Source organism: Phoxinus phoxinus, assembly GCF_949152265.1.
Source record: "Phoxinus phoxinus genome assembly, chromosome: 11".
NCBI lineage: Eukaryota > Metazoa > Chordata > Actinopteri > Cypriniformes > Leuciscidae > Phoxinus > Phoxinus phoxinus.
In genome coordinates, this window is record NC_136886.1 from 9584228 (window position 1) to 9728406 (window position 144179).

A 144179-nucleotide genomic window follows, 5' to 3' on the forward strand; every position below is an offset into this window, starting at 1 on the left:
ACTCGAGTACATTTCTAATAAAAAAACGGGACTTTTACTTCGTTACGTTGAGCGACGTTCCTCTCGTTACTTTATTTTAATGCAATACGTGTTGTTAAATGCGTAGTTTATTCCAAGCGCGCTAGTCTTTTTTCTGGGCATGAGCGATGCTCAATTCACAAATGAATCACTCTTTTGAGTCGATTCTGTTCAAAGACTTCATCAAACAAGTGGGCAGATCTGTCTAAATCGGTTCGCGAATCAGTTTGTATGATCTGTTCAGTTTCCTGCACGCACTGAATCGTCTGAAGCGCTTTCAATTCACACTCGACTCGGAGTCGTAACAGGAAGATTTAAGAACATCAAGAGCGTTGGATGAAGTGGCTGTGGACCTACTACAGTCAAGTGAAAGCAAATCTGCAAATGCATCATTTTTGCCAGCGATGAAGATCTCTATTATCTTCGTATGCTGAGGACGATATATCCCGTGGAACGAATATCGTTCCACAGGACGATATTCGATTTAATTTCATTCAGGTAATACATTTTACAACCAAACAGATTATTACGATATTATGGCACTACTTCAAAGTATGACATTACATTTTTTTGGACATATACATTACTTTATACAATAAATAAGCTACCATTGTCCACATATGAAATGAACACCCGCCATCCCGCGGTAATGTGTGTGTATTGCGCAGTCGCGTGCGAACTCAACTTGAAAACGAATGCCTTTGCCTGCCTTAGACACTGTTGACCAGTTTAAACATGCATGCAGAAATATACATTTGATTACATTTTGGAGAACAGACAGAAGAAGATCCGTCGATGTTCGTTTGATCGTCGTTTGTGTTCAGATGTTCAGTAGCGGTCATGAGCGCGATCACATGTGAAGAGTTTTAACTCTTACTTCTCTGTGTCAATGTTTCTCTTTACATGCCTTTAAATGCAAAACTCTGCAGATTCACTATATTTCGACATTGTCTAATAATCCAACTGTAGTTGTATAAGTTACTATTATACAAACCAAAGGACAGGGAATGATTTTCGGGCTACAGATGGCAGAAATAATGCTTGTCTCTTCTGTTTTTGTGGCAAAGATAGCCTATCTAATTATGATAATAATAGTCATTTAATTTTTTTTTTTTTTTAAATAATATCATGTTTTATATATATATATATATATCTTATATTTCGGCCTATGATCCGAAGTAACTAACTATAGCTACTTGAGTAGTTTTCTCATTGGATACTTTTCTCATTGGATACTAATTATGATAATAATAGTCATTTAAATAAAAAATATCTAAATAATATCATGTTTTATATATATATATATATGTCTTATATATCGGCCTATGATCCGAAGTAACTAGTAACTAACTACTTGAGTAGTTTTCTCATTGGATACTTTTTTACTCTTACTCAAGTAACTATTAAGATTGTTACTTTTACTTTTACTTTGAGTAAATATTTCTAGAAGTACTTGTACTTTTACTTGAGTACAGTTTTTGGATACTCTACCCACCTCTGCTCATAACTGTTAACTAAGATATGAAGTTATACACACAAAAGATTGAATAGGGCTGTGAGTATCAATACTTCAGATAGTGACCTGCAAGACCAGGCAATGAATGCATCACTCTCTATAAATTACAATAAACAGGCCTGTCATTGTTGCAAAAAGGTGATCTTATGGGACCCTGGACCACAAATTTTTTTTTTTTTTTTTTTTTTAGATTCATACATAATATGAAAGATAAATAAATAAACTTTCCATTGATGTATGGTTTGTTAGGATATGACAATATTTGATATAACTATTTGAAAATCTGGAATCTGAGGGTGAAAAAAAATTGAAACATTGAGAAAAGTTGTCCATTTATGTTCACGATTGTGCTGCATTCACTCACAATTTTTTTTTTTTTTATACATTTACGGTAAGAAATGTACAAATGATCTTCATGGAACATGATCGTTACTTAATATCCTAATTATTTTTTGCATAAAAGAAAAATCAATAATTTTGACCCATACAATGTCTTGTTGGCTATTGCCACAAAAATACCCGTGCGACTTGTGACTGGTTTTGTGATCCAGGGTCACATATGTTGTATAGGCCTAATCCTGAAGGGGGTTTATTTTGTAATATAACCAGCAGATTGTGCATTATACTAAATACATAAATGTACATGAAATAGTCACTGATTTGAGTATTTATTCTGACCAGCTAACATGGACATTAAATATTGATTTGACTATTAAATCACCTTGCTTGTAGAGGCCAAACTTAAGCACAGCCATATAGGAAACAGGCACTGAACGATGGTCATTCAGAAATATCATTCTGTCCTCTGAATGCTGCATCGGACCTATTAAAGTAGAGATGCATTATAAAAACAACACAAATAAGGGCTTAATACAGCATGAGGGTGAAAAATGCATTTGATAATGCAATAGCTTGAAGTTAGAAAGTGAGTGAAAGGATCTCTATCTCAATCATCAGTATCTCTAATTCACTACATAACATTGCATGTGTCAGTTTAGACAGAAATGTGGTTACTAAAAGGGTGGCAGTTACCTGGAAAATGGGGAATGGAGGTCAATTGCTAAACCACTTACATAACTCTCCATCCATTCCAAACTTTGCCGTTCATGAGGACATTGTGAGGTCTAAAATGAAGCATGAAGGGAAGTGTTTTAAGGGAAAAAAACAGCACAGATGTTCAATTCACACTTGTGACAATTACACATACGTTTTTTGTTTCATAATTAGTTTGATTTGCATAATATGACAGCATGTGCTAATGCGTTCGGAAGTATTAATCTAACATCTAATTTGTTTTGCATCTATAACCTTGATGCTCAAGATGAATTTAGGAAAATGTCCAAAAGCACCGAGCATGACAAGAGCTCTGTTCATTCAGGTGTCAGAGATGTTCAAAGATGATGTTCTGAGAAGTGAAACGGTGGCCTGACAGTTCCTGTCAGCGAGGTGTTGAAACCTGTGGTCTCAGAGACCCACATCAAAGCTCTGCCATCATGCCATTTTATCTGTGATCTTGCAGAGCAAGAGAAAAGCTCTTAGTGAAATGGGTCGTGGTCTGAGTGACACTGAAAAATACTCATAAGATGTGAGCCCAGAATTCAGTAACAAAATCAATAGCTATATGGGCACCAGAGCTATACAATAGCTTTTACACAAAAAATACAAATGCTACAGGGCCTATATCTCACCTGTTACGTTGTAATTTATTTCCAGCGCATATATCTTCGGCTGCATTACTCCTATAGATGTGGGTTGTGCGTGTCACTAACATATCCTTAATATTATCACTGATCTATTACTAAAAGTGAAGTGTTCCTAAAGCCAACCAACACGAGCATCTTGAGCAGTGTTTAACATACAAGACACCTGACCTTTTCAAAGCGCACTTTCACAAGCTTACCTTAGGAATTTATAATGGGATATGCAAACAGAAGGGTTAGAGGATGTGAAAATGTGAAAATGTGAAAATATAATTTTTATGATATCAATAACCAACCTTCAAGTGAACTTACAGTAATTATTGATATTTGAAAGATTCATAATTACTGTAATGCCGCCATATATTTGGTCACATTTTTGTGTTTTGAAGCATCACTATCAATTGAGAATGCTTTTAAACTCCAATTCAGTTACTGAATTTGAATTGTAGTAAGGCCTTAAAGGTCATAGACAGACAGATGGATACAACAAACAATAGAGGGGACAATAGATAGACGGACAGATAGATCCAACAAACATTAGCTAGAACAACAGACAGACAGACAGACAGAATGAACGATGGAAAGAACAATATCTACAGACAGATAGGACAAATGACAGACAGACAGACAGACAGAGATAGATAGATAGATAGATAGATAGATAGATAGATAGATAGATAGATAGATAGATAGATAGATAGATAGATAGATAGATAGATAGATAGATAGATAGATAGATAGATAGATAGATAGATAGATAGATAGATAGATAGATAGATAGATAGACAGACAATAATGTGTTCTATCCTTTTGTTCATGGCAAAAAAATTACCAAGCAATTTACCAAGCTCTTTGCCCCTCCTCTCGCTCCATCACTTCTAGCATCTCAGGGGGCAGCAGCCTGGGAAACTATGACTTCAGTGTTTTTGCGGGACAAAAGCAGCATTGTGAAGTTCTTCTCAGTATTTCAGCTTGAAGAATAGCAGAGAGAGAAAGAGAGCTTCCTCCGAGAGGCTCAAAACACCAGAATGAGTCACTGCTGAGAATATTTGTGCCGTAGAGGATTCTGTCTGGAGCAATGCCAGGGTATTAGGCGACTGAAAATGAATGAAATTTGGACACATTAAGAAGCTGGGAAAGATGTTTGGATGTACAGTCTTGTGTTTTCTTTCGATTACAAGTCCAATATCTGCATGCTGCACATTTATCTTACGGAAATGAGAGGATTAAGATGAAATCTTACCTTCAGCTGCTCAGATTCACTGCAGAACATACCGAGAGGAAACCAGACAAAATCCTACAGAAATGTTGCTATACAATCAACTGTGCCAAAGTATAATGCCAAGAGCTGGTTAGAAATCCTGGTAACACTTTACAATAAGGTTCATTAGTTAACATTAGTTAACTGCCTTAGTAAACATGAACAATGAACAATACTAAGTAATAGTTAATATTAATTTCAACATTTACTAATACATTATTCAATTCAAAGGTTGTATTTGTTAACATTAGTTAATGCACTGTGAACTAACATGAACAAACAATGAACATCTGTATTTTTATTAACTGACATTCACAAAGATTAATAAATACTGTTACAAATGTGTTGCTCGCTGTTAGTTCATGTTAGTTAATAACTAATGTTAACTAATTAACCTTATTGAAAAGTGTTACCAAAATCCTGAATATGTCCTGCATATACTTCCCATTCTTTTATCATCCACATCTAGCACTCAGCTGCATATTCCCTGTCGTTGTGCAATGAATCCAGGTACAATTATTTCATATTACCAAAAGAAAAAAATAGCATGAACAAAATCATTTTAATGCTCTGGCATTGATATAAATGTAAATTATGATGTAAAAGAACTAACACATCTTTTTCTTCCCACTTTTTATTCGAAGGAGGCAGTGGAAATGTGGAAATGTCTCTGGCCAATTTCAGACTCTCATTTTTTAAACTCCAACTTTTTTAAACTTCCCTTTCTAAAATTCTAGAAAAACAGGAAGCATAATAAAACTTGGGTCATACCATAAGTAAAACTTGGGATAAAGACGAACAACAGAATAAAACTTGGGTTGTATCATTTATGTTTCTTTAGTATTTATGATATAATTTCCATATGCATTTAAAAAAATCGAACCAAAACAAATCAATATCACGTTTCCAGTACACGTGGAACACTTTCTGATCACAAGGCCTTATCTGAACTCTGCATTGTGCATATATCTAGATAAAGTGAGAAAGAAAAATAGCATGAGAGAGAGATGGATTGGTATAAAAGACGAGATATGAGTTGGTGGTGGTTGGTGATGCCCACAGTGTATCAAATATGACACATATTCAAACTGACATGCCACAGATGACAGTAAAAAAAAATGGTAGCAACACTTTTTTTCTCAACAAACAATTGCAAAAAATATGGCACATTGAATTAAACATGAAATGTTGAAGTAGAAAAACTGAAATAGTATTTTCTTGTAAAAGATGCTCTCCTATAATATTTCATGTGCAACTTTTAAAAACATTTTTTTTTACAGTGTATGTTTAGAAGATTTGACATTTTTAAACATGAAAATGTATTTTTAGTGCTGTCAAAGTTAACTGGACAGCTCTGGAGCAATGTTTAGATATTATAAAAAGTGATATGCAAATACATTTACATTGCATTGCATACTTTATATACAGTAATAGGGTAAAAAAAAATGACGAAGTCAGTATTTTCAAGGTAATGTTTGAAATGTTGTCCTGGCTTCATTACAGCAACAATATAAAAAGTAACTATATTTAAGCTTGCAAACAACATTATAATATAGCTTTTTCTCACAATATAAATGGGTTTTGAAAACATAAAATTATGTAGTTACCTTTATACTTTAGGAAGGGATCACTTGCATGGAAAACCTCACATTTGGGGGGGTCCTTGGCATCAAAAAGCTTGAAAACCCCTAATACTTTGCCGTTACTCTTGGCTAAGGTTATGATTAACTTCAAGCTGATCACTTAGGTTTGACAAACATTTGTTGCAGTTTCTCTGAATGGTAAATTGTCTGAAGATAGACTGGAGTATCACAGGCCATCAAACTGGTGAAGACTCACTTTTCCTGGCAAGCATCACCAGTTTGCCTTAATTACACACACACTGTGAGCTATTATCACAGATTTGATTCAAGGACAAAAATGTGTCTAAAAAGCTCTTTATGTCTAGTTTTCTGACATATTCTTCTTCCTTCTGTTGTACTTTAACCTCCCTTTTCCACACGTCTCAATCTGACTTATCTCATCCCTCTTTATTCATATAAGGAGAGTGTTCATTCTGAGAGACAGTGTTTCAGGGGAAACACAGGGCTATAGTTGAAATCATGTGTGGTGGTGCTCACAAATAGACTGAGGCTACACACTGCAACCCCTGCAGCACACAATAACAATCAGTCCCATCTGGCTGACAGCACCAGTTCTCCATCCCCCAATCCAGTCTCTCCTCACGTGATCTCTCTCAGCTCAGACTGCAGACAACAAGTCTTTTCAGAACTTCTGTCTTTGAAGTTTGTGCTGTCCAAATATGGGATGATATGCATGAACTAAAACTGTAGTTCCAAGATGTAGTACACCAACAATTTATTAATAGCCGAATAATGTATGAGTTGTTTTCTGTATATTATGAAATGCCAAAAGTAATTGAAATTAACTGGAAAAGATCAGGAAAAGATGTGTCCCAAAGTTATTTAAATTTATTTGTACACAAATTATGTATCAACATACTTTTTTATTATCATAATACACTGTAGGACAGATGAAAATCAAACTTAAATTTTTTAAGTTAAAGTAAACAGTCCCTCACCCACTAAATGTAGCAGTTTTACATGAAGTTAATGCGCCCTCAAGTGGTAATAACAAAATTACACTTTTGGAGATAAAGTGTGAACATACTACATCCAATTTAACACAATTAATTGAAGAGTTTGGGGTAAACTTAATAAACATAATACTACCTTTTCAAGGAAAATATTTCTTCTTTTCGTTTGGTTGTCGTATTAGATAATTATGGCTTTTATTTTGAAATATGTAAGCGCATTCATTGCGCACTGGTGGCAGGAAGTCCACTTCATGAACGCGAATCGGTTCATTAGAACAGCTCAAAGAACTGGTTAAAATTTGATTCAGTGAATACCGTCATTGCGTCATCAAAGTGGAATCTGACATCCATTCCAATAAAGTAATTTTAGGCACATATTTTTGATTATTAAAATTATTTCTCGTCTCATCAAACTAATAATGATCCGAACGGTTCTCTGGGTAGCATCTTAATCTTAATGATACAAGATGCCCAGTTGAAATACGTGAAATGTATGATATTTAAAAGCAAATGTAAGCGACATGAGATGTAAAGGGGCTGGAGATAGGGTATGCGTGATTTAGGTGTTTCCAAAAATAAATGCACATGTGAACTAGTCGATGTTCTGTGTGTGTGTGTGTGTGTGTGTGTGTGTGTGTGTGTGTGTGTTTCCTGAAACAGGGAAGAACTTAATTCAATTCGATTTAATTAATGAGAAACAAAGTCGATTCCGTCCGATTTGTGAACGAACTATTCAAATGAATAATTTTGTTGCCGCTTAACCGATTCAAAAGATCCGACTCAAAAAAACGATTCGGACATTCGTAGCACATGGTATCCGATGTTACTCGGATCCATCAAGAGGAGACACATGCAGGCTACATTATTGCTTTAGACAGCTTTTCCACGAAGCAGCTCAAGCAGTTTGCTCGATTAGCTTGTAAACAGTAAAGAACGATGCTGTTCAAGACCATTTGTTTTCGATTAATTAACAGATACAGTGGAGTGTCAAAACATAGAGTAAGTTCCTGATCTCCTTTGTATTTAAACATCACTATTATTGTAATAAAATAATCATTTAGCATCCGAAAATGTGTAGGCTATGTGTGTGACTGGCAGCGAATGTGCTTTTGATGATTTTTGCAGAGTGTTGTGAGGTTGTCGTCGAGTGCAGCAGAGGGCGCTGTTGCTCCTCCGGCAAACTGTAGGATCACAGTAGAGCAGGCGGTCAGACTGTGGGCTCAACACTTCACACTGCACGGCATCTCCGAGCCTCTCCTCTCTAGTCAATATATAATATCTCATGTACTTGGCCAAAAAACTGTGAGTTTCTCTCTCACCCCATGTTTTTAAAATCGTTTTATACATTGTAAAAGTTCCAAACAACTGAAAATGTGTGTAAGCATAGTCTGTGTGGTTACAAAGTGTTGTAACTGTTAATAACTGTTTAAGAGAATTGTACACATTCTCATTCCCTTTCCATGACACCATGTCCTTGTCTTTCTTTGGTAAAAGCTGGAATGTGTGCCGAGGAAAAGGCTGAGAGACACCCTGACTGACAGGGAAATAGAAAGAGTGTGGAAACTATGCTCCAAACGCCTCACGAGGTAAAACTACATTTGACATTTTTATTCACTCGTCACTGCAACTTTTTTTAATGAGTGAGAGACGTGCGCACAATCGAAAGCCTTCACAGAATTTCATTTAAGTTTTTTGAATTGTTATTTGTTATTCATTTACATTCTAAGATTAACACTAAACCATTTCCGAGGAGTTTTAACTTCCACCCACTGATTAGCCCAGGTCCATTAAATAGCATTAACAGATACAACTTTTTAATTTGAATGTATTTTAATTTTCTATTTTTAAGTAATGTTAACATTAGTTAACTAAGTTAGTTAACAAATGGAACCTTATTGTAAAGCGTTTCCACAAAAGCCTACAAATTAAATGGAGATGCAATGAGATATAAACAACAAATTAAATTAACAACACATTTATTTAGTATAATATTTCCTCAAATCCCCCCCCCCCCCCCCCCCAAAAAAAACATGTTTTTTGTAGACTAGACTGTTATTAGTAACATTAAAGGGTTAATTCTCCCAAAAATGAAAATTCTCCCATAATTTACTCACCCTTTATCAGTTATATTAGTTCTTTAAGTTATATTAAGCAGAAGAGTCAGAGGTCACTCTTCCGTCGGAACTAGACTTGCGAACAGCCGTCACTGGAACCCAGTGATAATAGTATATAAAGCTATAAATATGGATATTTTTCTTACAAAAACGCATCGCTTCACTTAAGAAGGCCTTTAAGGATTACTTTTATGATGGATGGATACTCTTTTTGGTGCTTCAAAAACTCAGGCAATAATCACTCCCATTATAAAGTAGAATATTTTTTTTAATGTTATAAGTCTTGTTATAAGTATATAACAAGACTTGTTATAAGTCTTGTTATAAGTCAATGACTCGTGAAAAAGAAGCTGATGCATTTAATAATTGAAAACAATTTATAAACGCCTCTGAGAAGATAGATTGCCTATTGACCTTTTTCAAGCCTGTGTGCATGTTTTTTTTTTAGGATGCCTGTACAGTATGTGATTGAGGAATGGGACTTCAGAGACCTGACCCTGAAGATGAAGCGTCCCGTGTTCATACCCCGTCCTGAAACAGAGGTGAAAAACTTCAGTGACCTTCTTAGCACATGTCTGAATTTCGCAACAAACTGAGAGTGGACTTCAAATAGATGTGACTTTTTGGATAAACACAGACTGTGTGTTTGAAAACATTTATTTCCGCTTGGATCCGCTGGTTTGTGTGCATCTAGGAGCTGGTTAGTCTGGTTCTCGAGGACCTCCGGTTGGTACAGGGGGAATCGCACAGGACTGATTTACGAGGTCTGGAGGTGGGCTGTGGATCTGGAGCCATCTCTCTTAGTTTACTACGCAACATTCCACAGGTTAGCACCGTGTCTTTCTCCTAATTATTTATCTTGCTCTTCTGAGTAATGTAACATCTGTACCCATGATTCTTTAAGCTCAGGGTATTTGCTTTGGATCAAAGCCAGACAGCAGTATGTCTTACAATGGAAAATGCAAACAGGTGACTATATAAAGCTTCTATAAATGAATCTTTATTACTTGATGATTTATTATGTTGACTGTTCCATATATATTATTATCCTCTTTTGTTTGTTCCAGACTGGATCTACAGGACAGACTAGATGTTCACCATTTAGATGTGATTAAGGGTAAGAGTGATTGAAATGCCATGGAAAATCACACTCCCCAATGACTAGTCATCATAACAGTGATTATTGTAAGACTGACAGGTCTGTGAAAGTGGCAATTTTTGGTCAGCACACAACAAACAAACGTCATTTCTGGGCATCTCGTCTATTTTACGTCACTGACTGTAATCTTATGATTAATTTTTAACAGCTTTTTAACATAACTTATAAATGCAAGATGTCATAAGAACATTTTATTGCAAACTTAACAATGGTGTAGTTACATATTATGAATATAAATTTAACTATAAATGTATATATATACACACACACACACACATGTGCATATATATACAGATAATAACATGATATTTGGGTCAGCACATTGAGTATTTCCTTTAAAAAAATTATAAAGTGGTTATCCAGAATGAGCTATTGAGAGCTACTGAAATATCATGATTTTTATTTTTTTAGGAGGAGGAGAAACGCATTAAGATCCAAATGATAATGAATTTTGACGGAACACAAAACCCAAAGTGTATGATTTCTATTAAGAATGTGCTGTTTGTGTTTCCATGCTGATCTTGCATAAATGAAGGTGAATTGGTCAGAAGTGGACAGAATGGAAATACTTCTCAGCCAAGGTGTCATTCTTTTTCTCTCTTTACGAAATGTTATTATGGAAGCACAATGAGAGATTAAAGTCATGTCAAGACTAGATGTACATTACATGTTATTTTGATTCTATAGTTAGTTTCTTTGCCATTAATGAATAGAGAGGAAATGCAGCATGAGGGAGTAACTGGCATCTTTGATTGCCTCATTTCCTTTTGTTTTCTGTTGGTTTGTTATGATTGGCCAGTGCCAAAGAGTCACAAGTAGACCTGCACGTAATTCACAGCTCAGAATTCCCAAGAAAGCTCCACAGATTTCTGTAGAACTTGAATGTCGTTCATCCATTCCACGCATTCCCACTCTCCTTGAATGTTTGTTTACTAAATATTTGGACTAATTTCATCATGCTTTCAGCTGCCAGTAATAATCTTCATTTCTATGTTTCCATAAATCCATGACACAAAATGTCCACCCACAATCCGGGAAGAAGCTGAAAAGGTGCAGAGATTCATTGTGGACCTTGTCATAACATTCATAATTGATTTAGCATTAGTGCGACTTGTGTGCTAGTAGATAACGAGACTTTGAGGAATCGAGGCAGACGGTTCAGCCCGAATCCTAGAAGGGCCTCTAAGGTAGTGACATGGAAATGTTCAGCTAATTCCAGGGATTTATTGGGCTTTTCCTGTTAAAGCTTGTGCCTCTCTTCCCACTAGATGGCATTAAAAACAGCTCTCCTGAATGCTAAATATCAGATTTTAAACCTGACCACATTATTATTATTAGGCTCTGAGATGTTGTTTTCTTTTTAATCGCTGCACTTCACTAACTGTATAAATGAAGGTACTTCTGCAGAAAGGTTAAAGATCTTCCCAAGTGTTGTTTTTATTGAGCTAGCAGACATAAATGGAGGCTTTTCAGGAGTTTCATGGATCATTAACACAAATATATTTGTTTTGGCAGTGTTTATGTGTGTACAGTATATACAATTTTAAAATATTTAAAAAAAGATCAAATACTTTCCTCATATTTTGATAGTTTAATCGAACTTGTAGGGTCATTAAAATCAAACCCCCAAACCAATCCCCTCCGGACATCATTTTGGGCCACTACAGTATATGAGAAAATCAAATATTATATACATATAATATAACTAGAACCTAGAATATATATATAATGTTTACACTACAGCTCAACTGTTTTGGTTGGTAATAGTAAGATTTTAAAATGTTTTTGAAAGAAGTATTTTATGGTCACAAATGCTTCATTTATTTGATAAAAAAAAAATATATATTTTGTGAAATATTACTGTTTTGCATTAACAGTGATAATAACAGTAATCCATTTTATGATATTAAACTTTCTATTTTAAAAATATTTTTGAAATCTAGTTCCTGTAATTGCAAAGCTTGAATTATCACCATCATCAGTGTTACATGATCCTTCAGAAATCATTCTGATATGCTGATTTGGTGCTCAAGAAACATTTATTATCATTATCAATGTTGAAAACAGTTGATTATTGCCTGATATTTTTTGTGGAAACCATGTTTTTTTTTCTTAGGATTCTTAGATTTTTTTCTATTATCTTTTGCAACATTATAAATGTATCGTTGCTGAATAATATTAATTTCTTTCAAATAAAATCTTACTGACCCTTAACTTTTGAACGTTACTGTTTATGTATAGTATGTTTGATTCAAACACAACAACCGAATATATCCCCAGACATTACAAGCATGCAATTCAACATTAATGTAATAATTTTCCTCTTTGGTCTACATTGTTGTTTAGTTTCAAGCTTTGAATTTCCATATAAATGATATTTCTAATTTAGTGATATAGCCACATCAGGGCAAATATGTTTTGCATTTGACAGCAAGAGAACGAAATGTGTTTTGTATTCCCAGATGCAGATGCGATACTGAGAGAATGTGACCCAGTTGACTTTATAGTGAGCAACCCTCCCTACTTGCTCAGTCAGGACATGAAGACTTTACAAACAGAGATACTCAGGTTAGGCCAACATGCGGACACACTCAACATGTGCTTTAACCTTCGGTGTGTGTTTGAAAATTCCTCATGTAACCTTTTAAACCGCCACATCTCTTTCCTGGAAGGTTTGAAGACCATGCCGCATTGGACGGGGGTTTGGACGGGCTGTCTGTGATTCGCCCGATTTTGGGTCTGGGCTCTAAGCTCTTAACAAAGGGAGGGTAAGTGAGAAGTGTGTGTTTGTCTAACGCCATCATATGTGGTTTGGCAGAATGTCTGGTTGTCTTTGAATATTCTTGTATGAGTGGCGTTGTAGCCAAATACAGTATAAATAGTATGCTATAATCACGCTAAGAAGCTTTCCCAGCATACTTTAAATGCTTCAGGGAATCGAGTGCTACACAGTTCTCTGTAGTTCAGTTGATAACAGTATTCCAGGGACCAGATCATTCTCCCAGTACTCCTCCCCACCCTTATCACTCCCAAGACACACAAACACACACATATGCACATGCATACACAATAACAAATAACACAATTAGCTTTTGGTGACGACAGTTGCAAAACCTGTCTTTCGGAATGTTACATGCCCGTAAAATGACTAATTCAATAAGCATTTCACCGAATGGATGAGTAATACACTTGTAAAAACCTGGAGAGCATTGCACGTGTCCTTTTTTTTCTGGTGCATGCTGAGAACTTGCTTAGTGGTAGGGTTTCAGATTTCCTTGAGGGTTTCTCATTATGTGTCCACTTTTGGACAAGATTTGTTTCTTTCACAGAAATGTCACATTGCTGTCCTTTCATAGATACTGAGAGCCCCTAGCATTAGCTTTCAGGTTTTCTGTCGCATACCTACTATTCTTCTTCATGAATAATGAATTGTGAGATTGTTTACTTGGAAAAACATCCTGTCCACCCAAACTTTTCCTCCCTCCCCTCTTTAAATGCCTTTGTCTGCCCAGACGGGTTTACCTGGAGGTTGCTCCATGCCATCCTCCAGTCATTCAGCTGCTGATAGAGGAAATGATGCCGGGGTTGCTTTATCTGGAAACCCCTTGTGACCTCACCAACAGGTCAGGCTCTTCTGCTAACGTGACCTGCCCTTTTTGTTTTGTTATTGTTTACTTGATTTCAATGAAGCTCCACTTCAAACATCTGTCAAATGTGTGGAATTTTTTGTTTTTCAAAAGTAATAAATTTTCATTCCGTGAATGTTTGTTCTTAGACAGATTCCATGTTAGTTTAATTACATGAGTTACTTGCTCAACAGGAAATAGCAAATATACACTTAGGTATTTGTCTCTTGTGGAATGTTATAACTGGATGCACCGATACACTTTTCCGATACCGATACTTTCATTTTTTTTTTTTTTTGCTACTCCCCGATACCGATTTTCACTGCATTTATAATTTTTAAATGTATTGGTAGAGAACCCAAAAGAATATAAATCCTATTAGTTGGCTTAATTTGGTTATCAAATATATATTTCCTTCTGTTATTTTCATGTTTAATTAAGCCTGCTAAAATGCATTGTATGAGCTTCTGTTACTTTCACTGTTCATTCTCTTGCTCTATCAATATTTTATCTTTCATTTAATAGCACAGCACATATTTAGATTAGAGCTGCTCCAGAAGGGCTCAGTGCTGAGGATTGGGTCAGTGGTACAAATGTTTAGACACCAGTGAAATATCAATTATTTATTCCAATTTTGATACTACAACAAAAACTACCAGTCTAATAAATGTGCATTTAAAACATTATCAAAGAGAACTTAGAGAAGTATACAGTCACTAATAAAATGAGAACAAATAATCGAATTACAAATAGCAAAAATAAATACAATAGAACAAAGAAAGGTTATACAGTGCTATGCATAAGTTTAGACACCCATGCTAAAGTTGACTAAAAAGAGGAATAAAAAATCATCTTTTGGAAATTGAACTTAATGCCTTAATTTAAAAAAATAGGAAAAATCCAACCTTTAAGGACACCAATTTTCTTTGTGAATGAATAATGTATCGTAAATAAATAAATGTTCTTCCTTAAAATACAGGGTGCATAAGTTTGGACACCCCTATGTTAAATTCCCATAGAGGCAGGCAGATTTTTATTTTTAAAGGCCAGTTACTATATGAATCCAGAATACTCTGCATCCTGATAAAGTTCCCTTGGCCTCTGGAATTAAAATAGCCGCACATCATCACACACCCTTCACCATACCTGGAGATTGGCATGGTTTTATTTCAGTTAGCCTAACAGCTGGTTTGATTTGCATTGAGAGATGATCTTATGGAAAGTACTCCATGCCAATCTCCAGGTATGGTGAAGGGTATGTGATGATGTGGGTATATTTTAATTCCAAAGGCCAAGGGAACTTTATCAGGATGCATAGTATCCTGGATCCATATAGTAACTGGCCTTTAAAAATAAAAATCTGCCTGCCTCTATGGGAATTTAACATAGGGGTGTCCAAACTTATGCACCCTGTATTTTAAGGAAGAACATTTATTTATTTACGATACATTATTCATTCACAAAGAAAATTGGTGTCCTTAAAGGTTGGATTTTTCCTATTTTTTTAAATTAAGGCATTAAGTTCAATTTCCAAAAGATGATTTTTTATTCCTCTTTTTAGTCAACTTTAGCATGGGTGTCTAAACTTATGCATAGCACTGTAAATGAAAAGTGTTTTTATAGTTTTTCTGGTAGATCTAACAGGTAGCCTACAGAAATTTGAATGGGGGGGGGGGGGGGGTGCTCAAATGGTCATTTTATTCAAGCATCATTTCATTTTTCATTCAGTAGTTTACTAGCATAGCATAAATAATTTTAAATTAATTATAATATTAATTATATTATTTAAAAAAAAGAAATGTATATGTATATATATATACATATATAATAAACTAAGTGCAATGTAGTGTTGTCAAAAATATAGATTTTCCGATACATATTGATACTGAAATATCTGAAATGCGCCTAATTTCGCAAAATAGACACACAATACCAGCTGTGCTTTCTACATCTCATCTGTCTGACAGCGAGTTGACACACACACACACACACACACACACACCCTCCTCCTCTCACGCATTCATTTGCTCTGCCTCCAGATTAATATTGTTGCTGTTACAGGGCTTACATTTCGGCATGGAATTACACGTATTGTGCATAATTTTCACACCCAAAGTGTACTCGCATTAAACCAAGTATATTAGCCATATTAAATGGTATAATGGCTCTGTGCGTCAGGTCTTAAAGTGACAGCAGCCATCTAGACTCATCAGAGCAGGCAACATTTTTCCAATCTTCTATTGTCCAATTTTGGTGATCCTGTGCAAATTGTAGCCTTAATTTGCTGTTCTTAGCTGACAGGAGTGGCAGCTGGTGTGGTCTTCTGCTGCTGTAGCCCAACTACATCAAAGTTCGACGTGTTGTGTGTTCAGAGATGCTTTTCTGCAGACCTTGGTTGTAACCGAGCTTAAACCAGTCTGGCCATTTTTTCTGAACACGGCTGCGTTCCACTCCAAATTTGTATGCCCTTCACTCGCAAACTGCCCTCCGTCTCGTGGGCTTGGATGTGCGTCATAGCTTACGTTGCATGAGTGCCCACTACTGGCGGAACTCATGCATAAGGTTGAAATAAAACGCACTAAGCCCTTGATCACTTGGAATTCACTATGGAGCTGATGTATTATTTAGCCACCTTTTTTTTTTTTACCTATGAATTTGTTCTATGCACCATTCTATATGCATGTAAGTTGTTGGAGAAAATATATAAAATCATATATAGGTATATGAGCTGTTGGAGAAATATTAAATTACACAAAAGGAAAAAAAATATATAAACTATATATATAAATATGTAAACGGGAAAAATATAAACTTTGACTGAACATAAGGTAGCTACAAATGCGATTAAATCTCAGCACAATTAATATATTATACACTATTATCAGTTAATTATCCAAAATAATTAATATATCATACACTTGAGTTAAGTGTGATCTGCTGCGACGGATCAAGTTGAATTGTGGGATATAGAGCTGCTTGAAGTGTACATCGGAGTAGACTCACTCCCTCAGTTAAAATCGAAGGGACAAGGGTCTGTCCATATTAACTTCCCTCGTCCACAAAGTGGAACGCATTTCAAAATTACGGTGGGCATTCCCCCGAGGGGAAGTGCTTAGGGAAGTTTGCAATAGTCTAAAAAGGGGAGTGAAATATATATATATATATATATATATATATATATATATATATATATATATATATCATAATAATATTTTATATGTATATTTTATATATATATGCATTTTTTTAATATTATATCATTAAACATTTATTTTTTTACATTTTATATATGCAGATTTTGTGTCATATACTGTACATATGCATCTTTTTGAATTGCTCAATAACTGTAATGGGATGTGAGAATTATGATGATCTTTAAAATGGGAACTACTCCTTTAAAGTGTGCATGTGCAAAAGCTTTTGTCCAAGTCATTCTGGATCATCACTCCAGTATTTGGTATAATAAAACCGACTGTAAATAAAAAATGATGCAACCTTAGTAGGCAACTCAAGTTACCCCGTTATCTCTGGATGCCGAGTCAACAGTATCCCATTTACAGTATACTGGTAAACACACTATGCTTTTTATTTTACAGGCCACGGTTTTGCATTTTGCAGAAGAAAGGAGAGGATGACTGAAACAAAGGACAGAGGAACAATACATTAGGAAAGCCATGAGTAACCATGAGCAATTGGCCATTTAAAATGCCTTCAGTCAAATTGCAGGTGGCACACTGCCAGTCTCCTCGCCTGTTCCCAGCATGCACCGAGTTAAAAACCTGCCAATCCTACCAAGAAGCCCCTTCGTGAAATTTGCCGACCAAGGTTTTTTTGTCTTGTGCTGTAACCTTCTGCTGTTATATCTTTTATATTCATTTCCTTTTAATTGGTAAGCGTGTGTGTGGCTGTGGTTTGTTTTGGTGAGATTGCATTGATTGTGAGTTTGTGCTCAGTGTGCAAGTGTCAGGGTGCAGTAGGCTGAAGGTAATTATTGAGGCCTTTTCTAAGAACTCCCCCTCCCAACCCTGCGCTAGTCACTCCCTGGAAGTAATGCACTCATTCTGCGAAACAGCTGGCCCGTTGCCGCTGACTCGCTCGCTCAGCTAGCCCACAAACACAGACAGACAAACCAGACATGCTCCACTACCACAATGTATACACCCTGTTCTCTTTGAATGAGTGAAACCGAATTTTACATGCACTGCCTCTGTTCTCTGTGTTAGTAATGTGTATTCAAATATTGCAGAGACATTTTATATTTATTGTTTTTGTAGACATTCAATGCCATAATAAATAAACTATTTTTAATACATTTGTTGTCTTATGCTGCTAAATTAATATTGGCATTTTTGGCATTTTTTTTTTATTTTGCAGTGCAACTAAAAATTCTTATTGATCACCCTTGTTAATACTGTTGTTCTTATTGCACACAAAGATTATTTGCATATTTATGTCACCGGCAAATTTATGTAAGCTTGCGCGGCACTGAGATCGAGTTTCAGAAAAAGCTCTGCCTCGCTTTCTGGGAAGCACTAATCACGGTGTGCCGTAAGAATGATTCACTATGAGGAAAATAGGATGAGGAAACAATGCTTTTTTTGTTCAGACATGCCTTTCATTTCTCATTATTAATGTTTTGTTACTCTTCTCCCTAGAATTCATTTCAGCACACCTCAAAATTATAGGCATTTAAAACTGTTTAAAAACAGACTACATAATATAATTACACAGACATTTTCATCTTTTCTTTGACTTGTTTAGCTGTGAAACATTTTTGGCCCGCGATCAGGACACATTCAGAATGCCATCTAATAATCTTGTATAACACACATTTTGTCCTGAAATTAACTAAATTGCAGAGCAATTGAATGCACATTTGTTCATCTAATAATCCTATTATTCTGAGATTACAGTCCTGAATGACCTTGTTTGATAGTCTTACTGGAAAGCCAGTTCTTAGAAGAGGAGTGAGTCAGATTGTTTGATTCTGTGTATTACGTCTCTTTCATTCTGCGAAAAGGTCCAATTTATTCTCTTTCCAAGTTAATCAGCACCTGCCCTCATCATTTTAGACTTTCTCCATGCCATGCTTTTTACATGATTATACTCTTCTATAAATAATTCTTATAATTATTCTCAGAAGTGGCAAATGGCACAAATTTGATAGTGTTGTATAAAACAGTATGACGTCAAGTAAATTTGATTGTCACTTTTATTATAAAATGAAAGGATCTTCCATCCATAAATACATACAAACTCCACATTGTGCGCATAGAAAAAATATGTAAATCTTGATTAAAATAGTAAAAAAAAAAAAAAAAAAACATTTCACCGCATTACACTTTCAAGAAAAGAAACTATTCCAGTCAAGGCAGCGCAGTGACTAAGCTCGCCTTTATAGAGTGCTGAAGACCAAGCCACGTATGTGCTTCTCGTGAGTTTCAGACAAGCCGTGTGATCTCATTTCAAACCATTTTTTTAAAGGGTCATGTGACCTGTACAAAAGTTTTACGTACATTATTTCAAGCCTGTGGTTTAACCTGTCACAGTATGACATGAAGGTCGAGTCACGACTTGGACCTGGTTTGACTCAGTCCAACTTGGGTATAAACAAAGTATCTATCTATTAAGATAGACTTGCTGACCATCAAAAACTTGCTCCAGAAATAAGAGTCAACACTTCTTTTTTGACCCCAAACCTCACGTTGGGGGCTGTGCATTTAATTTGCCTCTTTCGAAACATCAGCATCCACCTCGTGATTGGCCGCGGTGTTTGCGATTCCATGGTGACCTCAGAGCTGGAAAGGGTAATCCTTAAGATATCGAAGTACCGGTCCGGGTATTGACTGGTGCAGTGCGAAAATTGCTTGGGGCTGTTTGTTGATTACCAAGCGACTGAGATGTTGCAAAGAAGGAAAGGCTTGAGGACGATGGATCGGCCTTTTGAGTTTTAGCAACATCGCACATTCCTTGGGTGTTAAGGAAGTTATGGGATCCGACGACTCAGTCTTTTCCGCCTCCTCTTTGTTCCTGGAGCCCACGTAGTGCTGGAGGAGGCTGGGGACGTTGGGGAAGGACTGCAGGCGAGGTTTGACTGGGGAACTGGAGTCCAGATGGAATTGTCCATGATTGTACTGGATGCGTACGTTCGTGGGCCCACGGATGGTTTTAACAGACAGTGTCAACAAATAGAGAGGGTGGCTGCTGTCCCGTATCAGGAAAGTACCCTCCGATGCCTCCTGTAGGACAGAGTGGGCCTCACTGGCAGAGATGGGACCCCAGTACCAACCTGGAAAAAAGGAAGGGATAATTGAAATTAGTTATTACAGGAGACTTTTATGGATATAGACATAATAATTGTAGTTTTAAAAAAACAACAAGAAGAGGTCATTCTAGAACAGGGTTTCCCAACCTGTGGTTCGTGACTCGAGGGGTCGCCAAGCTTACTCTTGTTTTAGCGATGAAATGGTAAACAGTTTGGCTTGTGGTATTACAGTTTAGTATTTTAATCGTCATTAAAACTGTATTTGACTGCTAGGATTTGAAAAACTCACAGTAAATACCGGTACTGTTCAGTATTAAGCGAAAAATAAGCAACGTACCGGTAGGTTTAATTTTGTTTGAAAAAATGGTGGAAAGAAGTGAGAGAGGTTTTACAAACGAGTGCTGAGGGAAATTATATAAATTAATTCTATGAATGCATCTCTGAAAGGAGCTGACTGCCATGGGACAAGTTTTGATGGTATTTTCTTGTCATCATCCGTGTAACAGTAGTGTTTATAAGCATAGCGCTGCTTTGTTTACCGAGCTTACCGTGGAAACAGCTTTATTTCTGCTGTAAGCGCCACCTACTGATAGAAAGTGGATTTACATTTTCATTCAGCCTGTTGTTTTTTTGTTTGTGAAACTCAGACCACATTCTTATGCTGTTGTAAACTTTAACCAGTTAATGGAACATAAGCTAATGTGCATTCTAAAAATCTAAATTCAGATAATAAAGAATCTAGAATTATTCATTGAGCTGATAAAATGCCTATAATCATTCCGACTCGGTTTCTTTAAAATCCTTTAAAGGCTGGAATATTAGGTTTATCATTTTATAAAACATTTTGGTCAATACTTTAATTGAACAAGTAGTACATGTTAGTAGATAACATTATGTCGTAAGTCAAATCCGGACGTAGTTGTTAATGTTATATTTTAATGTTTCAGCTGTTGTTGAATTTATTAAAAACTAATTTTGTAATCCCTGTCATTAAACAATTTATTGTGGGTGGCTGGGCTGTTAAGGATTTTCAATGTTAAAATAGGGGTCTCCTGGAAAAAAGGTTGGGAACCACTGTCCTAGAAAATGGGTGCTTTTAGAGCCCTTAAAAAAAATTGTTTTTTTAAGCATGTCCAAATTCTCATTGCTGTACACATTTCGATAAGTTTTCAGAAAGGTCAATTTTGATGGCTAAAAAAAAAATACATTTCTAAAAGCTGTGTGTGTGTGTGTACTTGAGAGTAGACACATTGTGCATACTGGAAAAGGCACCAGTTTTACAGAATGACCCTTGAATAAATTGTGACTTTATGAATGAGAAATAATCATTCATTCTTGCCAAAATAATCATAACACAGATGTTTTAGTCTTACCTGATTGTTCCAGATAGTATAAATTGTGAGTGAGAATTAGTAGATCTCTCTGAGGGTTAGGAAACAATGAGCCCATGCCCGGGTGAATGCGGCGAGGAGAAGAGAAAGCCACCCCCGGACACTTGCCCGTCGGATCGGAGGCATCAGTCAAATGAGCTCTTGGGCTGGAAAAAAATAATGATAAAACAAAACTATTTTAAAAGGACTTAAAAGTGTACAATCCTTTTTTTAAAAAAAAAACATTAAAATACTGAAGGCACATATTTTATTAACAATATTTGTTTATATACTGACTTATTACTGTCTGTTCAAATGTGCATACTAATACACATTTTCAGAAATTGCTATTACATTTTTAATTTCGTTCAATTTAATGTTAATTCTGAGCCATGGGTTTCAACAGTTTCAGTTCAAGCATAATGAAAAATCGTGTGAGAGACAAATACTGTAAAACAAAATTATTATATTATTAGGCCTTTATTGCCACATATTACTATATTATTAATGCCACATATTACTATTGTATATTACTATCAACAAAATTATATGAATTATTGCAGACAGCTTTACATATCAGATGAATGTAACCTACCTGAAGTGTTTCTATTTTTTATGCAATAAACAATGTATATGTACTATTTTACTATATAATAATAATAATATGATAATAGCTAAATGATTTAGGAGCCCATATCTTTCACAGGATGCTTAGCGCCATCCTCAAGAATGTGTTGTATTTAGTTAATGAACTATTAGATCTATTTTATTGTGATATTTAAAGAAAGATGATTCGCGAAAACTCACCCTTCAACGCAGAGAATCATTGTGAGGATGTCCGGTTAGATATCTGCCGGATTCCTTAAAGTTTCTTTGTTCCTGAGGTTTTACTCGGACTGGCAAAATAATATGTTCTTTCTTGAGCGACGACACACAGCTCAATAATGATATCTGTCCGTCGAACTGGAAGGTTGTTGAAGAGGGTTAGGATGCTGTCATATAAGTGCGCGACTTGTCCACGGATTTGTTTAAACTAACGTACGCGAGTAGATCAGACGTACATGGTTCTCGAAAACGAGCGGCGTTTCTGTTCAGCTCGTGCCCTAAAACTGAGCTAGAAGCGGAACACTGCAGGGTTTGGCTTGTTCAGTTCGTCTCACTTCCCAGAACTGGTTTTCTCAGAATCGCCCCGTGTTTAGCGCCTCTGACGCCATCGGCAAGTACAGCTCTGTGAAACCAACAGAATCAATCCCCTCTTCTTCCTCTTTCAAGCATACAGCAGTCTCGTGAGTAATGAAATAGCAATGGAATGATTCATTTAGTAGTTTTATTATGATGATGGACGGTAATTGCTTCCTGATGTTTGTGATTGACGTTCGAGGATGAAACCGGCGTTTCTTGTGAAACCGCATGTCTTGCGTTCCAAGAACTTTCCAGGAAAACTGAGCGCCTGCCCTGAGTTAAGCCAATCAGATCCCTCCCATTCGCTGAAGCCCCGCCCCCTCAAGCGGTCACCGAATTAACCATTTGTTTACTGCTGAAATGAGTTTCTGAAAAAAAGACTTTACCGCTTTAGATCTCGAGGAAGCTCATTTCTTTTAAATGTGAAATTTAAACTCTTGCATTATTGTGATATTTTGTCCACATAAGCATCTTAGCGATTTATATATTTTATCTTTTTATTTTATTTACAGAACAACAGTAGCCTATACAGAAATGTACAAAAAATATTCATTCATTAATCAAAAACTATAGTCATATCAATATTACAAGTATTTTTTTTTTGCTTTTTTTTATTGACAATCCAAACAAGTGATGTAGTCCTTGATCTCCTGGAGAAAGATAATTAAATTGGTCTTGGACCCTGCCAATTTCTTCTTATGTATGTATGTCTGTGGAATTTCCTCAAAATTGATATTTTAGTTGCCACTTGATTTATTAGCGTTTGTAACGGAGTTCATTCTAGACGCTTATTTTTAACTGCCCTCTAGAGGCTATCAGGTGTATCCCATTGTAAATTGCAGTATTTTTGCAGGGATGCCCTCTTTTCCTCTGTGATTTTACATTGATTTGTGATCTAATTTGTGAATATTACCAAATAATAATGACCACCAAACACTCAGTGAAAGTTGTTTTTATTTATGCAACAGTATGTTCATAAACAATGCAAAAGGAGAGCTGGAGATTTTCATTAACTGTTAATTACAATTCATTTTTATTACGTATGATTATCTTGTGTATGACCTTTCACTCTAATCACTGACAAACAAAAAAAGGGGGATAAATATAAATGATCCATGTCAACATAGATGGCAACCAACAATAACATGCATGAAACAAATGAAAACATGTTTTTGTTTAGATACAGCTTGACCTTCTTTCTGCTAACCATGATGATTTTAAACATTTCACTTGCTGAACTATTCACTCAATTAGACAATCATATTTTCAATGCAGATTTTTTTGTTGTTGATATTTTACATACAAAAATATTTCATTTGGAATTGTTCTGATTACTAACAGAAGCTTATACACAAAGTATGTGTTTCACAATAAATACTATGGGGCCATGTAAATCAATGAATGGAGTTATGAGACATGTTTGTGTATTGTAAGAAAAAAATGGAGACACCCAACTGCAATTATAAAAACACATAAAGGGTTATCATCATATTACAATTTTAAATATTAATCCTAAAATGAATCTGAATCAAGTCTAAACCTGCATACATATCTGTTCTGATTGGTTCTCACGTAGCCAAGTATAACATTCTGTCTGCATGTCACATTTGGCTCTGATGAGTACGTGTATATATATGATTGTGCCTTTTTCTATGAAATGGCTGTAGGTTCTTGTACTTATGACTATCAGTTTTTTTTTTTTTTAAAGCTTCTTGGACAATTTCTTTTATAGACTTTAAAAAAAAAAACACTTTTAAAATAAGAGCGATCTACCATCTTTCACAATAAACACTTAATATGCTTAACATTTTGTTGAGTTGAGTGTGTATGCATGTACGAGATTATGTAACAAAAATATGCTCAGAAAATTGACTGAGATAAAATTAATTCCTGAGTTTTTCTCTTAAATATATGCACATTAACACACCAAATGAATAAGCATCTGATAACACTGAGTAAATACAAGCCAAAGAAAGTAAGAACGTTTTTAACAACAGAGCACAGAATCCCAATTTTTCCTTTACTATACCTGCAGGATGAACAGATTAGTCTGAAAACAGGTGGAAATAGGGAACTGTGGAAAATTTAGGGTACAACTGAAGTTCATTTATCTCTCCCTCTCACTTTCTGTCCTTGACTCCTTACTAGCGGTTCTCTCCACCTCCCTTTATCAGACGTTTGCTTCCCCTCTTCCCAGCAGGGCCACGAGGTTTGGCGAATGCTTGCTTGTGGGCTTGCTGCTTAGGGTGGACCTCATCATACAGATATTCCTCTGTCAGCTCCTCTCCACAATCTATCTCCAACTAAATTAACAGACACATTTACAAGAACACACACACACAAAATAAGAATAAATTGTCATAAATATCACAAGAGTGCAGTTTGTCTCCAAATATCAGCATGATAACAAATGTGATACTGATTTTATACAAGTTTATTAAACAAGAAGTTAATATTAAGTGACTTACATTTTAGACACCATATTGCCTGTTTTTGCTCTATTTCGCCAACGAAAATAGTTCAAAACAAAGCCACACATCGGTGTTTCCTTACTGAATGAATCAGCTTTTTGAACTAATCAGTTGACTATAGGATAGATTAAGATAGTCAAATGCTTCTTTCCTTGAATGAATCAGCCATTTGAACGAATCGGTTGAATCTCAATGATTCGCTCATTAAGAGTGACTTGCGGCCACCTACTGGAGGTTTCAATTTCACATTTAAAGCATCAAATAATTTTTAATATTTTTTGTTGATACTGATTTCATTTGATTGGTAACAGCCCTATTGTGAATTATTTTTATAATTGAATTTGATTACATTTATGAAATTGACACAAAAGATGATGCATCCATATAGGTTTAAAAAATGCCTTTATAAAAGGTAGAAATGCCCATATAAGGTAAAAATCAATTGAAACATATTGGAAAAAAATAATTTCTGTCACTGCTGTGAACTGACCACCACACAGAGTATGAAGAATATTAAAAACTTTACGAGTCGGCTGTCCACGACAGTCCTAAACCTGCCAAAGTACCAACACATTAAACACACAAAATATAGTCTAATAATCATTATCGAGAAAATCCCCAAAATATTGAGATATTGAGATAATTTTTTGTCAATATCGTTTTTGTCATAACGATCCCCCCAGTCAGGGAGTCACACAGCTGGCAATGGGAAGACTCTGGAGAGGTGAACAGGTCTACATGCATGTCTCCGAAACGTCTACAAATCAGCTGGACCACCTGGGGGTGAAGTCTCTATTCTCCTGGGAGTGTGAGCTGTCATGAGAGCGTGTCGGCTGCAAAATGGCAATGGAGTGACCTGAGCCACTGCTGACTCCAGAGGAGGAGATGGCGGGCGAGTTGGGTGCCACGAGCCTCTGAAATAGTTTCAGTGGAACAGCTGTTTCCCCCCGAATTATTTTCAGCAATTCAGCACAGACTGTGCACAATCATTCATGAGACGCTCCGTCATTTTACTCCATACCTAGAAAAGAGATACTCTGCATAGGGTAGAGTTAGCTCTTTCCCCAGTTGAGCCCCAGATAGCTGAGGTGCCTGAGCACCAGTTCCCTGTGTTTGCACAGGGTAAGGGCGGCCTTCGAGACTTTCAGGAAGACGTGGACGACAGGGACAGCCCAAAGGGGAGGAGCTTGTACTGATATGCCCAACCCTCAAAAGCAAACCGTAGGAATGGTGTCGAGGCAAAATCGAGACATGGAAGTACGCGTCCTTCACGTCGATCACTGCAAACCAATCTTGGGGGCAAACTTGTGAAGGGCAAGTGGCAATGTAAGCCTTGGTGACAAGCACGGCCGAGAGATTACAGGGCTGCTCCACCAGAGGAATCCCTGCTTAACCCTTGGCTGTCCCATCATCGAGGGTAGTAAGAGCGGAGGAAGCAGCAAACCAGAAAATGACCGCATCCAGAGACACACGGGTGAAATGCCATCTTTAAAAAGACGCAACATCACCTGTGCTTGCTCTTTTAGGGAAACTGCTCTTTTGTTTGTTGAAGCACCCAGGGGTGGGATCGCTGCACTTAACTGTACACATTTTATCTTCCTGCGAAAAAACACACCGCTGAATGCGCCATCTCTCCAACTCAGAACGTCTCCTCTTTGTCAGCTCGAAGGCAGATTGGCAGAGCACTGAAGATCAACCGCTCGGCTCTGAAGCAAAACTCTAAATAAGTGAGTTGCAGGCGAGCTTATATACCCATATGTCCAGGGGAGGAGCTTGCCATGCAAATCTCACTCACCAATGCTTATTGGCTTGTTTTCTTACCACTTGAAGTTGATTGGGCTCCCAAGTGAGATCCCACAACGTCAGCACAGAATCCCAATTTTTCCTTTACGCAGGATGAACAAATTAGCCTGAAAACAGGTGGAAATGGGGAATTGTGGAAAATTAGGGTATAACTGAAGTTCATTTATCTCTCCCTCTCACCTTCTGTCCTTCCTAGCGGTTGCCACCGTTCTCTTCACCTCCCGTTATTAGACGTTTGTTTCCCCTCTTCCCAGCACGGCCACGAGGTTTGGCGAAACTCCCACTATAACCCTCAGATCACCCTGAGTATTAACCGAATTGGTCCTCTGTGAAGCAGAGCAACCAGACCGGGGAGTAACATAGGGCACTCCACCGTTTTCAAGGTATTGGAGTCTCGATCTCATCATCACGACGGTCAGTCTGTCGACGCAATACCGAACGTGACTGAATGAACCATGAATATGGTTCCACATCAGTCATTCAACCATATTGTGCTGAAGCACAACCAAACAAAGTTCTTCCGCAAAATGCATGCAGTTTTTTTTTTAACAACCACTACAGGGACTATAATCAGGGTTCTAATTTAACACTTAATAAAAACTTACTAGCCAGTTTGGCCGGTGATGCATGAGGCATTACATGCATGATACATAAGGCTCTGTTCTCGGTCATTTATCTCCCTGGCAGTACTTCCTTCATTTCCCATGAACACTGTTCCGTAATGCTACGTGATGACGTTTCATACGCCCATTGGCTGCGCGCAGTTTGCAGTGAAAAACCAAAATGAACATGTGAGAAATGTGGTAGAGTGTGTTTTACCTTTTTAGCCACTTCTAGGTGGAAGTCCCTCTCTACTCCTTCCAGAAGTCGACTCTTACAGCTGGAATACAGCATCCTTTCCTTGATGCTGCAGCTGTATCCTGGCATGGAGTATATGAACACTATGGAGAGGGATAGAGGAAGGCATGTGAAAAGATTTACATAACTGTTACACAAATTTATATAGATGAGATACTTATAAGGAATGGTGGAAGGAGTGACTAACCCACAGACTCGAGGTGGTCTCCTTCATGTGAATGTTTGTAGAGAAAGAAGTGGTATCTGGGTGTATCCAGCGGGATCCGGCAGGGTAGATCACGGATGTCTGTCGGGCTGGTGTGCACTAGTTCAATTGTTTCCTTCTCTGTATCTAACTTCTAAATAGAAACCAAATATGTCTAGTCAGTTTGGTAAGAAAGTAATCTGGTAAGAACACACTGAAGTATAAATGTGTATGTCTGTGTCGTACTAGTTGAATGTAGTTAATGCGTCTCTCTGCAAGCTGCTGTAGAGCACGTTTGGCCTCGGCGTGTAACGGAAAGGCAAGACCCTGTAGAGTCTGATGTTTGGGGTCCACACTGATCTCAGTTTTCACCTACAGACACAGACACAACCAATTTTGTATTCCAGCACTGTAAATTATGACCTAAACAGTTCCTGTCAATCTATTAAAAACATTTTCCCAAACAATTCCTATCAGCTACCCTAGAATGTCACGGAAGACTTGCCAGTTCTGTTGTTTGTTTATGAGGGTGAGAGATGGATGGTGGATAAGAGTGTAAGGAAAAGTAAAGTATTAACATGCTGGATGAGTGTAGATGACAATATCCATATGGGTGGATCACACAAAACCAGTCATGAAAATTTCCACCCCATATTTGACTCCAAAACCATAAGAAACTAATAAAAATATATATTATATTTTAAAGAAAAGTTTAAAATTGGTTTTATTGTCATGAAAATAGTGACACTGCAAAAAAACTTTTTTAGGCAGATTATATTCTTACTGCACATGTACTGTATGTTGCAAATCAAAAAGATTGAAAAGTATTTGGTTTGTAATATAATGATTAATTTAAGTATTTGAGGTTTGTCCTTTAATTAAAGTTGAAAGGACACTGTAATCAGCATACAATTAATTAGCACACATGCAATACCGACAGTAACTCTGCCCTGCTGCAACCATAAAGATTGGACATAGAATATAAAACAAAGAGCTGAAGTAATTCATGGATGTATCCAACAATTATGCTTTTAGATGGATGTCTGCACTCTGCAGTCATTTCTCACCTCTGTGATTCTGATTCGCTGTAGCTCCTGCTCGGCTGCAGTCAGGGGTGCTGGTGCAGAACATGAAGTCACATGTCGCAGGTAGCCCTGAAGACAAACGTCCTCCTGGTGAGGGTAAGGGTGAGGGTAAGGGTGGGGGGAGGGGGGAGAGAGGGTGGGTTTGATTTAATTCATCAAAAATTAAATAAATTTAATTTAATAAATTGTAGATTAATTCCCAGACCACCTGTGGTAGTAATTTCAATATGTAAAAATTATAAATAGACTTCCTCCCATAAAACTTTGTTGTTGTTTGTTCAATATTGTACTGTATGTGTATGTAGACTAGAGTATATATTTAGTTATCTCTGTGTTGACCATTAAGCATTTCCAAGAACACTGCCAACAGCCACAAGTTGTCCAGTTTCTAAATTAAGGAACATGGGGGTCCACTCTGCAAACTTTTTTGTTTTTTTCAGTCAAGCTACAGTGTATGACTGACAGCTGAAGACACATGACAGAGTCCATTTATCAGCAGATTCCTCATTATAACTTTATAACTATTCACATAGGCAAAATTGTTTGAACAAATTAATTGTGGTCCATATATTAAATTGGTGGAAGTGAAAATAATTCAAATGAATCAAAAATATTGAAAATGATAGATAAAGCTCCATTTGTAAATCTAAATTCTAGAGAGTATAGAGAAAACCTTACACTACCAATATTATTTGTCCTTTATATTCCAGTGTAAACTAGTACCTCCACTGTGCCGAACATTTCATCTTTGACGTGTCCACCGCCAAACTCTTTCTTAACTGTGGCACGAGTGGCAGCATACAGCATCTTTTGTCTGACCTGTAGCAAAAGCAAATGCTCACTTTATGAAATAAATAAACAGTAACAAAATAAAAACTCACAGCTCTAACCACAATGAAGCATACCCTATTACAATTAATTCGATTTTTACATTTTCTGAAAAAATCACGCAAATCTATATGCTTCTAAGAGTGTTTTAAATACATTTATGCAGTTGCTAGTGTTTTGTGGATGCTACATTCTTAGAAGAAAAGGTTTTATAGAACATTAAAGGGTTCCTTTCAGGCGTTTCATATATAACCTTTTAGGGTTTCCCGTCATTTTATGGATTTAGTTCAAATTAATTTACATTTAATTCGTTTTTTATTTGAATAAAATTGTATGAAAAAAACATTGTCACAAGAAAAAAAAAGTAATTCAAGACATTTCTCCTTATATAGAACCTTTTCGGCATAAAAGGTTATTTAAAAATTTGTCCTGAGGCCTCATTTATAAAAAGTGTGTAGGCACAGATTTGATCATAGAGTGTGCGTACGCTAAAATCCACGCTGGTTTAAAAAACAGTCAGTCTTTGACGTGAAGATGTTCTTAGCGCCACGTCAGGATCTAAGCCGTACGCACTTTCTCCTTGTGGCAGAGTCAGAGTACTGCAGGTATTTGGAAATCTAAGCGCGAATAATAATAATAAAACCCTGTTAGCATAATGACAAAGAATTAAAGTTCAAATATGTAGTATTTATACTATGGTTTCACACTTGTAAATTGTGTTGGCCAAATTGTGTTTCACATCTGGATGAGAGGCAAATGCACATTTTTGTGTGAGCATGTTCGTTTTTTAATGTGTATATGTTTGTTTTCTCTGAATCACACGTAGCCTACACAAATTTGAGAAAGGATCTTAGATCAATGTACAGTCTTTTAAGAGCGGGGGTGTTCTAATTGGTAATAGAAGGTTGCTTAAAAGACACGGTCCAAAGAACGATTGTTTTGATTTCGATGTTTTGATTGTTCTATTTAATAATAGGCTAAAATGTTCTCCAACGGATCTTATATCAGGTCAAGCTTTACATCTTCATGTCTGGATGTTAAAACCTACAGGAGACTGGTCAGGTGACCAGGAGAGGAAGAGCCACTCATAGCCTTGAGCGTTCTTAGAGTCCAACCGGTATAAAATGTAGCAGGGCTCGAGAGGGTCCAGCAGGGGCAGCAGGAAGTGGTCATAGTCTTTGTCCCAGGTCTGGCGTGGCTCTCTATATGCCCCCAGCACCAGCTGCTCTGAAACACACATAAAAAAGCTTTCTCATTACAAACTTGGTGCAACAAACATTGCACACAACAATTCCAAAAAAACCTGTTGCGTAATGCGTAATTTTATATTGCATCAAATAGATCAATCTAAATGTGTTTACAAGGCTAGCCTTGGGTAATGGCCTACTGCTGATAACAAATAAATGAAATATTATCCATTATCTACATCCTGCTATAAAAAGAGCATGACACCTTGTATCTTACGCCCAATATAGCACATGATGCTTAGTTCACCTAGAGACACATACAACACAATAATACACATCAGTTTAATCTTCAGTTATATAGCCTAATGTATTAAACAATCCAGTACTGGGGGAATGCCTAATATCACAATATATTCTTGTCAATAATGAACTGATAATCATATCATCTTTAATGAACTGAACCATATTTAGTGTATATTTGTTTACAATTTGATTTTGATAAAATTAGTCAATGGTAATGACTTTGATACTGTTGATGTTTTATAATATAATATAATTAATATAATATAATAAAAATTACTTGAGGAAAAATGATATGATATAGTTCCACCAAGAATGAAACCAATCAGATGTGATTTTTAAGGGACTTTCGCTATGAAAAGATGAAACTGCCATCATAAAGTGCTCATCACAACAGTTCTTAGAAGCAATTCATCCCCAATAAAAAAAAAAAGAAGTGGTCTATATTTATGAGACTTTGGGCTTTATAAATTCTCTGTTATGTGTACTGTATAATGCAGACCACTTTAACACTTGTAAGATATATGTTTTTAAACAAGACTCCATTTTTAATATAACAAATGATTAGATCTTTCTATAATTTCCTATTTTCTCGTGACTGCATTCACCCATCAGCTAGTTAAGCAACACAAAAAATGCATGCCCATTGCCCACATGAAAAACAGGACAGCATGTATCACTTAATGTTACAGATGTCACACCTTATCTGTTTCTCCATTGTCTCAGTTTACAAACTTCACACTGATCACATCACACTCAAGCGCACGTAATTTGCTTCCTGAAGAGTGCGACCAGAACACCCTCTGTACTGAAGCACTGGTAGGCTTCATCTTTTCTAATGGGTCCTCTTTATGATTCATTGAGAATAGTGCACGTGCTCCAGAGCCCCACCCTCTGCTTTCAGGCGTCAACACTCAGATTAACAGCTATGGTTCTCAGTACGCATCGCTTATCACATCAATAATCTACTTACTAGTACATCTGTTCACTTCCCTCCCTGCTGTCCTCAGATTTTCTTTGTACACAGACGTAAAAATGCTGTTTTTGTTTAAAATCTAATGATTATATTTAAATTTTAAATGTAGGATTAGTATATTTTACTTTTTTTTTAATAAAAAATAAATGATTGAATTTTCCTGGACATAAAAAATATACAGTCAGTCATGTTATGTTAAGATGACAGTTCACTCCAAAATCACAAATATATGAATATATAAAAAGAGACAAATATATAAAATTATATTTGACAATGTAAATATTGAATATATTCAGTTCACATATTATATTATTCAATATAATTCAGCCTTGGAGAACATAAGATACTAAAAACATTTAAATAAATCTTACTGACCCCAAATGGTAACACTTTAGTTTAGCGTCTGATTTTCAACATTAACTCTTTCCTCGCCATTGACAGAAATTTTCATAATTCGTGAGAAAAACGCTTCCCCTCCATGTTTTAATCCATTTTTTCTTTTTTCTTTATTAGGGAACATGTACAATTTCCAACATAAATGTTACCATTTGATGCATTGTACCAGAGTTAGCCACAGGCTAATTTACATCTGCAGTCCATTAAGAACAGAACAAAACAAGAGTACTCATACAAATAACACTCCTCCATCCCCACCCCCAACCCCCTACACACACATACACAAAAAACACATATTGTCAGCAGCACATCAATGTTAGTGGGTACAGATTTGAGTGGTCTTCAGAAAAGATTTCAGTTGTGATTTAAAACTCTTAATGGAACTGCAGCTCTTTATATCATCAGTTATTGCATTCCATTGTGTAGTGGCTTTAAAAGAAAAGGCAGATTGTTTAAAGGTTGAACGGCAAAAAGGTATGTTACAATCAAAAATAGAAGCTATTCTGGTAGATTTTATAGAATTTGCAGGGCGATTACAAACAAAGACCAATAAACATGCAGGGGCCAGGCCATGTAGAATCTTATACACTAGAGTCAAGTTTGAGAAGAGTCTAAAATTTTTAAAGCTCAATAAATTGTGTTTCTCTCGAATCTTGCACTGGTGGTACCGAAAAGTCTTTTTATCAAGGCTTTTTATAGCTTGCTTATATAATGATTCTAGAGGTCTAGTGGCAGATTCACTGGCCTATCCCCAGCAAGTGATACAGTATGAAATATGTGAAAAAATTAAAGCATGCATAAATATATTTTGGCTACATCCATAGATGGTCTAAAGTTTGCCAAATTATATCTAATAGTTTTTGTCATTTTCTTTATGTGTTTCTTGAAATTAAGATTTGAATCTAAAATTTTAGATTCGAATGGCCTTGGCCGTGATTGCGCTCGTCTAACCTGTTATAGCAGGAATGTTGTTTTATTCAGTCTTATACAGCAGTCCAAACAACAGCTTTGTCAATAGTGGATTAAAGCATCTAAAGGTTGGGCAGAGTAGGTGAAAGATTTTGTACCAAACTTAAATAAACCATTAATGAGCACACTGTCAAAACAGCTAGTGAGTCAATAACCACATCTAATGCAAACACCATCCACCCACATATATGTCTATAGTCCGAATAACCTTGGAGGGGGATTTCCTGATGGTCTTTTGCAGCAGCTGCTATTCTGAGGTTGCACACATTCCAGCTATCAGCACAGACACATACTTTCCATCAGCCTTTTACTCACCCCTTAAAAACACACGGACAGAAACCTGTTTGCACACACATATGTGCCAATTTGAAAAGATACACATGACTACCTCCCTGAGTTCTGTCATACAAATACATTAATTCCAAAGAATATCACACATAAACACAATCCGGCTAAATAAGTGAGTGCCTGAACCGTATGTCGGCACACTGCCCAGAAAGCTATGGCTTCAAAGTTTTTCTATCACCATGAACACTGACTAGCACCTGACCATGTGGTCTGATCTACCCACCAATAAGGGTTGGGATACACATGTGACTTGGTCACCAGAAAGATCCAAAACTGTGTTGACCTGTTATATGTTTCCTGAAATATCATCTCTGTGAGACTCCAAGGCAGCCTGTGAACCCAAAACAACCCGATCTATTCAGATCCAGACATCTTCATACAACCCAGGCGTCAAACAGACAGTAGAAGAGCCATATATCAACAACCAGCCAAAATTCTATCCACCTCCGACAGCCATTAGATGTCGGGATGGTGGAGCTGTCTAATGTGGCCACACAGGATACCTGATTAGAAATCTTATCTATAGCAACCATCATCTTTCCTGGACAAAACTGTCCTGCATTATTGCATAGTTTCATTTAAAATGTAACATTACTATCACTAATAGTTTAATGTAAAATCAAAGGAAAAATCTCCAAATAATTAGCTTCTAGAGATTTACACTCTTCTAAAGTTTGGTGTCAGTAAGATTGTTTCATGTTTTTGCAAGAAGTCTCTTCTGCTCAACAATGCTGCATTTATTTGATAAAAAATACAGTAAAAAATATTAATATTGTAAAATATGGTAACGCTTCACAACAAGGTTTCATTTGTTAACATTAGTTGACTACAATAGTTAACATTACCTAAAAATAAACAATACTTACTAATAATTTTTTAAAGATCCAAAGTTCTATCTGTTAACATTAGTTAATGCACTGTGAACTAATAGGAACAGGAATATGAACATTTTTATTAACTAACATTAAGAAAGGTTCATAAACGGTATAACACATTGTTATTGTTAGTTTATATTTAATGTATTAACAAATGCGACCTTTTTATTACATTATTACATTACATTATATTATTACAATTTAATATATTGTTTTCTATTTTTACTAGGCCTATATTTTAAAAACTAGCCTAGTTTATTCCTGTGGTGGCAAGGCAAGCTGCAAGCTTGTTAGCAGCTAACTCAGTGTCACATGATCCTTCAGAAATCATTCTAAAATGCTGATTTGTTGCACAATAAATTTTTTATATTATTATCAATGTTAAAAACAGTTGTGCTGCTATATTTGTGGAAATTGTGATAGTCCACCCCCCCCCCCCCCCCCCAAAAAAAAATGCTGACATTAAACTTTTGAACGGAGTAGCCTAGCCTATTACTGCAGTCAAAAGTGTTTTGTTTTATTCACTCGGAGTTGTACGTGAATCAATAGGCTACGTCATGTTAGATAATAATGGCAGAGTGACTTCACTCAAATTTGATAGTGTTTTGCCCTTTCCTTCCCAGCAAGCAACTGGATCTTGTCATCTGATAGTGACTAGTGAGCTAACATTTCAACAGTAGCCTACCTGACACTCGGCCTCGTACGCAAACGCTCACACACAAGCGCTTTTATTGCATCAGAGAACCGTTTATCGTTCCATGACCTCTGCACAGTTAATCCCTCAAGAACCTTTCAGTTTCCACGTCAAATGACGCGTCAGCCGACCTACTATCAACATGTGAATGCAGAATCAAAATACATTGTGAAATGTGTTTTGGTCCTATTTCCGCATGTCAGCTGATACATGGACGGTAAAACAACAACAAATAAAAAACCTACCTAAAAACAACAAATAAAAACACAACAATTGATTAATTAATATTAAATTAAAATTGTAAAAGCACCAATTTATGATAAATACTTTAAACTCCAAGTCAGTGGATAATGTGACAATAGCCAACATCAGTAAATATCAGTAAAGTTGCCTATTTATTGGCAGAAGCCTAAAGTCATAATTTTAAGTTACCATTAATGAATTGAATGGTCTGAGCATATTTCTATTTTAACAGCCTAATTGTTGCTGAAGTAAAGATTTTGGTTGAATCATACGGGAAAATATTGTTAGGCCTACATATTTACACAATTTTGATTGATGACTGTTTTAATCCCCCTGTATGACATTTAGGAAGTGAAAATTCAGGCCATTAAATTAGTGAATATTGATCTTCCACTAACAAAGGGTATTACAATGGTACAACCACGATTTTTGGACAAGGTACCATGGCCTTACTAGAAATATATATTAATAGGCTATTTGTTGAAGTCAACCTTGGACTAGGCTACTATGTAAATGCCATGGTGCTTTAATATGGTAATCATTCAGAACCATATTTTTACCCTCTGACACCCTGGCTGTCAGATAGCGTGTGTGTTAACAGAATAGGAATACTGAAAGTTTTATCTCACTGATTGCTAATATTTTCTAGGCCTCATTAAGATTAAGATGGTTAAGATTCATTAAGAGTTGATCTACAAGCGGACTCTTTTAAATCTATAAATTAAAAGAGTGAACTTGATTTATTGGTCAACAAGTGTGCACAAGCATTAATGCTGGATTTTTGTTTTGTCCGACTCCTCAAGATACCAATATTGGCACTAAGATTCATTAAATTCCCTTTGAACTGAGTGAACCCCTTAGACCTCCTTCTCACTCACCGTCTCTGATCAACACCTGGATGAGGCGGCCGGTTCCACTTCGTGCCCGGGACAGGAACTCCCTCAGCTCCTCTGTAACCACCAGAACCAGAAACATGGCGGGTCAGTGTGGTGCCTTAATTCCTACCCGCCAAGGATCCTTCTGAAGTTGGATGAAGCTGGACGCACAGGTCGGGTAACCTGGAAGATCTTCTTTTTACAAGCTATCTTCAAGCGATGGTCAGTGCCAGATTTGTGCGTTAACCTATCAGAAACTAAACGATATACAAGCAGCAGTAAGAGTATATGATGTAAGAGTTTGGTGTTTGAGAGACTGTCTGCTATCCCAGTGAGAGCGCATGTGAGAGCGCAAATGAGTGAGAGAAGGCTCCTGTAACTAGGACAGGATCGTGTGTGCTTGCAGAAGGAACCCGATCCCTCTTGCCCCAAATTTAGCAGGCACACTGTCTGGCCTCGGGTAACAGCCTGACCACCCCCCTAACACTGCGAGGGTGTTTCTAATGCAAAGGCTGAGGGAATAAATATAAATTTGACACCTTATATTTCAAATCAAGTATTGTGCTTTTCAATAACATGGCCAAATCATTGTCTTGCAAGGTTACATTCATGTCATGTATACTAAATGCACACAATATTTCACTTTTTGGATAATTTTACAAGATTACTTGATTGTAAAAGACACCAAATAAATCGGCCTATATTATGAGTTACAAGTAATAATTAACTTTTCTTCATATGTCTCAAGTTCACCAGTAACTGCTTTGTACACTTTTTAAAACTCAAACATTATTCACATATATATATATATATATATATAAAAAAACCAGCTTATTACTATGGAAGTAAATTAATGACAAATGTTTTTGAAAGAAAAAGCCTGTTGAATTGCACTACTTGAAAGAAATATGCATTGCATTGCATTTTTAGGACTTGCATTTTTTTATTGGCTCAAATTCAACATGGTTGAATATTTAAGCTGTGAATATTTCAATTCAAAACATTTCAAACACATTTTCATTATTAAAAATTCAATAATATTCACCTTTCATATTTCACTTTCAAAATATTCAAACTGTTTAAAAATACAACCTATAATATTCAACAGGCAATTTTCGGTCCGTTTTATTTCGCTTTACAAATTCGCTTCCACAAATTCAGTGGTTCAAATTCGACAGTAAATTCAACATTGATATCCAGGAACTGCAGGAAAAGCAGTAGATTATCGAGCATAATCTCCATCTGCTGTTAATCAACCTCACCAGGAGGTGGTCCAAGCGCGTGTTGTTGACGAAGACCAGAGCAACAGTTAGAGCAAGCCATTCATTCATAAAAACTGATTTATAGAAATGTAAGTGTATTTGTGATTATTATGAGAGCTGTTTTTATGTTTAATTCGGTGTCTTCACGGTCCCTGTGTAGCCTACATGCATCTTTCTCTACCGTGAACGAGATTATATTGTTATTCCACCGATGCTGATGTACAGCAAAACCTCTCATAATCATAGACAGTATATAAGATGGACACAGCGACCCCATAGATTTTAACAAAGAAAAGTGAAGCCCATTTGAAGCACTCACTTCCTGATCGCCAGGCGTACTGCGCAGACTCAAACTGAGCTTGGTGACGTGAGCAACGTGTCTGACAGTTTTCAGTCTTCTAGAAGCTGTGGAGAGAGAAATCTGAATAATTCCCTTTCGAATCGCGCAGAGACGGAGAGCGTGAGCATTAGCTGTCCATGAGCTAGCAGCAGGAGCAACTTTATCACTCTCTGTGGGCTTCTCCCTTGACTTTATCAGACGTTATGCTCCATGTCTCCCCGATTGCCCGCGAGCTTCTCTGTCAGTCTATATGGTAATTTCTCTGCAGTGCGACAGAAAGTCGTGTGGTTATGACGCAATCGTTAGCCTATTTTTACAAAAACGGCTTCTACGGGACCATAACGTAAGGTACAAGGTAATGGAGCCTTTTATACATTGTCGAGTTTCTTTAGAAATAAATAATGGGCAAATGGAGTCTTTGGACGCCTCAGATGTAAAGTTATTCGCTGTTAAAGTGACGCAAAAATGAATGGGAGTCAATGGAATGCTAACAGCAGGTGAAGTTCTGCCACAATGGCGGCGCCCGGGGAGGCTTTAGTTTCCGGCGGATGGATTACCCCCTTGCTCATAATGAGGGTGGGGGAATGGATTCCGACAGCTGTTTTTTTGCCGTCGGATTTCCATACTGTCCTATCATAATAAAAGGCAAAACCTCCAAAATATATTTATTTGAACTGGTGCCAGGTAACTACATTCACACACAAAATAGAATCAGCATTTTTTAAGCCACTACATCAACACCTCTCATAATGGGAGAGGGGGAACGGATTCCAACAGCTGTTTTTTTGCCGTCAGATTCCGTTCCCCCTGTTTTTCTCAAACAAAGAGGATCTTCTAATATCTATCTCAATGGTCTTGGTTTGTTGACCCCTATAGCCTAGTGGTCAGTGCAATGACATTTTAGAGCTGATGATTTTTAGGAGACTCAAGTCCCGGCTAGGGCACTTTTTTTGTTTTTTGATCCCATATTTTCCTATCATAATAAAAGGCAAAACCACCAAAATATATTTCTTTGAACTGGTGCCAGGTAACTACATCCACACACAAAATAGAATCAGCATTTTTTAAGCCACTACATCAACACCTCTCATAATGGGAGAGGGGGAACGGATTCTGACAGCTGTTTTTTTGCAGTCGGATTCCGTTCCCCCTGTTTTTCTCAAACAAAGAGGATCTTCTAATATCTATCTCAATGCTCTTGGTTTGTTGACCCCTATAGCCTAGTGGTCAGTGCAATGACTTTTAAGAGCTGATGATTTTTAGGAGAAACAAGTCCCGGCTAGGGCACTTTTTTGTTGTTTTTTATCCCATATTTTCCTAGCATAATAAAAGGCAAAACCTCCTAAATATATTTCTTTGAACTGGTGCCAGGTAACTACATCCACACACAAAATAGAATCAGCATTTTTTAAGCCACTACATCAACACCTCTCATAATGGGAGAGGGGGAACGGATTCCGACAGCTGTTTTTTTGCCGTCGGATTCCGTTCCCCCTGTTTTTCTCAAAGAAAGAGGATCTTCTAATATCTATCTCAATGGTCTTGGTTTGTGTACCCCTATAGCCTAGTGGTCAGTGCAATGACTTTTTAGTGCTGATGATTTTTAGGAGACTCAAGTCCCGGCTAGGGCACTTTTTTTGTTTTGTTTTTATCCCATATTTTCCTATCATAATAAAAGGCAAAACCTCCAAAATATATTTCTTTGAACTGGTGCCAGGTAACTACATCCACACACAAAATAGAACCAGCATTTTTTAAGCCACTACATCAACACCTCTCATAATGGGAGAGGGGGAACGGATTCCGACAGCTGTTTTTTTGCCGTCGGATTCCGTTCCCCCTGTTTTTCTCAAACAAAGAGGATCTTCTAATATCTATCTCAATGGTCTTGGTTTGTGTACCCCTATAGCCTAGTGGTCAGTGCAATGACTTTTAAGAGCTGATGATTTTTAGGAGAAACAAGTTCAAGTCCCGGCTAGGGCACTTTTTTTGTTGTTTTTTATCCCATATTTTCCTATCATAATAAAAGGCAAAACCTCCAAAATATATTTCTTTGAACTGGTGCCAGGTAACTACATCCACACACAAAATAGAATCAGCATTTTTTAAGCCACTACATCAACACCTCTCATAATGGGAGAGGGGGAACGGATTCCGACAGCTGTTTGTTTGCCGTCGGATTCCGTTCCCCCTGTTTTTCTCAAACAAAGAGGATCTTCTAATATCTATCTCAATGGTCTTGGTTTGTTGACCCCTATAGCCTAGTGGTCAGTGCAATGACTTTTAAGAGCTGATGATTTTTAGGAGAAACTGTTAAAAGTATTGCACCCTTATACATTGTATTACGGTATTGACTACCTGTATAGTTTTATTTGGAGGTATACGGTTTTGTACGTGATGACGTTACGTTTTACGTCATCTCCTTCTAAGTTGTAAAGAAGAGAAAACTGAGTTCATGTTCAAGTGATGGTTGCTGAATAAACAGCACTAAGCAACGTTTCGTTTTGTCTTTCCTACACGCGAGTGAAGGTGAATTGCGCACTCGGATGCTCAACAGGTTATGGGCCCAGGCATGGAAACAAAACGAGCGTGAGTAAGTCAGACGCGACGTATTACGCGTTCTATGAAGCTAACGATAAAGCTTAAACTGAAGAGACATAACGTTATAAGAAGAAAAGTCGGCTAAAATGGCGAACAGAGCGGTAGGAGTCATGGCAGCACAATTGTTTGATGGATCCGAAGATAAATATGATCTTTGGGAAACGAGATTCTTAAGCTGTTTACACACTCTAAAGTTGAAAGAGACAATTTTGCATGAGCCCACAGATGCTAACGCAGAACAGCTAGCAGAAGATAGACGGAAGAATGCTGATTGCTATGCTGAACTTGTAAGACTGATAGATGATAAAAGCCTGTCACTGATAAGACATGAAGCTGCTGACGATGGCAGGAAAGCCCTTAGAATACTGAAAGAGCATTATTCGGGGAAAAGCAAGCCACGGATAATAAATATGTACACATCATTAACTCAGCTACGCATGGCAGACAACGAGAGTGTTACAGACTACTTGATAAGAGCAGAGAGCATCATCACAGCACTGAGAGATGCAGGAGAAGCCATGAGTGATGGATTAACCATAGCAATGATTCTCCGTGGATTACCAGATTTTTTCAAGCCGCTAGCCATCCACATAACACAGAATGAGGATGACGTTACGTTCACAGATTTTAAGAGAAGACTGCGGATTTACGAAGAGGCGGAGAAAATGAAAGGAACCGAATCCACAGATAATGTGATGAAGACACAGACGAGACATGGAAGAGGTCCTGTCAGGTACCACACTAAAGAAAGAAAAGATGATGACACAAATGTGACATGTTACAAATGTGGAATAAAGGGACACAGAGCGAGAAAATGTTACAAGAGAGTGTGGTGCAATCATTGTAAAAATAGTACACACGCGGAGTTCCTGTGCCAGAAAAAGAGTGACCAAGATGGCGTCAGAAAGGTTACAGACGGACACGATAATGACCAAGATCATCTCTTCAAAGTTGAACACTCAGAATATGAAAAACCGCAAAACAAAGTAAAGATGAAAGGCATCATGGTAGACGCTGGAGCGACATCTCATATTGTGAGCGACATCAGAAAGTTCAGAAGTTTTGATGGGTCATTTCAACCAGAGAATCATTCAGTGGAATTAGCCGACGGAACGAAGTGCAGTGGAATGGCGCAACAAAGAGGAACGGCAGTGATTTATCTCATAGATGATGCTGGAAAACAGCACACTGCACAGCTACGGGACGCGCTATACATGCCTTCATACCCACATGACATTTTCTCGGTAGCTAGAGCAACAAATGGAAGAGCAACATTCATTTTCAAAAGAGGAGACAGCCACTTGATAACCAAAAACGGAAGCAGGTTTGATATTCATGAAAGTGGAAACTTGTACTACTTGCCAACACTAGAAGAGGGCGTTGACCAGTGCAAAGTGTGTCATGATTTACAAACCTGGCATGAAATTTTGGGACATTGTAACCATGAAGATGTACAGAAGCTACAAGGTGTAGTAAGAGGCATGGAGATAAGAGGAAACAAAGTAAGACAGGAGCAGTTATGTCAAGTATGTACAAAAGGAAAATTCACACAGACCAGAAACCGGGAGCCAGACAGAAAGGCAAAGGAACCTCTTGAACTAATCCACACGGATCTGGCCGGCCCCATGCCAACACAGAGCAAAGAAGGACACAGATATGCACAGTCGTTTACAGATGACTATTCAGGTACTATGTTCGTGTACTTCCTGAAAACCAAAGGTGACACAATACAAGCTACAGAAAAGTTTTTAGCTGACACTGCACCTTTTGGAGAAATCAAGTGCATTCGTTCAGACAACGGCACTGAATTCATGAGTCGAGATTTCCAAGCGCTGTTGACAAGGAATAAGATCAGACATGAAACATCTGCGCCTTATTCACCACATCAGAATGGCACAGCGGAGAGAGGATGGAGAACACTCTTTGATATGAGCAGATGTTTGCTGATAGAGAGCGAGTTACCAAAGGAGTTGTGGAACTACGCAGTGCAAACATCAGCCTACGTGAGAAATAGGTGTTACAGTAGACGCACAAAGAAAACACCATACGAGTTATTCACAGGAAAAAAGCCAGATGTTTCCAAAATGCAGAAATTTGGATCAATATGTTTTGCTTACAAACAAGAGAAAAGCAAACTGGATTCAAAATGCGAACAAGGTGTTTTCATAGGCTACGACAAGAACAGCCCAGCCTATCTAGTATACTATCCTAACACCGAAAAAGTCCAAAAACACAGATTGGTGAAGTTCACAACACAGACAACCAGTGAAAGAGAGAAACAAATATCTGAGACACACACAAGATATGAAAACATGAATCCAAAGATCTTCAGCAGTGAAGTCAATGCTGCTGATAATGTGGAGGATGAACCAGATCATGGTTTTCAAAGTGATGTTTCAGAGACTTTGCCCCAACAGGCTGCTCCCAATCAGTCAGGTAGAGCTACAGAAACCGCGATCAGAAAGAACCCCCCAAGAACCAGGAAGACGCCAGCTTACCTACAGGATTTTGAAATTGAGGATGCAGAAGACAAACTGCAAACATGCATAGATTTTTGCTACAGAGCAGTATGTGATATACCTCAAACCTACCAAGAAGCCATAACATCAACAAAATCCAAACAATGGAAGGATGCTATGGACAAAGAAATGCGATCATTAGAGGAGAACAAGACCTTCACACTCACCAAATTACCACCAGGAAAACAACCAGTTGGAGGAAGATGGGTTTACGCACTTAAAAGAGACATTGACGGATCTGAAAAATACAAAGCAAGATTTGTGGCGAAGGGTTACAGTCAGAAACAGGGGACTGACTATGATGAGACATTCTCACCCACAGCTGACATGACAAGTGTGAGAGTGGTTTTGCAGAAAGCAGCACAAGAAAACCTGATCTTGCACCAGATGGACGTTGAGACAGCTTACTTGCATGCACCAATAGACCACAAAATCTATATGGAACAACCGGAGGGTTATGAGCAAAAATCTGAAAAAGATGGAATGTTAGTATGCAAGCTAAAGAAATCTCTCTATGGCCTTAAGCAATCTGGCAGAAACTGGAATGCTGTGTTACATGTATGTTTGACTGAGAACGGTTTTACACAGAACGCAGCTGACAACTGCGTGTACACAAAAGAAAAGCCAGATGAGAAAGTAATCCTGATAGTATGGGTTGATGATTTAATCATCGCTGCTAACAGTGAAAGTGTACTGGAAAGTGTAAAAGAAATGCTCACACAAAGGTTCAAAATGAAAGACATGGGAAGGTTGAAACATTTCCTGGGTATAGATTTTGAACAATCAGAGGGTCTAGTCAAAATGTCACAGGAAAGATATGTGAGAAGAATACTAGATCGTTTCGACATGCAGAACTGTAAATCTAGGGAAACTCCATGTGAACCAAAGCTTGATTTTACAGAAAATGCTGAAAAAATGAAAGAGCCAAAGAAGTTCAGGGAGGCAGTAGGAAGTTTAATATACTTGTCCACTTGCACAAGACCGGATTTAAGTTTTGTCGTCAGTAAACTATCTCAGTTTTTTGCTGAACCAACAGAACAGCACTGGAACACAGTAAAACACGTGTTCAGATACCTTAAAGGTACAGCAGAACAGCAATTGTGCTTCAGGAGAAATGACACAGAGAGGCTAGGTCTGAGAGTGTATAGTGACGCTGACTGGGCATCTGATACAAAAGACAGACGTAGTACTTCTGGATACTGTGTTAATCTGAGTGAAGAAAGCTCTTTGATATCATGGAAAACCAGAAAACAACCAACAGTAGCTTTATCTACTTGCGAAGCAGAATACATGTCTTTAGCATCAGCCATGCAGGAATGTATCTATTTAGAGCAGTTGCTTGAGAGTATGGACACATACAAATATGCACAAACAAAGGTGTACGAAGACAACCAAGGTACCATTGCACTAGCCAAAAACCCAATCTGTAGGCAAAGATGCAAGCACATTGATATCAAATACCATTTCATAAGAGAAATTGTAAATGATGGCAAGGTTATCTTGGAATATTGTCCTACAGAGACAATGGTTGCTGACATAATGACAAAGCCAGCCACCAAGCAGAAGTTAAAGAGATTTACTCGGGACATGTTTGGAACATAAAAGTGTAAAAATATATGTATACACTAATTTTATGTAAAGGAGAAATTTTATTTAATGTTTAATTTGTTGTTTTGAAAATACAATGGGCTAAGAGTGAGTGGGGGTGTTAAAAGTATTGCACCCTTATACATTGTATTACGGTATTGACTACCTGTATAGTTTTATTTGGAGGTATACGGTTTTGTACGTGATGACGTTACGTTTTACGTCATCTCCTTCTAAGTTGTAAAGAAGAGAAAACTGAGTTTATGTTCAAGTGATGGTTGCTGAATAAACAGCACTAAGCAACGTTTCGTTTTGTCTTTCCTACACGCGAGTGAAGGTGAATTGCGCACTCGGATGCTCAACAGAAACAAAATCAAGTCCCGGCTAGGGCACTTTTTTTGTTGTTTTTTATCCCATATTTTCCTATCATAATAAAAGGCAAAACCTCCAAAATATATTTCTTTGAACTGGTGCCAGGTAACTACATCCACACACAAAATAGAATCAGCATTTTTTAAGCCACTACATCAACACCTCTCATAATGGGAGAGGGGGAACGGATTCCGACAGCTGTTTTTTTGCCGTCGGATTCCGTTCCCCCTGTTTTTCTCAAACAAAGAGGATCTTCTAATATCTATCTCAATGGTCTTGGTTTGTGTACCCCTATAGCCTAGTGGTCAGTGCAATGACTTTTTAGAGCTGATGATTTTTAGGAGACTCAAGTCCCGGCTAGGGCACTTTTTTTTTTTTTTTTATCCCATATTTTCCTAGCATAATAAAAGGCAAAACCTCCAAAATATATTTCTTTGAACTGGTGCCAGGTAACTACATCCACACACAAAATAGAATCAGCATTTTTTAAGCCACTACATCAACACCTCTCATAATGGGAGAGGGGGAACGGATTCCGACAGCTGTTTTTTTGCCGTCGGATTCCGTTCCCCCTGTTTTTCTCAAACAAAGAGGATCTTCTAATATCTATCTCAATGGTCTTGGTTTGTGTACCCCTATAGCCTAGTGGTCAGTGCAATGACTTTTTAGAGCTGATGATTTTTAGGAGACTCAAGTCCCGGCTAGGGCACTTTTTTTTTTTTTTTTATCCCATATTTTCCTAGCATAATAAAAGGCAAAACCTCCAAAATATATTTCTTTGAACTGGTGCCAGGTAACTACATCCACACACAAAATAGAATCAGCATTTTTAAGCCACTACATCAACACCTCTCATAATGGGAGAGGGGGAACGGATTCCGACAGCTGTTTTTTTGCCGTCGGATTCCGTTCCCCCTGTTTTTCTCAAACAAAGAGGATCTTCTAATATCTATCTCAATAGTCATGGTTTGTTGACCGCTATAGCCTAGTGGTCAGTGCAATGACTTTTAAGAGCTGACGATTTTTAGGAGACACAAGTTCAAGACCCGGCTCTTGGACTTTTTTTATATTCCAGATTTTCGTAATATAAAATAGGCAAAAACCAGGTATGCCCCCTACATTTAATCTCATTTTATCATGCCTTCATGTAGCTCAAACAGTAGAGCATTGGCACTTGCAACGCCAAGGTCAATGGTTCGATTCCCAGGGAAAGCAAGAAGGTATATTCAAACTAATTTCAAATGCAAACGTCAGCCAAATTGTTCAATGTAATATTTCTCAAATAAACAGTATCTTCTAATGTCTATCAAATTTATGCTGATTACTTGACCCCTTATAGCCTAGTGGTCAGTTCAATGACTTTTTAGAGCTGATGATTTTTAGGAGACTCAAGTCCCGGCTAGGGCACTTATTTTTTTAATTTTTTTTATCCCATATTTTCCTAGCATATTAAAAGGCAAAACCTCCAAAATATATTTCTTTGAACTGGTGCCACGTAACTACATCCACACACAAAATAGAATCAGCATTTTTTAAGCCACTACATCAACACCTCTCATAATGGGAGAGGGGGAACGGATTCCGACAGCTGTTTTTTTGCCGTCGGATTCCGTTCCCCCTGTTTTTCTCAAACAAAGAGGATCTTCTAATATCTATCTCAATGGTCTTGGTTTGTTGACCCCTATAGCCTAGTGGTCAGTGCAATGACTTTTAAGAGCTGATGATTTTTAGGAGAAACAAGTTCAAGTCCCGGCTAGGGCACTTTTTTGTTTTTGTTTTATCCCATATTTTCCTATCATAATAAAAGGCAAAACCTCCAAAATATATTTCTTTGAACTGGTGCCAGGTAACTACATCCACACACAAAATAGAATCAGCATTTTTTAAGCCACTACATCAACACCTCTCATAATGGGAGAGGGGGAACGGATTCCGACAACTGTTTTTTTGCCGTCGGATTCCGTTCCCCCTGTTTTTCTCAAACAAAGAGGATCTTCTAATATCTATCTCAATGGTCTTGGTTTGTTGACCCCTATAGCCTAGTGGTCAGTGCAATGACTTTTAAGAGCTGATGATTTTTAGGAGACACAAGTTCAAGACCCGGCTCTTGGACTTTTTTTATATTCCAGATTTTCCTAATATAAAAAAGGCAAAAACCAGGTATACCCCCTACATTTAATCTCATTTTATCATGCCTTCATGTAGCTCAAACAGTAGAGCATTGGCACTTGCAACGCCAAGGTCAATGGTTCGATTCCCAGGGAAAGCAATAAGGTGTATTCAAACTAATTTCAAATGCAAATGTCAGCCAAATTGTTCGATGTAATATTTCTCAAATAAACAGTATCTTCTAATGTCTATCAAACTTATGCTGATTTCTTGACCCCTTATAGCCTAGTGGTCAGTGCAATGACTTTTAAGAGCTGATGATTTTTAGGAGACTCAAGTCCCGGCTAGGGCACTTTTTTTGTTTTTTTTTTAATCCCATATTTTCCTAGCATAATAAAAGGCAAAACCTCCAAAATATATTTCTTTGAACTGGTGCCAGGTAACTACATCCACACACAAAATAGAATCAGCATTTTTTAAGCCACTACATCAACACCTCTCATAATGGGAGAGGGGGAACGGATTCCGACAGCTGTTTTTTTGCCGTCTGATTCCGTTCCCCCTGTTTTTCTCAAACAAAGAGGATCTTCTAATATCTATCTCAATGGTCTTGGTTTGTGTACCCCTATAGCCTAGTGGTCAGTGCAATGACTTTTAAGAGCTGATGATTTTTAGGAGACTCAAGTCCCGGCTAGGGCACTTTTTTTGTTTTGTTTTTATCCCATATTTTCCTATCATAATAAAAGGCAAAACCTCCAAAATATATTTCTTTGAACTGGTGCCAGGTAACTACATCCACACACAAAATAGAATCAGCATTTTTTAAGCCACTACATCAACACCTCTCATAATGGGAGAGGGGGAACGGATTCCGACAGCTGTTTTTTTGCCGTCGGATTCCGTTCCCCCTGTTTTTCTCAAACAAAGAGGATCTTCTAATATCTATCTCAATGGTCTTGGTTTGTGTACCCCTATAGCCTAGTGGTCAGTGCAATGACTTTTAAGAGCTGATGATTTTTAGGAGACTCAAGTCCCGGCTAGGGCACTTTTTTTGTTTTGTTTTTATCCCATATTTTCCTATCATAATAAAAGGCAAAACCTCCAAAATATATTTCTTTGAACTGGTGCCAGGTAACTACATCCACACACAAAATAGAATCAGCATTTTTTAAGCCACTACATCAACACCTCTCATAATGGGAGAGGGGGAACGGATTCCGACAGCTGTTTTTTTGCCGTCGGATTCCGTTCCCCCTGTTTTTCTCAAACAAAGAGGATCTTCTAATATCTATCTCAATGGTTTTGGTTTGTTGATCCCTATAGCCTAGTGGTCAGTGCAATGACTTTTAAGAGCTGATGATTTTCAGGAGACTCAAGTCCCGGCTAGGGCACTTTTTTTGTTGTTTTTTATCCCATATTTTCCTAGCATAATAAAAGGCAAAACCTCCAAAATATATTTCTTTGAACTGGTGCCAGGTAACTACATCCACACACAAAATAGAATCAGCATTTTTTAAGCCACTACATCAACACCTCTCATAATGGGAGAGGGGGAACGGATTCCGACAGCTGTTTGTTTGCCGTCGGATTCCGTTCCCCCTGTTTTTCTCAAACAAAGAGGATCTTCTAATATCTATCTCAATGGTCTTGGTTTGTTGACCCCTATAGCCTAGTGGTCAGTGCAATGACTTTTAAGAGCTGATGATTTTTAGGAGAAACTGTTAAAAGTATTGCACCCTTATACATTGTATTACGGTATTGACTACCTGTATAGTTTTATTTGGAGGTATACGGTTTTGTACGTGATGACGTTACGTTTTACGTCATCTCCTTCTAAGTTGTAAAGAAGAGAAAACTGAGTTCATGTTCAAGTGATGGTTGCTGAATAAACAGCACTAAGCAACGTTTCGTTTTGTCTTTCCTACACGCGAGTGAAGGTGAATTGCGCACTCGGATGCTCAACAGGTTATGGGCCCAGGCATGGAAACAAAACGAGCGTGAGTAAGTCAGACGCGACGTATTACGCGTTCTATGAAGCTAACGATAAAGCTTAAACTGAAGAGACATAACGTTATAAGAAGAAAAGTCGGCTAAAATGGCGAACAGAGCGGTAGGAGTCATGGCAGCACAATTGTTTGATGGATCCGAAGATAAATATGATCTTTGGGAAACGAGATTCTTAAGCTGTTTACACACTCTAAAGTTGAAAGAGACAATTTTGCATGAGCCCACAGATGCTAACGCAGAACAGCTAGCAGAAGATAGACGGAAGAATGCTGATTGCTATGCTGAACTTGTAAGACTGATAGATGATAAAAGCCTGTCACTGATAAGACATGAAGCTGCTGACGATGGCAGGAAAGCCCTTAGAATACTGAAAGAGCATTATTCGGGGAAAAGCAAGCCACGGATAATAAATATGTACACATCATTAACTCAGCTACGCATGGCAGACAACGAGAGTGTTACAGACTACTTGATAAGAGCAGAGAGCATCATCACAGCACTGAGAGATGCAGGAGAAGCCATGAGTGATGGATTAACCATAGCAATGATTCTCCGTGGATTACCAGATTTTTTCAAGCCGCTAGCCATCCACATAACACAGAATGAGGATGACGTTACGTTCACAGATTTTAAGAGAAGACTGCGGATTTACGAAGAGGCGGAGAAAATGAAAGGAACCGAATCCACAGATAATGTGATGAAGACACAGACGAGACATGGAAGAGGTCCTGTCAGGTACCACACTAAAGAAAGAAAAGATGATGACACAAATGTGACATGTTACAAATGTGGAATAAAGGGACACAGAGCGAGAAAATGTTACAAGAGAGTGTGGTGCAATCATTGTAAAAATAGTACACACGCGGAGTTCCTGTGCCAGAAAAAGAGTGACCAAGATGGCGTCAGAAAGGTTACAGACGGACACGATAATGACCAAGATCATCTCTTCAAAGTTGAACACTCAGAATATGAAAAACCGCAAAACAAAGTAAAGATGAAAGGCATCATGGTAGACGCTGGAGCGACATCTCATATTGTGAGCGACATCAGAAAGTTCAGAAGTTTTGATGGGTCATTTCAACCAGAGAATCATTCAGTGGAATTAGCCGACGGAACGAAGTGCAGTGGAATGGCGCAACAAAGAGGAACGGCAGTGATTTATCTCATAGATGATGCTGGAAAACAGCACACTGCACAGCTACGGGACGCGCTATACATGCCTTCATACCCACATGACATTTTCTCGGTAGCTAGAGCAACAAATGGAAGAGCAACATTCATTTTCAAAAGAGGAGACAGCCACTTGATAACCAAAAACGGAAGCAGGTTTGATATTCATGAAAGTGGAAACTTGTACTACTTGCCAACACTAGAAGAGGGCGTTGACCAGTGCAAAGTGTGTCATGATTTACAAACCTGGCATGAAATTTTGGGACATTGTAACCATGAAGATGTACAGAAGCTACAAGGTGTAGTAAGAGGCATGGAGATAAGAGGAAACAAAGTAAGACAGGAGCAGTTATGTCAAGTATGTACAAAAGGAAAATTCACACAGACCAGAAACCGGGAGCCAGACAGAAAGGCAAAGGAACCTCTTGAACTAATCCACACGGATCTGGCCGGCCCCATGCCAACACAGAGCAAAGAAGGACACAGATATGCACAGTCGTTTACAGATGACTATTCAGGTACTATGTTCGTGTACTTCCTGAAAACCAAAGGTGACACAATACAAGCTACAGAAAAGTTTTTAGCTGACACTGCACCTTTTGGAGAAATCAAGTGCATTCGTTCAGACAATGGCACTGAATTCATGAGTCGAGATTTCCAAGCGCTGTTGACAAGGAATAAGATCAGACATGAAACATCTGCGCCTTATTCACCACATCAGAATGGCACAGCGGAGAGAGGATGGAGAACACTCTTTGATATGAGCAGATGTTTGCTGATAGAGAGCGAGTTACCAAAGGAGTTGTGGAACTACGCAGTGCAAACATCAGCCTACGTGAGAAATAGGTGTTACAGTAGACGCACAAAGAAAACACCATACGAGTTATTCACAGGAAAAAAGCCAGATGTTTCCAAAATGCAGAAATTTGGATCAATATGTTTTGCTTACAAACAAGAGAAAAGCAAACTGGATTCAAAATGCGAACAAGGTGTTTTCATAGGCTACGACAAGAACAGCCCAGCCTATCTAGTATACTATCCTAACACCGAAAAAGTCCAAAAACACAGATTGGTGAAGTTCACAACACAGACAACCAGTGAAAGAGAGAAACAAATATCTGAGACACACACAAGATATGAAAACATGAATCCAAAGATCTTCAGCAGTGAAGTCAATGCTGCTGATAATGTGGAGGATGAACCAGATCATGGTTTTCAAAGTGATGTTTCAGAGACTTTGCCCCAACAGGCTGCTCCCAATCAGTCAGGTAGAGCTACAGAAACCGCGATCAGAAAGAACCCCCCAAGAACCAGGAAGACGCCAGCTTACCTACAGGATTTTGAAATTGAGGATGCAGAAGACAAACTGCAAACATGCATAGATTTTTGCTACAGAGCAGTATGTGATATACCTCAAACCTACCAAGAAGCCATAACATCAACAAAATCCAAACAATGGAAGGATGCTATGGACAAAGAAATGCGATCATTAGAGGAGAACAAGACCTTCACACTCACCAAATTACCACCAGGAAAACAACCAGTTGGAGGAAGATGGGTTTACGCACTTAAAAGAGACATTGACGGATCTGAAAAATACAAAGCAAGATTTGTGGCGAAGGGTTACAGTCAGAAACAGGGGACTGACTATGATGAGACATTCTCACCCACAGCTGACATGACAAGTGTGAGAGTGGTTTTGCAGAAAGCAGCACAAGAAAACCTGATCTTGCACCAGATGGACGTTGAGACAGCTTACTTGCATGCACCAATAGACCACAAAATCTATATGGAACAACCGGAGGGTTATGAGCAAAAATCTGAAAAAGATGGAATGTTAGTATGCAAGCTAAAGAAATCTCTCTATGGCCTTAAGCAATCTGGCAGAAACTGGAATGCTGTGTTACATGTATGTTTGACTGAGAACGGTTTTACACAGAACGCAGCTGACAACTGCGTGTACACAAAAGAAAAGCCAGATGAGAAAGTAATCCTGATAGTATGGGTTGATGATTTAATCATCGCTGCTAACAGTGAAAGTGTACTGGAAAGTGTAAAAGAAATGCTCACACAAAGGTTCAAAATGAAAGACATGGGAAGGTTGAAACATTTCCTGGGTATAGATTTTGAACAATCAGAGGGTCTAGTCAAAATGTCACAGGAAAGATATGTGAGAAGAATACTAGATCGTTTCGACATGCAGAACTGTAAATCTAGGGAAACTCCATGTGAACCAAAGCTTGATTTTACAGAAAATGCTGAAAAAATGAAAGAGCCAAAGAAGTTCAGGGAGGCAGTAGGAAGTTTAATATACTTGTCCACTTGCACAAGACCGGATTTAAGTTTTGTCGTCAGTAAACTATCTCAGTTTTTTGCTGAACCAACAGAACAGCACTGGAACACAGTAAAACACGTGTTCAGATACCTTAAAGGTACAGCAGAACAGCAATTGTGCTTCAGGAGAAATGACACAGAGAGGCTAGGTCTGAGAGTGTATAGTGACGCTGACTGGGCATCTGATACAAAAGACAGACGTAGTACTTCTGGATACTGTGTTAATCTGAGTGAAGAAAGCTCTTTGATATCATGGAAAACCAGAAAACAACCAACAGTAGCTTTATCTACTTGCGAAGCAGAATACATGTCTTTAGCATCAGCCATGCAGGAATGTATCTATTTAGAGCAGTTGCTTGAGAGTATGGACACATACAAATATGCACAAACAAAGGTGTACGAAGACAACCAAGGTACCATTGCACTAGCCAAAAACCCAATCTGTAGGCAAAGATGCAAGCACATTGATATCAAATACCATTTCATAAGAGAAATTGTAAATGATGGCAAGGTTATCTTGGAATATTGTCCTACAGAGACAATGGTTGCTGACATAATGACAAAGCCAGCCACCAAGCAGAAGTTAAAGAGATTTACTCGGGACATGTTTGGAACATAAAAGTGTAAAAATATATGTATACACTAATTTTATGTAAAGGAGAAATTTTATTTAATGTTTAATTTGTTGTTTTGAAAATACAATGGGCTAAGAGTGAGTGGGGGTGTTAAAAGTATTGCACCCTTATACATTGTATTACGGTATTGACTACCTGTATAGTTTTATTTGGAGGTATACGGTTTTGTACGTGATGACGTTACGTTTTACGTCATCTCCTTCTAAGTTGTAAAGAAGAGAAAACTGAGTTTATGTTCAAGTGATGGTTGCTGAATAAACAGCACTAAGCAACGTTTCGTTTTGTCTTTCCTACACGCGAGTGAAGGTGAATTGCGCACTCGGATGCTCAACAGAAACAAAATCAAGTCCCGGCTAGGGCACTTTTTTTGTTGTTTTTTATCCCATATTTTCCTATCATAATAAAAGGCAAAACCTCCAAAATATATTTCTTTGAACTGGTGCCAGGTAACTACATCCACACACAAAATAGAATCAGCATTTTTTAAGCCACTACATCAACACCTCTCATAATGGGAGAGGGGGAACGGATTCCGACAGCTGTTTTTTTGCCGTCGGATTCCGTTCCCCCTGTTTTTCTCAAACAAAGAGGATCTTCTAATATCTATCTCAATGGTCTTGGTTTGTGTACCCCTATAGCCTAGTGGTCAGTGCAATGACTTTTTAGAGCTGATGATTTTTAGGAGACTCAAGTCCCGGCTAGGGCACTTTTTTTTTTTTTTTTATCCCATATTTTCCTAGCATAATAAAAGGCAAAACCTCCAAAATATATTTCTTTGAACTGGTGCCAGGTAACTACATCCACACACAAAATAGAATCAGCATTTTTTAAGCCACTACATCAACACCTCTCATAATGGGAGAGGGGGAACGGATTCCGACAGCTGTTTTTTTGCCGTCGGATTCCGTTCCCCCTGTTTTTCTCAAACAAAGAGGATCTTCTAATATCTATCTCAATGGTCTTGGTTTGTGTACCCCTATAGCCTAGTGGTCAGTGCAATGACTTTTTAGAGCTGATGATTTTTAGGAGACTCAAGTCCCGGCTAGGGCACTTTTTTTTTTTTTTTTATCCCATATTTTCCTAGCATAATAAAAGGCAAAACCTCCAAAATATATTTCTTTGAACTGGTGCCAGGTAACTACATCCACACACAAAATAGAATCAGCATTTTTAAGCCACTACATCAACACCTCTCATAATGGGAGAGGGGGAACGGATTCCGACAGCTGTTTTTTTGCCGTCGGATTCCGTTCCCCCTGTTTTTCTCAAACAAAGAGGATCTTCTAATATCTATCTCAATAGTCATGGTTTGTTGACCGCTATAGCCTAGTGGTCAGTGCAATGACTTTTAAGAGCTGACGATTTTTAGGAGACACAAGTTCAAGACCCGGCTCTTGGACTTTTTTTATATTCCAGATTTTCGTAATATAAAATAGGCAAAAACCAGGTATGCCCCCTACATTTAATCTCATTTTATCATGCCTTCATGTAGCTCAAACAGTAGAGCATTGGCACTTGCAACGCCAAGGTCAATGGTTCGATTCCCAGGGAAAGCAAGAAGGTATATTCAAACTAATTTCAAATGCAAACGTCAGCCAAATTGTTCAATGTAATATTTCTCAAATAAACAGTATCTTCTAATGTCTATCAAATTTATGCTGATTACTTGACCCCTTATAGCCTAGTGGTCAGTGCAATGACTTTTTAGAGCTGATGATTTTTAGGAGACTCAAGTCCCGGCTAGGGCACTTATTTTTTTAATTTTTTTTATCCCATATTTTCCTAGCATATTAAAAGGCAAAACCTCCAAAATATATTTCTTTGAACTGGTGCCAGGTAACTACATCCACACACAAAATAGAATCAGCATTTTTTAAGCCACTACATCAACACCTCTCATAATGGGAGAGGGGGAACGGATTCCGACAGCTGTTTTTTTGCCGTCGGATTCCGTTCCCCCTGTTTTTCTCAAACAAAGAGGATCTTCTAATATCTATCTCAATGGTCTTGGTTTGTTGACCCCTATAGCCTAGTGGTCAGTGCAATGACTTTTAAGAGCTGATGATTTTTAGGAGAAACAAGTTCAAGTCCCGGCTAGGGCACTTTTTTGTTTTTGTTTTATCCCATATTTTCCTATCATAATAAAAGGCAAAACCTCCAAAATATATTTCTTTGAACTGGTGCCAGGTAACTACATCCACACACAAAATAGAATCAGCATTTTTTAAGCCACTACATCAACACCTCTCATAATGGGAGAGGGGGAACGGATTCCGACAACTGTTTTTTTGCCGTCGGATTCCGTTCCCCCTGTTTTTCTCAAACAAAGAGGATCTTCTAATATCTATCTCAATGGTCTTGGTTTGTTGACCCCTATAGCCTAGTGGTCAGTGCAATGACTTTTAAGAGCTGATGATTTTTAGGAGACACAAGTTCAAGACCCGGCTCTTGGACTTTTTTTATATTCCAGATTTTCCTAATATAAAAAAGGCAAAAACCAGGTATACCCCCTACATTTAATCTCATTTTATCATGCCTTCATGTAGCTCAAACAGTAGAGCATTGGCACTTGCAACGCCAAGGTCAATGGTTCGATTCCCAGGGAAAGCAATAAGGTGTATTCAAACTAATTTCAAATGCAAATGTCAGCCAAATTGTTCGATGTAATATTTCTCAAATAAACAGTATCTTCTAATGTCTATCAAACTTATGCTGATTTCTTGACCCCTTATAGCCTAGTGGTCAGTGCAATGACTTTTAAGAGCTGATGATTTTTAGGAGACTCAAGTCCCGGCTAGGGCACTTTTTTTGTTTTTTTTTTAATCCCATATTTTCCTAGCATAATAAAAGGCAAAACCTCCAAAATATATTTCTTTGAACTGGTGCCAGGTAACTACATCCACACACAAAATAGAATCAGCATTTTTTAAGCCACTACATCAACACCTCTCATAATGGGAGAGGGGGAACGGATTCCGACAGCTGTTTTTTTGCCGTCTGATTCCGTTCCCCCTGTTTTTCTCAAACAAAGAGGATCTTCTAATATCTATCTCAATGGTCTTGGTTTGTGTACCCCTATAGCCTAGTGGTCAGTGCAATGACTTTTAAGAGCTGATGATTTTTAGGAGACTCAAGTCCCGGCTAGGGCACTTTTTTTGTTTTGTTTTTATCCCATATTTTCCTATCATAATAAAAGGCAAAACCTCCAAAATATATTTCTTTGAACTGGTGCCAGGTAACTACATCCACACACAAAATAGAATCAGCATTTTTTAAGCCACTACATCAACACCTCTCATAATGGGAGAGGGGGAACGGATTCCGACAGCTGTTTTTTTGCCGTCGGATTCCGTTCCCCCTGTTTTCTCAAACAAAGAGGATCTTCTAATATCTATCTCAATGGTCTTGGTTTGTGTACCCCTATAGCCTAGTGGTCAGTGCAATGACTTTTAAGAGCTGATGATTTTTAGGAGACTCAAGTCCCGGCTAGGGCACTTTTTTTGTTTTGTTTTTATCCCATATTTTCCTATCATAATAAAAGGCAAAACCTCCAAAATATATTTCTTTGAACTGGTGCCAGGTAACTACATCCACACACAAAATAGAATCAGCATTTTTTAAGCCACTACATCAACACCTCTCATAATGGGAGAGGGGGAACGGATTCCGACAGCTGTTTTTTTGCCGTCGGATTCCGTTCCCCCTGTTTTTCTCAAACAAAGAGGATCTTCTAATATCTATCTCAATGGTTTTGGTTTGTTGATCCCTATAGCCTAGTGGTCAGTGCAATGACTTTTAAGAGCTGATGATTTTCAGGAGACTCAAGTCCCGGCTAGGGCACTTTTTTTGTTGTTTTTTATCCCATATTTTCCTAGCATAATAAAAGGCAAAACCTCCAAAATATATTTCTTTGAACTGGTGCCAGGTAACTACATCCACACACAAAATAGAATCAGCATTTTTTAAGCCACTACATCAACACCTCTCATAATGGGAGAGGGGGAACGGATTCCGACAGCTGTTTTTTTGCCGTCGGATTCCGTTCCCCCTGTTTTTCTCAAACAAAGAGGATCTTCTAATATCTATCTCAATAGTCATGGTTTGTTGACCGCTATAGCCTAGTGGTCAGTGCAATGACTTTTAAGAGCTGATGATTTTTAGGAGACACAAGTTCAGGACCCGGCTCTTGGACTTTTTTTATATTCCAGATTTTCGTAATATAAAAAAGGCAAAAACCAGGTATGCCCCCTACATTTAATCTCATTTTATCATGCCTTCATGTAGCTCAAACAGTAGAGCATTGGCACTTGCAACGCCAAGGTCAATGGTTCGATTCCCAGGGAAAGCAAGAAGGTGTATTCAAACTAATTTCAAATGCAAACGTCAGCCAAATTGTTCAATGTAATATTTCTCAAATAAACAGTATCTTCTAATGTCTATCAAATTTATGCTGATTACTTGACCCCTTATAGCCTAGTGGTCAGTGCAATGACTTTTTAGAGCTGATGATTTTTAGGAGACTCAAGTCCCGGCTAGAGCACTTATTTTTTTTATTTTTTTTATCCCATATTTTCCTAGCATAATAAAAGGCAAAACCTCCAAAATATATTTCTTTGAACTGGTGCCAGGTAACTACATCCACACACAAAATAGAATCAGCATTTTTTAAGCCACTACATCAACACCTCTCATAATGGGAGAGGGGGAACGGATTCCGACAGCTGTTTTTTTGCCGTCGGACTCCGTTCCCCCTGTTTTTCTCAAACAAAAAGGATCTTCTAATATCTATCTCAATGGTCTTGGTTTGTTGACCCCTATAGCCTAGTGGTCAGTGCAATGACTTTTAAGAGCTGATGATTTTTAGGAGAAACAAGTTCAAGTCCCGGCTAGGGCACTTTTTTGTTTTTGTTTTATCCCATATTTTCCTATCATAATAAAAGGCAAAACCTCCAAAATATATTTCTTTGAACTGGTGCCAGGTAACTACATCCACACACAAAATAGAATCAGCATTTTTTAAGCCACTACATCAACACCTCTCATAATGGGAGAGGGGGAACGGATTCCGACAGCTGTTTTTTTGCCGTCGGATTCCGTTCCCCCTGTTTTTCTCAAACAAAGAGGATCTTCTAATATCTATCTCAATGGTCTTGGTTTGTTGACCCCTATAGCCTAGTGGTCAGTGCAATGACTTTTAAGAGCTGATGATTTTTAGGAGACACAAGTTCAAGACCCGGCTCTTGGACTTTTTTTATATTCCAGATATTCCTAATATAAAAAAGGCAAAAACCAGGTATGCCCCCTACATTTAATCTCATTTTATCATGCCTTCATGTAGCTCAAACAGTAGATCATTGGCACTTGCAACGCCAAGGTCAATGGTTCGATTCCCAGGGAAAGCAATAAGGTGTATTCAAACTAATTTCAAATGCAAACGTCAGCCAAATTGTTCGATGTAATATTTCTCAAATAAACAGTATCTTCTAATGTCTATCAAACTTACGCTGATTTCTTGACCCCTTATAGCCTAGTGGTCAGTGCAATGACTTTTTAGAGCTGATGATTTTTAGGAGACTCAAGTCCCGGCTAGGGCACATATTTTTTTTATTTTTTTTATCCCATATTTTTTCTAGCATAATAAAAGGCAAAACCTCCAAAATATATTTCTTTGAACTGGTGCCAGGTAACTACATCCACACACAAAATAGAATCAGCATTTTTTAAGCCACTACATCAACACCTCTCATAATGGGAGAGGGGGAACGGATTCCGACAGCTGTTTTTTTGCCGTCGGATTCCGTTCCCCCTGTTTTTCTCAAACAAAGAGGATCTTCTAATATCTATATCAATGGTCTTGTATTGTGTACCCCTATAGCCTAGTTGTCAGTGCAATGACTTTTTAGAGCTGATGATTTTTAGGAGACTCAAGTCCCGGCTAGGGCACTTTTTTTTTTTTTTTTTTATCCCATATTTTCCTAGCATAATAAAAGGCAAAACCTCCAAAATATATTTCTTTGAACTGGTGCCAGGTAACTACATCCACACACAAAATAGAATCAGCATTTTTTAAGCCACTACATCAACACCTCTCATAATGGGAGAGGGGGAACGGAATCCGACAGCTGTTTTTTTGCCGTCGGATTCCGTTCCCCCTGTTTTTCTCAACCAAAGAGGATCTTCTAATATCTATCTCAATGGTGTTGGTTTGTTGACCCCTATAGCCTAGTGGTCAGTGCAATGACTTTTAAGAGCTGATGATTTTTAGGAGAAACAAGTTCAAGTCCCGGCTAGGGCACTTTTTTTGTTGTTTTTTATTCCATATTTTCCTATCATAATAAAAGGCAAAACCTCCAAAATATATTTCTTTGAACTGGTGCCAGGTAACTACATCCACACACAAAATAGAATCAGCATTTTTTAAGCCACTACATCAACACCTCTCATAATGGGAGAGGGGGAACGGATTCCGACAGCTGTTTTTTTGCCGTCGGATTCCGTTCCCCCTGTTTTTCTCAACCAAAGAGGATCTTCTAATATCTATCTCAATGGTGTTGGTTTGTTGACCCCTATAGCCTAGTGGTCAGTGCAATGACTTTTAAGAGCTGATGATTTTTAGGAGAAACAAGTTCAAGTCCCGGCTAGGGCACTTTTTTTTGTTGTTTTTTATCCCATATTTTCCTATCATAATAAAAGGCAAAACCTCCAAAATATATTTCTTTGAACTGGTGCCAGGTAACTACATCCACACACAAAATAGAATCAGCATTTTTTAAGCCACTACATCAACACCTCTCATAATGGGAGAGGGGGAACGGATTCCGACAGCTGTTTTTTTGCCGTCGGATTCCGTTCCCCCTGTTTTTCTCAAACAAAGAGGATCTTCTAATATCTATCTCAATGGTCTTGGTTTGTTGACACCTATAGCCTATTGGTCAGTGCAATGACTTTTAAGAGCTGATGATTTTTAGGAGACACAAGTTCAAGACCCGGCTCTTGGACTTTTTTTATATTCCAGATTTTCCTAATATAAAAAAGGCAAAACCAGGTATGCCCCCTACATTTAATCTCATTTGATCATGCCTTCATGTAGCTCAAACAGTAGAGCATTGGCATTTGCAACGCAAAGGTCAATGGTTCGATTCCCAGGGAAAGCAAGAAGGTATATTCAAACTAATTTCAAATGCAAATGTCAGCCAAATTGTTCAATGTAATATTTCTCAAATAAACAGTATCTTCTAATGTCTATCAAACTTGTGCTGATGTTTTGACCCCTTATAGCCTAGTGGTCAGTGCAATGACTTTTTAGAGCTGATGATTTTTAGGAGACTCAAGTCCCGGGTAGGGCACTTTTTTTTTTTTTTTTATCCCATATTTTCCTAGCATAATAAAAGGCAAAACCTCCAAAATATATTTCTTTGAACTGGTGCCAGGTAACTACATCCACACACAAAATAGAATCAGCATTTTTTAAGCCACTACATCAACACCTCTCATAATGGGAGAGGGGGAACGGATTCCGACAGCTGTTTTTTTGCCGTCGGATTCCGTTCCCCCTGTTTTTCTCAAACAAAGAGGATCTTCTAATATCTATCTCAATGGTCTTGGTTTGTTGACACCTATAGCCTATTGGTCAGTGCAATGACTTTTAAGAGCTGATGATTTTTAGGAGACACAAGTTCAAGACCCGGCTCTTGGACTTTTTTTATATTCCAGATTTTCCTAATATAAAAAAGGCAAAACCAGGTATGCCCCCTACATTTAATCTCATTTGATCATGCCTTCATGTAGCTCAAACAGTAGAGCATTGGCATTTGTAACGCAAAGGTCAATGGTTCGATTCCCAGGGAAAGCAAGAAGGTATATTCAAACTAATTTCAAATGCAAATGTCAGCCAAATTGTTCAATGTAATATTTCTCAAATAAACAGTATCTTCTAATGTCTTTCAAACTTATGCTGATTTTTTGACCCCTTATAGCCTAGTGGTCAGTGCAATGACTTTTTAGAGCTGATGATTTTTAGGAGACTCAAGTCCCGGGTAGGGCACTTTTTTTTTTTTTTTTATCCCATATTTTCCTAGCATAATAAAAGGCAAAACCTTTTATTATAGAGCTGATGATTTTTAGGAGACTCAAGTCCCGGCTAGGGCACTTATTTTTTTTATTTTTTTTATCCCATATTTTCCTATCATAATAAAAGGCAAAACCTCCAAAATATATTTCTTTGAACTGGTGCCAGGTAACTACATCCACACACAAAATAGAATCAGCATTTTTTAAGCCACTACATCAACACCTCTCATAATGGGAGAGGGGGAACGGATTCCGACAGCTGTTTTTTTGCCGTCGGATTCCGTTCCCCCTGTTTTTCTCAAACAAAGAGGATCTTCTAATATCTATCTCAATGGTTTTGGTTTGTTGACCCCTATAGCCTAGTGGTCAGTGCAATGACTTTTAAGAGCTGATGATTTTTAGGAGACTCAAGTCCCGGCTAGGGCACTTTTTTTGTTTTGTTTTTATCCCATATTTTCCTATCATAATAAAAGGCAAAACCTCCAAAATATATTTCTTTGAACTGGTGCCAGGTAACTACATCCACACACAAAATAGAATCAGCATTTTTTAAGCCACTACATCAACACCTCTCATAATGGGAGAGGGGGAACGGATTCCGACAGCTGTTTTTTTGCCGTCGGATTCCGTTCCCCCTGTTTTTCTCAAACAAAGAGGATCTTCTAATATCTATCTCAATGGTCTTGGTTTGTTGACCCCTATAGCCTAGTGGTCAGTGCAATGACTTTTAAGAGCTGATGATTTTTAGGAGAAACAAAATCAAGTCCCGGCTAGGGCACTTTTTTTGTTGTTTTTTATCCCATATTTTCCTATCATAATAAAAGGCAAAACCTCCAAAATATATTTCTTTGAACTGGTGCCAGGTAACTACATCCACACACAAAATAGAATCAGCATTTTTTAAGCCACTACATCAACACCTCTCATAATGACGAGGGGGAACGGATTCCGACAGCTGTTTTTTTGCCGTCGGATTCCGTTCCCCCTGTTTTTCTCAAACAAAGAGGATCTTCTAATATCTATCTCAATAGTCTTGGTTTGTTGACCCCTATAGCCTAGTGGTCAGTGCAATGACTTTTAAGAGCTGATGATTTTTAGGAGACTCAAGTCCCGGCTAGGGCACTTTTTTTGTTTTGTTTTTATCCCATATTTTCCTATCATAATAAAAGGCAAAACCTCCAAAATATATTTCTTTGAACTGATGCCAGGTAACTACATCCACACACAAAATAGAATCAGCATTTTTTAAGCCACTACATCAACACCTCTCATAATGGGAGAGGGGGAACGGATTCCGACAGCTGTTTTTTTGCCGTCGGATTCCGTTCCCCCTGTTTTTCTCAAAGAAAGAGGATCTTCTAATATCTATCTCAATGGTCTTGGTTTGTGTACCCCTATAGCCTAGTGGTCAGTGCAATGACTTTTAAGAGCTGATGATTTTTAGGAGACTCAAGTCCCGGCTAGGGCACTTTTTTTGTTTTGTTTTTATCCCATATTTTCCTATCATAATAAAAGGCAAAACCTCCAAAATATATTTCTTTGAACTGGTGCCAGGTAACTACATCCACACACAAAATAGAATCAGCATTTTTTAAGCCACTACATCAACACCTCTCATAATGGGAGAGGGGGAACGGATTCCGACAGCTGTTTTTTTGCCGTCGGATTCCGTTCCCCCTGTTTTTCTCAAAGAAAGAGGATCTTCTAATATCTATCTCAATGGTCTTGGTTTGTGTACCCCTATAGCCTAGTGGTCAGTGCAATGACTTTTAAGAGCTGATGATTTTTAGGAGACTCAAGTCCCGGCTAGGGCACTTTTTTTGTTTTGTTTTTATCCCATATTTTCCTATCATAATAAAAGGCAAAACCTCCAAAATATATTTCTTTGAACTGGTGCCAGGTAACTACATCCACACACAAAATAGAATCAGCATTTTTTAAGCCACTACATCAACACCTCTCATAATGGGAGAGGGGGAACGGATTCCGACAGCTGTTTTTTTGCCGTCGGATTCCGTTCCCCCTGTTTTTCTCAAACAAAGAGGATCTTCTAATATCTATCTCAATGGTCTTGGTTTGTTGACCCCTATAGCCTAGTGGTCAGTGCAATGACTTTTAAGAGCTGATGATTTTTAGGAGAAACAAAATCAAGTCCCGGCTAGGGCACTTTTTTTGTTGTTTTTTATCCCATATTTTCCTATCATAATAAAAGGCAAAACCTCCAAAATATATTTCTTTGAACTGGTGCCAGGTAACTACATCCACACACAAAATAGAATCAGCATTTTTTAAGCCACTACATCAACACCTCTCATAATGACGAGGGGGAACGGATTCCGACAGCTGTTTTTTTGCCGTCGGATTCCGTTCCCCCTGTTTTTCTCAAACAAAGAGGATCTTCTAATATCTATCTCAATGGTTTTGGTTTGTTGACCCCTATAGCCTAGTGGTCAGTGCAATGACTTTTAAGAGCTGATGATTTTTAGGAGACTCAAGTCCCGGCTAGGGCACTTTTTTTGTTTTGTTTTTATCCCATATTTTCCTATCATAATAAAAGACAAAACCTCCAAAATATATTTCTTTGAACTGGTGCCAGGTAACTACATCCACACACAAAAATAGAATCAGCATTTTTTAAGCCACTACATCAACAACTCTCATAATGGGAGAGGGGGAACGGATTCCGACAGCTGTTTTTTTGCCGTCGGATTCCGTTCCCCCTGTTTTTCTCAAACAAAGAGGATCTTCTAATATCTATCTCAATGGTCTTGGTTTGTGTACCCCTATAGCCTAGTGGTCAGTGCAATGACTTTTAAGAGCTGATGATTTTTAGGAGACACAAGTTCAAGACCCGGCTAGGGCACTTTTTTGTTTTTATTTTATCCCATATTTTCCTAGCATAATAAAAGGCAAAACCTCCAAAATATATTTCTTTGAACTGGTGCCAGGTAACTACATCCACACACAAAATAGAATCAGCATTTTTTAAGCCACTACATCAACACCTCTCATAATGGGAGAGGGGGAACGGATTCCGACAGCTGTTTTTTTGCCGTCGGATTCCGTTCCCCCTGTTTTTCTCAAACAAAGAGGATCTTCTAATATCTATCTCAATGGTCTTGGTTTGTGTACCCCTATAGCCTAGTGGTCAGTGCAATGACTTTTAAGAGCTGATGATTTTTAGGAGACTCAAGTCCCGGCTAGGGCACTTTTTTTGTTTTGTTTTTATCCCATATTTTCCTATCATAATAAAAGGCAAAACCTCCAAAATATATTTCTTTGAACTGGTGCCAGGTAACTACATCCACACACAAAATAGAATCAGCATTTTTTAAGCCACTACATCAACACCTCTCATAATGGGAGAGGGGGAAAGGATTCCGACAGCTGTTTTTTTGCCGTCGGATTCCGTTCCCCCTGTTTTTCTCAAAGAAAGAGGATCTTCTAATATCTATCTCAATGGTCTTGGTTTGTGTACCCCTATAGCCTAGTGGTCAGTGCAATGACTTTTTAGTGCTGATGATTTTTAGGAGACTCAAGTCCCGGCTAGGGCACTTTTTTTGTTTTGTTTTTATCCCATGTTTTCCTAGCATAATAAAAGGCAAAACCTCCAAAATATATTTCTTTGAACTGGTGCCAGGTAACTACATCCACACACAAAATAGAATCAGCATTTTTTAAGCCACTACATCAACACCTCTCATAATGGGAGAGGGGGAACGGATTCCGACAGCTGTTTTTTTGCCGTCGGATTCCGTTCCCCCTGTTTTTCTCAAACAAAGAGGATCTTCTAATATCTATCTCAATGGTCTTGGTTTGTTGACCCCTATAGCCTAGTGGTCAGTGCAATGACTTTTAAGAGCTGATGATTTTTAGGAGAAACAAAATCAAGTCCCGGCTAGGGCACTTTTTTTGTTGTTTTTTATCCCATATTTTCCTATCATAATAAAAGGCAAAACCTCCAAAATATATTTCTTTGAACTGGTGCCAGGTAACTACATCCACACACAAAATAGAATCAGCATTTTTTAAGCCACTACATCAACACCTCTCATAATGACGAGGGGGAACGGATTCCGACAGCTGTTTTTTTGCCGTCGGATTCCGTTCCCCCTGTTTTTCTCAAACAAAGAGGATCTTCTAATATCTATCTCAATGGTCTTGGTTTGTTGACCCCTATAGCCTAGTGGTCAGTGCAATGACTTTTAAGAGCTGATGATTTTTAGGAGAAACAAGTTCAAGTCCCGGCTAGGGCACTTTTTTGTTTTTGTTTTATCCCATATTTTCCTATCATAATAAAAGGCAAAACCTCCAAAATATATTTCTTTGAACTGGTGCCAGGTAACTACATCCACACACAAAATAGAATCAGCATTTTTTAAGCCACTACATCAACACCTCTCATAATGGGAGAGGGGGAACGGATTCCGACAACTGTTTTTTTGCCGTCGGATTCCGTTCCCCCTGTTTTTCTCAAACAAAGAGGATCTTCTAATATCTATCTCAATGGTCTTGGTTTGTTGACCCCTATAGCCTAGTGGTCAGTGCAATGACTTTTAAGAGCTGATGATTTTTAGGAGACACAAGTTCAAGACCCGGCTCTTGGACTTTTTTTATATTCCAGATTTTCCTAATATAAAAAAGGCAAAAACCAGGTATGCCCCCTACATTTAATCTCATTTTATCATGCCTTCATGTAGCTCAAACAGTAGAGCATTGGCACTTGCAACGCCAAGGTCAATGGTTCGATTCCCAGGGAAAGCAATAAGGTGTATTCAAACTAATTTCAAATGCAAATGTCAGCCAAATTGTTCGATGTAATATTTCTCAAATAAACAGTATCTTCTAATGTCTATCAAACTTATGCTGATTTCTTGACCCCTTATAGCCTAGTGGTCAGTGCAATGACTTTTAAGAGCTGATGATTTTTAGGAGACTCAAGTCCCGGCTAGGGCACTTTTTTTGTTTTTTTTTTATCCCATATTTTCCTAGCATAATAAAAGGCAAAACCTCTAAAATATATTTCTTTGAACTGGTGCCAGGTAACTACATCCACACACAAAATAGAATCAGCATTTTTTAAGCCACTACATCAACACCTCTCATAATGGGAGAGGGGGAACGGATTCCGACAGCTGTTTTTTTGCCGTCGGATTCCGTTCCCCCTGTTTTTCTCAAACAAAGAGGATCTTCTAATATCTATCTCAATGGTCTTGGTTTGTGTACCCCTATAGCCTAGTGGTCAGTGCAATGACTTTTAAGAGCTGATGATTTTTAGGAGACTCAAGTCCCGGCTAGGGCACTTTTTTTGTTTTGTTTTTATCCCATATTTTCCTATCATAATAAAAGGCAAAACCTCCAAAATATATTTCTTTGAACTGGTGCCAGGTAACTACATCCACACACAAAATAGAATCAGCATTTTTTAAGCCACTACATCAACACCTCTCATAATGGGAGAGGGGGAACGGATTCCGACAGCTGTTTTTTTGCCGTCGGATTCCGTTCCCCCTGTTTTTCTCAAACAAAGAGGATCTTCTAATATCTATCTCAATGGTCTAGGTTTGTGTACCCCTATAGCCTAGTGGTCAGTGCAATGACTTTTAAGAGCTGATGATTTTTAGGAGACACAAGTTCAAGACCCGGCTAGGGCACTTTTTTGTTTTTATTTTATCCCATATTTTCCTAGCATAATAAAAGGCAAAACCTCCAAAATATATTTCTTTGAACTGGTGCCAGGTAACTACATCCACACACAAATTAGAATCAGCATTTTTTAAGCCACTACATCAACACCTCTCATAATGGGAGAGGGGGAACGGATTCCGACAGCTGTTTTTTTGCCGTCGGATTCCGTTCCCCCTGTTTTTCTCAAACAAAGAGGATCTTCTAATATCTATCTCAATGGTTTTGGTTTGTTGATCCCTATAGCCTAGTGGTCAGTGCAATGACTTTTAAGAGCTGATGATTTTCAGGAGACTCAAGTCCCGGCTAGGGCACTTTTTTTGTTGTTTTTTATCCCATATTTTCCTAGCATAATAAAAGGCAAAACCTCCAAAATATATTTCTTTGAACTGGTGCCAGGTAACTACATCCACACACAAAATAGAATCAGCATTTTTTAAGCCACTACATCAACACCTCTCATAATGGGAGAGGGGGAACGGATTCCGACAGCTGTTTTTTTGCCGTCGGATTCCGTTCCCCCTGTTTTTCTCAAACAAAGAGGATCTTCTAATATCTATCTCAATAGTCATGGTTTGTTGACCGCTATAGCCTAGTGGTCAGTGCAATGACTTTTAAGAGCTGATGATTTTTAGGAGACACAAGTTCAGGACCCGGCTCTTGGACTTTTTTTATATTCCAGATTTTCGTAATATAAAAAAGGCAAAAACCAGGTATGCCCCCTACATTTAATCTCATTTTATCATGCCTTCATGTAGCTCAAACAGTAGAGCATTGGCACTTGCAACGCCAAGGTCAATGGTTCGATTCCCAGGGAAAGCAAGAAGGTGTATTCAAACTAATTTCAAATGCAAACGTCAGCCAAATTGTTCAATGTAATATTTCTCAAATAAACAGTATCTTCTAATGTCTATCAAATTTATGCTGATTACTTGACCCCTTATAGCCTAGTGGTCAGTGCAATGACTTTTTAGAGCTGATGATTTTTAGGAGACTCAAGTCCCGGCTAGAGCACTTATTTTTTTTATTTTTTTTATCCCATATTTTCCTAGCATAATAAAAGGCAAAACCTCCAAAATATATTTCTTTGAACTGGTGCCAGGTAACTACATCCACACACAAAATAGAATCAGCATTTTTTAAGCCACTACATCAACACCTCTCATAATGGGAGAGGGGGAACGGATTCCGACAGCTGTTTTTTTGCCGTCGGACTCCGTTCCCCCTGTTTTTCTCAAACAAAAAGGATCTTCTAATATCTATCTCAATGGTCTTGGTTTGTTGACCCCTATAGCCTAGTGGTCAGTGCAATGACTTTTAAGAGCTGATGATTTTTAGGAGAAACAAGTTCAAGTCCCGGCTAGGGCACTTTTTTGTTTTTGTTTTATCCCATATTTTCCTATCATAATAAAAGGCAAAACCTCCAAAATATATTTCTTTGAACTGGTGCCAGGTAACTACATCCACACACAAAATAGAATCAGCATTTTTTAAGCCACTACATCAACACCTCTCATAATGGGAGAGGGGGAACGGATTCCGACAGCTGTTTTTTTGCCGTCGGATTCCGTTCCCCCTGTTTTTCTCAAACAAAGAGGATCTTCTAATATCTATCTCAATGGTCTTGGTTTGTTGACCCCTATAGCCTAGTGGTCAGTGCAATGACTTTTAAGAGCTGATGATTTTTAGGAGACACAAGTTCAAGACCCGGCTCTTGGACTTTTTTTATATTCCAGATATTCCTAATATAAAAAAGGCAAAAACCAGGTATGCCCCCTACATTTAATCTCATTTTATCATGCCTTCATGTAGCTCAAACAGTAGATCATTGGCACTTGCAACGCCAAGGTCAATGGTTCGATTCCCAGGGAAAGCAATAAGGTGTATTCAAACTAATTTCAAATGCAAACGTCAGCCAAATTGTTCGATGTAATATTTCTCAAATAAACAGTATCTTCTAATGTCTATCAAACTTACCCTGATTTCTTGACCCCTTATAGCCTAGTGGTCAGTGCAATGACTTTTTAGAGCTGATGATTTTTAGGAGACTCAAGTCCCGGCTAGGGCACATATTTTTTTTATTTTTTTTATCCCATATTTTTTCTAGCATAATAAAAGGCAAAACCTCCAAAATATATTTCTTTGAACTGGTGCCAGGTAACTACATCCACACACAAAATAGAATCAGCATTTTTTAAGCCACTACATCAACACCTCTCATAATGGGAGAGGGGGAACGGATTCCGACAGCTGTTTTTTTGCCGTCGGATTCCGTTCCCCCTGTTTTTCTCAAACAAAGAGGATCTTCTAATATCTATATCAATGGTCTTGTATTGTGTACCCCTATAGCCTAGTGGTCAGTGCAATGACTTTTTAGAGCTGATGATTTTTAGGAGAAACAAGTTCAAGTCCCGGCTAGGGCACTTTTTTTGTTGTTTTTTATCCCATATTTTCCTATCATAATAAAAGGCAAAACCTCCAAAATATATTTCTTTGAACTGGTGCCAGGTAACTACATCCACACACAAAATAGAATCAGCATTTTTTAAGCCACTACATCAACACCTCTCATAATGGGAGAGGGGGAACGGATTCCGACAGCTGTTTTTTTGCCGTCGGATTCCGTTCCCCCTGTTTTTCTCAACCAAAGAGGATCTTCTAATATCTATCTCAATGGTGTTGGTTTGTTGACCCCTATAGCCTAGTGGTCAGTGCAATGACTTTTAAGAGCTGATGATTTTTAGGAGAAACAAGTTCAAGTCCCGGCTAGGGCACTTTTTTTTTTTTTTTTATCCCATATTTTCCTATCATAATAAAAGGCAAAACCTCCAAAATATATTTCTTTGAACTGGTGCCAGGTAACTACATCCACACACAAAATAGAATCAGCATTTTTTAAGCCACTACATCAACACCTCTCATAATGGGAGAGGGGGAACGGATTCCGACAGCTGTTTTTTTGCCGTCGGATTCCGTTCCCCCTGTTTTTCTCAAACAAAGAGGATCTTCTAATATCTATCTCAATGGTCTTGGTTTGTTGACACCTATAGCCTATTGGTCAGTGCAATGACTTTTAAGAGCTGATGATTTTTAGGAGACACAAGTTCAAGACCCGGCTCTTGGACTTTTTTTATATTCCAGATTTTCCTAATATAAAAAAGGCAAAACCAGGTATGCCCCCTACATTTAATCTCATTTGATCATGCCTTCATGTAGCTCAAACAGTAGAGCATTGGCATTTGTAACGCAAAGGTCAATGGTTCAATTCCCAGGGAAAGCAAGAAGGTATATTCAAACTAATTTCAAATGCAAATGTCAGCCAAATTGTTCAATGTAATATTTCTCAAATAAACAGTATCTTCTAATGTCTATCAAACTTATGCTGATTTTTTGACCCCTTATAGCCTAGTGGTCAGTGCAATGACTTTTTAGAGCTGATGATTTTTAGGAGACTCAAGTCCCGGGTAGGGCACTTTTTTTTTTTTTTTTATCCCATATTTTCCTAGCATAATAAAAGGCAAAACCTCCAAAATATATTTCTTTGAACTGGTGCCAGGTAACTACATCCACACACAAAATAGAATCAGCATTTTTTAAGCCACTACATCAACACCTCTCATAATGGGAGAGGGGGAACGGATTCCGACAGCTGTTTTTTTGCCGTCGGATTCCGTTCCCCCTGTTTTTCTCAAACAAAGAGGATCTTCTAATATCTATCTCAATGGTCTTGGTTTGTTGACACCTATAGCCTATTGGTCAGTGCAATGACTTTTAAGAGCTGATGATTTTTAGGAGACACAAGTTCAAGACCCGGCTCTTGGACTTTTTTTATATTCCAGATTTTCCTAATATAAAAAAGGCAAAACCAGGTATGCCCCCTACATTTAATCTCATTTGATCATGCCTTCATGTAGCTCAAACAGTAGAGCATTGGCATTTGTAACGCAAAGGTCAATGGTTCGATTCCCAGGGAAAGCAAGAAGGTATATTCAAACTAATTTCAAATGCAAATGTCAGCCAAATTGTTCAATGTAATATTTCTCAAATAAACAGTATCTTCTAATGTCTTTCAAACTTATGCTGATTTTTTGACCCCTTATAGCCTAGTGGTCAGTGCAATGACTTTTTAGAGCTGATGATTTTTAGGAGACTCAAGTCCCGGGTAGGGCACTTTTTTTTTTTTTTTTATCCCATATTTTCCTAGCATAATAAAAGGCAAAACCTTTTATTATAGAGCTGATGATTTTTAGGAGACTCAAGTCCCGGCTAGGGCACTTATTTTTTTTATTTTTTTTATCCCATATTTTCCTAGCATAATAAAAGGCAAAACCTCCAAAATATATTTCTTTGAACTGGTGCCAGGTAACTACATCCACACACAAAATAGAATCAGCATTTTTTAAGCCACTACATCAACACCTCTCATAATGGGAGAGGGGGAACGGATTCCGACAGCTGTTTTTTTGCCGTCGGATTCCGTTCCCCCTGTTTTTCTCAAACAAAGAGGATCTTCTAATATCTATCTCAATGGTCTTGGTTTGTTGACCCCTATAGCCTAGTGGTCAGTGCAATGACTTTTAAGAGCTGATGATTTTTAGGAGACACAAGTTCAAGACCCGGCTCTTGGACTTTTTTTATATTCCAGATATTCCTAATATAAAAAAGGCAAAAACCAGGTATGCCCCCTACATTTAATCTCATTTTATCATGCCTTCATGTAGCTCAAACAGTAGATCATTGGCATTTGCAACGCAAAGGTCAATGGTTCGATTCCCAGGGAAAGCAAGAAGGTATATTCAAACTAATTTCAAATGCAAATGTCAGCCAAATTGTTCAATGTAATATTTCTCAAATAAACAGTATCTTCTAATGTCTATCAAACTTATGCTGATTTTTTGACCCCTTATAGCCTAGTGGTCAGTGCAATGACTTTTTAGAGCTGATGATTTTTAGGAGACTCAAGTCCCGGCTAGGGCACTTATTTTTTTTATTTTTTTTATCCCATATTTTCCTAGCATAATAAAAGGCAAAACCTCCAAAATATATTTCTTTGAACTGGTGCCAGGTAACTACATCCACACACAAAATAGAATCAGCATTTTTTAAGCCACTACATCAACACCTCTCATAATGGGAGAGGGGGAACGGATTCCGACAGCTGTTTTTTTGCCGTCGGATTCCGTTCCCCCTGTTTTTCTCAAACAAAGAGGATCTTCTAATATCTATCTCAATGGTCTTGGTTTGTGTACCCCTATAGCCTAGTGGTCAGTGCAATGACTTTTAAGAGCTGATGATTTTTAGGAGACTCAAGTCCCGGCTAGGGCACTTTTTTTGTTTTGTTTTTATCCCATATTTTCCTATCATAATAAAAGGCAAAACCTCCAAAATATATTTCTTTGAACTGGTGCCAGGTAACTACATCCACACACAAAATAGAATCAGCATTTTTTAAGCCACTACATCAACACCTCTCATAATGGGAGAGGGGGAACGGATTCCGACAGCTGTTTTTTTGCCGTCGGATTCCGTTCCCCCTGTTTTTCTCAAACAAAGAGGATCTTCTAATATCTATCTCAATGGTCTAGGTTTGTGTACCCCTATAGCCTAGTGGTCAGTGCAATGACTTTTAAGAGCTGATGATTTTTAGGAGACACAAGTTCAAGACCCGGCTAGGGCACTTTTTTGTTTTTATTTTATCCCATATTTTCCTAGCATAATAAAAGGCAAAACCTCCAAAATATATTTCTTTGAACTGGTGCCAGGTAACTACATCCACACACAAATTAGAATCAGCATTTTTTAAGCCACTACATCAACACCTCTCATAATGGGAGAGGGGGAACGGATTCCGACAGCTGTTTTTTTGCCGTCGGATTCCGTTCCCCCTGTTTTTCTCAAACAAAGAGGATCTTCTAATATCTATCTCAATGGTTTTGGTTTGTTGATCCCTATAGCCTAGTGGTCAGTGCAATGACTTTTAAGAGCTGATGATTTTCAGGAGACTCAAGTCCCGGCTAGGGCACTTTTTTTGTTGTTTTTTATCCCATATTTTCCTATCATAATAAAAGGCAAAACCTCCAAAATATATTTCTTTGAACTGGTGCCAGGTAACTACATCCACACACAAAATAGAATCAGCATTTTTTAAGCCACTACATCAACACCTCTCATAATGGGAGAGGGGGAACGGATTCCGACAGCTGTTTTTTTGCCGTCGGATTCCGTTCCCCCTGTTTTTCTCAAACAAAGAGGATCTTCTAATATCTATTTCAATGGTCTTGGTTTGTTGACCCCTATAGCCTAGTGGTCAGTGCAATGACTTTTAAGAGCTGATGATTTTTAGGAGAAACAAGTTCAAGTCCCGGCTAGGGCACTTTTTTGTTTTTATTTTATCCCATATTTTCCTAGCATAATAAAAGGCAAAACCTCCAAAATATATTTCTTTGAACTGGTGCCAGGTAACTACATCCACACACAAAATAGAATCAGCATTTTTTAAGCCACTACATCAACACCTCTCATAATGGGAGAGGGGGAACGGATTCCGACAGCTGTTTTTTTGCCGTCGGATTCCGTTCCCCCTGTTTTTCTCAAACAAAGAGGATCTTCTAATATCTATCTCAATGGTCTTGGTTTGTGTACCCCTATAGCCTAGTGGTCAGTGCAATGACTTTTAAGAGCTGATGATTTTTAGGAGACTCAAGTCCCGGCTAGGGCACTTTTTTTGTTTTGTTTTTATCCCATATTTTCCTATCATAATAAAAGGCAAAACCTCCAAAATATATTTCTTTGAACTGGTGCCAGGTAACTACATCCACACACAAAATAGAATCAGCATTTTTTAAGCCACTACATCAACACCTCTCATAATGGGAGAGGGGGAAAGGATTCCGACAGCTGTTTTTTTGCCGTCGGATTCCGTTCCCCCTGTTTTTCTCAAAGAAAGAGGATCTTCTAATATCTATCTCAATGGTCTTGGTTTGTGTACCCCTATAGCCTAGTGGTCAGTGCAATGACTTTTTAGTGCTGATGATTTTTAGGAGACTCAAGTCCCGGCTAGGGCACTTTTTTTGTTTTGTTTTTATCCCATATTTTCCTATCATAATAAAAGGCAAAACCTCCAAAATATATTTCTTTGAACTGGTGCCAGGTAACTACATCCACACACAAAATAGAATCAGCATTTTTTAAGCCACTACATCAACACCTCTCATAATGGGAGAGGGGGAACGGATTCCGACAGCTGTTTTTTTGCCGTCGGATTCCGTTCCCCCTGTTTTTCTCAAACAAAGAGGATCTTCTAATATCTATCTCAATGGTTTTGGTTTGTTGACCCCTATAGCCTAGTGGTCAGTGCAATGACTTTTAAGAGCTGATGATTTTTAGGAGACTCAAGTCCCGGCTAGGGCACTTTTTTTGTTTTGTTTTTATCCCATATTTTCCTATCATAATAAAAGGCAAAACCTCCAAAATATATTTCTTTGAACTGGTGCCAGGTAACTACATCCACACACAAAATAGAATCAGCATTTTTTAAGCCACTACATCAACACCTCTCATAATGGGAGAGGGGGAACGGATTCCGACAGCTGTTTTTTTGCCGTCGGATTCCGTTCCCCCTGTTTATCTCAAACAAAGAGGATCTTCTAATATCTATCTCAATGGTCTTGGTTTGTTGACCCCTATAGCCTAGTGGTCAGTTCAATGACTTTTAAGAGCTGATGATTTTTAGGAGAAACAAGTTCAAGTCCCGGCTAGGGCACTTTTTTGTTTTTGTTTTATCCCATATTTTCCTATCATAATAAAAGGCAAAACCTCCAAAATATATTTCTTTGAACTGGTGCCAGGTAACTACATCCACACACAAAATAGAATCAGCATTTTTTAAGCCACTACATCAACACCTCTCATAATGACGAGGGGGAACGGATTCCGACAGCTGTTTTTTTGCCGTCGGATTCCGTTCCCCCTGTTTTTCTCAAACAAAGAGGATCTTCTAATATCTATCTCAATGGTCTTGGTTTGTGTACCCCTATAGCCTAGTGGTCAGTGCAATGACTTTTTAGTGCTGATGATTTTTAGGAGAAACAAGTTCAAGTCCCGGCTAGGGCACTTTTTTTGTTTTGTTTTTATCCCATATTTTCCTATCATAATAAAAGGCAAAACCTCCAAAATATATTTCTTTGAACTGGTGCCAGGTAACTACATCCACACACAAAATAGAATCAGCATTTTTTAAGCCACTACATCAACACCTCTCATAATGGGAGAGGGGGAACGGATTCCGACAGCTGTTTTTTTGCCGTCGGATTCCGTTCCCCCTGTTTTTCTCAAACAAAGAGGATCTTCTAATATCTATCTCAATGGTCTTGGTTTGTTGACCCCTATAGCCTAGTGGTCAGTGCAATGACTTTTAAGAGCTGATGATTTTTAGGAGAAACAAAATCAAGTCCCGGCTAGGGCACTTTTTTTGTTGTTTTTTATCCCATATTTTCCTATCATAATAAAAGGCAAAACCTCCAAAATATATTTCTTTGAACTGGTGCCAGGTAACTACATCCACACACAAAATAGAATCAGCATTTTTTAAGCCACTACATCAACACCTCTCATAATGACGAGGGGGAACGGATTCCGACAGCTGTTTTTTTGCAGTCGGATTCCGTTCCCCCTGTTTTTCTCAAACAAAGAGGATCTTCTAATATCTATCTCAATGGTCTTGGTTTGTTGACCCCTATAGCCTAGTGGTCAGTGCAATGACTTTTAAGAGCTGATGATTTTTAGGAGACTCAAGTCCCGGCTAGGGCACTTTTTTTGTTTTGTTTTTATCCCATATTTTCCTATCATAATAAAAGGCAAAACCTCCAAAATATATTTCTTTGAACTGGTGCCAGGTAACTACATCCACACACAAAATAGAATCAGTATTTTTTAAGCCACTACATCAACACCTCTCATAATGGGAGAGGGGGAACGGATTCCGACAGCTGTTTTTTTGCCGTCGGATTCCATTCCCCCTGTTTTTCTCAAACAAAGAGGATCTTCTAATATCTATCTCAATGGTCTTGGTTTGTGTACCCCTATAGCCTAGTGGTCAGTGCAATGACTTTTAAGAGCTGATGATTTTTAGGAGACACAAGTTCAAGACCCGGCTAGGGCACTTTTTTGTTTTTATTTTATCCTATATTTTCCTAGCATAATAAAAGGCAAAACCTCCAAAATATATTTCTTTGAACTGGTGCCAGGTAACTACATCCACACACAAAATAGAATCAGCATTTTTTAAGCCACTACATCAACACCTCTCATAATGGGAGAGGGGGAACGGATTCCGACAGCTGTTTTTTTGCCGTCGGATTCCGTTCCCCCTGTTTTTCTCAAACAAAGAGGATCTTCAAATATCTATCTCAATGGTCTTGGTTTGTGTACCCCTATAGCCTAGTGGTCAGTGCAATGACTTTTTAGAGCTGATGATTTTTAGGAGACTCAAGTCCCGGCTAGGGCCCTTTTTTTGTTGTTTTTTTATCCCATATTTTCCTATCATAATAAAAGGCAAAACCTCCAAAATATATTTCTTTGAACTGGTGCCAGGTAACTACATCCACACACAAAATAGAATCAGCATTTTTTAAGCCACTACATCAACACCTCTCATAATGGGAGAGGAGGAACGGATTCCGACAGCTGTTTTTTTGCCGTCGGATTCCGTTCCCCCTGTTTTTCTCAAACAAAGAGGATCTTCTAATATCTATCTCAATGGTCTTGGTTTGTGTACCCCTATAGCCTAGTGGTCAGTGCAATGACTTTTTAGTGCTGATGATTTTTAGGAGAAACAAGTTCAAGTCCCGGCTAGTGCACTTTTTTTTTTGTTTTTTTATCCCATATTTTCCTATCATAATAAAAGGCAAAACCTCCAAAATATATTTCTTTGAACTGGTGCCAGGTAACTACATCCACACACAAAATAGAATCAGCATTTTTTAAGCCACTACATCAACACCTCTCATAATGGGAGAGGGGGAACGGATTCCGACAGCTGTTTTTTTGCCGTCGGATTCCGTTCCCCCTGTTTTTCTCAAACAAAGAGGATCTTCTAATATCTATCTCAATGGTCTTGGTTTGTGTACCCCTATAGCCTAGTGGTCAGTGCAATGACTTTTTAGTGCTGATGATTTTTTTTAGGAGAAACAAAATCAAGTCCCGGCTAGGGCACTTTTTTTGTTGTTTTTTATCCCATATTTTCCTATCATAATAAAAGGCAAAACCTCCAAAATATATTTCTTTGAACTGGTGCCAGGTAACTACATCCACACACAAAATAGAATCAGCATTTTTTAAGCCACTACATCAACAACTCTCATAATGGGAGAGGGGGAACGGATTCCGACAGCTGTTTTTTTGCCGTCGGATTCCGTTCCCCCTGTTTTTCTCAAACAAAGAGGATCTTCTAATATCTATCTCAATGGTCTTGGTTTGTGTACCCCTATAGCCTAGTGGTCAGTGCAATGACTTTTAAGAGCTGATGATTTTTAGGAGAAACAAGTTCAAGTCCCGGCTAGGGCACTTTTTTGTTTTTGTTTTATCCCATATTTTCCTATCATAATAAAAGGCAAAACCTCCAAAATATATTTCTTTGAACTGGTGCCAGGTAACTACATCCACACACAAAATAGAATCAGCATTTTTTAAGCCACTACATCAACACCTCTCATAATGGGAGAGGGGGAACGGATTCCGACAGCTGTTTTTTTGCCGTCGGATTCCGTTCCCCCTGTTTTTCTCAAACAAAGAGGATCTTCTAATATCTATCTCAATGGTCTTGGTTTGTTGACCCCTATAGCCTAGTGGTCAGTGCAATGACTTTTAAGAGCTGATGATTTTTAGGAGACTCAAGTCCCGGCTAGGGCACTTTTTTTGTTTTGTTTTTATCCCATATTTTCCTATCATAATAAAAGGCAAAACCTCCAAAATATATTTCTTTGAACTGGTGCCAGGTAACTACATCCACACACAAAATAGAATCAGCATTTTTTAAGCCACTACATCAACAACTCTCATAATGGGAGAGGGGGAACGGATTCCGACAGCTGTTTTTTTGCCGTCGGATTCCGTTCCCCCTGTTTTTCTCAAACAAAGAGGATCTTCTAATATCTATCTCAATGGTCTTGGTTTGTTGACCCCTATAGCCTAGTGGTCAGTGCAATGACTTTTAAGAGCTGATGATTTTTAGGAGACACAAGTTCAAGACCCGGCTAGGGCACTTTTTTGTTTTTATTTTATCCCATATTTTCCTAGCATAATAAAAGGCAAAACCTCCAAAATATATTTCTTTGAACTGGTGCCAGGTAACTACATCCACACACAAAATAGAATCAGCATTTTTTAAGCCACTACATCAACACATCTCATAATGGGAGAGGGGGAACGGATTCCGACAGCTGTTTTTTTGCCGTCGGATTCCGTTCCCCCTGTTTTTCTCAAACAAAGAGGATCTTCTAATATCTATCTCAATGGTCTTGGTTTGTGTACCCCTATAGCCTAGTGGTCAGTGCAATGACTTTTTAGTGCTGATGATTTTTAGGAGAAACAAGTTCAAGTCCCGGCTAGGGCACTTTTTTTGTTTTGTTTTTATCCCATATTTTCCTATCATAATAAAAGGCAAAACCTCCAAAATATATTTCTTTGAACTGGTGCCAGGTAACTACATCCACACACAAAATAGAATCAGCATTTTTTAAGCCACTACATCAACACCTCTCATAATGGGAGAGGGGGAACGGATTCCGACAGCTGTTTTTTTGCCGTCGGATTCCGTTCCCCCTGTTTTTCTCAAACAAAGAGGATCTTCTAATATCTATCTCAATGGTCTTGGTTTGTTGACCCCTATAGCCTAGTGGTCAGTGCAATGACTTTTAAGAGCTGATGATTTTTAGGAGAAACAAAATCAAGTCCCGGCTAGGGCACTTTTTTTGTTGTTTTTTATACCATATTTTCCTATCATAATAAAAGGCAAAACCTCCAAAATATATTTCTTTGAACTGGTGCCAGGTAACTACATCCACACACAAAATAGAATCAGCATTTTTTAAGCCACTACATCAACAACTCTCATAATGGGAGAGGGGGAACGGATTCCGACAGCTGTTTTTTTGCCGTCGGATTCCGTTCCCCCTGTTTTTCTCAAACAAAGAGGATCTTCTAATATCTATCTCAATGGTTTTGGTTTGTTGACCCCTATAGCCTAGTGGTCAGTGCAATGACTTTTAAGAGCTGATGATTTTTAGGAGACTCAAGTCCCGGCTAGGGCACTTTTTTTGTTTTGTTTTTATCCCATATTTTCCTATCATAATAAAAGGCAAACCTCCAAAATATATTTCTTTGAACTGGTGCCAGGTAACTACATCCACACACAAAATAGAATCAGCATTTTTTAAGCCACTACATCAACACCTCTCATAATGGGAGAGGGGGAACGGATTCCGACAGCTGTTTTTTTGCCGTCGGATTCCGTTCCCCCTGTTTTTCTCAAACAAAGAGGATCTTCTAATATCTATCTCAATGGTATTGGTTTGTTGACCCCTATAGCCTAGTGGTCAGTGCAATGACTTTTAAGAGCTGATGATTTTTAGGAGAAACAAGTTCAAGTCCCGGCTAGGGCACTTTTTTGTTTTTGTTTTATCCCATATTTTCCTATCATAATAAAAGGCAAAACCTCCAAAATATATTTCTTTGAACTGGTGCCAGGTAACTACATCCACACACAAAATAGAATCAGCATTTTTTAAGCCACTACATCAACACCTCTCATAATGGGAGAGGGGGAACGGATTCCGACAGCTGTTTTTTTGCCGTCGGATTCCGTTCCCCCTGTTTTTCTCAAAGAAAGAGGATCTTCTAATATCTATCTCAATGGTCTTGGTTTGTTGACCCCTATAGCCTAGTGGTCAGTGCAATGACTTTTAAGAGCTGATGATTTTTAGGAGAAACAAAATCAAGTCCCGGCTAGGGCACTTTTTTTGTTGTTTTTTATCCCATATTTTCCTATCATAATAAAAGGCAAAACCTCCAAAATATATTTCTTTGAACTGGTGCCAGGTAACTACATCCACACACAAAATAGAATCAGCATTTTTTAAGCCACTACATCAACACCTCTCATAATGGGAGAGGGGGAACGGATTCCGACAGCTGTTTTTTTTGCCGTCGGATTCCGTTCCCCCTGTTCTTCTCAAACAAAGAGGATCTTCTAATATCTATCTCAATGGTCTTGGTTTGTGTACCCCTATAGCCTAGTGGTCAGTGCAATGACTTTTTAGTGCTGATGATTTTTAGGAGAAACAAGTTCAAGTCCCGGGTAGGGCACTTTTTTTTTTGTTTTTTATCCCATATTTTCCTATCATAATAAAAGGCAAAACCTCCAAAATATATTTCTTTGAACTGGTGCCAGGTAACTACATCCACACACAAAATAGAATCAGCATTTTTTAAGCCACTACATCAACACCTCTCATAATGGGAGAGGGGGAACGGATTCCGACAGCTGTTTTTTTGCCGTCGGATTCCGTTCCCCCTGTTTTTCTCAAACAAAGAGGATCTTCTAATATCTATCTCAATGGTCTTGGTTTGTTGACCCCTATAGCCTAGTGCTCAGTGCAATGACTTTTAAGAGCTGATGATTTTTAGGAGAAACAAGTTCAAGTCCCGGCTAGGGCACTTTTTTATTTTTGTTTTATCCCATATTTTCCTATCATAATAAAAGGCAAAACCTCCAAAATATATTTCTTTGAACTGGTGCCAGGTAACTACATCCACACACAAAATAGAATCAGCATTTTTTAAGCCACTACATCAACACCTCTCATAATGGGAGAGGGGGAACGGATTCCGACAGCTGTTTTTTTGCCGTCGGATTCCGTTCCCCCTGTTTTTCTCAAACAAAGAGGATCTTCTAATATCTATCTCAATGGTCTTGGTTTGTGTACCCCTATAGCCTAGTGGTCAGTGCAATGACTTTTAAGAGCTGATGATTTTTAGGAGACTCAAGTCCCGGCTAGGGCACTTTTTTTGTTTTGTTTTTATCCCATATTTTCCTATCATAATAAAAGGCAAAACCTCCAAAATATATTTCTTTGAACTGGTGCCAGGTAACTACATCCACACACAAAATAGAATCAGCATTTTTTAAGCCACTACATCAACACCTCTCATAATGGGAGAGGGGGAACGGATTCCGACAGCTGTTTTTTTGCCGTCGGATTCCGTTCCCCCTGTTTTTCTCAAACAAAGAGGATCTTCTAATATCTATCTCAATGGTCTTAGTTTGTGTACCCCTATAGCCTAGTGGTCAGTGCAATGACTTTTAAGAGCTGATGATTTTTAGGAGACACAAGTTCAAGACCCGGCTAGGGCACTTTTTTGTTTTTATTTTATCCCATATTTTCCTAGCATAATAAAAGGCAAAACCTCCAAAATATATTTCTTTGAACTGGTGCCAGGTAACTACATCCACACACAAAATAGAATCAGCATTTTTTAAGCCACTACATCAACACCTCTCATAATGGGAGAGGGGGAACGGATTCCGACAGCTGTTTTTTTGCCGTCGGATTCCGTTCCCCCTGTTTTTCTCAAACAAAGAGGATCTTCTAATATCTATCTCAATGGTCTTGGTTTGTTGACCCCTATAGCCTAGTGCTCAGTGCAATGACTTTTAAGAGCTGATGATTTTTAGGAGAAACAAGTTCAAGTCCCGGCTAGGGCACTTTTTTATTTTTGTTTTATCCCATATTTTCCTATCATAATAAAAGGCAAAACCTCCAAAATATATTTCTTTGAACTGGTGCCAGGTAACTACATCCACACACAAAATAGAATCAGCATTTTTTAAGCCACTACATCAACACCTCTCATAATGGGAGAGGGGGAACGGATTCCGACAGCTGTTTTTTTGCCGTCGGATTCCGTTCCCCCTGTTTTTCTCAAACAAAGAGGATCTTCTAATATCTATCTCAATGGTCTTGGTTTGTGTACCCCTATAGCCTAGTGGTCAGTGCAATGCCTTTTTAGTGCTGATGATTTTTTTTAGGAGAAACAAAATCAAGTCCCGGCTAGGGCACTTTTTTTGTTGTTTTTTATCCCATATTTTCCTATCATAATAAAAGGCAAAACCTCCAAAATATATTTCTTTGAACTGGTGCCAGGTAACTACATCCACACACAAAATAGAATCAGCATTTTTTAAGCCACTACATCAACACCTCTCATAATGGGAGAGGGGGAACGGATTCCGACAGCTGTTTTTTTGCCGTCGGATTCCGTTCCCCCTGTTTTTCTCAAACAAAGAGGATCTTCTAATATCTATCTCAATGGTTTTGGTTTGTTGACCCCTATAGCCTAGTGGTCAGTGCAATGACTTTTAAGAGCTGATGATTTTTAGGAGACTCAAGTCCCGGCTAGGGCACTTTTTTTGTTTTGTTTTTATCCCATATTTTCCTATCATAATAAAAGGCAAAACCTCCAAAATATATTTCTTTGAACTGGTGCCAGGTAACTACATCCACACACAAAATAGAATCAGCATTTTTTAAGCCACTACATCAACACCTCTCATAATGGGAGAGGGGGAACGGATTCTGACAGCTGTTTTTTTGCCGTCGGATTCCGTTCCCCCTGTTTTTCTCAAACAAAGAGGATCTTCTAATATCTATCTCAATGGTCTTGGTTTGTTGACCCCTATAGCCTAGTGGTCAGTGCAATGACTTTTAAGAGCTGATGATTTTCAGGAGACTCAAGTCCCGGCTAGGGCACTTTTTTTGTTTTGTTTTTATCCCATATTTTCCTATCATAATAAAAGGCAAAACCTCCAAAATATATTTCTTTGAACTGGTGCCAGGTAACTACATCCACACACAAAATAGAATCAGCATTTTTTAAGCCACTACATCAACACCTCTCATAATGGGAGAGGGGGAACGGATTCCGACAGCTGTTTTTTTGCCGTCGGATTCCGTTCCCCCTGTTTTTCTCAAACAAAGAGGATCTTCTAATATCTATCTCAATGGTTTTGGTTTGTGTACCCCTATAGCCTAGTGGTCAGTGCAATGACTTTTTAGTGCTGATGATTTTTAGGAGAAACAAGTTCAAGTCCCGGCTAGGGCACTTTTTTTGTTTTGTTTTTATCCCATATTTTCCTATCATAATAAAAGGCAAAACCTCCAAAATATATTTCTTTGAACTGGTGCCAGGTAACTACATCCACACACAAAATAGAATCAGCATTTTTTAAGCCACTACATCAACACCTCTCATAATGGGAGAGGGGGAACGGATTCCGACAGCTGTTTTTTTGCCGTCGGATTCCGTTCCCCCTGTTTTTCTCAAACAAAGAGGATCTTCTAATATCTATCTCAATGGTCTTAGTTTGTGTACCCCTATAGCCTAGTGGTCAGTGCAATGACTTTTAAGAGCTGATGATTTTTAGGAGACACAAGTTCAAGACCCGGCTAGGGCACTTTTTTGTTTTTATTTTATCCCATATTTTCCTAGCATAATAAAAGGCAAAACCTCCAAAATATATTTCTTTGAACTGGTGCCAGGTAACTACATCCACACACAAAATAGAATCAGCATTTTTTAAGCCACTACATCAACACCTCTCATAATGGGAGAGGGGGAACGGATTCCGACAGCTGTTTTTTTGCCGTCGGATTCCGTTCCCCCTGTTTTTCTCAAACAAAGAGGATCTTCTAATATCTATCTCAATGGTCTTGGTTTGTGTACCCCTATAGCCTAGTGGTCAGTGCAATGACTTTTAAGAGCTGATGATTTTTAGGAGACTCAAGTCCCGGCTAGGGCACTTTTTTTGTTTTGTTTTTATCCCATATTTTCCTATCATAATAAAAGGCAAAACCTCCAAAATATATTTCTTTGAACTGGTGCCAGGTAACTACATCCACACACAAAATAGAATCAGCATTTTTTAAGCCACTACATCAACACCTCTCATAATGGGAGAGGGGGAAAGGATTCCGACAGCTGTTTTTTTGCCGTCGGATTCCGTTCCCCCTGTTTTTCTCAAAGAAAGAGGATCTTCTAATATCTATCTCAATGGTCTTGGTTTGTGTACCCCTATAGCCTAGTGGTCAGTGCAATGACTTTTTAGTGCTGATGATTTTTAGGAGACTCAAGTCCCGGCTAGGGCACTTTTTTTGTTTTGTTTTTATCCCATGTTTTCCTATCATAATAAAAGGCAAAACCTCCAAAATATATTTCTTTGAACTGGTGCCAGGTAACTACATCCACACACAAAATAGAATCAGCATTTTTTAAGCCACTACATCAACACCTCTCATAATGGGAGAGGGGGAACGGATTCCGACAGCTGTTTTTTTGCCGTCGGATTCCGTTCCCCCTGTTTTTCTCAAACAAAGAGGATCTTCTAATATCTATCTCAATGGTCTTGGTTTGTTGACCCCTATAGCCTAGTGGTCAGTGCAATGACTTTTAAGAGCTGATGATTTTTAGGAGAAACAAAATCAAGTCCCGGCTAGGGCACTTTTTTTGTTGTTTTTTATCCCATATTTTCCTAGCATAATAAAAGGCAAAACCTCCAAAATATATTTCTTTGAACTGGTGCCAGGTAACTACATCCACACACAAAATAGAATCAGCATTTTTTAAGCCACTACATCAACACCTCTCATAATGGGAGAGGGGGAACGGATTCCGACAACTGTTTTTTTGCCGTCGGATTCCGTTCCCCCTGTTTTTCTCAAACAAAGAGGATCTTCTAATATCTATCTCAATGGTCTTGGTTTGTTGACCCCTATAGCCTAGTGGTCAGTGCAATGACTTTTAAGAGCTGATGATTTTTAGGAGACACAAGTTCAAGACCCGGCTCTTGGACTTTTTTTATATTCCAGATTTTCCTAATATAAAAAAGGCAAAAACCAGGTATGCCCCCTACATTTAATCTCATTTTATCATGCCTTCATGTAGCTCAAACAGTAGAGCATTGGCACTTGCAACGCCAAGGTCAATGGTTCGATTCCCAGGGAAAGCAATAAGGTGTATTCAAACTAATTTCAAATGCAAATGTCAGCCAAATTGTTCGATGTAATATTTCTCAAATAAACAGTATCTTCTAATGTCTATCAAACTTATGCTGATTTCTTGACCCCTATAGCCTAGTGGTCAGTGCAATGACTTTTAAGAGCTGATGATTTTTAGGAGACTCAAGTCCCGGCTAGGGCACTTTTTTTGTTTTGTTTTTATCCCATATTTTCCTATCATAATAAAAGGCAAAACCTCCAAAATATATTTCTTTGAACTGGTGCCAGGTAACTACATCCACACACAAAATAGAATCAGCATTTTTTAAGCCACTACATCAACACCTCTCATAATGGGAGAGGGGGAACGGATTCCGACAGCTGTTTTTTTGCCGTCGGATTCCGTTCCCCCTGTTTTTCTCAAACAAAGAGGATCTTCTAATATCTATCTCAATGGTTTTGGTTTGTTGATCCCTATAGCCTAGTGGTCAGTGCAATGACTTTTAAGAGCTGATGATTTTCAGGAGACTCAAGTCCCGGCTAGGGCACTTTTTTTGTTGTTTTTTATCCCATATTTTCCTAGCATAATAAAAGGCAAAACCTCCAAAATATATTTCTTTGAACTGGTGCCAGGTAACTACATCCACACACAAAATAGAATCAGCATTTTTTAAGCCACTACATCAACACCTCTCATAATGGGAGAGGGGGAACGGATTCCGACAGCTGTTTTTTTGCCGTCGGATTCCGTTCCCCCTGTTTTTCTCAAACAAAGAGGATCTTCTAATATCTATCTCAATAGTCATGGTTTGTTGACCGCTATAGCCTAGTGGTCAGTGCAATGACTTTTAAGAGCTGATGATTTTTAGGAGACACAAGTTCAGGACCCGGCTCTTGGACTTTTTTTATATTCCAGATTTTCGTAATATAAAAAAGGCAAAAACCAGGTATGCCCCCTACATTTAATCTCATTTTATCATGCCTTCATGTAGCTCAAACAGTAGAGCATTGGCACTTGCAACGCCAAGGTCAATGGTTCGATTCCCAGGGAAAGCAAGAAGGTGTATTCAAACTAATTTCAAATGCAAACGTCAGCCAAATTGTTCAATGTAATATTTCTCAAATAAACAGTATCTTCTAATGTCTATCAAATTTATGCTGATTACTTGACCCCTTATAGCCTAGTGGTCAGTGCAATGACTTTTTAGAGCTGATGATTTTTAGGAGACTCAAGTCCCGGCTAGAGCACTTATTTTTTTTATTTTTTTTATCCCATATTTTCCTAGCATAATAAAAGGCAAAACCTCCAAAATATATTTCTTTGAACTGGTGCCAGGTAACTACATCCACACACAAAATAGAATCAGCATTTTTTAAGCCACTACATCAACACCTCTCATAATGGGAGAGGGGGAACGGATTCCGACAGCTGTTTTTTTGCCGTCGGACTCCGTTCCCCCTGTTTTTCTCAAACAAAAAGGATCTTCTAATATCTATCTCAATGGTCTTGGTTTGTTGACCCCTATAGCCTAGTGGTCAGTGCAATGACTTTTAAGAGCTGATGATTTTTAGGAGAAACAAGTTCAAGTCCCGGCTAGGGCACTTTTTTGTTTTTGTTTTATCCCATATTTTCCTATCATAATAAAAGGCAAAACCTCCAAAATATATTTCTTTGAACTGGTGCCAGGTAACTACATCCACACACAAAATAGAATCAGCATTTTTTAAGCCACTACATCAACACCTCTCATAATGGGAGAGGGGGAACGGATTCCGACAGCTGTTTTTTTGCCGTCGGATTCCGTTCCCCCTGTTTTTCTCAAACAAAGAGGATCTTCTAATATCTATCTCAATGGTCTTGGTTTGTTGACCCCTATAGCCTAGTGGTCAGTGCAATGACTTTTAAGAGCTGATGATTTTTAGGAGACACAAGTTCAAGACCCGGCTCTTGGACTTTTTTTATATTCCAGATATTCCTAATATAAAAAAGGCAAAAACCAGGTATGCCCCCTACATTTAATCTCATTTTATCATGCCTTCATGTAGCTCAAACAGTAGATCATTGGCACTTGCAACGCCAAGGTCAATGGTTCGATTCCCAGGGAAAGCAATAAGGTGTATTCAAACTAATTTCAAATGCAAACGTCAGCCAAATTGTTCGATGTAATATTTCTCAAATAAACAGTATCTTCTAATGTCTATCAAACTTACGCTGATTTCTTGACCCCTTATAGCCTAGTGGTCAGTGCAATGACTTTTTAGAGCTGATGATTTTTAGGAGACTCAAGTCCCGGCTAGGGCACATATTTTTTTTATTTTTTTTATCCCATATTTTTTCTAGCATAATAAAAGGCAAAACCTCCAAAATATATTTCTTTGAACTGGTGCCAGGTAACTACATCCACACACAAAATAGAATCAGCATTTTTTAAGCCACTACATCAACACCTCTCATAATGGGAGAGGGGGAACGGATTCCGACAGCTGTTTTTTTGCCGTCGGATTCCGTTCCCCCTGTTTTTCTCAAACAAAGAGGATCTTCTAATATCTATCTCAATGGTATTGGTTTGTTGACCCCTATAGCCTAGTGGTCAGTGCAATGACTTTTAAGAGCTGATGATTTTTAGGAGAAACAAGTTCAAGTCCCGGCTAGGGCACTTTTTTGTTTTTGTTTTATCCCATATTTTCCTATCATAATAAAAGGCAAAACCTCCAAAATATATTTCTTTGAACTGGTGCCAGGTAACTACATCCACACACAAAATAGAATCAGCATTTTTTAAGCCACTACATCAACACCTCTCATAATGGGAGAGGGGGAACGGATTCGGACAGCTGTTTTTTTGCCGTCGGATTCCGTTCCCCCTGTTTTTCTCAAACAAAGAGGATCTTCTAATATCTATCTCAATGGTCTTGGTTTGTTGACCCCTATAGCCTAGTGGTCAGTGCAATGACTTTTAAGAGCTGATGATTTTTAGGAGAAACAAGTTCAAGTCCCGGCTAGGGCACTTTTTTGTTTTTGTTTTATCCCATATTTTCCTATCATAATAAAAGGCAAAACCTCCAAAATATATTTCTTTGAACTGGTGCCAGGTAACTACATCCACACACAAAATAGAATCAGCATTTTTTAAGCCACTACATCAACACCTCTCATAATGGGAGAGGGGGAACGGATTCCGACAGCTGTTTTTTTGCCGTCGGATTCCGTTCCCCCTGTTTTTCTCAAAGAAAGAGGATCTTCTAATATCTATCTCAATGGTCTTGGTTTGTTGACCCCTATAGCCTAGTGGTCAGTGCAATGACTTTTAAGAGCTGATGATTTTTAGGAGAAACAAAATCAAGTCCCGGCTAGGGCACTTTTTTTGTTGTTTTTTATCCCATATTTTCCTATCATAATAAAAGGCAAAACCTCCAAAATATATTTCTTTGAACTGGTGCCAGGTAACTACATCCACACACAAAATAGAATCAGCATTTTTTAAGCCACTACATCAACACCTCTCATAATGGGAGAGGGGGAACGGATTCCGACAGCTGTTTTTTTTGCCGTCGGATTCCGTTCCCCCTGTTCTTCTCAAACAAAGAGGATCTTCTAATATCTATCTCAATGGTCTTGGTTTGTGTACCCCTATAGCCTAGTGGTCAGTGCAATGACTTTTTAGTGCTGATGATTTTTAGGAGAAACAAGTTCAAGTCCCGGGTAGGGCACTTTTTTTTTTGTTTTTTATCCCATATTTTCCTATCATAATAAAAGGCAAAACCTCCAAAATATATTTCTTTGAACTGGTGCCAGGTAACTACATCCACACACAAAATAGAATCAGCATTTTTTAAGCCACTACATCAACACCTCTCATAATGGGAGAGGGGGAACGGATTCCGACAGCTGTTTTTTTGCCGTCGGATTCCGTTCCCCCTGTTTTTCTCAAACAAAGAGGATCTTCTAATATCTATCTCAATGGTCTTGGTTTGTTGACCCCTATAGCCTAGTGGTCAGTGCAATGACTTTTAAGAGCTGATGATTTTCAGGAGACTCAAGTCCCGGCTAGGGCACTTTTTTTGTTGTTTTTTATCCCATATTTTCCTAGCATAATAAAAGGCAAAACCTCCAAAATATATTTCTTTGAACTGGTGCCAGGTAACTACATCCACACACAAAATAGAATCAGCATTTTTTAAGCCACTACATCAACACCTCTCATAATGGGAGAGGGGGAACGGATTCCGACAGCTGTTTTTTTGCCGTCGGATTCCGTTCCCCCTGTTTTTCTCAAACAAAGAGGATCTTCTAATATCTATCTCAATAGTCATGGTTTGTTGACCGCTATAGCCTAGTGGTCAGTGCAATGACTTTTAAGAGCTGATGATTTTTAGGAGACACAAGTTCAGGACCCGGCTCTTGGACTTTTTTTATATTCCAGATTTTCCTAATATAAAAAAGGCAAAAACCAGGTATGCCCCCTACATTTAATCTCATTTTATCATGCCTTCATGTAGCTCAAACAGTAGAGCATTGGCACTTGCAACGCCAAGGTCAATGGTTCGATTCCCAGGGAAAGCAAGAAGGTGTATTCAAACTAATTTCAAATGCAAACGTCAGCCAAATTGTTCAATGTAATATTTCTCAAATAAACAGTATCTTCTAATGTCTATCAAATTTATGCTGATTACTTGACCCCTTATAGCCTAGTGGTCAGTGCAATGACTTTTTAGAGCTGATGATTTTTAGGAGACTCAAGTCCCGGCTAGAGCACTTATTTTTTTTATTTTTTTTATCCCATATTTTCCTATCATAATAAAAGGCAAAACCTCCAAAATATATTTCTTTGAACTGGTGCCAGGTAACTACATCCACACACAAAATAGAATCAGCATTTTTTAAGCCACTACATCAACACCTCTCATAATGGGAGAGGGGGAACGGATTCCGACAGCTGTTTTTTTGCCGTCGGATTCCGTTCCCCCTGTTTTTCTCAAACAAAGAGGATCTTCTAATATCTATCTCAATGGTCTTGGTTTGTGTACCCCTATAGCCTAGTGGTCAGTGCAATGCCTTTTTAGTGCTGATGATTTTTTTTAGGAGAAACAAAATCAAGTCCCGGCTAGGGCACTTTTTTTGTTGTTTTTTATCCCATATTTTCCTATCATAATAAAAGGCAAAACCTCCAAAATATATTTCTTTGAACTGGTGCCAGGTAACTACATCCACACACAAAATAGAATCAGCATTTTTTAAGCCACTACATCAACACCTCTCATAATGGGAGAGGGGGAACGGATTCCGACAGCTGTTTTTTTGCCGTCGGATTCCGTTCCCCCTGTTTTTCTCAAACAAAGAGGATCTTCTAATATCTATCTCAATGGTTTTGGTTTGTTGACCCCTATAGCCTAGTGGTCAGTGCAATGACTTTTAAGAGCTGATGATTTTTAGGAGACTCAAGTCCCGGCTAGGGCACTTTTTTTGTTTTGTTTTTATCCCATATTTTCCTATCATAATAAAAGGCAAAACCTCCAAAATATATTTCTTTGAACTGGTGCCAGGTAACTACATCCACACACAAAATAGAATCAGCATTTTTTAAGCCACTACATCAACACCTCTCATAATGGGAGAGGGGGAACGGATTCTGACAGCTGTTTTTTTGCCGTCGGATTCCGTTCCCCCTGTTTTTCTCAAACAAAGAGGATCTTCTAATATCTATCTCAATGGTCTTGGTTTGTTGACCCCTATAGCCTAGTGGTCAGTGCAATGACTTTTAAGAGCTGATGATTTTTAGGAGAAACAAGTTCAAGTCCCGGCTAGGGCACTTTTTTGTTTTTGTTTTATCCCATATTTTCCTATCATAATAAAAGGCAAAACCTCCAAAATATATTTCTTTGAACTGGTGCCAGGTAACTACATCCACACACAAAATAGAATCAGCATTTTTTAAGCCACTACATCAACACCTCTCATAATGGGAGAGGGGGAACGGATTCCGACAGCTGTTTTTTTGCCGTCGGATTCCGTTCCCCCTGTTTTTCTCAAACAAAGAGGATCTTCTAATATCTATCTCAATGGTCTTGGTTTGTTGACCCCTATAGCCTAGTGGTCAGTGCAATGACTTTTAAGAGCTGATGATTTTTAGGAGACTCAAGTCCCGGCTAGGGCACTTTTTTTGTTTTGTTTTTATCCCATATTTTCCTATCATAATAAAAGGCAAAACCTCCAAAATATATTTCTTTGAACTGGTGCCAGGTAACTACATCCACACACAAAATAGAATCAGCATTTTTTAAGCCACTACATCAACACCTCTCATAATGGGAGAGGGGGAACGGATTCCGACAGCTGTTTTTTTGCCGTCGGATTCCGTTCCCCCTGTTTTTCTCAAACAAAGAGGATCTTCTAATATCTATCTCAATGGTTTTGGTTTGTGTACCCCTATAGCCTAGTGGTCAGTGCAATGACTTTTTAGTGCTGATGATTTTTAGGAGAAACAAGTTCAAGTCCCGGCTAGGGCACTTTTTTTGTTTTGTTTTTATCCCATATTTTCCTATCATAATAAAAGGCAAAACCTCCAAAATATATTTCTTTGAACTGGTGCCAGGTAACTACATCCACACACAAAATAGAATCAGCATTTTTTAAGCCACTACATCAACACCTCTCATAATGGGAGAGGGGGAACGGATTCCGACAGCTGTTTTTTTGCCGTCGGATTCCGTTCCCCCTGTTTTTCTCAAACAAAGAGGATCTTCTAATATCTATCTCAATGGTCTTAGTTTGTGTACCCCTATAGCCTAGTGGTCAGTGCAATGACTTTTAAGAGCTGATGATTTTTAGGAGACACAAGTTCAAGACCCGGCTAGGGCACTTTTTTGTTTTTATTTTATCCCATATTTTCCTAGCATAATAAAAGGCAAAACCTCCAAAATATATTTCTTTGAACTGGTGCCAGGTAACTACATCCACACACAAAATAGAATCAGCATTTTTTAAGCCACTACATCAACACCTCTCATAATGGGAGAGGGGGAACGGATTCCGACAGCTGTTTTTTTGCCGTCGGATTCCGTTCCCCCTGTTTTTCTCAAACAAAGAGGATCTTCTAATATCTATCTCAATGGTCTTGGTTTGTGTACCCCTATAGCCTAGTGGTCAGTGCAATGACTTTTAAGAGCTGATGATTTTTAGGAGACTCAAGTCCCGGCTAGGGCACTTTTTTTGTTTTGTTTTTATCCCATATTTTCCTATCATAATAAAAGGCAAAACCTCCAAAATATATTTCTTTGAACTGGTGCCAGGTAACTACATCCACACACAAAATAGAATCAGCATTTTTTAAGCCACTACATCAACACCTCTCATAATGGGAGAGGGGGAAAGGATTCCGACAGCTGTTTTTTTGCCGTCGGATTCCGTTCCCCCTGTTTTTCTCAAAGAAAGAGGATCTTCTAATATCTATCTCAATGGTCTTGGTTTGTGTACCCCTATAGCCTAGTGGTCAGTGCAATGACTTTTTAGTGCTGATGATTTTTAGGAGACTCAAGTCCCGGCTAGGGCACTTTTTTTGTTTTGTTTTTATCCCATGTTTTCCTATCATAATAAAAGGCAAAACCTCCAAAATATATTTCTTTGAACTGGTGCCAGGTAACTACATCCACACACAAAATAGAATCAGCATTTTTTAAGCCACTACATCAACACCTCTCATAATGGGAGAGGGGGAACGGATTCCGACAGCTGTTTTTTTGCCGTCGGATTCCGTTCCCCCTGTTTTTCTCAAACAAAGAGGATCTTCTAATATCTATCTCAATGGTCTTGGTTTGTTGACCCCTATAGCCTAGTGGTCAGTGCAATGACTTTTAAGAGCTGATGATTTTTAGGAGAAACAAAATCAAGTCCCGGCTAGGGCACTTTTTTTGTTGTTTTTTATCCCATATTTTCCTAGCATAATAAAAGGCAAAACCTCCAAAATATATTTCTTTGAACTGGTGCCAGGTAACTACATCCACACACAAAATAGAATCAGCATTTTTTAAGCCACTACATCAACACCTCTCATAATGGGAGAGGGGGAACGGATTCCGACAACTGTTTTTTTGCCGTCGGATTCCGTTCCCCCTGTTTTTCTCAAACAAAGAGGATCTTCTAATATCTATCTCAATGGTCTTGGTTTGTTGACCCCTATAGCCTAGTGGTCAGTGCAATGACTTTTAAGAGCTGATGATTTTTAGGAGACACAAGTTCAAGACCCGGCTCTTGGACTTTTTTTATATTCCAGATTTTCCTAATATAAAAAAGGCAAAAACCAGGTATGCCCCCTACATTTAATCTCATTTTATCATGCCTTCATGTAGCTCAAACAGTAGAGCATTGGCACTTGCAACGCCAAGGTCAATGGTTCGATTCCCAGGGAAAGCAATAAGGTGTATTCAAACTAATTTCAAATGCAAATGTCAGCCAAATTGTTCGATGTAATATTTCTCAAATAAACAGTATCTTCTAATGTCTATCAAACTTATGCTGATTTCTTGACCCCTATAGCCTAGTGGTCAGTGCAATGACTTTTAAGAGCTGATGATTTTTAGGAGACTCAAGTCCCGGCTAGGGCACTTTTTTTGTTTTGTTTTTATCCCATATTTTCCTATCATAATAAAAGGCAAAACCTCCAAAATATATTTCTTTGAACTGGTGCCAGGTAACTACATCCACACACAAAATAGAATCAGCATTTTTTAAGCCACTACATCAACACCTCTCATAATGGGAGAGGGGGAACGGATTCCGACAGCTGTTTTTTTGCCGTCGGATTCCGTTCCCCCTGTTTTTCTCAAACAAAGAGGATCTTCTAATATCTATCTCAATGGTCTAGGTTTGTGTACCCCTATAGCCTAGTGGTCAGTGCAATGACTTTTAAGAGCTGATGATTTTTAGGAGACACAAGTTCAAGACCCGGCTAGGGCACTTTTTTGTTTTTATTTTATCCCATATTTTCCTAGCATAATAAAAGGCAAAACCTCCAAAATATATTTCTTTGAACTGGTGCCAGGTAACTACATCCACACACAAATTAGAATCAGCATTTTTTAAGCCACTACATCAACACCTCTCATAATGGGAGAGGGGGAACGGATTCCGACAGCTGTTTTTTTGCCGTCGGATTCCGTTCCCCCTGTTTTTCTCAAACAAAGAGGATCTTCTAATATCTATCTCAATGGTTTTGGTTTGTTGATCCCTATAGCCTAGTGGTCAGTGCAATGACTTTTAAGAGCTGATGATTTTCAGGAGACTCAAGTCCCGGCTAGGGCACTTTTTTTGTTGTTTTTTATCCCATATTTTCCTAGCATAATAAAAGGCAAAACCTCCAAAATATATTTCTTTGAACTGGTGCCAGGTAACTACATCCACACACAAAATAGAATCAGCATTTTTTAAGCCACTACATCAACACCTCTCATAATGGGAGAGGGGGAACGGATTCCGACAGCTGTTTTTTTGCCGTCGGATTCCGTTCCCCCTGTTTTTCTCAAACAAAGAGGATCTTCTAATATCTATCTCAATAGTCATGGTTTGTTGACCGCTATAGCCTAGTGGTCAGTGCAATGACTTTTAAGAGCTGATGATTTTTAGGAGACACAAGTTCAGGACCCGGCTCTTGGACTTTTTTTATATTCCAGATTTTCGTAATATAAAAAAGGCAAAAACCAGGTATGCCCCCTACATTTAATCCCATTTTATCATGCCTTCATGTAGCTCAAACAGTAGAGCATTGGCACTTGCAACGCCAAGGTCAATGGTTCGATTCCCAGGGAAAGCAAGAAGGTGTATTCAAACTAATTTCAAATGCAAACGTCAGCCAAATTGTTCAATGTAATATTTCTCAAATAAACAGTATCTTCTAATGTCTATCAAATTTATGCTGATTACTTGACCCCTTATAGCCTAGTGGTCAGTGCAATGACTTTTTAGAGCTGATGATTTTTAGGAGACTCAAGTCCCGGCTAGAGCACTTATTTTTTTTATTTTTTTTATCCCATATTTTCCTAGCATAATAAAAGGCAAAACCTCCAAAATATATTTCTTTGAACTGGTGCCAGGTAACTACATCCACACACAAAATAGAATCAGCATTTTTTAAGCCACTACATCAACACCTCTCATAATGGGAGAGGGGGAACGGATTCCGACAGCTGTTTTTTTGCCGTCGGACTCCGTTCCCCCTGTTTTTCTCAAACAAAAAGGATCTTCTAATATCTATCTCAATGGTCTTGGTTTGTTGACCCCTATAGCCTAGTGGTCAGTGCAATGACTTTTAAGAGCTGATGATTTTTAGGAGAAACAAGTTCAAGTCCCGGCTAGGGCACTTTTTTGTTTTTGTTTTATCCCATATTTTCCTATCATAATAAAAGGCAAAACCTCCAAAATATATTTCTTTGAACTGGTGCCAGGTAACTACATCCACACACAAAATAGAATCAGCATTTTTTAAGCCACTACATCAACACCTCTCATAATGGGAGAGGGGGAACGGATTCCGACAGCTGTTTTTTTGCCGTCGGATTCCGTTCCCCCTGTTTTTCTCAAACAAAGAGGATCTTCTAATATCTATCTCAATGGTCTTGGTTTGTTGACCCCTATAGCCTAGTGGTCAGTGCAATGACTTTTAAGAGCTGATGATTTTTAGGAGACACAAGTTCAAGACCCGGCTCTTGGACTTTTTTTATATTCCAGATATTCCTAATATAAAAAAGGCAAAAACCAGGTATGCCCCCTACATTTAATCTCATTTTATCATGCCTTCATGTAGCTCAAACAGTAGATCATTGGCACTTGCAACGCCAAGGTCAATGGTTCGATTCCCAGGGAAAGCAATAAGGTGTATTCAAACTAATTTCAAATGCAAACGTCAGCCAAATTGTTCGATGTAATATTTCTCAAATAAACAGTATCTTCTAATGTCTATCAAACTTACGCTGATTTCTTGACCCCTTATAGCCTAGTGGTCAGTGCAATGACTTTTTAGAGCTGATGATTTTTAGGAGACTCAAGTCCCGGCTAGGGCACATATTTTTTTTATTTTTTTTATCCCATATTTTTTCTAGCATAATAAAAGGCAAAACCTCCAAAATATATTTCTTTGAACTGGTGCCAGGTAACTACATCCACACACAAAATAGAATCAGCATTTTTTAAGCCACTACATCAACACCTCTCATAATGGGAGAGGGGGAACGGATTCCGACAGCTGTTTTTTTGCCGTCGGATTCCGTTCCCCCTGTTTTTCTCAAACAAAGAGGATCTTCTAATATCTATCTCAATGGTATTGGTTTGTTGACCCCTATAGCCTAGTGGTCAGTGCAATGACTTTTAAGAGCTGATGATTTTTAGGAGAAACAAGTTCAAGTCCCGGCTAGGGCACTTTTTTGTTTTTGTTTTATCCCATATTTTCCTATCATAATAAAAGGCAAAACCTCCAAAATATATTTCTTTGAACTGGTGCCAGGTAACTACATCCACACACAAAATAGAATCAGCATTTTTTAAGCCACTACATCAACACCTCTCATAATGGGAGAGGGGGAACGGATTCCGACAGCTGTTTTTTTGCCGTCGGATTCCGTTCCCCCTGTTTTTCTCAAACAAAGAGGATCTTCTAATATCTATCTCAATGGTCTTGGTTTGTTGACCCCTATAGCCTAGTGGTCAGTGCAATGACTTTTAAGAGCTGATGATTTTTAGGAGAAACAAGTTCAAGTCCCGGCTAGGGCACTTTTTTGTTTTTGTTTTATCCCATATTTTCCTATCATAATAAAAGGCAAAACCTCCAAAATATATTTCTTTGAACTGGTGCCAGGTAACTACATCCACACACAAAATAGAATCAGCATTTTTTAAGCCACTACATCAACACCTCTCATAATGGGAGAGGGGGAACGGATTCCGACAGCTGTTTTTTTTGCCGTCGGATTCCGTTCCCCCTGTTCTTCTCAAACAAAGAGGATCTTCTAATATCTATCTCAATGGTCTTGGTTTGTGTACCCCTATAGCCTAGTGGTCAGTGCAATGACTTTTTAGTGCTGATGATTTTTAGGAGAAACAAGTTCAAGTCCCGGGTAGGGCACTTTTTTTTTTGTTTTTTATCCCATATTTTCCTATCATAATAAAAGGCAAAACCTCCAAAATATATTTCTTTGAACTGGTGCCAGGTAACTACATCCACACACAAAATAGAATCAGCATTTTTTAAGCCACTACATCAACACCTCTCATAATGGGAGAGGGGGAACGGATTCCGACAGCTGTTTTTTTGCCGTCGGATTCCGTTCCCCCTGTTTTTCTCAAACAAAGAGGATCTTCTAATATCTATCTCAATGGTCTTGGTTTGTTGACCCCTATAGCCTAGTGCTCAGTGCAATGACTTTTAAGAGCTGATGATTTTTAGGAGAAACAAGTTCAAGTCCCGGCTAGGGCACTTTTTTATTTTTGTTTTATCCCATATTTTCCTATCATAATAAAAGGCAAAACCTCCAAAATATATTTCTTTGAACTGGTGCCAGGTAACTACATCCACACACAAAATAGAATCAGCATTTTTTAAGCCACTACATCAACACCTCTCATAATGGGAGAGGGGGAACGGATTCCGACAGCTGTTTTTTTGCCGTCGGATTCCGTTCCCCCTGTTTTTCTCAAACAAAGAGGATCTTCTAATATCTATCTCAATGGTCTTGGTTTGTGTACCCCTATAGCCTAGTGGTCAGTGCAATGCCTTTTTAGTGCTGATGATTTTTTTTAGGAGAAACAAAATCAAGTCCCGGCTAGGGCACTTTTTTTGTTGTTTTTTATCCCATATTTTCCTATCATAATAAAAGGCAAAACCTCCAAAATATATTTCTTTGAACTGGTGCCAGGTAACTACATCCACACACAAAATAGAATCAGCATTTTTTAAGCCACTACATCAACACCTCTCATAATGGGAGAGGGGGAACGGATTCCGACAGCTGTTTTTTTGCCGTCGGATTCCGTTCCCCCTGTTTTTCTCAAACAAAGAGGATCTTCTAATATCTATCTCAATGGTTTTGGTTTGTTGACCCCTATAGCCTAGTGGTCAGTGCAATGACTTTTAAGAGCTGATGATTTTTAGGAGACTCAAGTCCCGGCTAGGGCACTTTTTTTGTTTTGTTTTTATCCCATATTTTCCTATCATAATAAAAGGCAAAACCTCCAAAATATATTTCTTTGAACTGGTGCCAGGTAACTACATCCACACACAAAATAGAATCAGCATTTTTTAAGCCACTACATCAACACCTCTCATAATGGGAGAGGGGGAACGGATTCTGACAGCTGTTTTTTTGCCGTCGGATTCCGTTCCCCCTGTTTTTCTCAAACAAAGAGGATCTTCTAATATCTATCTCAATGGTCTTGGTTTGTTGACCCCTATAGCCTAGTGGTCAGTGCAATGACTTTTAAGAGCTGATGATTTTTAGGAGAAACAAGTTCAAGTCCCGGCTAGGGCACTTTTTTGTTTTTGTTTTATCCCATATTTTCCTATCATAATAAAAGGCAAAACCTCCAAAATATATTTCTTTGAACTGGTGCCAGGTAACTACATCCACACACAAAATAGAATCAGCATTTTTTAAGCCACTACATCAACACCTCTCATAATGGGAGAGGGGGAACGGATTCCGACAGCTGTTTTTTTGCCGTCGGATTCCGTTCCCCCTGTTTTTCTCAAACAAAGAGGATCTTCTAATATCTATCTCAATGGTCTTGGTTTGTTGACCCCTATAGCCTAGTGGTCAGTGCAATGACTTTTAAGAGCTGATGATTTTTAGGAGACACAAGTTCAAGACCCGGCTCTTGGACTTTTTTTATATTCCAGATATTCCTAATATAAAAAAGGCAAAAACCAGGTATGCCCCCTACATTTAATCTCATTTTATCATGCCTTCATGTAGCTCAAACAGTAGATCATTGGCATTTGCAACGCAAAGGTCAATGGTTCGATTCCCAGGGAAAGCAAGAAGGTATATTCAAACTAATTTCAAATGCAAATGTCAGCCAAATTGTTCAATGTAATATTTCTCAAATAAACAGTATCTTCTAATGTCTATCAAACTTATGCTGATTTTTTGACACCTTATAGCCTAGTGGTCAGTGCAATGACTTTTTAGAGCTGATGATTTTTAGGAGACTCAAGTCCCGGCTAGGGCACTTATTTTTTTTATTTTTTTTATCCAATATTTTCCTAGCATAATAAAAGGCAAAACCTCCCAAATATATTTCTTTGAACTGGTGCCAGGTAACTACATCCACACACAAAATAGAATCAGCATTTTTTAAGCCACTACATCAACACCTCTCATAATGGGAGAGGGGGAACGGATTCCGACAGCTGTTTTTTTGCCGTCGGATTCCGTTCCCCCTGTTTTTCTCAAACAAAGAGGATCTTCTAATATCTATCTCAATGGTTTTGGTTTGTTGACCCCTATAGCCTAGTGGTCAGTGCAATGACTTTTAAGAGCTGATGATTTTTAGGAGACTCAAGTCCCGGCTAGGGCACTTTTTTTGTTTTGTTTTTATCCCATATTTTCCTATCATAATAAAAGGCAAAACCTCCAAAATATATTTCTTTGAACTGGTGCCAGGTAACTACATCCACACACAAAATAGAATCAGCATTTTTTAAGCCACTACATCAACACCTCTCATAATGGGAGAGGGGGAACGGATTCCGACAGCTGTTTTTTTGCCGTCGGATTCCGTTCCCCCTGTTTTTCTCAAACAAAGAGGATCTTCTAATATCTATCTCAATGGTATTGGTTTGTGTTTCCCTATAGCCTAGTGGTTAGTGCAATGACTTTTTAGAGCTGATGATTTTTAGGAGAAACAAGTTCAAGTCCCGGCTAGGGCACTTTTTTTGTTGTTTTTTATCCCATATTTTCCTATCATAATAAAAGGCAAAACCTCCAAAATATATTTCTTTGAACTGGTGCCAGGTAACTACATCCACACACAAAATAGAATCAGCATTTTTTAAGCCACTACATCAACACCTCTCATAATGGGAGAGGGGGAACGGATTCCGACAGCTGTTTTTTTGCCGTCGGATTCCGTTCCCCCTGTTTTTCTCAAACAAAGAGGATCTTCTAATATCTATTTCAATGGTCTTGGTTTGTTGACCCCTATAGCCTAGTGGTCAGTTCAATGACTTTTAAGAGCTGATGATTTTTAGGAGAAACAAGTTCAAGTCCCGGCTAGGGCACTTTTTTGTTTTTGTTTTATCCCATATTTTCCTATCATAATAAAAGGCAAAACCTCCAAAATATATTTCTTTGAACTGGTGCCAGGTAACTACATCCACACACAAAATAGAATCAGCATTTTTTAAGCCACTACATCAACACCTCTCATAATGGGAGAGGGGGAACGGATTCCGACAGCTGTTTTTTTGCCGTCGGATTCCGTTCCCCCTGTTTTTCTCAAACAAAGAGGATCTTCTAATATCTATCTCAATGGTCTTGGTTTGTTGACCCCTATAGCCTAGTGGTCAGTGCAATGACTTTTAAGAGCTGATGATTTTTAGGAGACTCAAGTCCCGGCTAGGGCACTTTTTTTGTTTTGTTTTTATCCCATATTTTCCTATCATAATAAAAGACAAAACCTCCAAAATATATTTCTTTGAACTGGTGCCAGGTAACTACATCCACACACAAAAATAGAATCAGCATTTTTTAAGCCACTACATCAACAACTCTCATAATGGGAGAGGGGGAACGGATTCCGACAGCTGTTTTTTTGCCGTCGGATTCCGTTCCCCCTGTTTTTCTCAAACAAAGAGGATCTTCTAATATCTATCTCAATGGTCTTGGTTTGTGTACCCCTATAGCCTAGTGGTCAGTGCAATGACTTTTAAGAGCTGATGATTTTTAGGAGACACAAGTTCAAGACCCGGCTAGGGCACTTTTTTGTTTTTATTTTATCCCATATTTTCCTAGCATAATAAAAGGCAAAACCTCCAAAATATATTTCTTTGAACTGGTGCCAGGTAACTACATCCACACACAAAATAGAATCAGCATTTTTTAAGCCACTACATCAACACCTCTCATAATGGGAGAGGGGGAACGGATTCCGACAGCTGTTTTTTTGCCGTCGGATTCCGTTCCCCCTGTTTTTCTCAAACAAAGAGGATCTTCTAATATCTATCTCAATGGTCTTGGTTTGTGTACCCCTATAGCCTAGTGGTCAGTGCAATGACTTTTAAGAGCTGATGATTTTTAGGAGACTCAAGTCCCGGCTAGGGCACTTTTTTTGTTTTGTTTTTATCCCATATTTTCCTATCATAATAAAAGGCAAAACCTCCAAAATATATTTCTTTGAACTGGTGCCAGGTAACTACATCCACACACAAAATAGAATCAGCATTTTTTAAGCCACTACATCAACACCTCTCATAATGGGAGAGGGGGAAAGGATTCCGACAGCTGTTTTTTTGCCGTCGGATTCCGTTCCCCCTGTTTTTCTCAAAGAAAGAGGATCTTCTAATATCTATCTCAATGGTCTTGGTTTGTGTACCCCTATAGCCTAGTGGTCAGTGCAATGACTTTTTAGTGCTGATGATTTTTAGGAGACTCAAGTCCCGGCTAGGGCACTTTTTTTGTTTTGTTTTTATCCCATATTTTCCTATCATAATAAAAGGCAAAACCTCCAAAATATATTTCTTTGAACTGGTGCCAGGTAACTACATCCACACACAAAATAGAATCAGCATTTTTTAAGCCACTACATCAACACCTCTCATAATGGGAGAGGGGGAACGGATTCCGACAGCTGTTTTTTTGCCGTCGGATTCCGTTCCCCCTGTTTTTCTCAAACAAAGAGGATCTTCTAATATCTATCTCAATGGTTTTGGTTTGTTGACCCCTATAGCCTAGTGGTCAGTGCAATGACTTTTAAGAGCTGATGATTTTTAGGAGACTCAAGTCCCGGCTAGGGCACTTTTTTTGTTTTGTTTTTATCCCATATTTTCCTATCATAATAAAAGGCAAAACCTCCAAAATATATTTCTTTGAACTGGTGCCAGGTAACTACATCCACACACAAAATAGAATCAGCATTTTTTAAGCCACTACATCAACACCTCTCATAATGGGAGAGGGGGAACGGATTCCGACAGCTGTTTTTTTGCCGTCGGATTCCGTTCCCCCTGTTTATCTCAAACAAAGAGGATCTTCTAATATCTATCTCAATGGTCTTGGTTTGTTGACCCCTATAGCCTAGTGGTCAGTTCAATGACTTTTAAGAGCTGATGATTTTTAGGAGAAACAAGTTCAAGTCCCGGCTAGGGCACTTTTTTGTTTTTGTTTTATCCCATATTTTCCTATCATAATAAAAGGCAAAACCTCCAAAATATATTTCTTTGAACTGGTGCCAGGTAACTACATCCACACACAAAATAGAATCAGCATTTTTTAAGCCACTACATCAACACCTCTCATAATGACGAGGGGGAACGGATTCCGACAGCTGTTTTTTTGCCGTCGGATTCCGTTCCCCCTGTTTTTCTCAAACAAAGAGGATCTTCTAATATCTATCTCAATGGTCTTGGTTTGTGTACCCCTATAGCCTAGTGGTCAGTGCAATGACTTTTTAGTGCTGATGATTTTTAGGAGAAACAAGTTCAAGTCCCGGCTAGGGCACTTTTTTTGTTTTGTTTTTATCCCATATTTTCCTATCATAATAAAAGGCAAAACCTCCAAAATATATTTCTTTGAACTGGTGCCAGGTAACTACATCCACACACAAAATAGAATCAGCATTTTTTAAGCCACTACATCAACACCTCTCATAATGGGAGAGGGGGAACGGATTCCGACAGCTGTTTTTTTGCCGTCGGATTCCGTTCCCCCTGTTTTTCTCAAACAAAGAGGATCTTCTAATATCTATCTCAATGGTCTTGGTTTGTTGACCCCTATAGCCTAGTGGTCAGTGCAATGACTTTTAAGAGCTGATGATTTTTAGGAGAAACAAAATCAAGTCCCGGCTAGGGCACTTTTTTTGTTGTTTTTTATCCCATATTTTCCTATCATAATAAAAGGCAAAACCTCCAAAATATATTTCTTTGAACTGGTGCCAGGTAACTACATCCACACACAAAATAGAATCAGCATTTTTTAAGCCACTACATCAACACCTCTCATAATGACGAGGGGGAACGGATTCCGACAGCTGTTTTTTTGCCGTCGGATTCCGTTCCCCCTGTTTTTCTCAAACAAAGAGGATCTTCTAATATCTATCTCAATGGTCTTGGTTTGTTGACCCCTATAGCCTAGTGGTCAGTGCAATGACTTTTAAGAGCTGATGATTTTTAGGAGACTCAAGTCCCGGCTAGGGCACTTTTTTTGTTTTGTTTTTATCCCATATTTTCCTATCATAATAAAAGGCAAAACCTCCAAAATATATTTCTTTGAACTGGTGCCAGGTAACTACATCCACACACAAAATAGAATCAGCATTTTTTAAGCCACTACATCAACACCTCTCATAATGGGAGAGGGGGAACGGATTCCGACAGCTGTTTTTTTGCCGTCGGATTCCATTCCCCCTGTTTTTCTCAAACAAAGAGGATCTTCTAATATCTATCTCAATGGTCTTGGTTTGTGTACCCCTATAGCCTAGTGGTCAGTGCAATGACTTTTAAGAGCTGATGATTTTTAGGAGACACAAGTTCAAGACCCGGCTAGGGCACTTTTTTGTTTTTATTTTATCCTATATTTTCCTAGCATAATAAAAGGCAAAACCTCCAAAATATATTTCTTTGAACTGGTGCCAGGTAACTACATCCACACACAAAATAGAATCAGCATTTTTTAAGCCACTACATCAACACCTCTCATAATGGGAGAGGGGGAACGGATTCCGACAGCTGTTTTTTTGCCGTCGGATTCCGTTCCCCCTGTTTATCTCAAACAAAGAGGATCTTCTAATATCTATCTCAATGGTCTTGGTTTGTTGACCCCTATAGCCTAGTGGTCAGTTCAATGACTTTTAAGAGCTGATGATTTTTAGGAGAAACAAGTTCAAGTCCCGGCTAGGGCACTTTTTTGTTTTTGTTTTATCCCATATTTTCCTATCATAATAAAAGGCAAAACCTCCAAAATATATTTCTTTGAACTGGTGCCAGGTAACTACATCCACACACAAAATAGAATCAGCATTTTTTAAGCCACTACATCAACACCTCTCATAATGACGAGGGGGAACGGATTCCGACAGCTGTTTTTTTGCCGTCGGATTCCGTTCCCCCTGTTTTTCTCAAACAAAGAGGATCTTCTAATATCTATCTCAATGGTCTTGGTTTGTGTACCCCTATAGCCTAGTGGTCAGTGCAATGACTTTTTAGTGCTGATGATTTTTAGGAGAAACAAGTTCAAGTCCCGGCTAGGGCACTTTTTTTGTTTTGTTTTTATCCCATATTTTCCTATCATAATAAAAGGCAAAACCTCCAAAATATATTTCTTTGAACTGGTGCCAGGTAACTACATCCACACACAAAATAGAATCAGCATTTTTTAAGCCACTACATCAACACCTCTCATAATGGGAGAGGGGGAACGGATTCCGACAGCTGTTTTTTTGCCGTCGGATTCCGTTCCCCCTGTTTTTCTCAAACAAAGAGGATCTTCTAATATCTATCTCAATGGTCTTGGTTTGTTGACCCCTATAGCCTAGTGGTCAGTGCAATGACTTTTAAGAGCTGATGATTTTTAGGAGAAACAAAATCAAGTCCCGGCTAGGGCACTTTTTTTGTTGTTTTTTATCCCATATTTTCCTATCATAATAAAAGGCAAAACCTCCAAAATATATTTCTTTGAACTGGTGCCAGGTAACTACATCCACACACAAAATAGAATCAGCATTTTTTAAGCCACTACATCAACACCTCTCATAATGACGAGGGGGAACGGATTCCGACAGCTGTTTTTTTGCCGTCGGATTCCGTTCCCCCTGTTTTTCTCAAACAAAGAGGATCTTCTAATATCTATCTCAATGGTCTTGGTTTGTTGACCCCTATAGCCTAGTGGTCAGTGCAATGACTTTTAAGAGCTGATGATTTTTAGGAGACTCAAGTCCCGGCTAGGGCACTTTTTTTGTTTTGTTTTTATCCCATATTTTCCTATCATAATAAAAGGCAAAACCTCCAAAATATATTTCTTTGAACTGGTGCCAGGTAACTACATCCACACACAAAATAGAATCAGCATTTTTTAAGCCACTACATCAACACCTCTCATAATGGGAGAGGGGGAACGGATTCCGACAGCTGTTTTTTTGCCGTCGGATTCCATTCCCCCTGTTTTTCTCAAACAAAGAGGATCTTCTAATATCTATCTCAATGGTCTTGGTTTGTGTACCCCTATAGCCTAGTGGTCAGTGCAATGACTTTTAAGAGCTGATGATTTTTAGGAGACACAAGTTCAAGACCCGGCTAGGGCACTTTTTTGTTTTTATTTTATCCTATATTTTCCTAGCATAATAAAAGGCAAAACCTCCAAAATATATTTCTTTGAACTGGTGCCAGGTAACTACATCCACACACAAAATAGAATCAGCATTTTTTAAGCCACTACATCAACACCTCTCATAATGGGAGAGGGGGAACGGATTCCGACAGCTGTTTTTTTGCCGTCGGATTCCGTTCCCCCTGTTTTTCTCAAACAAAGAGGATCTTCAAATATCTATCTCAATGGTCTTGGTTTGTGTACCCCTATAGCCTAGTGGTCAGTGCAATGACTTTTTAGAGCTGATGATTTTTAGGAGACTCAAGTCCCGGCTAGGGCCCTTTTTTTGTTGTTTTTTTATCCCATATTTTCCTATCATAATAAAAGGCAAAACCTCCAAAATATATTTCTTTGAACTGGTGCCAGGTAACTACATCCACACACAAAATAGAATCAGCATTTTTTAAGCCACTACATCAACACCTCTCATAATGGGAGAGGAGGAACGGATTCCGACAGCTGTTTTTTTGCCGTCGGATTCCGTTCCCCCTGTTTTTCTCAAACAAAGAGGATCTTCTAATATCTATCTCAATGGTCTTGGTTTGTGTACCCTTATAGCCTAGTGGTCAGTGCAATGACTTTTTAGTGCTGATGATTTTTAGGAGAAACAAGTTCAAGTCCCGGCTAGGGCACTTTTTTTTTTGTTTTTTTATCCCATATTTTCCTATCATAATAAAAGGCAAAACCTCCAAAATATATTTCTTTGAACTGGTGCCAGGTAACTACATCCACACACAAAATAGAATCAGCATTTTTTAAGCCACTACATCAACACCTCTCATAATGGGAGAGGGGGAACGGATTCCGACAGCTGTTTTTTTGCCGTCGGATTCCGTTCCCCCTGTTTTTCTCAAACAAAGAGGATCTTCTAATATCTATCTCAATGGTCTTGGTTTGTGTACCCCTATAGCCTAGTGGTCAGTGCAATGACTTTTAAGAGCTGATGATTTTTAGGAGAAACAAGTTCAAGTCCCGGCTAGGGCACTTTTTTGTTTTTGTTTTATCCCATATTTTCCTATCATAATAAAAGGCAAAACCTCCAAAATATATTTCTTTGAACTGGTGCCAGGTAACTACATCCACACACAAAATAGAATCAGCATTTTTTAAGCCACTACATCAACACCTCTCATAATGGGAGAGGGGGAACGGATTCCGACAGCTGTTTTTTTGCCGTCGGATTCCGTTCCCCCTGTTTTTCTCAAACAAAGAGGATCTTCTAATATCTATCTCAATGGTCTTGGTTTGTTGACCCCTATAGCCTAGTGGTCAGTGCAATGACTTTTAAGAGCTGATGATTTTTAGGAGACTCAAGTCCCGGCTAGGGCACTTTTTTTGTTTTGTTTTTATCCCATATTTTCCTATCATAATAAAAGGCAAAACCTCCAAAATATATTTCTTTGAACTGGTGCCAGGTAACTACATCCACACACAAAATAGAATCAGCATTTTTTAAGCCACTACATCAACAACTCTCATAATGGGAGAGGGGGAACGGATTCCGACAGCTGTTTTTTTGCCGTCGGATTCCGTTCCCCCTGTTTTTCTCAAACAAAGAGGATCTTCTAATATCTATCTCAATGGTCTTGGTTTGTTGACCCTTATAGCCTAGTGGTCAGTGCAATGACTTTTAAGAGCTGATGATTTTTAGGAGACACAAGTTCAAGACCCGGCTAGGGCACTTTTTTGTTTTTATTTTATCCCATATTTTCCTATCATAATAAAAGGCAAAACCTCCAAAATATATTTCTTTGAACTGGTGCCAGGTAACTACATCCACACACAAAATAGAATCAGCATTTTTTAAGCCACTACATCAACACCTCTCATAATGGGAGAGGGGGAACGGATTCCGACAGCTGTTTTTTTGCCGTCGGATTCCGTTCCCCCTGTTTTTCTCAAACAAAGAGGATCTTCTAATATCTACCTCAATGGTTTTGTTTTGTTGACCCCTATAGCCTAGTGGTCAGTGCAATGACTTTTAAGAGCTGATGATTTTTAGGAGACTCAAGTCCCGGCTAGGGCACTTTTTTTGTTTTGTTTTTATCCCATATTTTCCTATCATAATAAAAGGCAAAACCTCCAAAATATATTTCTTTGAACTGGTGCCAGGTAACTACATCCACACACAAAATAGAATCAGCATTTTTTAAGCCACTACATCAACACCTCTCATAATGGGAGAGGGGGAACGGATTCCGACAGCTGTTTTTTTGCCGTCGGATTCCGTTCCCCCTGTTTTTCTCAAACAAAGAGGATCTTCAAATATCTATCTCAATGGTCTTGGTTTGTGTACCCCTATAGCCTAGTGGTCAGTGCAATGACTTTTTAGAGCTGATGATTTTTAGGAGACTCAAGTCCCGGCTAGGGCACTTATTTTTTTTATTTTTTTATCCCATATTTTTCTAGCATAATAAAAGGCAAAACCTCCAAAATATATTTCTTTGAACTGGTGCCAGGTAACTACATCCACACACAAAATAGAATCAGCATTTTTTAAGCCACTATGGGAGAGGGGGAACGGATTCCGACAGCTGTTTTTTTGCCGTCGGATTCCGTTCCCCCTGTTTTTCTCAAACAAAGAGGATCTTCTAATATCTATCTCAATGGTATTGGTTTGTTGACCCCTATAGCCTAGTGGTCAGTGCAATGACTTTTAAGAGCTGATGATTTTTAGGAGACACAAGTTCAAGACCCGGCTAGGGCACTTTTTTGTTTTTATTTTATCCCATATTTTCCTAGCATAATAAAAGGCAAAACCTCCAAAATATATTTCTTTGAACTGGTGCCAGGTAACTACATCCACACACAAAATAGAATCAGCATTTTTTAAGCCACTACATCAACACATCTCATAATGGGAGAGGGGGAACGGATTCCGACAGCTGTTTTTTTGCCGTCGGATTCCGTTCCCCCTGTTTTTCTCAAACAAAGAGGATCTTCTAATATCTATCTCAATGGTCTTGGTTTGTGTACCCCTATAGCCTAGTGGTCAGTGCAATGACTTTTTAGTGCTGATGATTTTTAGGAGAAACAAGTTCAAGTCCCGGCTAGGGCACTTTTTTTGTTTTGTTTTTATCCCATATTTTCCTATCATAATAAAAGGCAAAACCTCCAAAATATATTTCTTTGAACTGGTGCCAGGTAACTACATCCACACACAAAATAGAATCAGCATTTTTTAAGCCACTACATCAACACCTCTCATAATGGGAGAGGGGGAACGGATTCCGACAGCTGTTTTTTTGCCGTCGGATTCCGTTCCCCCTGTTTTTCTCAAACAAAGAGGATCTTCTAATATCTATCTCAATGGTCTTGGTTTGTTGACCCCTATAGCCTAGTGGTCAGTGCAATGACTTTTAAGAGCTGATGATTTTTAGGAGAAACAAAATCAAGTCCCGGCTAGGGCACTTTTTTTGTTGTTTTTTATACCATATTTTCCTATCATAATAAAAGGCAAACCTCCAAAATATATTTCTTTGAACTGGTGCCAGGTAACTACATCCACACACAAAATAGAATCAGCATTTTTTAAGCCACTACATCAACACCTCTCATAATGGGAGAGGGGGAACGGATTCCGACAGCTGTTTTTTTGCCGTCGGATTCCGTTCCCCCTGTTTTTCTCAAACAAAGAGGATCTTCTAATATCTATCTCAATGGTATTGGTTTGTTGACCCCTATACCCTAGTGGTCAGTGCAATGACTTTTAAGAGCTGATGATTTTTAGGAGAAACAAGTTCAAGTCCCGGCTAGGGCACTTTTTTGTTTTTGTTTTATCCCATATTTTCCTATCATAATAAAAGGCAAAACCTCCAAAATATATTTCTTTGAACTGGTGCCAGGTAACTACATCCACACACAAAATAGAATCAGCATTTTTTAAGCCACTACATCAACACCTCTCATAATGGGAGAGGGGGAACGGATTCCGACAGCTGTTTTTTTGCCGTCGGATTCCGTTCCCCCTGTTTTTCTCAAACAAAGAGGATCTTCTAATATCTATCTCAATGGTCTTGGTTTGTTGACCCCTATAGCCTAGTGGTCAGTGCAATGACTTTTAAGAGCTGATGATTTTTAGGAGAAACAAGTTCAAGTCCCGGCTAGGGCACTTTTTTGTTTTTGTTTTATCCCATATTTTCCTATCATAATAAAAGGCAAAACCTCCAAAATATATTTCTTTGAACTGGTGCCAGGTAACTACATCCACACACAAAATAGAATCAGCATTTTTTAAGCCACTACATCAACACCTCTCATAATGGGAGAGGGGGAACGGATTCCGACAGCTGTTTTTTTGCCGTCGGATTCCGTTCCCCCTGTTTTTCTCAAAGAAAGAGGATCTTCTAATATCTATCTCAATGGTCTTGGTTTGTGTACCCTTATAGCCTAGTGGTCAGTGCAATGACTTTTTAGTGCTGATGATTTTTAGGAGACTCAAGTCCCGGCTAGGGCACTTTTTTTGTTTTGTTTTTATCCCATATTTTCCTATCATAATAAAAGGCAAAACCTCCAAAATATATTTCTTTGAACTGGTGCCAGGTAACTACATCCACACACAAAATAGAATCAGCATTTTTTAAGCCACTACATCAACACATCTCATAATGGGAGAGGGGGAACGGATTCCGACAGCTGTTTTTTTGCCGTCGGATTCCGTTCCCCCTGTTTTTCTCAAACAAAGAGGATCTTCTAATATCTATCTCAATGGTCTTGGTTTGTGTACCCCTATAGCCTAGTGGTCAGTGCAATGACTTTTTAGTGCTGATGATTTTTAGGAGAAACAAGTTCAAGTCCCGGCTAGGGCACTTTTTTTGTTTTGTTTTTATCCCATATTTTCCTATCATAATAAAAGGCAAAACCTCCAAAATATATTTCTTTGAACTGGTGCCAGGTAACTACATCCACACACAAAATAGAATCAGCATTTTTTAAGCCACTACATCAACACCTCTCATAATGGGAGAGGGGGAACGGATTCCGACAGCTGTTTTTTTGCCGTCGGATTCCATTCCCCCTGTTTTTCTCAAACAAAGAGGATCTTCTAATATCTATCTCAATGGTCTTGGTTTGTTGACCCCTATAGCCTAGTGGTCAGTGCAATGACTTTTAAGAGCTGATGATTTTTAGGAGAAACAAGTTCAAGTCCCGGCTAGGGCACTTTTTTATTTTTGTTTTATCCCATATTTTCCTATCATAATAAAAGGCAAAACCTCCAAAATATATTTCTTTGAACTGGTGCCAGGTAACTACATCCACACACAAAATAGAATCAGCATTTTTTAAGCCACTACATCAACACCTCTCATAATGGGAGAGGGGGAACGGATTCCGACAGCTGTTTTTTTGCCGTCGGATTCCGTTCCCCCTGTTTTTCTCAAACAAAGAGGATCTTCTAATATCTATCTCAATGGTCTTGGTTTGTTGACCCCTATAGCCTAGTGGTCAGTGCAATGACTTTTAAGAGCTGATGATTTTTAGGAGACTCAAGTCCCGGCTAGGGCACTTTTTTTGTTTTGTTTTTATCCCATATTTTCCTATCATAATAAAAGGCAAAACCTCCAAAATATATTTCTTTGAACTGGTGCCAGGTAACTACATCCACACACAAAATAGAATCAGCATTTTTTAAGCCACTACATCAACAACTCTCATAATGGGAGAGGGGGAACGGATTCCGACAGCTGTTTTTTTGCCGTCGGATTCCGTTCCCCCTGTTTTTCTCAAACAAAGAGGATCTTCTAATATCTATCTCAATGGTATTGGTTTGTGTACCCCTATAGCCTAGTGGTCAGTGCAATGACTTTTAAGAGCTAATGATTTTTAGGAGACACAAGTTCAAGACCCGGCTAGGGCACTTTTTTGTTTTTATTTTATCCCATATTTTCCTATCATAATAAAAGGCAAAACCTCCAAAATATATTTCTTTGAACTGGTGCCAGGTAACTACATCCACACACAAAATAGAATCAGCATTTTTTAAGCCACTACATCAACACCTCTCATAATGGGAGAGGGGGAACGGATTCCGACAGCTGTTTTTTTGCCGTCGGATTCCGTTCCCCCTGTTTTTCTCAAACAAAGAGGATCTTCTAATATCTATCTCAATGTTCTTGGTTTGTGTACCCCTATAGCCTAGTGGTCAGTGCAATGCCTTTTTAGTGCTGATGATTTTTTTTAGGAGAAACAAAATCAAGTCCCGGCTAGGGCACTTTTTTTGTTGTTTTTTATCCTATATTTTCCTATCATAATAAAAGGCAAAACCTCCAAAATATATTTCTTTGAACTGGTGCCAGGTAACTACATCCACACACAAAATAGAATCAGCATTTTTTAAGCCACTACATCAACACCTCTCATAATGGGAGAGGGGGAACGGATTCCGACAGCTGTTTTTTTGCCGTCGGATTCCGTTCCCCCTGTTTTTCTCAAACAAAGAGGATCTTCTAATATCTATCTCAATGGTTTTGGTTTGTTGACCCCTATAGCCTAGTGGTCAGTGCAATGACTTTTAAGAGCTGATGATTTTTAGGAGACTCAAGTCCCGGCTAGGGCACTTTTTTTGTTTTGTTTTTATCCCATATTTTCCTATCATAATAAAAGGCAAAACCTCCAAAATATATTTCTTTGAACTGGTGCCAGGTAACTACATCCACACACAAAATAGAATCAGCATTTTTTAAGCCACTACATCAACACCTCTCATAATGGGAGAGGGGGAACGGATTCTGACAGCTGTTTTTTTGCCGTCGGATTCCGTTCCCCCTGTTTTTCTCAAACAAAGAGGATCTTCTAATATCTATCTCAATGGTCTTGGTTTGTTGACCCCTATAGCCTAGTGGTCAGTGCAATGACTTTTAAGAGCTGATGATTTTTAGGAGAAACAAGTTCAAGTCCCGGCTAGGGCACTTTTTTGTTTTTGTTTTTATCCCATATTTTCCTATCATAATAAAAGGCAAAACCTCCAAAATATATTTCTTTGAACTGGTGCCAGGTAACTACATCCACACACAAAATAGAATCAGCATTTTTTAAGCCACTACATCAACACCTCTCATAATGGGAGTGGGGGAACGGATTCCGACAGCTGTTTTTTTGCCGTCGGATTCCGTTCCCCCTGTTTTTCTCAAACAAAGAGGATCTTCTAATATCTATCTCAATGGTCTTAGTTTGTGTACCCCTATAGCCTAGTGGTCAGTGCAATGACTTTTAAGAGCTGATGATTTTTAGGAGACACAAGTTCAAGACCCGGCTAGGGCACTTTTTTGTTTTTATTTTATCCCATATTTTCCTAGCATAATAAAAGGCAAAACCTCCAAAATATATTTCTTTGAACTGGTGCCAGGTAACTACATCCACACACAAAATAGAATCAGCATTTTTTAAGCCACTACATCAACACCTCTCATAATGGGAGAGGGGGAACGGATTCCGACAGCTGTTTTTTTGCCGTCGGATTCCGTTCCCCCTGTTTTTCTCAAACAAAGAGGATCTTCTAATATCTATCTCAATGGTCTTGGTTTGTGTACCCCTATAGCCTAGTGGTCAGTGCAATTACTTTTTAGAGCTGATGATTTTTAGGAGACTCAAGTCCCGGCTAGGGCACTTTTTTTGTTGTTTTTTTATCCCATATTTTCCTATCATAATAAAAGGCAAAACCTCCAAAATATATTTCTTTGAACTGGTGCCAGGTAACTACATCCACACACAAAATAGAATCAGCATTTTTTAAGCCACTACATCAACACCTCTCATAATGGGAGAGGGGGAACGGATTCCGACAGCTGTTTTTTTGCCGTCGGATTCCGTTCCCCCTGTTTTTCTCAAACAAAGAGGATCTTCTAATATCTATCTCAATGGTCTTGGTTTGTGTACCCCTATAGCCTAGTGGTCAGTGCAATGACTTTTTAGTGCTGATGATTTTTTTTAGGAGAAACAAAATCAAGTCCCGGCTAGGGCACTTTTTTTGTTGTTTTTTATCCCATATTTTCCTATCATAATAAAAGGCAAAACCTCCAAAATATATTTCTTTGAACTGGTGCCAGGTAACTACATCCACACACAAAATAGAATCAGCATTTTGTAAGCCACTACATCAACACCTCTCATAATGGGAGAGGGGGAACGGATTCCGACAGCTATTTTTTTGCCGTCGGATTCCGTTCCCCCTGTTTTTCTCAAACAAAGAGGATCTTCTAATATCTATCTCAATGGTTTTGGTTTGTTGACCCCTATAGCCTAGTGGTCAGTGCAATGACTTTTAAGAGCTGATGATTTTTAGGAGACTCAAGTCCCGGCTAGGGCACTTTTTTTGTTTTGTTTTTATCCCATATTTTCCTAGCATAATAAAAGGCAAAACCTCCAAAATATATTTCTTTGAACTGGTGCCAGGTAACTACATCCACACACAAAATAGAATCAGCATTTTTTAAGCCACTACATCAACACCTCTCATAATGGGAGAGGGGGAACGGATTCCGACAGCTGTTTTTTTGCCGTCGGATTCCGTTCCCCCTGTTTTTCTCAAACAAAGAGGATCTTCTAATATCTATCTCAATGGTCTTGGTTTGTTGACCCCTATAGCCTAGTGGTCAGTGCAATGACTTTTAAGAGCTGATGATTTTTAGGAGACTCAAGTCCCGGCTAGGGCACTTTTTTTGTTTTGTTTTTATCCCATATTTTCCTATCATAATAAAAGGCAAAACCTCCAAAATATATTTCTTTGAACTGGTGCCAGGTAACTACATCCACACACAAAATAGAATCAGCATTTTTTAAGCCACTACATCAACACCTCTCATAATGGGAGAGGGGGAACGGATTCCGACAGCTGTTTTTTTGCCGTCGGATTCCGTTCCCCCTGTTTTTCTCAAACAAAGAGGATCTTCTAATATCTATCTCAATGGTCTTGGTTTGTTGACCCCTATAGCCTAGTGGTCAGTGCAATGACTTTTAAGAGCTGATGATTTTTAGGAGACTCAAGTCCCGGCTAGGGCACTTTTTTTGTTTTGTTTTTATCCCATATTTTCCTATCATAATAAAAGGCAAAACCTCCAAAATATATTTCTTTGAACTGGTGCCAGGTAACTACATCCACACACAAAATAGAATCAGCATTTTTTAAGCCACTACATCAACAACTCTCATAATGGGAGAGGGGGAACGGATTCCGACAGCTGTTTTTTTGCCGTCGGATTCCGTTCCCCCTGTTTTTCTCAAACAAAGAGGATCTTCTAATATCTATCTCAATGGTATTGGTTTGTGTACCCCTATAGCCTAGTGGTCAGTGCAATGACTTTTAAGAGCTAATGATTTTTAGGAGACACAAGTTCAAGACCCGGCTAGGGCACTTTTTTGTTTTTATTTTATCCCATATTTTCCTATCATAATAAAAGGCAAAACCTCCAAAATATATTTCTTTGAACTGGTGCCAGGTAACTACATCCACACACAAAATAGAATCAGCATTTTTTAAGCCACTACATCAACACCTCTCATAATGGGAGAGGGGGAACGGATTCCGACAGCTGTTTTTTTGCCGTCGGATTCCGTTCCCCCTGTTTTTCTCAAACAAAGAGGATCTTCTAATATCTATCTCAATGTTCTTGGTTTGTGTACCCCTATAGCCTAGTGGTCAGTGCAATGCCTTTTTAGTGCTGATGATTTTTTTTAGGAGAAACAAAATCAAGTCCCGGCTAGGGCACTTTTTTTGTTGTTTTTTATCCTATATTTTCCTATCATAATAAAAGGCAAAACCTCCAAAATATATTTCTTTGAACTGGTGCCAGGTAACTACATCCACACACAAAATAGAATCAGCATTTTTTAAGCCACTACATCAACACCTCTCATAATGGGAGAGGGGGAACGGATTCCGACAGCTGTTTTTTTGCCGTCGGATTCCGTTCCCCCTGTTTTTCTCAAACAAAGAGGATCTTCTAATATCTATCTCAATGGTTTTGGTTTGTTGACCCCTATAGCCTAGTGGTCAGTGCAATGACTTTTAAGAGCTGATGATTTTTAGGAGACTCAAGTCCCGGCTAGGGCACTTTTTTTGTTTTGTTTTTATCCCATATTTTCCTATCATAATAAAAGGCAAAACCTCCAAAATATATTTCTTTGAACTGGTGCCAGGTAACTACATCCACACACAAAATAGAATCAGCATTTTTTAAGCCACTACATCAACACCTCTCATAATGGGAGAGGGGGAACGGATTCTGACAGCTGTTTTTTTGCCGTCGGATTCCGTTCCCCCTGTTTTTCTCAAACAAAGAGGATCTTCTAATATCTATCTCAATGGTCTTGGTTTGTTGACCCCTATAGCCTAGTGGTCACTGCAATGACTTTTAAGAGCTGATGATTTTTAGGAGAAACAAGTTCAAGTCCCGGCTAGGGCACTTTTTTGTTTTTGTTTTTATCCCATATTTTCCTATCATAATAAAAGGCAAAACCTCCAAAATATATTTCTTTGAACTGGTGCCAGGTAACTACATCCACACACAAAATAGAATCAGCATTTTTTAAGCCACTACATCAACACCTCTCATAATGGGAGAGGGGGAACGGATTCCGACAGCTGTTTTTTTGCCGTCGGATTCCGTTCCCCCTGTTTTTCTCAAACAAAGAGGATCTTCTAATATCTATCTCAATGGTTTTGGTTTGTGTACCCCTATAGCCTAGTGGTCAGTGCAATGACTTTTTAGTGCTGATGATTTTTAGGAGAAACAAGTTCAAGTCCCGGCTAGGGCACTTTTTTTCTTTTGTTTTTATCCCATATTTTCCTATCATAATAAAAGGCAAAACCTCCAAAATATATTTCTTTGAACTGGTGCCAGGTAACTACATCCACACACAAAATAGAATCAGCATTTTTTAAGCCACTACATCAACACCTCTCATAATGGGAGTGGGGGAACGGATTCCGACAGCTGTTTTTTTGCCGTCGGATTCCGTTCCCCCTGTTTTTCTCAAACAAAGAGGATCTTCTAATATCTATCTCAATGGTCTTAGTTTGTGTACCCCTATAGCCTAGTGGTCAGTGCAATGACTTTTAAGAGCTGATGATTTTTAGGAGACACAAGTTCAAGACCCGGCTAGGGCACTTTTTTGTTTTTATTTTATCCCATATTTTCCTAGCATAATAAAAGGCAAAACCTCCAAAATATATTTCTTTGAACTGGTGCCAGGTAACTACATCCACACACAAAATAGAATCAGCATTTTTTAAGCCACTACATCAACACCTCTCATAATGGGAGAGGGGGAACGGATTCCGACAGCTGTTTTTTTGCCGTCGGATTCCGTTCCCCCTGTTTTTCTCAAACAAAGAGGATCTTCTAATATCTATCTCAATGGTCTTGGTTTGTGTACCCCTATAGCCTAGTGGTCAGTGCAATTACTTTTTAGAGCTGATGATTTTTAGGAGACTCAAGTCCCGGCTAGGGCACTTTTTTTGTTTTGTTTTTATCCCATATTTTCCTATCATAATAAAAGGCAAAACCTCCAAAATATATTTCTTTGAACTGGTGCCAGGTAACTACATCCACACACAAAATAGAATCAGCATTTTTTAAGCCACTACATCAACAACTCTCATAATGGGAGAGGGGGAACGGATTCCGACAGCTGTTTTTTTGCCGTCGGATTCCGTTCCCCCTGTTTTTCTCAAACAAAGAGGATCTTCTAATATCTATCTCAATGGTATTGGTTTGTGTACCCCTATAGCCTAGTGGTCAGTGCAATGACTTTTAAGAGCTAATGATTTTTAGGAGACACAAGTTCAAGACCCGGCTAGGGCACTTTTTTGTTTTTATTTTATCCCATATTTTCCTATCATAATAAAAGGCAAAACCTCCAAAATATATTTCTTTGAACTGGTGCCAGGTAACTACATCCACACACAAAATAGAATCAGCATTTTTTAAGCCACTACATCAACACCTCTCATAATGGGAGAGGGGGAACGGATTCCGACAGCTGTTTTTTTGCCGTCGGATTCCGTTCCCCCTGTTTTTCTCAAACAAAGAGGATCTTCTAATATCTATCTCAATGTTCTTGGTTTGTGTACCCCTATAGCCTAGTGGTCAGTGCAATGCCTTTTTAGTGCTGATGATTTTTTTTAGGAGAAACAAAATCAAGTCCCGGCTAGGGCACTTTTTTTGTTGTTTTTTATCCTATATTTTCCTATCATAATAAAAGGCAAAACCTCCAAAATATATTTCTTTGAACTGGTGCCAGGTAACTACATCCACACACAAAATAGAATCAGCATTTTTTAAGCCACTACATCAACACCTCTCATAATGGGAGAGGGGGAACGGATTCCGACAGCTGTTTTTTTGCCGTCGGATTCCGTTCCCCCTGTTTTTCTCAAACAAAGAGGATCTTCTAATATCTATCTCAATGGTTTTGGTTTGTTGACCCCTATAGCCTAGTGGTCAGTGCAATGACTTTTAAGAGCTGATGATTTTTAGGAGACTCAAGTCCCGGCTAGGGCACTTTTTTTGTTTTGTTTTTATCCCATATTTTCCTATCATAATAAAAGGCAAAACCTCCAAAATATATTTCTTTGAACTGGTGCCAGGTAACTACATCCACACACAAAATAGAATCAGCATTTTTTAAGCCACTACATCAACACCTCTCATAATGGGAGAGGGGGAACGGATTCTGACAGCTGTTTTTTTGCCGTCGGATTCCGTTCCCCCTGTTTTTCTCAAACAAAGAGGATCTTCTAATATCTATCTCAATGGTCTTGGTTTGTTGACCCCTATAGCCTAGTGGTCAGTGCAATGACTTTTAAGAGCTGATGATTTTTAGGAGAAACAAGTTCAAGTCCCGGCTAGGGCACTTTTTTGTTTTTGTTTTTATCCCATATTTTCCTATCATAATAAAAGGCAAAACCTCCAAAATATATTTCTTTGAACTGGTGCCAGGTAACTACATCCACACACAAAATAGAATCAGCATTTTTTAAGCCACTACATCAACACCTCTCATAATGGGAGAGGGGGAACGGATTCCGACAGCTGTTTTTTTGCCGTCGGATTCCGTTCCCCCTGTTTTTCTCAAACAAAGAGGATCTTCTAATATCTATCTCAATGGTTTTGGTTTGTGTACCCCTATAGCCTAGTGGTCAGTGCAATGACTTTTTAGTGCTGATGATTTTTAGGAGAAACAAGTTCAAGTCCCGGCTAGGGCACTTTTTTTGTTTTGTTTTTATCCCATATTTTCCTATCATAATAAAAGGCAAAACCTCCAAAATATATTTCTTTGAACTGGTGCCAGGTAACTACATCCACACACAAAATAGAATCAGCATTTTTTAAGCCACTACATCAACACCTCTCATAATGGGAGTGGGGGAACGGATTCCGACAGCTGTTTTTTTGCCGTCGGATTCCGTTCCCCCTGTTTTTCTCAAACAAAGAGGATCTTCTAATATCTATCTCAATGGTCTTAGTTTGTGTACCCCTATAGCCTAGTGGTCAGTGCAATGACTTTTAAGAGCTGATGATTTTTAGGAGACACAAGTTCAAGACCCGGCTAGGGCACTTTTTTGTTTTTATTTTATCCCATATTTTCCTAGCATAATAAAAGGCAAAACCTCCAAAATATATTTCTTTGAACTGGTGCCAGGTAACTACATCCACACACAAAATAGAATCAGCATTTTTTAAGCCACTACATCAACACCTCTCATAATGGGAGAGGGGGAACGGATTCCGACAGCTGTTTTTTTGCCGTCGGATTCCGTTCCCCCTGTTTTTCTCAAACAAAGAGGATCTTCTAATATCTATCTCAATGGTCTTGGTTTGTGTACCCCTATAGCCTAGTGGTCAGTGCAATGACTTTTAAGAGCTGATGATTTTTAGGAGACTCAAGTCCCGGCTAGGGCACTTTTTTTGTTTTGTTTTTATCCCATATTTTCCTATCATAATAAAAGGCAAAACCTCCAAAATATATTTATTTGAACTGGTGCCAGGTAACTACATCCACACACAAAATAGAATCAGCATTTTTTAAGCCACTACATCAACACCTCTCATAATGGGAGAGGGGGAACGGATTCCGACAGCTGTTTTTTTGCCGTCGGATTCCGTTCCCCCTGTTTTTCTCAAACAAAGAGGATCTTCTAATATCTATCTCAATGGTCTTGGTTTGTGTACCCCTATAGCCTAGTGGTCAGTGCAATGACTTTTAAGAGCTGATGATTTTTAGGAGACTCAAGTCCCGGCTAGGGCACTTTTTTTGTTTTGTTTTTATCCCATATTTTCCTAGCATAATAAAAGGCAAAACCTCCAAAATATATTTCTTTGAACTGGTGCCAGGTAACTACATCCACACACAAAATAGAATCAGCATTTTTTAAGCCACTACATCAACACCTCTCATAATGGGAGAGGGGGAACGGATTCCGACAGCTGTTTTTTTGCCGTCGGATTCCGTTCCCCCTGTTTTTCTCAAACAAAGAGGATCTTCTAATATCTATCTCAATGGTCTTGGTTTGTTGACCCCTATAGCCTAGTGGTCAGTGCAATGACTTTTAAGAGCTGATGATTTTTAGGAGAAACAAGTTCAAGTCCCGGCTAGGGCACTTTTTTATTTTTGTTTTATCCCATATTTTCCTATCATAATAAAAGGCAAAACCTCCAAAATATATTTCTTTGAACTGGTGCCAGGTAACTACATCCACACACAAAATAGAATCAGCATTTTTTAAGCCACTACATCAACACCTCTCATAATGGGAGAGGGGGAACGGATTCCGACAGCTGTTTTTTTGCCGTCGGATTCCGTTCCCCCTGTTTTTCTCAAACAAAGAGGATCTTCTAATATCTATCTCAATGGTCTTGGTTTGTTGACCCCTATAGCCTAGTGGTCAGTGCAATGACTTTTAAGAGCTGATGATTTTTAGGAGACTCAAGTCCCGGCTAGGGCACTTTTTTTGTTTTGTTTTTATCCCATATTTTCCTATCATAATAAAAGGCAAAACCTCCAAAATATATTTCTTTGAACTGGTGCCAGGTAACTACATCCACACACAAAATAGAATCAGCATTTTTTAAGCCACTACATCAACAACTCTCATAATGGGAGAGGGGGAACGGATTCCGACAGCTGTTTTTTTGCCGTCGGATTCCGTTCCCCCTGTTTTTCTCAAACAAAGAGGATCTTCTAATATCTATCTCAATGGTATTGGTTTGTGTACCCCTATAGCCTAGTGGTCAGTGCAATGACTTTTAAGAGCTAATGATTTTTAGGAGACACAAGTTCAAGACCCGGCTAGGGCACTTTTTTGTTTTTATTTTATCCCATATTTTCCTATCATAATAAAAGGCAAAACCTCCAAAATATATTTCTTTGAACTGGTGCCAGGTAACTACATCCACACACAAAATAGAATCAGCATTTTTTAAGCCACTACATCAACAACTCTCATAATGGGAGAGGGGGAACGGATTCCGACAGCTGTTTTTTTGCCGTCGGATTCCGTTCCCCCTGTTTTTCTCAAACAAAGAGGATCTTCTAATATCTATCTCAATGGTATTGGTTTGTGTACCCCTATAGCCTAGTGGTCAGTGCAATGCCTTTTTAGTGCTGATGATTTTTTTTAGGAGAAACAAAATCAAGTCCCGGCTAGGGCACTTTTTTTGTTGTTTTTTATCCTATATTTTCCTATCATAATAAAAGGCAAAACCTCCAAAATATATTTCTTTGAACTGGTGCCAGGTAACTACATCCACACACAAAATAGAATCAGCATTTTTTAAGCCACTACATCAACACCTCTCATAATGGGAGAGGGGGAACGGATTCCGACAGCTGTTTTTTTGCCGTCGGATTCCGTTCCCCCTGTTTTTCTCAAACAAAGAGGATCTTCTAATATCTATCTCAATGGTTTTGGTTTGTTGACCCCTATAGCCTAGTGGTCAGTGCAATGACTTTTAAGAGCTGATGATTTTTAGGAGACTCAAGTCCCGGCTAGGGCACTTTTTTTGTTTTGTTTTTATCCCATATTTTCCTATCATAATAAAAGGCAAAACCTCCAAAATATATTTCTTTGAACTGGTGCCAGGTAACTACATCCACACACAAAATAGAATCAGCATTTTTTAAGCCACTACATCAACACCTCTCATAATGGGAGAGGGGGAACGGATTCTGACAGCTGTTTTTTTGCCGTCGGATTCCGTTCCCCCTGTTTTTCTCAAACAAAGAGGATCTTCTAATATCTATCTCAATGGTCTTGGTTTGTTGACCCCTATAGCCTAGTGGTCAGTGCAAAGACTTTTAAGAGCTGATGATTTTTAGGAGAAACAAGTTCAAGTCCCGGCTAGGGCACTTTTTTGTTTTTGTTTTTATCCCATATTTTCCTATCATAATAAAAGGCAAAACCTCCAAAATATATTTCTTTGAACTGGTGCCAGGTAACTACATCCACACACAAAATAGAATCAGCATTTTTTAAGCCACTACATCAACACCTCTCATAATGGGAGAGGGGGAACGGATTCCGACAGCTGTTTTTTTGCCGTCGGATTCCGTTCCCCCTGTTTTTCTCAAACAAAGAGGATCTTCTAATATCTATCTCAATGGTCTTGGTTTGTGTACCCCTATAGCCTAGTGGTCAGTGCAATGACTTTTTAGAGCTGATGATTTTTAGGAGACTCAAGTCCCGGCTAGGGCACTTTTTTTGTTTTGTTTTTATCCCATATTTTCCTATCATAATAAAAGGCAAAACCTCCAAAATATATTTCTTTGAACTGGTGCCAGGTAACTACATCCACACACAAAATAGAATCAGCATTTTTTAAGCCACTAAATCAACACCTCTCATAATGGAAGAGGGGGAACGGACAGCTGTTTTTTTGCCGTCGGATTCCGTTCCCCCTGTTTTTCTCAAACAAAGAGGATCTTCTAATATCTATCTCAATGGGCTTGGTTTGTGTACTCCTATAGCCTAGTGGTCAGTGCAATGACTTTTAAGAGCTGATGATTTTTAGGAGACTCAAGTCCCGGCTAGGGCACTTTTTTTGTTTTGTTTTTATCCCATATTTTCCTATCATAATAAAAGGCAAAACCTCCAAAATATATTTCTTTGAACTGGTGCCAGGTAACTACATCCACACACAAAATAGAATCAGCATTTTTTAAGCCACTACATCAACACCTCTCATAATGGGAGAGGGGGAACGGATTCCGACAGCTGTTTTTTGCCGTCGGATTCCGTTCCCCCTGTTTTTCTCAAACAAAGAGGATCTTCTAATATCTATCTCAATGGTCTTGGTTTGTGTACCCCTTAGTGGTCAGTGCAATGACTTTTAAGAGCTGATGATTTTTAGGAGACACAAGTTCAAGACCCGGCTAGGGCACTTTTTTGTTTTTATTTTATCCCATATTTTCCTATCATAATAAAAGGCAAAACCTCCAAAATATATTTCTTTGAACTGGTGCCAGGTAACTACATCCACACACAAAATAGAATCAGCATTTTTTAAGCCACTACATCAACACCTCTCATAATGGGAGAGGGGGAACGGATTCCGACAGCTGTTTTTTTGCCGTCGGATTCCGTTCCCCCTGTTTTTCTCAAACAAAGAGGATCTTCTAATATCTATCTCAATGGTCTTGGTTTGTGTACCCCTATAGCCTAGTGGTCAGTGCAATGACTTTTTAGAGCTGATGATTTTTAGGAGACTCAAGTCCCGGCTAGGGCACTTTTTTTGTTTTGTTTTTATCCCATATTTTCCTATCATAATAAAAGGCAAAACCTCCAAAATATATTTCTTTGAACTGGTGCCAGGTAACTACATCCACACACAAAATAGAATCAGCATTTTTTAAGCCACTACATCAACACCTCTCATAATGGGAGAGGGGGAACGGATTCCGACAGCTGTTTTTTTGCCGTCGGATTCCGTTCCCCCTGTTTTTCTCAAACAAAGAGGATCTTCTAATATCTATCTCAATGGTCTTGGTTTGTGTACCCCTATAGCCTAGTGGTCAGTGCAATGACTCTTAAGAGCTGATGATTTTTAGGAGACACAAGTTCAAGTCCCGGCTAGGGCACTTTTTTTGTTTTGTTTTTATCCCATATTTTCCTATCATAATAAAAGGCAAAACCTCCAAAATATATTTCTTTGAACTGGTGCCAGGTAACTACATCCACACACAAAATAGAATCAGCATTTTTTAAGCCACTACATCAACACCTCTCATAATGGGAGAGGAGGAACGGATTCCGACAGCTGTTTTTTTGCCGTCGGATTCCGTTTCCCCCTGTTTTTCTCAAACAAAGAGGATCTTCTAATATCTATCTCAATGGTCTTGCTTTGTGTACCCCTATAGCCTAGTGGTCAGTGCAATGACTTTTTAGTGCTGATGATTTTTTTTAGGAGAAACAAAATCAAGTCCCGGCTAGGGCACTTTTTTTGTTGTTTTTTATCCCATATTTTCCTATCATAATAAAAGGCAAAACCTCCAAAATATATTTCTTTGAACTGGTGCCAGGTAACTACATCCACACACAAAATAGAATCAGCATTTTGTAAGCCACTACATCAACACCTCTCATAATGGGAGAGGAGGAACGGATTCCGACAGCTGTTTTTTTGCCGTCGGATTCCGTTCCCCCTGTTTTTCTCAAACAAAGAGGATCTTCTAATATCTATCTCAATGGTTTTGGTTTGTTGACCCCTATAGCCTAGTGGTCAGTGCAATGACTTTTAAGAGCTGATGATTTTTAGGAGACTCAAGTCCCGGCTAGGGCACTTTTTTTGTTTTGTTTTTATCCCATATTTTCCTATCATGATAAAAGGCAAAACCTCCAAAATATATTTCTTTGAACTGGTGCCAGGTAACTACATCCACACACAAAATAGAATCAGCATTTTTTAAGCCACTACATCAACACCTCTCATAATGGGAGAGGGGGAACGGATTCTGACAGCTGTTTTTTTGCCGTCGGATTCCGTTCCCCCTGTTTTTCTCAAACAAAGAGGATCTTCTAATATCTATCTCAATGGTCTTGGTTTGTTGACCCCTATAGCCTAGTGGTCAGTGCAATGACTTTTAAGAGCTGATGATTTTTAGGAGAAACAAGTTCAAGTCCCGGCTAGGGCACTTTTTTGTTTTTGTTTTATCCCATATTTTCCTATCATAATAAAAGGCAAAACCTCCAAAATATATTTCTTTGAACTGGTGCCAGGTAACTACATCCACACACAAAATAGAATCAGCATTTTTTAAGCCACTACATCAACACCTCTCATAATGGGAGAGGGGGAACGGATTCCGACAGCTGTTTTTTTGCCGTCGGATTCCGTTCCCCCTGTTTTTCTCAAACAAAGAGGATCTTCTAATATCTATCTCAATGGTCTTGGTTTGTTGACCCCTATAGCCTAGTGGTCAGTGCAATGACTTTTAAGAGCTGATGATTTTTAGGAGACTCAAGTCCCGGCTAGGGCACTTTTTTTGTTTTGTTTTTATCCCATATTTTCCTATCATAATAAAAGGCAAAACCTCCAAAATATATTTCTTTGAACTGGTGCCAGGTAACTACATCCACACACAAAATAGAATCAGCATTTTTTAAGCCACTAAATCAACACCTCTCATAATGGAAGAGGGGGAACGGATTCCGACAGCTGTTTTTTTGCCGTCGGATTCCGTTCCCCCTGTTTTTCTCAAACAAAGAGGATCTTCTAATATCTATCTCAATGGTCTTGGTTTGTGTACTCCTATAGCCTAGTGGTCAGTGCAATGACTTTTAAGAGCTGATGATTTTTAGGAGACTCAAGTCCCGGCTAGGGCACTTTTTTTGTTTTGTTTTTATCCCATATTTTCCTATCATAATAAAAGGCAAAACCTCCAAAATATATTTCTTTGAACTGGTGCCAGGTAACTACATCCACACACAAAATAGAATCAGCATTTTTTAAGCCACTACATCAACACCTCTCATAATGGGAGAGGGGGAACGGATTCCGACAGCTGTTTTTTTGCCGTCGGATTCCGTTCCCCCTGTTTTTCTCAAACAAAGAGGATCTTCTAATATCTATCTCAATGGTCTTGGTTTGTGTACCCCTTAGTGGTCAGTGCAATGACTTTTAAGAGCTGATGATTTTTAGGAGACACAAGTTCAAGACCCGGCTAGGGCACTTTTTTGTTTTTATTTTATCCCATATTTTCCTATCATAATAAAAGGCAAAACCTCCAAAATATATTTCTTTGAACTGGTGCCAGGTAACTACATCCACACACAAAATAGAATCAGCATTTTTTAAGCCACTACATCAACACCTCTCATAATGGGAGAGGGGGAACGGATTCCGACAGCTGTTTTTTTGCCGTCGGATTCCATTCCCCCTGTTTTTCTCAAACAAAGAGGATCTTCTAATATCTATCTCAATGGTCTTGGTTTGTGTACCCCTATAGCCTAGTGGTCAGTGCAATGACTTTTTAGAGCTGATGATTTTTAGGAGACTCAAGTCCCGGCTAGGGCACTTTTTTTGTTTTGTTTTTATCCCATATTTTCCTATCATAATAAAAGGCAAAACCTCCAAAATATATTTCTTTGAACTGGTGCCAGGTAACTACATCCACACACAAAATAGAATCAGCATTTTTTAAGCCACTACATCAACACCTCTCATAATGGGAGAGGGGGAACGGATTCCGACAGCTGTTTTTTTGCCGTCGGATTCCGTTCCCCCTGTTTTTCTCAAACAAAGAGGATCTTCTAATATCTATCTCAATGGTCTTGGTTTGTTGACCCCTATAGCCTAGTGGTCAGTGCAATGACTTTTTAGTGCTGATGATTTTTAGGAGAAACAAGTTCAAGTCCCGGCTAGGGCACTTTTTTTGTTTTGTTTTTATCCCATATTTTCCTATCATAATAAAAGGCAAAACCTCCAAAATATATTTCTTTGAACTGGTGCCAGGTAACTACATCCACACACAAAATAGAATCAGCATTTTTTAAGCCACTACATCAACACCTCTCATAATGGGAGAGGGGGAACGGATTCCGACAGCTGTTTTTTTGCCGTCGGATTCCGTTCCCCCTGTTTTTCTCAAACAAAGAGGATCTTCTAATATCTATCTCAATGGTCTTGGTTTGTTGACCCCTATAGCCTAGTGGTCAGTGCAATGACTTTTAAGAGCTGATGATTTTTAGGAGACACAAGTTCAAGACCCGGCTAGGGCACTTTTTTCTTTTTATTTTATCCCATATTTTCCTAGCATAATAAAAGGCAAAACCTCCAAAATATATTTCTTTGAACTGGTGCCAGGTAACTACATCCACACACAAAATAGAATCAGCATTTTTTAAGCCACTACATCAACACCTCTCATAATGGGAGAGGGGGAACGGATTCCGACAGCTGTTTTTTTGCCGTCGGATTCCGTTCCCCCTGTTTTTCTCGAACAAAGAGGATCTTCTAATATCTATCTCAATGGTCTTGGTTTGTGTACTCCTATAGCCTAGTGGTCAGTGCAATGACTTTTAAGAGCTGATGATTTTTAGGAGACTCAAGTCCCGGCTAGGGCACTTTTTTTGTTTTGTTTTTATCCCATATTTTCCTATCATAATAAAAGGCAAAACCTCCAAAATATATTTCTTTGAACTGGTGCCAGGTAACTACATCCACACACAAAATAGAATCAGCATTTTTTAAGCCACTACATCAACACCTCTCATAATGGGAGAGGGGGAACGGATTCCGACAGCTGTTTTTTTGCCGTCGGATTCCGTTCCCCCTGTTTTTCTCAAACAAAGAGGATCTTCTAATATCTATCTCAATGGTCTTGGTTTGTGTACCCCTATAGCCTAGTGGTCAGTGCAATGACTTTTAAGAGCTGATGATTTTTAGGAGACTCAAGTCCCGGCTAGGGCACTTTTTTTGTTTTGTTTTTATCCCATATTTTCCTATCATAATAAAAGGCAAAACCTCCAAAATATATTTCTTTGAACTGGTGCCAGGTAACTACATCCACACACAAAATAGAATCAGCATTTTTTAAGCCACTACATCAACACCTCTCATAATGGGAGAGGGGGAACGGATTCCGACAGCTGTTTTTTTGCCGTCGGATTCCGTTCCCCCTGTTTTTCTCAAACAAAGAGGATCTTCTAATATCTATCTCAATGGTCTTGGTTTGTGTACCCCTATAGCCTAGTGGTCAGTGCAATGACTTTTAAGAGCTGATGATTTTTAGGAGACACAAGTTCAAGACCCGGCTAGGGCACTTTTTTGTTTTTATTTTATCCCATATTTTCCTATCATAATAAAAGGCAAAACCTCCAAAATATATTTCTTTGAACTGGTGCCAGGTAACTACATCCACACACAAAATAGAATCAGCATTTTTTAAGCCACTACATCAACACCTCTCATAATGGGAGAGGGGGAACGGATTCCGACAGCTGTTTTTTTGCCGTCGGATTCCGTTCCCCCTGTTTTTCTCAAACAAAGAGGATCTTCTAATATCTATCTCAATGGTCTTGGTTTGTGTACTCCTATAGCCTAGTGGTCAGTGCAATGACTTTTAAGAGCTGATGATTTTTAGGAGACTCAAGTCCCGGCTAGAGCACTTTTTTTGTTTTGTTTTTATCCCATATTTTCCTATCATAATAAAAGGCAAAACCTCCAAAATATATTTCTTTGAACTGGTGCCAGGTAACTACATCCACACACAAAATAGAATCAGCATTTTTTAAGCCACTACATCAACACCTCTCATAATGGGAGAGGGGGAACGGATTCCGACAGCTGTTTTTTTGCCGTCGGATTCCGTTCCCCCTGTTTTTCTCAAACAAAGAGGATCTTCTAATATCTATCTCAATGGTATTGGTTTGTGTACCCCTATAGCCTAGTGGTCAGTGCAATGACTTTTTAGAGCTGATGATTTTTAGGAGAAACAAGTTCAAGTCCCGGCTAGGGCACTTTTTTTGTTGTTTTTTATCCCATATTTTCCTATCATAATAAAAGGCAAAACCTCCAAAATATATTTCTTTGAACTGGTGCCAGGTAACTACATCCACACACAAAATAGAATCAGCATTTTTTAAGCCACTACATCAACACCTCTCATAATGGGAGAGGGGGAACGGATTCCGACAGCTGTTTTTTTGCCGTCGGATTCCGTTCCCCCTGTTTTTCTCAAACAAAGAGGATCTTCTAATATCTATCTCAATGGTCTTGGTTTGTGTACTCCTATAGCCTAGTGGTCAGTGCAATGACTTTTAAGAGCTGATGATTTTTAGGAGACTCAAGTCCCGGCTAGGGCACTTTTTTTGTTTTGTTTTTATCCCATATTTTCCTATCATAATAAAAGGCAAAACCTCCAAAATATATTTCTTTGAACTGGTGCCAGGTAACTACATCCACACACAAAATAGAATCAGCATTTTTTAAGCCACTACATCAACACCTCTCATAATGGGAGAGGGGGAACGGATTCCGACAGCTGTTTTTTTGCCGTCGGATTCCGTTCCCCCTGTTTTTCTCAAACAAAGAGGATCTTCTAATATCTATCTCAATGGTCTTGGTTTGTGTACCCCTATAGCCTAGTGGTCAGTGCAATGACTTTTAAGAGCTGATGATTTTTAGGAGACTCAAGTCCCGGCTAGGGCACTTTTTTTGTTTTGTTTTTATCCCATATTTTCCTATCATAATAAAAGGCAAAACCTCCAAAATATATTTCTTTGAACTGGTGCCAGGTAACTACATCCACACACAAAATAGAATCAGCATTTTTTAAGCCACTACATCAACACCTCTCATAATGGGAGAGGGGGAACGGATTCCGACAGCTGTTTTTTTGCCGTCGGATTCCGTTCCCCCTGTTTTTCTCAAACAAAGAGGATCTTCTAATATCTATCTCAATGGTATTGGTTTGTGTACCCCTATAGCCTAGTGGTCAGTGCAATGACTTTTTAGAGCTGATGATTTTTAGGAGAAACAAGTTCAAGTCCCGGCTAGGGCACTTTTTTTGTTGTTTTTTATCCCATATTTTCCTATCATAATAAAAGGCAAAACCTCCAAAATATATTTCTTTGAACTGGTGCCAGGTAACTACATCCACACACAAAATAGAATCAGCATTTTTTAAGCCACTACATCAACACCTCTCATAATGGGAGAGGGGGAACGGATTCCGACAGCTGTTTTTTTGCCGTCGGATTCCGTTCCCCCTGTTTTTCTCAAAGAAAGAGGATCTTCTAATATCTATCTCAATGGTCTCGGTTTGTGTACCCCTATAGCCTAGTGGTCAGTGCAATGACTTTTTAGTGCTGATGATTTTTAGGAGACTCAAGTCCCGGCTAGGGCACTTTTTTTGTTGTTTTTTTATCCCATATTTTCCTATCATAATAAAAGGCAAACCCTCCAAAATATATTTCTTTGAACTGGTGCCAGGTAACTACATCCACACACAAAATAGAATCAGCATTTTTTAAGCCACTACATCAACACCTCTCATAATGGGAGAGGGGGAACGGATTCCGACAGCTGTTTTTTTGCCGTCGGATTCCGTTCCCCCTGTTTTTCTCAAACAAAGAGGATCTTCTAATATCTATCTCAATGGTCTTGGTTTGTGTACCCCTATAGCCTAGTGGTCAGTGCAATGACTTTTAAGAGCTGATGATTTTTAGGAGACTCAAGTCCCGGCTAGGGCACTTTTTTTGTTTTGTTTTTATCCCATATTTTCCTATCATAATAAAAGGCAAAACCTCCAAAATATATTTCTTTGAACTGGTGCCAGGTAACTACATCCACACACAAAATAGAATCAGCATTTTTTAAGCCACTACATCAACACCTCTCATAATGGGAGAGGGGGAACGGATTCCGACAGCTGTTTTTTTGCCGTCGGATTCCGTTCCCCCTGTTTTTCTCAAACAAAGAGGATCTTCTAATATCTATCTCAATGGTATTGGTTTGTGTACCCCTATAGCCTAGTGGTCAGTGCAATGACTTTTTAGAGCTGATGATTTTTAGGAGAAACAAGTTCAAGTCCCGGCTAGGGCACTTTTTTTGTTGTTTTTTATCCCATATTTTCCTATCATAATAAAAGGCAAAACCTCCAAAATATATTTCTTTGAACTGGTGCCAGGTAACTACATCCACACACAAAATAGAATCAGCATTTTTTAAGCCACTACATCAACACCTCTCATAATGGGAGAGGGGGAACGGATTCCGACAGCTGTTTTTTTGCCGTCGGATTCCGTTCCCCCTGTTTTTCTCAAAGAAAGAGGATCTTCTAATATCTATCTCAATGGTCTCGGTTTGTGTACCCCTATAGCCTAGTGGTCAGTGCAATGACTTTTTAGTGCTGATGATTTTTAGGAGACTCAAGTCCCGGCTAGGGCACTTTTTTTGTTGTTTTTTTATCCCATATTTTCCTATCATAATAAAAGGCAAACCCTCCAAAATATATTTCTTTGAACTGGTGCCAGGTAACTACATCCACACACAAAATAGAATCAGCATTTTTTAAGCCACTACATCAACACCTCTCATAATGGGAGAGGGGGAACGGATTCCGACAGCTGTTTTTTTGCCGTCGGATTCCGTTCCCCCTGTTTTTCTCAAACAAAGAGGATCTTCTAATATCTATCTCAATGGTCTTGGTTTGTGTACCCCTATAGCCTAGTGGTCAGTGCAATGACTTTTAAGAGCTGATGATTTTTAGGAGACACAAGTTCAAGACCCGGCTAGGGCACTTTTTTGTTTTTATTTTATCCTATATTTTCCTAGCATAATAAAAGGCAAAACCTCCAAAATATATTTCTTTGAACTGGTGCCAGGTAACTACATCCACACACAAAATAGAATCAGCATTTTTTAAGCCACTACATCAACACCTCTCATAATGGGAGAGGGGGAACGGATTCCGACAGCTGTTTTTTTGCCGTCGGATTCCGTTCCCCCTGTTTTTCTCAAACAAAGAGGATCTTCTAATATCTATCTCAATTGTCTTGGTTTGTGTACCCCTATAGCCTAGTGGTCAGTGCAATGACTTTTAAGAGCTGATGATTTTTAGGAGACTCAAGTCCCGGCTAGGGCACTTTTTTTGTTTTGTTTTTATCCCATATTTTCCTATCATAATAAAAGGCAAAACCTCCAAAATATATTTCTTTGAACTGGTGCCAGGTAACTACATCCACACACAAAATAGAATCAGCATTTTTTAAGCCACTACATCAACACCTCTCATAATGGGAGAGGGGGAACGGATTCCGACAGCTGTTTTTTTGCCGTCGGATTCCGTTCCCCCTGTTTTTCTCAAACAAAGAGGATCTTCTAATATCTATCTCAATGGTCTTGGTTTGTGTACCCCTATAGCCTAGTGGTCAGTGCAATGACTTTTTAGAGCTGATGATTTTTAGGAGACTCAAGTCCCGGCTAGGGCACTTTTTTTGTTGTTTTTTTATCCCATATTTTCCTATCATAATAAAAGGCAAAACCTCCAAAATATATTTCTTTGAACTGGTGCCAGGTAACTACATCCACACACAAAATAGAATCAGCATTTTTTAAGCCACTACATCAACACCTCTCATAATGGGAGAGGGGGAACGGATTCCGACAGCTGTTTTTTTGCCGTCGGATTCCGTTTCCCCTGTTTTTCTCAAACAAAGAGGATCTTCTAATATCTATCTCAATGGTCTTGGTTTGTGTACCCCTATAGCCTAGTGGTCAGTGCAATGACTTTTTAGTGCTGATGATTTTTTTTAGGAGAAACAAAATCAAGTCCCGGCTAGGGCACTTTTTTTGTTGTTTTTTATCCCATATTTTCCTATCATAATAAAAGGCAAAACCTCCAAAATATATTTCTTTGAACTGGTGCCAGGTAACTACATCCACACACAAAATAGAATCAGCATTTTTTAAGCCACTACATCAACACCTCTCATAATGGGAGAGGGGGAACGGATTCCGACAGCTGTTTTTTTGCCGTCGGATTCCGTTCCCCCTGTTTTTCTCAAACAAAGAGGATCTTCTAATATCTATCTCAATGGTCTTGGTTTGTGTACCCCTATAGCCTAGTGGTCAGTGCAATGACTTTTAAGAGCTGATGATTTTTAGGAGACTCAAGTCCCGGCTAGGGCACTTTTTTTGTTTTGTTTTTATCCCATATTTTCCTATCATAATAAAAGGCAAAACCTCCAAAATATATTTCTTTGAACTGGTGCCAGGTAACTACATCCACACACAAAATAGAATCAGCATTTTTTAAGCCACTACATCAACACCTCTCATAATGGGAGAGGGGGAACGGATTCCGACAGCTGTTTTTTTGCCGTCGGATTCCGTTCCCCCTGTTTTTCTCAAACAAAGAGGATCTTCTAATATCTATCTCAATGGTCTTGGTTTGTGTACCCCTATAGCCTAGTGGTCAGTGCAATGACTTTTAAGAGCTGATGATTTTTAGGAGACACAAGTTCAAGACCCGGCTAGGGCACTTTTTTGTTTTTATTTTATCCCATATTTTCCTATCATAATAAAAGGCAAAACCTCCAAAATATATTTCTTTGAACTGGTGCCAGGTAACTACATCCACACACAAAATAGAATCAGCATTTTTTAAGCCACTACATCAACACCTCTCATAATGGGAGAGGGGGAACGGATTCCGACAGCTGTTTTTTTGCCGTCGGATTCCGTTCCCCCTGTTTTTCTCAAACAAAGAGGATCTTCTAATATCTATCTCAATGGTCTTGGTTTGTGTACTCCTATAGCCTAGTGGTCAGTGCAATGACTTTTAAGAGCTGATGATTTTTAGGAGACTCAAGTCCCGGCTAGAGCACTTTTTTTGTTTTGTTTTTATCCCATATTTTCCTATCATAATAAAAGGCAAAACCTCCAAAATATATTTCTTTGAACTGGTGCCAGGTAACTACATCCACACACAAAATAGAATCAGCATTTTTTAAGCCACTACATCAACACCTCTCATAATGGGAGAGGGGGAACGGATTCCGACAGCTGTTTTTTTGCCGTCGGATTCCGTTCCCCCTGTTTTTCTCAAACAAAGAGGATCTTCTAATATCTATCTCAATGGTATTGGTTTGTGTACCCCTATAGCCTAGTGGTCAGTGCAATGACTTTTTAGAGCTGATGATTTTTAGGAGAAACAAGTTCAAGTCCCGGCTAGGGCACTTTTTTTGTTGTTTTTTATCCCATATTTTCCTATCATAATAAAAGGCAAAACCTCCAAAATATATTTCTTTGAACTGGTGCCAGGTAACTACATCCACACACAAAATAGAATCAGCATTTTTTAAGCCACTACATCAACACCTCTCATAATGGGAGAGGGGGAACGGATTCCGACAGCTGTTTTTTTGCCGTCGGATTCCGTTCCCCCTGTTTTTCTCAAACAAAGAGGATCTTCTAATATCTATCTCAATGGTCTTGGTTTGTGTACTCCTATAGCCTAGTGGTCAGTGCAATGACTTTTAAGAGCTGATGATTTTTAGGAGACTCAAGTCCCGGCTAGGGCACTTTTTTTGTTTTGTTTTTATCCCATATTTTCCTATCATAATAAAAGGCAAAACCTCCAAAATATATTTCTTTGAACTGGTGCCAGGTAACTACATCCACACACAAAATAGAATCAGCATTTTTTAAGCCACTACATCAACACCTCTCATAATGGGAGAGGGGGAACGGATTCCGACAGCTGTTTTTTTGCCGTCGGATTCCGTTCCCCCTGTTTTTCTCAAACAAAGAGGATCTTCTAATATCTATCTCAATGGTCTTGGTTTGTGTACCCCTATAGCCTAGTGGTCAGTGCAATGACTTTTAAGAGCTGATGATTTTTAGGAGACTCAAGTCCCGGCTAGGGCACTTTTTTTGTTTTGTTTTTATCCCATATTTTCCTATCATAATAAAAGGCAAAACCTCCAAAATATATTTCTTTGAACTGGTGCCAGGTAACTACATCCACACACAAAATAGAATCAGCATTTTTTAAGCCACTACATCAACACCTCTCATAATGGGAGAGGGGGAACGGATTCCGACAGCTGTTTTTTTGCCGTCGGATTCCGTTCCCCCTGTTTTTCTCAAACAAAGAGGATCTTCTAATATCTATCTCAATGGTATTGGTTTGTGTACCCCTATAGCCTAGTGGTCAGTGCAATGACTTTTTAGAGCTGATGATTTTTAGGAGAAACAAGTTCAAGTCCCGGCTAGGGCACTTTTTTTGTTGTTTTTTATCCCATATTTTCCTATCATAATAAAAGGCAAAACCTCCAAAATATATTTCTTTGAACTGGTGCCAGGTAACTACATCCACACACAAAATAGAATCAGCATTTTTTAAGCCACTACATCAACACCTCTCATAATGGGAGAGGGGGAACGGATTCCGACAGCTGTTTTTTTGCCGTCGGATTCCGTTCCCCCTGTTTTTCTCAAAGAAAGAGGATCTTCTAATATCTATCTCAATGGTCTCGGTTTGTGTACCCCTATAGCCTAGTGGTCAGTGCAATGACTTTTTAGTGCTGATGATTTTTAGGAGACTCAAGTCCCGGCTAGGGCACTTTTTTTGTTGTTTTTTTATCCCATATTTTCCTATCATAATAAAAGGCAAACCCTCCAAAATATATTTCTTTGAACTGGTGCCAGGTAACTACATCCACACACAAAATAGAATCAGCATTTTTTAAGCCACTACATCAACACCTCTCATAATGGGAGAGGGGGAACGGATTCCGACAGCTGTTTTTTTGCCGTCGGATTCCGTTCCCCCTGTTTTTCTCAAACAAAGAGGATCTTCTAATATCTATCTCAATGGTCTTGGTTTGTGTACCCCTATAGCCTAGTGGTCAGTGCAATGACTTTTAAGAGCTGATGATTTTTAGGAGACACAAGTTCAAGACCCGGCTAGGGCACTTTTTTGTTTTTATTTTATCCTATATTTTCCTAGCATAATAAAAGGCAAAACCTCCAAAATATATTTCTTTGAACTGGTGCCAGGTAACTACATCCACACACAAAATAGAATCAGCATTTTTTAAGCCACTACATCAACACCTCTCATAATGGGAGAGGGGGAACGGATTCCGACAGCTGTTTTTTTGCCGTCGGATTCCGTTCCCCCTGTTTTTCTCAAACAAAGAGGATCTTCTAATATCTATCTCAATTGTCTTGGTTTGTGTACCCCTATAGCCTAGTGGTCAGTGCAATGACTTTTAAGAGCTGATGATTTTTAGGAGACTCAAGTCCCGGCTAGGGCACTTTTTTTGTTTTGTTTTTATCCCATATTTTCCTATCATAATAAAAGGCAAAACCTCCAAAATATATTTCTTTGAACTGGTGCCAGGTAACTACATCCACACACAAAATAGAATCAGCATTTTTTAAGCCACTACATCAACACCTCTCATAATGGGAGAGGGGGAACGGATTCCGACAGCTGTTTTTTTGCCGTCGGATTCCGTTCCCCCTGTTTTTCTCAAACAAAGAGGATCTTCTAATATCTATCTCAATGGTCTTGGTTTGTGTACCCCTATAGCCTAGTGGTCAGTGCAATGACTTTTTAGAGCTGATGATTTTTAGGAGACTCAAGTCCCGGCTAGGGCACTTTTTTTGTTGTTTTTTTATCCCATATTTTCCTATCATAATAAAAGGCAAAACCTCCAAAATATATTTCTTTGAACTGGTGCCAGGTAACTACATCCACACACAAAATAGAATCAGCATTTTTTAAGCCACTACATCAACACCTCTCATAATGGGAGAGGGGGAACGGATTCCGACAGCTGTTTTTTTGCCGTCGGATTCCGTTTCCCCTGTTTTTCTCAAACAAAGAGGATCTTCTAATATCTATCTCAATGGTCTTGGTTTGTGTACCCCTATAGCCTAGTGGTCAGTGCAATGACTTTTTAGTGCTGATGATTTTTTTTAGGAGAAACAAAATCAAGTCCCGGCTAGGGCACTTTTTTTGTTGTTTTTTATCCCATATTTTCCTATCATAATAAAAGGCAAAACCTCCAAAATATATTTCTTTGAACTGGTGCCAGGTAACTACATCCACACACAAAATAGAATCAGCATTTTTTAAGCCACTACATCAACACCTCTCATAATGGGAGAGGGGGAACGGATTCCGACAGCTGTTTTTTTGCCGTCGGATTCCGTTCCCCCTGTTTTTCTCAAACAAAGAGGATCTTCTAATATCTATCTCAATGGTCTTGGTTTGTGTACCCCTTAGTGGTCAGTGCAATGACTTTTAAGAGCTGATGATTTTTAGGAGACACAAGTTCAAGACCCGGCTAGGGCACTTTTTTGTTTTTATTTTATCCCATATTTTCCTATCATAATAAAAGGCAAAACCTCCAAAATATATTTCTTTGAACTGGTGCCAGGTAACTACATCCACACACAAAATAGAATCAGCATTTTTTAAGCCACTACATCAACACCTCTCATAATGGGAGAGGGGGAACGGATTCCGACAGCTGTTTTTTTGCCGTCGGATTCCATTCCCCCTGTTTTTCTCAAACAAAGAGGATCTTCTAATATCTATCTCAATGGTCTTGGTTTGTGTACCCCTATAGCCTAGTGGTCAGTGCAATGACTTTTTAGAGCTGATGATTTTTAGGAGAAACAAGTTCAAGTCCCGGCTAGGGCACTTTTTTTGTTGTTTTTTATCCCATATTTTCCTATCATAATAAAAGGCAAAACCTCCAAAATATATTTCTTTGAACTGGTGCCAGGTAACTACATCCACACACAAAATAGAATCAGCATTTTTTAAGCCACTACATCAACACCTCTCATAATGGGAGAGGAGGAACGGATTCCGACAGCTGTTTTTTTGCCGTCGGATTCCGTTTCCCCCTGTTTTTCTCAAACAAAGAGGATCTTCTAATATCTATCTCAATGGTCTTGCTTTGTGTACCCCTATAGCCTAGTGGTCAGTGCAATGACTTTTTAGTGCTGATGATTTTTTTTAGGAGAAACAAAATCAAGTCCCGGCTAGGGCACTTTTTTTGTTGTTTTTTATCCCATATTTTCCTATCATAATAAAAGGCAAAACCTCCAAAATATATTTCTTTGAACTGGTGCCAGGTAACTACATCCACACACAAAATAGAATCAGCATTTTGTAAGCCACTACATCAACACCTCTCATAATGGGAGAGGAGGAACGGATTCCGACAGCTGTTTTTTTGCCGTCGGATTCCGTTCCCCCTGTTTTTCTCAAACAAAGAGGATCTTCTAATATCTATCTCAATGGTTTTGGTTTGTTGACCCCTATAGCCTAGTGGTCAGTGCAATGACTTTTAAGAGCTGATGATTTTTAGGAGACTCAAGTCCCGGCTAGGGCACTTTTTTTGTTTTGTTTTTATCCCATATTTTCCTATCATGATAAAAGGCAAAACCTCCAAAATATATTTCTTTGAACTGGTGCCAGGTAACTACATCCACACACAAAATAGAATCAGCATTTTTTAAGCCACTACATCAACACCTCTCATAATGGGAGAGGGGGAACGGATTCTGACAGCTGTTTTTTTGCCGTCGGATTCCGTTCCCCCTGTTTTTCTCAAACAAAGAGGATCTTCTAATATCTATCTCAATGGTCTTGGTTTGTTGACCCCTATAGCCTAGTGGTCAGTGCAATGACTTTTAAGAGCTGATGATTTTTAGGAGAAACAAGTTCAAGTCCCGGCTAGGGCACTTTTTTGTTTTTGTTTTATCCCATATTTTCCTATCATAATAAAAGGCAAAACCTCCAAAATATATTTCTTTGAACTGGTGCCAGGTAACTACATCCACACACAAAATAGAATCAGCATTTTTTAAGCCACTACATCAACACCTCTCATAATGGGAGAGGGGGAACGGATTCCGACAGCTGTTTTTTTGCCGTCGGATTCCGTTCCCCCTGTTTTTCTCAAACAAAGAGGATCTTCTAATATCTATCTCAATGGTCTTGGTTTGTTGACCCCTATAGCCTAGTGGTCAGTGCAATGACTTTTAAGAGCTGATGATTTTTAGGAGACTCAAGTCCCGGCTAGGGCACTTTTTTTGTTTTGTTTTTATCCCATATTTTCCTATCATAATAAAAGGCAAAACCTCCAAAATATATTTCTTTGAACTGGTGCCAGGTAACTACATCCACACACAAAATAGAATCAGCATTTTTTAAGCCACTAAATCAACACCTCTCATAATGGAAGAGGGGGAACGGATTCCGACAGCTGTTTTTTTGCCGTCGGATTCCGTTCCCCCTGTTTTTCTCAAACAAAGAGGATCTTCTAATATCTATCTCAATGGTTTTGGTTTGTGTACTCCTATAGCCTAGTGGTCAGTGCAATGACTTTTAAGAGCTGATGATTTTTAGGAGACTCAAGTCCCGGCTAGGGCACTTTTTTTGTTTTGTTTTTATCCCATATTTTCCTATCATAATAAAAGGCAAAACCTCCAAAATATATTTCTTTGAACTGGTGCCAGGTAACTACATCCACACACAAAATAGAATCAGCATTTTTTAAGCCACTACATCAACACCTCTCATAATGGGAGAGGGGGAACGGATTCCGACAGCTGTTTTTTGCCGTCGGATTCCGTTCCCCCTGTTTTTCTCAAACAAAGAGGATCTTCTAATATCTATCTCAATGGTCTTGGTTTGTGTACCCCTATAGCCTAGTGGTCAGTGCAATGACTTTTAAGAGCTGATGATTTTTAGGAGACTCAAGTCCCGGCTAGGGCACTTTTTTTGTTTTGTTTTTATCCCATATTTTCCTATCATAATAAAAGGCAAAACCTCCAAAATATATTTCTTTGAACTGGTGCCAGGTAACTACATCCACACACAAAATAGAATCAGCATTTTTTAAGCCACTACATCAACACCTCTCATAATGGGAGAGGGGGAACGGATTCCGACAGCTGTTTTTTTGCCGTCGGATTCCGTTCCCCCTGTTTTTCTCAAACAAAGAGAATCTTCTAATATCTATCTCAATGGTCTTGGTTTGTGTACCCCTTAGTGGTCAGTGCAATGACTTTTAAGAGCTGATGATTTTTAGGAGACACAAGTTCAAGACCCGGCTAGGGCACTTTTTTGTTTTTATTTTATCCCATATTTTCCTATCATAATAAAAGGCAAAACCTCCAAAATATATTTCTTTGAACTGGTGCCAGGTAACTACATCCACACACAAAATAGAATCAGCATTTTTTAAGCCACTACATCAACACCTCTCATAATGGGAGAGGGGGAACGGATTCCGACAGCTGTTTTTTTGCCGTCGGATTCCGTTCCCCCTGTTTTTCTCAAACAAAGAGGATCTTCTAATATCTATCTCAATGGTCTTGGTTTGTGTACCCCTATAGCCTAGTGGTCAGTGCAATGACTTTTTAGAGCTGATGATTTTTAGGAGAAACAAGTTCAAGTCCCGGCTAGGGCACTTTTTTTGTTTTGTTTTTATCCCATATTTTCCTATCATAATAAAAGGCAAAACCTCCAAAATATATTTCTTTGAACTGGTGCCAGGTAACTACATCCACACACAAAATAGAATCAGCATTTTTTAAGCCACTACATCAACACCTCTCATAATGGGAGAGGGGGAACGGATTCCGACAGCTGTTTTTTTGCCGTCGGATTCCGTTCCCCCTGTTTTTCTCAAACAAAGAGGATCTTCTAATATCTATCTCAATGGTCTTGGTTTGTTGACCCCTATAGCCTAGTGGTCAGTGCAATGACTTTTTAGTGCTGATGATTTTTAGGAGAAACAAGTTCAAGTCCCGGCTAGGGCACTTTTTTTGTTTTGTTTTTATCCCATATTTTCCTATCATAATAAAAGGCAAAACCTCCAAAATATATTTCTTTGAACTGGTGCCAGGTAACTACATCCACACACAAAATAGAATCAGCATTTTTTAAGCCACTACATCAACACCTCTCATAATGGGAGAGGGGGAACGGATTCCGACAGCTGTTTTTTTGCCGTCGGATTCCGTTCCCCCTGTTTTTCTCAAACAAAGAGGATCTTCTAATATCTATCTCAATGGTATTGGTTTGTTGACCCCTATAGCCTAGTGGTCAGTGCAATGACTTTTAAGAGCTGATGATTTTTAGGAGACACAAGTTCAAGACCCGGCTAGGGCACTTTTTTCTTTTTATTTTATCCCATATTTTCCTAGCATAATAAAAGGCAAAACCTCCAAAATATATTTCTTTGAACTGGTGCCAGGTAACTACATCCACACACAAAATAGAATCAGCATTTTTTAAGCCACTACATCAACACCTCTCATAATGGGAGAGGGGGAACGGATTCCGACAGCTGTTTTTTTGCCGTCGGATTCCGTTCCCCCTGTTTTTCTCGAACAAAGAGGATCTTCTAATATCTATCTCAATGGTCTTGGTTTGTGTACTCCTATAGCCTAGTGGTCAGTGCAATGACTTTTAAGAGCTGATGATTTTTAGGAGACTCAAGTCCCGGCTAGGGCACTTTTTTTGTTTTGTTTTTATCCCATATTTTCCTATCATAATAAAAGGCAAAACCTCCAAAATATATTTCTTTGAACTGGTGCCAGGTAACTACATCCACACACAAAATAGAATCAGCATTTTTTAAGCCACTACATCAACACCTCTCATAATGGGAGAGGGGGAACGGATTCCGACAGCTGTTTTTTTGCCGTCGGATTCCGTTCCCCCTGTTTTTCTCAAACAAAGAGGATCTTCTAATATCTATCTCAATGGTCTTGGTTTGTGTACCCCTATAGCCTAGTGGTCAGTGCAATGACTTTTAAGAGCTGATGATTTTTAGGAGACTCAAGTCCCGGCTAGGGCACTTTTTTTGTTTTGTTTTTATCCCATATTTTCCTATCATAATAAAAGGCAAAACCTCCAAAATATATTTCTTTGAACTGGTGCCAGGTAACTACATCCACACACAAAATAGAATCAGCATTTTTTAAGCCACTACATCAACACCTCTCATAATGGGAGAGGGGGAACGGATTCCGACAGCTGTTTTTTTGCCGTCGGATTCCGTTCCCCCTGTTTTTCTCAAACAAAGAGGATCTTCTAATATCTATCTCAATGGTCTTGGTTTGTGTACTCCTATAGCCTAGTGGTCAGTGCAATGACTTTTAAGAGCTGATGATTTTTAGGAGACTCAAGTCCCGGCTAGAGCACTTTTTTTGTTTTGTTTTTATCCCATATTTTCCTATCATAATAAAAGGCAAAACCTCCAAAATATATTTCTTTGAACTGGTGCCAGGTAACTACATCCACACACAAAATAGAATCAGCATTTTTTAAGCCACTACATCAACACCTCTCATAATGGGAGAGGGGGAACGGATTCCGACAGCTGTTTTTTTGCCGTCGGATTCCGTTCCCCCTGTTTTTCTCAAACAAAGAGGATCTTCTAATATCTATCTCAATGGTCTTGGTTTGTGTACTCCTATAGCCTAGTGGTCAGTGCAATGACTTTTAAGAGCTGATGATTTTTAGGAGACTCAAGTCCCGGCTAGGGCACTTTTTTTGTTTTGTTTTTATCCCATATTTTCCTATCATAATAAAAGGCAAAACCTCCAAAATATATTTCTTTGAACTGGTGCCAGGTAACTACATCCACACACAAAATAGAATCAGCATTTTTTAAGCCACTACATCAACACCTCTCATAATGGGAGAGGGGGAACGGATTCCGACAGCTGTTTTTTTGCCGTCGGATTCCGTTCCCCCTGTTTTTCTCAAACAAAGAGGATCTTCTAATATCTATCTCAATGGTCTTGGTTTGTGTACCCCTATAGCCTAGTGGTCAGTGCAATGACTTTTAAGAGCTGATGATTTTTAGGAGACTCAAGTCCCGGCTAGGGCACTTTTTTTGTTTTGTTTTTATCCCATATTTTCCTATCATAATAAAAGGCAAAACCTCCAAAATATATTTCTTTGAACTGGTGCCAGGTAACTACATCCACACACAAAATAGAATCAGCATTTTTTAAGCCACTACATCAACACCTCTCATAATGGGAGAGGGGGAACGGATTCCGACAGCTGTTTTTTTGCCGTCGGATTCCGTTCCCCCTGTTTTTCTCAAACAAAGAGGATCTTCTAATATCTATCTCAATGGTATTGGTTTGTGTACCCCTATAGCCTAGTGGTCAGTGCAATGACTTTTTAGAGCTGATGATTTTTAGGAGAAACAAGTTCAAGTCCCGGCTAGGGCACTTTTTTGTTGTTTTTTATCCCATATTTTCCTATCATAATAAAAGGCAAAACCTCCAAAATATATTTCTTTGAACTGGTGCCAGGTAACTACATCCACACACAAAATAGAATCAGCATTTTTTAAGCCACTACATCAACACCTCTCATAATGGGAGAGGGGGAACGGATTCCGACAGCTGTTTTTTTGCCGTCGGATTCCGTTCCCCCTGTTTTTCTCAAAGAAAGAGGATCTTCTAATATCTATCTCAATGGTCTCGGTTTGTGTACCCCTATAGCCTAGTGGTCAGTGCAATGACTTTTTAGTGCTGATGATTTTTAGGAGACTCAAGTCCCGGCTAGGGCACTTTTTTTGTTGTTTTTTTATCCCATATTTTCCTATCATAATAAAAGGCAAACCCTCCAAAATATATTTCTTTGAACTGGTGCCAGGTAACTACATCCACACACAAAATAGAATCAGCATTTTTTAAGCCACTACATCAACACCTCTCATAATGGGAGAGGGGGAACGGATTCCGACAGCTGTTTTTTTGCCGTCGGATTCCGTTCCCCCTGTTTTTCTCAAACAAAGAGGATCTTCTAATATCTATCTCAATGGTCTTGGTTTGTGTACCCCTATAGCCTAGTGGTCAGTGCAATGACTTTTAAGAGCTGATGATTTTTAGGAGACACAAGTTCAAGACCCGGCTAGGGCACTTTTTTGTTTTTATTTTATCCTATATTTTCCTAGCATAATAAAAGGCAAAA

At 38.6% G+C, this 144179-nt stretch overlaps 3 protein-coding genes across 3 annotated transcripts; 1 reads left to right on the forward strand and 2 right to left on the reverse strand.

Moving 5' to 3' along the window:
• Positions 1 to 7705: 7705 nt before the first annotated feature.
• hemk1 (HemK methyltransferase family member 1) lies at positions 7706 to 18302 on the forward strand. Its single transcript, XM_079627353.1, has 11 exons — positions 7706 to 8090; positions 8217 to 8393; positions 8586 to 8677; positions 9654 to 9747; positions 9900 to 10031; positions 10110 to 10174; positions 10273 to 10322; positions 12827 to 12932; positions 13037 to 13132; positions 13877 to 13987; positions 17587 to 18302. Exons 1-11 carry the CDS (start codon positions 8028 to 8030, stop codon positions 17627 to 17629), a joined length of 1029 nt encoding a protein of 342 aa, XP_079483479.1. The 5' UTR covers positions 7706 to 8027; the 3' UTR covers positions 17630 to 18302.
• Positions 18303 to 19185: 883 nt separating this feature from the next.
• On the reverse strand, positions 19186 to 23060 carry cisha (cytokine inducible SH2-containing protein a). Its single transcript, XM_079627667.1, has 3 exons — positions 22433 to 23060; positions 21629 to 21792; positions 19186 to 20279 (listed from the first exon to the last, which is right to left on the reverse strand). The coding sequence occupies exons 1-3, from the start codon at positions 22450 to 22452 to the stop codon at positions 19783 to 19785; spliced, it is 681 nt and encodes a 226-aa protein (XP_079483793.1). The 5' UTR covers positions 22453 to 23060; the 3' UTR covers positions 19186 to 19782.
• A 683-nt stretch (positions 23061 to 23743) lies between these two features.
• Positions 23744 to 37297, reverse strand: twf2 (twinfilin actin binding protein 2). The gene is made up of 8 exons (XM_079628460.1): positions 36903 to 37297; positions 31085 to 31263; positions 29932 to 30027; positions 29191 to 29295; positions 28370 to 28495; positions 28127 to 28277; positions 27901 to 28022; positions 23744 to 25110 (listed from the first exon to the last, which is right to left on the reverse strand). The coding sequence occupies exons 1-8, from the start codon at positions 36997 to 36999 to the stop codon at positions 24952 to 24954; spliced, it is 1035 nt and encodes a 344-aa protein (XP_079484586.1). The 5' UTR covers positions 37000 to 37297; the 3' UTR covers positions 23744 to 24951.
• Between the last annotated feature and the right edge of the window lie 106882 nt (positions 37298 to 144179).

Coding starts and splice junctions, on each gene's coding strand:
- hemk1 (XM_079627353.1), top strand. CDS start 8,028: ATGCTGTTCAAGACCATTTGTTTTCGATTAATTAACAGATACAGTGGA. Junction 12,933..13,036: donor TTACAAACAGAGATACTCAG/GTTAGGCCAACA, acceptor CTTTCCTGGAAG/GTTTGAAGACCATGCCGCAT. Junction 13,988..17,586: donor CCTTGTGACCTCACCAACAG/GTCAGGCTCTTC, acceptor TTTATTTTACAG/GCCACGGTTTTGCATTTTGC.
- cisha (XM_079627667.1), bottom strand. CDS start 22,452: ATGATTCTCTGCGTTGAAGG. Junction 21,793..22,432: donor ATGATTCTCTGCGTTGAAGG/GTGAGTTTTCGC, acceptor ATTTTTTTCCAG/CCCAAGAGCTCATTTGACTG. Junction 20,280..21,628: donor ATACTATCTGGAACAATCAG/GTAAGACTAAAA, acceptor CCTTTTTTCCAG/GTTGGTACTGGGGTCCCATC.
- twf2 (XM_079628460.1), bottom strand. CDS start 36,999: ATGTTTCTGGTTCTGGTGGTTACAGAGGAGCTGAGGGAGTTCCTGTCC. Junction 31,264..36,902: donor CCAGGTGTTGATCAGAGACG/GTGAGTGAGAAG, acceptor TGTGTGTTTCAG/AGCAGCTGGTGCTGGGGGCA. Junction 28,278..28,369: donor GCATTAACTACATTCAACTA/GTACGACACAGA, acceptor GTTTCTATTTAG/AAGTTAGATACAGAGAAGGA.